The following is a 112,703-nucleotide window of genomic DNA, read 5'->3' as shown; positions in this document are numbered from 1 at the left end:
GAGACAGAGGCTCCAACATGCTTTCAATGCCAATGGCACAGCAGTGGAATGGCCAGTGTGTATATGCCACCAAGACAGAGGGGTCCAATCCTGGGAGAAGATGAGAGGAAAGGGAGGAGAAGGAAGCAAGCGAGAGAGAGCGGTGTGGAAATACAAGAAAAGGAGCATCCAAATGTTTCAACAGACAGAAAGAACAACCGCTCACAATCTGATAAGTTAAGAAAAGTGATGCTGGGACATTTCATTCAAATCTCTCTCCCTCTGCCTCATGTTCTTCCTCCCCACAGCCTTGTTTTCCTCTTGGCTACTTCTTCTTCCACAGAAGCAGCCGTCTGCCAATATGATCCCTCCTCAATCTTAAGGTGACACGAAAAAAAGGAGGGGAGGGCGGAGACTTGGCTGACAAAAGTACAGAGACAAAAGTAAACAAGTGCAGATGGTCTGCGTGTTGTTAAAGGACAGCGGTGGATGCGAGGTGAAGGACACGAATCTGCCGCCACCATTGCGGAAACTTTGCATTTCTCCTCTCGTCTTTTTCTTCTCGCTTTGCTTCCGCAGCCCAGAGGACGACCCTCAGAGACTTGCCTGCCTCGACATCGGCGGTCCATCTGTGTCTCCCTAAAACACACGCAGTAATACACACACTCCCAAGTGTTTCACACAATGTTTACATTACATTGGCCCAGCCTACAGCGGGAAACAGACAGCAAGAGAATACACAACTGACGGCTTCTCTCTGTACGAGTATTTATAGTACAGAGAAGAAAAATGCTGCTGGGACAGACTCACTCACTCCTTCATGGAATTTCCCCATCTTGGACGTCACAGACAAAAACGAACACCACAAAAATGACACTTATTCTGGGCACCTTTATAGCTGCATTACATAACGCAGCACATTCAAACAAAACAGAAGCATCAATCCAAAAATCAAACACCCACTGCTTGTAGGAGAAATAGATTTATTATTCGGGGGTTGTGAATATACATGCTCTGTTTTTTTATGATGTCTAAAGGTAAAGACAACATTCACAAGGCGGATCTTTTGTGCAACAGTTTCAGTAGACTCGCTCCTCACAGATAAAAGCATCATATGCAATGGTTTTTAAAATGTATGTACACGGTTACACACAAATCAACCGCCGCCAGGCAGGTCTCCTCTGTCAAATCCGTGTGTCGTGAACACAGGAGCTGGAACGCATGCCGGAGAGGTCCCTCTGCAAAATGTTATCGGCCCAGTTCATTTAAAGGGCTCTCAGTTTATCCTCTATTAGGGATCTTCTGGGGTAAAGGTAAAGCTACAACTTTTTGCAAAGTTGCTACAGGTTTTTCAGATTGCCACTGTTGCTTAGCTCATCTGAGCATTTCTACACATTGATTTGAATTAAAACCTGGAGCTGATATTTGAGGTAATACCTGGTATTGCTGATAAAGAACAGGCTGGAGTAACAGATGTGGAATGGCTAGCAGGACGACACCCTCAAGATTCCTTAGCCCTACCCCTACCAACATCAGCTGCTAAAGCACCGCCATCCAGTGATGGCAAAGCCGGACTCACTAGCCACATCCAACAAAAAAAGAACTAGGCTTGAGCTGCAGGTCTTAGAAGAGCAGTTTTTGAGGATAACATGCTCGGTCAGTTTATTCAGCTGTCATTCTATCTGCGTGTTTGTAGTTCCGTCCAGGAGTAACCGGCGGAGCTCCTGTGGGTCGGTGACGGGCAGAGAGCACGTGAAGTCCTGACAGACGTAGGCTGTGGCTACACCGCGCAGCTGCGACATGGAGGAGAGGACGGGCAGGCGCTGGCACAGGAAACTCTCCGTGTCCCCATCAGCGAGCATCAAGACCTGAAAGAGCCAAGCAAAAAGTATGTGGCATCAGATTACAAGGACAGAACTGATCAACAAGGTGCAGTAAACATTTCTTTGACCATAAATCAGTTCGCCATTATGATAACATTTATGCTTCAAGATTAGGATAATGTTTGCATATAGAAGCGTACGTGCTGAATCTCTAATTAACAAATCGGGATTAAGAGAGGTTAATTAAACTCAATCCAAGCTCCAGTTAAAATAGTTAACATCTCATCTCCAGCTAGTACTTGGTAGACCATCCTCTGTCTCAAACAAGCCACTTTAACTCCTATGGTCTTCGCTTTAAATCAGGCTTCTTTTGATTGGCTGTCCCTCAAAGACAAAAGGTTTGAACAGCAGGTGGGTGTGGCTTCTACTCTGGGGTGTGGCTTCTATGCTGACATGTGCCTGATATGACCATATTAGTATGCTGCTCTCACTGACATCAAACAGAAGACATGCTGTTATGCTTGTAAATTAATAAAAGTGAACTGAGTTGAAGTATAGTGCATCTGCTCAAAGGCAGTGATTTCAGTGAAGCTAGCCCCTCCTGTATGCTAATTCCTAATGCATACACACATTTTGTTTTAGCATCATGGAAAACTGGAATTCTGTGTGTGGGACACAGGAATTACAGCTGAGAAGCAGAAAAATCAAACGAGTGCTGGAACAGTAAATAGAAACCATTTGTTTTAATACGAACAAAAAAAAAAAGAAAGTCAGTTGTCGCCATTTGGCCAAGCGTGAAAATGGTTTGAGTAATTGGATTGTCATTTTTATGTTACTTCCATCTGTGTGGCAGCAGTCCAGTCACTAAAGAAGAGTGTTACTGTCCGGGAGAAAGATGTTCAGTGTAATTACATCTTTAAACCATTTCTGTGTCAACGCATCATCTCGGCACACAGCGCGGCCTCGTGCTGATCATGATTGCTCTCTTTATTCCTTTAATACAGCTGTACTACTCCCATACACTCACCCAAAATAACCCTCCCAAAAACACCACATTCAAACGTGGGTCAGCGGCTGCTATGCTGTCATGCCCACACCAAGTCAAGAAATTATTCTGTGTGTGTCTGTGTGGGGGATACATGCGTGGTTCACCAGTCCTGCCTGCAGCAATGACGCTTTAAAAAAAGACAAAAACCCAAACAAATAATTTAAGTATGTATTCACAAGAATGTGAATTTGGGCTTCAGGTCACCAGAGAGAGAAAAACCGGCTGCCTGTCTTTGTGCATGTCTGTGTGTCACTGCAGTGTTGGACAGGCAGCAGAGCGAAGTTAAAGAGAGCTGCCCTGTCTGGTCCCTGGGCGGTTTCCTGTCAGACACGTGTCATTTCCTCCTGGCCCTGCACCACCTCTGGTTCACAACGGAGCGAGAAATGACAATACAAACAAGGAGCGGAGGGAAAAATGAGAAAAGGAAGGAGAAAGGAGACGAGATCGGACGACTGCAGGAGGGTAGAGGTGAAACTTCTTGAGTAGACTGACATGACCGTCGGTATAATAAGCTGACAACCAGAGGCAGTATAGGAAACAAACACTGGTTACAGGTTTGAATGATCGACAGAGTATCTGCAGTATATAAACATCTAAGACAAGCTTGAGCCAGGTAGGTTAAACCTCTGCACTGTTTTATCCACACAGCAGATGAACTTAATCAGGTCTTGTTTGTTTTTCCAATAATAAATTGTACGTTTGCTAGTAAGACAAATGACCACCTTATCCTTTAGCACAGCCTGAACTATCTTAGGAAAGCTTTCCTGTTGTTTGTTCAGGCAGTCTTCAGGAACATCTTGATGTATGCAAAATCATCCAGGTAAGGAAATCCCCCAAAGTAGTCTTATGGGTCTTCAGGAATAGTTCTCCAGACGTCCCCTTTCTCTTCTTTGGAGGTCGACTGCCTTTCGTTGTGTTCTTTGTCGAGATGCCGCACTGCTTCAATAGTGCTGAGGTCCAGGCGGGGAGGCCAATCCATGACTGACAGTGTTCGATAGTGTGCTTTTCTATCCAGATTCGCTGTTCCTGCACTGACCGTGTGTTTACACTGTCATGCTGAAAAATGCAGCCATTGCGATTCACATCCTTCCCAGTTGGTATTGAATGGTGGGTCAAAATCTGAAAGTACTTTCCTAGATTGATAAATTGCATCAATTTTGACAAGTTCTCCAACAACAGCTCCAAACCATGACAGAGCCTCCACCGTGTCTTACAGATGGCTGTAGACACTCACTATTGTACATCGTTGCTGACTTCCTGCCGACATTGGTTTAGTCCTGTTAGTCCAGATCTTGTGTAATGTGGGATACCTCAGCCTTTTCTCCCAGTTTCCCTTCCTTCAGAATGTCTTCTTGACAGCCACCATTTGACAGAGACCATTGTGCTGAATGCTCAGTAAACAACTGATGCATCTCTCTGATATTGTGTCAGGTCTTTAATAGATTTTTTCCTAATTGTTAAGGTCGTCACTTTCAGATACTGATACAATTCACAGAGATGTATAATTCCTAGATGATGCATCTTAATGAGTCCAGTTACCCTCCGACACTTCCCTTTTGCACAACTATATGGTTGACAATGAATATCATTCCCATCAAAGTCAGCTGTACTTTGCATTTAGTCCAAATTTGCTAACATGCTCAACTCTAATGGCAAACCTGTTAAACACAAACCTGCTAATCATCAGCATTACCCAGCTGTCCCTGTGATTCCTTAAATGCTGCTGTGCTGCAGTACTAACTCTTAGAGCTGCTAGCAAAGCATTTAATAAAAAGATCGAAACACTGTTTTGGTATCAGTGATAAAACAACATTAATATATCAGAACTGTGATCTGGGAATATTAGAAATGTCATCCCTTCACAGAGTACATAATGATCAGTATGAAGTATGGATTAAACATAAATAATGATACAGTAAAATATCACGGTCCTTCATCTTCCTATGGGTTACCCAGTGGCTAGAAACATCCATATTTAAATTGAAATAGGCAGTAACTCTGAAGTGTACAGGTGGCTGTAATAAACTAGAGCACACAGGTACTCCCGATCCTGCTTTCATCGCTAATTGTTCTTTAGTCATTAGACAAAATTGTCTGCTGGAGGAGACTCTCCTCTTCTGTAAGCGTGCCAGCCAGCACTCACCCGGGCCACCATGCGGAACTGTTTGCATCCTCTTCACCCCGTCTCAATGAGCCTTCTCATTCACTGGCTGTCTCAGAGCTCCCCAAGTGCTCCACTCAGCCATTTAGATGCTCATTTGTGCCGATAGCCATCTGCACTTCAAAAGCCAAAAAACTATCAATAGATTACGCCGCTCAAATCCATCCATCCATCCATTCGCTTCCGCTTATCCTTTTCAGGGTCGCGGGGGGCGCTGGAGCCCATCCCAGCTGTCATAGGGCGAGAGGCGGGGTACACCCTGGACAGGTCGCCAGTCTGTCGCAGGGCCAACATACAGGGACAAACAACCATTCACACTCACATTCATTCACACATTCACACCTAGTGACAATTTGGATTATCCAATTAACCTATCCCCACAAGCTGCATGTCTTTGGACGGTGGGAGGAAGCCGGAGTACCCGGAGGGAACCCACGCAAACACGGGGAGAACATGCAAACTCCACACAGAAAGACCCCGGCCTGATGTTGGAATTGAACTCAGGACCTTCTTGCTGTGCGGCAACAGTGCTAGCCACCGTGCCACCGTGCTGCTGTGTTGAACTACTTCTGTGTCTATTACTAAATATGCTGTGTGGTAAAGAAAATTCTTCCTTAAGGGGAGCATGAAAGGATGCTGCCCACATCTTATCTTCTCAAAATTCATGCAGGCTTACGTGTTTGAAGAAGCTCAGATGATAAATAATTTTGGCACTAAAAAACAGAAAACTGTGGAAACATCACACCGAGCACCGGAGAGAGCTGTCTACAAACATTTTTGGGCATTAAATCAGGGGAAGACTGGGAAGAAGCATGATGGAGTGTGTTCATATTGGTGTGACCGTTGTCATAGCGACCAGAGGAGGATTTCCCTGCCAAACTGAACCTTTTCCACCCTGACTTGATTCTTCTTTTGGTTTCATGCCGTCCCTCCCTGGGTTCAGACCACATCCAGCCACGTGGCCTCAACTTAAAGGTCGCTCAGTAGTCTGTCTGTGTCACAACAACACGATCTGCACAGACCCCTCGGTGCTGGAAACGACCTGTGTGTGTGTGTGTGTGTGTGTGTGTGTGTGTGTGTGAAGCTGAAACAAAGAAACAGAGACAGACAGATCCAGATTACGTGTGAATGTACACACGAAGGCTTGTGGATGTGACGGACTGAACGAAGAGTCTGTGTGTGTGTGTGTGTGTGTGTGTGTGTGTGTGTGTGTGTGTGTGTGTGTGTGTGTGTGTGTGTGTGTGTGAAGCTGTAGCAGACAGCACAGTTGGCTACACATGAGAGTGCAAACTCCCACAGGGTTAATCCCCTCATACTGGGCAACCCTGAAACAAATACACACACACACACACACACACACACACACACACACACACACACCTCCCACCCGTTAAATGTCCCTACACTGACAGCTCCCTCCCACTCTACATCTCTCATTCTGCCAAAGCAGAAGAGCTCAGACATTTAAAAAGAACATGCCGTACCTGTGCTGACAGCAACTCGCAAACACACACACGCAGCTTCGGAAATCATTTTATCATACTTAGCATCCGCACAACTTGGGGGCTAAACTCACACAATGATCGCATCGAATGCGTGCTTTCAGGAGCCGCTGTCACACCTGAGGAAGAGCAATCACAGTTCTACACGCAGTCAAGCGTGAAGAGAATTACTTCCCCCATCCCTCTCACTTTTGTTTTGTCCAACTTGCACGCACACACGCACACACACACATGCATGCATGCTCACTGTGTGCTGCTCAGTCATCACTGCAACCTGACATCTGGACTTCTGCCCCAGGACAGAAACAGACAAATTCACGCTTTTACGTACATTCTGTGACAGTGTGCTGCTCATATCACCAGTCATCCAGTGACTTTAACTTTACCCTTGGGTTCATTTATTTATCTTTTCAACAAGAGAGAAGGATGAGAGGAGGTGAGTGTGCCAGAAAGAAAACTGGACAGGAGACATTTGAGAGGAAGGAGAAGGTCAGAGAAACGGGAACGGATTCGGCTGATTTGGGAGCATTAAGGAGGATTGAGCTAAAACTCTTCACAGAGATCAAAATCTGCCTTTTTCTACACTTAACTATATCCAGAACAGTTAACACACTTCAACTAAGTGCACATTTTAATGCAAGGCTTAATATTCAGTTTAAACTCAGACTCCAAATATGATCACCTACACCACATTAAAAGCAAGAATCTGGAAGCTTTCCTTATCCTTCCAAAAACAGTTATGACACACAAGGGCTCTGACGAGGATCTGAGGCTTTCCTATGGATTAAAATTTTGGACCGCCTCATATTTGAGGTGTTTCGTCTTCTTCAAGCTAACGCTTAACAGTTTTTACAGTGTGGAGTTCCCACTGTCCTGCTCACAAAGACCACTGCTGTCAAAGGAAGGGTGTGTTAAATGTGCAGAAATGTTTAGGTGGGTGGCAGTGGTGGGGGTGTAAATCAGCTTATCATGTGCATGAATATCAGGAGTTTCACAGCAGGTTACTGAAATGTGACAATATCATTGATGTTCTCCCAGTTTGTTTTTTTTAAATCCAGAGAATTAAAAAGACTGACACGAAAATGTAGAATCAAGCTAATGTCCAAAATTATGCACATTACTTGACACAAGAGCTACGAATACAGACATAAGGAAAAAAACTACAAAATAAGCCTGCACGCACGCACGCACGCACGCACGCACGCACGCACACACACACACACACACACACACACACACACACACACACACACACGCCGTCTGACCCGAGTTAGAATGAGTGGGCGAGCCTGTTCTGGCAGTGTGTTCTGTCTTTTGTCAAGCTGGGCATCAGTTTTCAGCTGCTGACAGTCTCTACAGGACCCTCTTCACTAAATCAAACTGTGTCTGCAGCAAGATGTGAGAATGCCTTGGGATCTGAGCAGAATTAACAGCCTCTCTCTTCAATCAGGCCCTGACACCTACGGCACACTTCATCAGCTTCTGTTGTGTTTAAGATGAAAGAAGATTCTCATTTTTTAATGTCGTAAAAGTCACGCCAAGTTAGAAATGCTAAAGCGATAAAATCTGACATATGAGTGATACAAGGACGAGGCCAGTAGTCTGAAATATCCCAGATATACAGGCGGGTGACTAATGAAGGAAAAAGACTTGAACCCTTGACCCCTGTATGGAGAGGATCTGCTGGCTCTGTTATGCTGGGGTGGGGGTCTGTCTCCTTAGAAGGAAGGATGACTGTAAATCCATACAAAGATGTTCTGAGGAATCACCTTTACCTTTTTGGAAGAATGTCGTTCATTACTCCAGTAACATTTCAGCGATTGGGTGATCTTTCTGGAGGAACAGTGGAGCAGATCTGGTTGTATGGAAAGGCCCAATCAAAGGTCCTCCCTTACTAATGTAACGGGGAACATTATATCAAAGACATCACAAAATGCATAAGTGTCCTACTTCACATTTAAAGAAGAATGTTAAGCACGGCTCCACAACACGGGTGGAGAATCATCCTGGTGCTACACGTTTGAAACGGCAACGGTTAGCTTTAGTTTGGTTAATATTAGAACCACCAAGAGGGTCATTTATGTAGCTGTGTATAAAACTCATCATCTCATACTTCATTACTTATCCAGTGTTTTAGTGCTGGCTAAAATGACAAATTATTACAAACACCTCTACTTAAAGCCGCCAAGAGAATTTGACCCCCAACAGAAATCACTGTAAAAATGCTGCACTTTACATTTACAGCACACCTGCATTGTTGACACATGAGCAAGAAACAGCTAGATGTGACTGATAGATGAATACACAGGGCACTGTAGTTAGATAAAAGATGAATGGTTACTACGGTGCTGACCCGGGGCTGGAAGTGTAGAGAATTGGGCAGATTTCTACTGTCAGAGCAGAGAGTCCAAAGTAGTAATCAGAGCAAAAAAAAGTGAAATACACAGCAGATCAGCTGAACTGATTTCAGGCCTGAGGAGCAGAGCCGAGGAGGGCTGCAGACTGAGGTGGAGCAATGTGGGTGGTGGTGAATGAGAGAGGCTACAAGTCCACTGAAGGAAAAGCAGACATGACAAACTTTCACTGTTTTACCTTTATAATAATTCATTTGGGGGGGTAAGAGGAAAACGATACGAAAAAGAAGACAAATGAAACCACAACATAGGGAGACGGGACAAAGCAGGGTGAGGGAGAGAGGAGACTACAATTAATGCTGCAGTGGCGTAAAAATATGTGAAGAGTAAAAAAGGTGAGCGGAGAAGAAGTGCACAGTGTATCCTATTAAGTCCTTCAGCATTCTGAGCCTGAAGCAGCATAGCTAGAAGATGGTTCAGGGACATCTGATCTAGCCCCAACTACAAGCTCTATCAAAAAAACCTAATCTTGAAAATAGAGAGGGTGTCACACTGGGAGCTGGTTCCATGGGAGAGGAGCTGACAGCTGAAGGCTCTACTTTTAGAAACTCTGGGAACCAGAGTGCTCTGTTAGGATCATGTGCATGTATGACAGGACCTGATTATTCAAGATGTTGTATGTGACGAGAAGGATTTTGAATTCAATTCTGGATTTAACTGGGAGCCAATGACAAGAAACTAATATGGGAGAAAACAGAAACAAGCAAAATGAACTCTCATCCTCTCAAAGCTGGGGGCTTTTTAGGGAATTATAAGATCGATAAAACCTGATAATAACAAACATCAATAGTCCAGCATAGAGATAATCAGTCCAACATATTTGTTTATGTGTGCACTGAAAAACATATCCTGATCAAAAGTGTACTGAAGGTTATTCTAATATACTGTAAATTATTATATTTATAGATTAAACAAAGCATATTGTGGTGAATTTTACCTGCTCAAATCTGTATCAACTTACATCAACAATATGTGGTTGTTGAATAGTGGTATTGTAAAGCGCTTTGGGTGCCTTGAAAAGCGCTATATAAATCCAATCCATTATTATTATTATTATCAATCAGAATACTACAGATGTCTGCAAATTATTATTATATAATAATAATTATAATAAAAATATTATATTATCATAATCGGCCTTTGTCAATACTCAATATCGACTCATAAGAAAAGATTTACATTCTGTTTTGCTTTTGCAAAAGCAGAAAAAATAATAGAGATGAACTTTTTTTTGAACCAAAAGAAATCTAGATTCTTGTCAGATGTAACTAATTTAATCCTTGACAGAGAGCTTGGCTCTTGTTTCAGGTGGCTTTACACTCAGGGTCACTGGAAGGCAGATGAACAGTACATCTGTGCCCCTGAGAACCACTAGCCACTAACTGGATGTGTGAGATGAAAGACTGCTGGACTCCATCTGAGGTGTTTCATTAGCTCTCAGTCGTACAGTGGGCCAGAATTGGAAATAAGGTCTAAAATTTTGCTTCTTTCTAATTCACTATGGGAAATTGTGTGAATTTCAGCACGTGTATGGATACTAGCTCTGTGTGTGAAAGATTGATCAGCTAGAACATATTTGTATGTCTTTTAATTTCAGCACAAAATGAACAAAGTGAGTTTTCAATTATTTTTCTTAGCCTTTCCAACAACACCATTCTGTTTACAGGATATCTTTGTATACTGAGATTTTAGCTTCATACTGCTGTAAAAAATGTGAGCAGAACTGAATTATTCAAGCGTTATTAACCCTCTGGGGTCCAGGGTATAATTGGCCGTTTTGACTACTTTTGATTTTACTTCTATATTTCACCTTTAAAAACTGTTCATCTTGCTTTGTTTGGTATCATTCTCTTCAGCACAGCCCTCATACCTCATATCTGGTGTCATTCCTAAAACTTACCCCCTCTTCCTAAACAACCAAATGCCACATATAATTTTGTGATTCGTTGACATGGTACACTTTAACACCAATAGGAAAGGGGTGTTTTTCTTTAAAAAAAAATTTTTGCTCCAAAGGGGAGAGTGGTTGCTAGCGCTGTCCTTAGAAAACACTGTTTATACCATTTTATTCAGACACAAAGATAGCGTGTATTTTTCTTTTATCATAACTCTCGTTTTACATGGCCTATCAACACAATTCAAAAACTGGTATATAGTTTGCAGTCCACACTTTTGACAAGTTGAAATGGAGGCTGTGCATCGTTCCATCTTGTTGTCTTAAATTGGTCATGTGATTTTGACGCACTCGTGCATCCGTCGACCCTAGAGGGTTAAAGAAAATAACTACTAATTTCTAACTTTAGTACTAATAACTACTTCATTCTTCTTGCAACTTCACAAAAAATGACTGTTTTAATTTTATATAGCTATTTTAATGTCTAATCAAGTGTGTCAAACATAAGGCCCAGGGTCCACAATCAGCCCAGCAAGGACAAGGACAGCAAGCAAGGAAAATATGAAGAGGGCAGAAAGTTTTAGAAGTTATACAACTGATAAAAATCTTCTCTATAGCCATTCTTACTACACCAAAGTAGTTAAGTAACAGATAAACAATTAAATGACAGAAAAGTTCCTGTTTTTTTACTTTCTACCATAGAAGTTTCAATTAAAACAAGAAAACTTTCATCAATCAATAAGCTGTAAGTTCTATAAATATGGGACAGTCTGGGCAGTGAGCTGCCAGAATCTTTTCTGTATTTTTAGATATTTATCGTGTAGAAAAACTGAAATTGAACTTCTTTATTTTATAGTAAGATGTCTCAGGAATTAAATGTGTAGTTAAATGTGTAGTTAAATGTCTTTACACAATGTATGTTTCACTCGGCGATCAAAGTGGCCTTCAATGGAAAATGAGTTTGACATCCCTAGTCTAAATGCTCTTTTATATCCTCTTACGCTGCTTTTGTAAATTACCTTTGATGTCTTTTGAAATTTTATGTAAAGCACTTTGAATAGCCTTGCTGTTAAAATGTGCTAAAGAAATAAACTTGCCTTGCCTCCTCGATAGAATGTTACAAGGTCCAGATACTAGATACCATTCATCAGTTTCAGATAAGAGATCCAAGTGAAAATTACATGATACTGGCTGAGGCAGATGAAGAAGTACACCAGTACAGGAAGGAGACACAGGCAGCCAACAGGAACAAAATCCAAATTGTTGCTTTGAAAATAAATTATCTGAAAGAGACAGACTAAGACTGAACTGCTTGTAGAGAATTTGCATGCAGTTCGGAGTAATGTTGATGCAGGATTTTCTTCAACACAGTTCTCCACTAAATGCAAATTGATTCTTGGCACTGTCAATGAACAAAATGCTCAGAACTGCTTTCCTTCCTTTGACTGCCAGGGAGATGTTGGCTCAGCTTAGAGTGCTTCCAACTATTTATGGGCACACAAACTTTCGTTAAAGCAGTTTTCTACTGTTCCTTTCAAAAGTTTACATGAAAGATTGAGTTTTCATGTTTGGAAATGTTGTGCTGAAATGCTACTTTTTCATATCTATACATGCTACCACAGATGATGTATTTTTTAAATAATTAAAATAAAAATGATATCACAATAGAAATACACTGTAAAAATGTGATATTAAGTTTTTTAAACTGGCTTTTGAGTTTTTTTTAAAAATGTAAAAATGTATTATTAATTAAATCCACCACCGCCAAGCTTGGGTGTGAGTAGAGCCCTCTAGTGGGTTGCCACACATGCCCAGCCCCCCGAACACCCCAACAAACAGTCCACTAGTCCAGGACCCGGGGCTTAATCAAATGTCCAGAACGACTGAAACGCGGAGTCCGAGAACTGGCTGTGGGCTCACCAGGCCGGGAAGGACAGGCCGAACCCTCCGCTTGCCGGACAAGCGCCGACGGGCACGGTGGGATCACAGAGGGAGGGTCAGAGTCCAACGTTCCGGCAGCAGGTGGGCGGCTGCGGCGGAGGGCTGGCACCACAGGCGCATCCTGCAGAATGTGTGCAGGCTTAAGTTGGTCCACTGAAACTACCTCCTGCCGGCCCCCAAAATCCAAAAGAAACCCCCTGGCCACCACCTCTGCTGTCGTGAAAGCCAGGGGAACCACCCCTGGCCACCTGGTGGTGCGATCCACCACAGTCAAAAGGTGTGTGAAACCCTGTGACTGTGGGAGTGGTCCGACCAAATTGTCGTGCACATGGTCCGAGGGGCACCTGAGTGTGCCTGTGGACCTTCGAGCGTTAGCACAGAACACACGCAGCAGCCCAATTCTTTACCGCTTTCCGCAGGCCCGGCCAAACAAACTTGTCGCTTACCAGCTTGACCGAAGCCTGTAAGCCCGGGTGAGAGAGAGCATGGATGGAGTCGAAAACACGACGGTGCCACGAAAGGGGAACGACGGGGCACGGGCGACCCATAGACACGTCGCAAAGCAAACGCGGACCGCCATCCCACACCGGCGTGTCTTCCAGCATGAGGCTCGTCTTTCTTTATAAGTTGCAATAGGAGAACCGTTAGCCGCAATCAGCTGCAGTCCGTGGCCTGCTGCTAAGCGGTCCGCGGCGGTGGGCGTGATGAGGCTCTTCTGGGAGCCAGAGTCCAGCAGAAAACAGCGCCCGGAGCGTGAGTCTTCAATGAAGAGCAGCCTTTCCATATCGTCAGCGACTGCGGCAGGCAGCAACGCGCTCTGGCGCCAAAACGCTGATGGTAGAAACAAAAATCTTTCCCGCGGTGTGTAGCGGTTCCTGCCGTTAGTGCCAGCTTGTCCGCTCTGGAGAAGGCTGTTGGGGGTGTCGCCGGCAGATCCACGGCCGAGGCATGCACTCCAAATGTGTGGGAAACCAGCAGGATGCGATCTGCCTCTTCAGCCAGGGAGCGGTACTCCTGCGCCGCTAGAAACGGGGAGCTGGCGAGGCCAGTTCTCACAGTGACAGGCAGTTGTCTGGTAAAGAGATGGACGAAAAGGAATCCTCCGTCGTCCGAACCGAGCAAGGACAACATGTTTTCCGTGAGTTCAAGAGCCGTGCCTCTGCCCAGCCTGGAGAGGGAAAGAAGTTTCTTGGCTTGCTCCGCACCGGAGAGGGTGTATCGCCGCGGGAGTAGGTCCTTAAGGGCGACATATTTCCCTTGCACGGGCGGGTCCCGGAGGAGGGCCATCGCACGGCGGGTGGCTAGCAGGTTGAACGATGCCACCACATGATGAAATTTCGTGTCGTCAGCCGAGATGCCGGGGAGAGCAAACTGAGCCTCCACGCGGACAAACCATGACGAGGGGTCGTGGAGCCAGAAGTCCAGCAACTGGAGCGCCACGGCAAACGTAGCCACAGCAAACATAGCCACAGCAGGAGCTAGAGGGCCGGCAGTAGCTGGCCGTCCAGGGCGAACTCCATGGTTCGATGCGTGTTCAAGGTAGGGTCACCAATATGGAGGCATGGGACACACAAAGTTGTAGCATTTTCAGCACAACATTTCAAAACATTATTTTTGATTGATTTAAACTAACCTAGACTACAAAAGGAGAGTGTAAGTAACACCAAACAAGATGTGTTTGTCAGCTTTAGTCTGCAACTGTATTGCAGTCTACCTAGTTCCAGGTTTGGAAACTTTAACTAAAATTATTACATTTTGTCGTAGCATGCTGTGTAGAGGAATCATTTACTCAAAAAAAATCTCAGAAGTTAAATTTATGCTGCGAGTTTTCCAAGACAAAAGCAAATCTTGAGTTTTATTTAAATACAGGAAAGATACACTGATGGGTATCAAGTGTCAAAGTAAAACTTGCTAAGGGAGATTTAACCAAATATGAGTGAAATTGCATGTATATATTTGAACATGTAAGTATAGTTTTGACCTTGTGTGCATTAGAGGAAATTCTTAATAAATTCAAACTTGTGAACACAATACTTGTTTTTTTTTTAAAGGTAATTCTTTGGAAAGAAAAAAAAAGTTCAAAGAAAGTATTAAATATATATATGCAAACTTCTGTCCACAACTGTGGGAAAAATCTTTTTACAAGCATAAGAACGATCAAACAAACATCTTGCTACACCTGTGATTACATGAGAAAGAATTTCACAGCTTATAGAGAGGGAAAGAATGACCCAAAGGGATATACAGTTGCAAAATGCCTGTATTTATGTATGTGTAAATGTGTATCCACACACAGCATAAGGATATTTACTGAGCTGAGATATGGACAAGCACGAAGCATCAAGCATGGCTACAGCACTCAAGATACCACGGGCAGAGGATTATATCGCACACATGCCACTAAAGCTGTCAACTCTGCTGAATCATGAGTGTACATGCAGCTTCACCGTTGCTTTATGAAGATGAAAAGAAAAAAAAAAAGTAACATTCACTTAATGGATGAATGTGTAATGCTTTAGATTAACAAATATTAGAAGAATGGAAGGAGGTGAATGTAATGTGAAACTGAATATCTAAAGGATGTTCATTTGCAAAATAGCAGAGACAAAGCAGGAAAAAGAGGATAAGTGGCTACCTGAATGCATTAAAGTAAGCATGAAATGCACTTTTCCTCTACATGAACCATCTGGGGCCATCTGGGGCCTTTCCCAGACCTGTCAGTCAGACTGTTTTCTACTCTGGATGGTTACTGGGCTTAACAGGTCATCAAGGTATTGGCGGCTCAGGTGGTAGAGAGAGTTGCCGAACAATCAGGAGGTGGATTGATTCCTGGCTTTACATGTCGAAGATGCTGAAGATGCCCAAGTTGCCTCTGACGCATCCATTAGACTATAAATGTTGGCTAAAAAGTGCTTAGGAATAAATAAAAGCACTGAAATTGTGTGTTTTTAAGTGGCTTGTGGTAGAAAGCACTTTGAGTGGTCAAAGTGAGCAGAAAGTTGCTACAAGTATGAGTCTGTTTAACAGAACAGAAGAAACAATTCTTAGCGGACATATGCAATCTTTTAAGGAGCTTTCATGAGTGACCGAGGCTCAGCGAAACAAAGAGACACAACAGGACACAGAGTGAAACAACGGAGCTTAAAGATCACTGAGGACCCTGGGCATGCCTAACTCTAATCCTCTTTTTTACAGTCGTGTTACCATTGCAAGTTGGCTAGTAGATACTGTCTCTTATCTCCACCCATCCCCTCCTTTCCCTTTCTCTACTCACACTCCATATCACCCTGCTAACTGTTCCCCCATGTCTCTAAGGTCTTGTTAGGGATTCCCAGTTGTTCGCAGACATTTTCAAAAGGACTCTCCTCTTAATAGGCCACGGTCCATCCTTCTACTCTACGATTTGTCCTATTCTCTCTGCCTCACTCTCGTCTTTCGAAAGGCACAGGGAATGCGAAATATATCCATCTACATTTAATTCCATTTAATAATTCTTACATGGTATTTCTTAAACCATAAAAAATCTCTCTGTCCTAAGCATATTTTCTAACGCTCACATTTTACAGTCCTCCATTAGACGTGCCACAAACACTTTCCAGATTATGGGACACATATTGCTGAAGTTTTTACTTAAATACACTCGAGAGAGGAACAGCAACTCTATTGCTCTCTGTGACAGTTTGCTTATAATAGAGTTACACAAAGTTACTTGGCTAGTTTTCTGGGGGGAAGGCTGATGAATAAGCAGAGCTGACAAGACACAGTCGGGCTCAGTGGGAACTCACAATGGGAATTACAGTTCTTGTAAAGCATTATTCAACTCATAAAAGATCATGTGTAAATCTTGGGCTGACAGAAATTCATAATTTGAACCACTATCAATGCCACTGCCAACATGCTTTGTTGCTTACATTACTAAGCAGCCTTGAGATCACAGCTTGATGAATGTAAATCTTCATGTTTAGTGTTGAATGTATTCCATTTTCTAGAAATGTATTCTAAAAATGCTGATCAGACAGACCAATGGAGAAATCTTGATTTTTCTTTTTTAACCACCAAGATTAACCAGCACACAGTTCAAAATGAAGCTTTCTTTCAACAATTCCAACCCTCTTTCAAAAGTAATGTTCCTAGAGAACTAAATTACATTTACTTACCTTACTTACCAAACATTTTTCTCTATAGCAATAAAACCTTAAAATTTTAAAGAGAGACATTCATCAGGTTGATAATGGCTTTTTGACCTTGAACCCCCATCCTGTCTCATTGCCTTGATCATCTACTCTACACCTATGTCTAGTTTGCCCCAAGTGTATAAATAGTCCTCTTTTCTCCTTTGTCCCTGGGTCTGTTAAATTCCCCAAGTATGTTTGAACTGTACGATCTCGTGGGTGTTTTTGGACTTTGTTTTGACAACTCTCATCTCTGCATCAGCCCTAATAAACGTTAACTCCTGTTTAATCAGCCACAAACACAGTGAAGAAATTTAGTTTAATGACTCAAAGCAGTGAATGGACCCTAGCGAAGACCTTCTAGTTTCAGCTGCCTCTGTTAGGACATCTGCCATAAACACAGCTATGTGTCTAACTCCAGCACCCAGGTGGATTTGTTTAAAAAATGAATTAAACAAATAAATAAATAACTCAGTAGTCATAGAGTTGTTATGAAGGGAGAAACTATCAACAAAAACAACCTTTTGGTACCAGGTTGAAACATGTTTTTTTAATCCTGAAGGTGCTCAAGTGGCAGTTTTTGGCACTTGCACACACGTTGCCTCTTGGGTAAAACATGTTATCATTTTGATAATGTCATCTCTTTGTTATAAACCACAAAAAGTCTCGGTAAGCATTACTATGTGGAGATTTGCAAAAGACGCTAAACCATTCTGACTCACAAATGTGCCCAAATGCAGACATGGTAAAAGAAAAAGGAAGCGAATTACTCAGTACAGGTTGAACATTATTGGAGTGCAAATATGGATGTAATGCTTTCGAATCAGTGACTCACAGAGGTCACTAACATGAAGATGATACAACAACTTTGCAAGTGTTGTTAGAATATTAGCCTTATTTTGAGAACACATTCTGACTGCACACTTTTAGAGCAAAGAAATTCCACACGTTGGTGTTTTCAGTGCCAACGTGGCTTTGAAGAAGAAAATTTAGCCACCATCAATTTATCATTTATACCTGTGTTTTTCACACTGTTAACATATTTTCCACAAGATAGACCTCATGTCCTAAGTAGAGGAGGCACACTAGAAAAACTGTTTCTAGTCCTACCAATGTAAGACTAAGATTCATGTCACAAAACACCACTGTAACACTGTAGTGTCTATCCCTATCCTTAGGCCCAATTGCTAAAAAAGACTGCATCTCTATTTGTATTGCAAATCCCATACTACAATTCCTGTACTTACACAATCAACAAACCCTAACCCGACTCTAATCAAGCTATGTTTCTGTGTAATAGAAAAATTAACCACAATTTATTGCAGCAATTACAATCAAGAGCGATGTTTCGGTTTAACGGAGGCCTATAATTGATTCCAACAAGCAAAAAGTGAAGAAGCAGCTCCGAGTGCTGGAGTGAATTGAGAAGTGCAGACTCTTGCGGTGAATTAAAATAGTAAGTATTTTAAATGAAGTGTGAAGAAATAAAAATGTACGTGTGTGTGTGCGTGCATGCTCTAGATTAGCATGAGTTGAGTTCTGAGCACCTCATTCACCACAATTAGTTTGTGGCGGTCTAAAACCAGGAAAACAGGCAAGGAGTAATTGGATTTAAATTAGACATGTTCTCTGCTCATAGCTACCTAATGTAACGTGGAGCACAGTCCTCTTACTCTTCCTTCGACTTCTTCCCTTTATCTCATTTACCAACCCTCAATCTCTTCCCACTCCTGATGCTTATATAACCCACCCAGCTGACTCCATCATGCACTTTACCCCTTACTTGCATTATACCCATTCCCTTCCAGTTCATTTGGTGTTTTTACGTGTCATCTTGTACATTATCTGTTTTAGATCATGTTTTCTACTTTTCCTTGTTCTTGCTACCAGAAATGAATTACTTTAAAGGAACAGATCAAAGAATCTGTACCAAGAAAGTGTCGAGGTTTTTATTATTTCATAGGTTTTAAAACATTTCACAGAACAGAATCATTTCTCTTAAGAGTTTTTAAATGATCTTTTATTAGCTAATGACTCTGTGGACAGCATTATTTTAAGGCTTTAGATCTAACCAGTTTCACAGGGTTCTATTCTATTACTTTGCCAGGTATCAATTCTGTGCTGATGATTTCCAAATCTACCTGCTCCTAAAAGTATTACATATTTTGTCAAGTGACATTAAAGTCTGAATGACCTTAATTTTTTTTTTTTTACTTTAATGAGAAGTATGAATTACAATAATAAAAACCAATTAGTTCCAGCGATGATCCAAAACTGGACCTGTGTCCAATGTCTCCAAAGGTTGATTCTGTTGATCTGGACGTAGCATTTTTAGTTTCCATTATAAATAAGCTTGGTGTGAAAATGGGCTGTAACTTAAAGACTGAACAAACAATTCTTAATTCATTTGTTCAATTAGGTTTTTACCAACTAAGGCTTCTAAGGTCAAGCACTTCTTATTTATTATTAACTTTTGGAAAGTTATACATGCTTTTATTACTAAGAGCCATTTCGTTCGTGACCGACACAACACTACTTTTGTCAACTTTTTAAAAAAAATAAAATTGGATTGGATTGTTAAATTGGATGCTCAAATTAGACATGGCTAAAGTTTCAAGCCATATTTAAGCATATGATAAAGTAACCCCTGTAAAGCCAAAACTAAGGCTTTACGTTCAGAGTTATTTAGTACGTCAGCACTAAATCCACACCCATCTGCTGCTCAATCCCTCTGTTTAAAAAATGTAACCAATCAGAAGGAAAGCTATGTTAAAAGTAAGTGGAAAGGCGCTAAAAAAAGCTGGTTTCTAACAGCAGTGAAGGGCTTCACAAAGGTTCACTATAAAATAAGCATTATTCTAAACACTGAACCATTAAACTGGAACAGTTTGCAGCCGAGAGTGAAGTGGTGGGAATGAGAATCAGCACCTCCAAATCTGGGGGCATGGTCCTCAGCCGGAAAATGGGTGGAGTGTCCAGTCCGGGTCAGGGACGAGTTCCTGCCCCAAGTGGAGGAGTTTAAGTATCTCGGGGTCTTGTTCACGAGTGACGGGAGAAGGGAGCGGGAGATTGATGGTCCATCATGTTGAAGAGAGAGCTGAGTATAAAGCGAAGCCCTCAATTTACCAGTAGTTCTACACCCCTACCCTCAACTATGGTCACAACCTGTGGGTAGTGACCAAATGAACAAGATCGCGGATACAAGCGGCGGAAATGAGCTTCCTCCGAAGGGTGGCTGGCCTCTGCCTTAGAGATAGGGTGAGAAGTTCAGCCATCCAGGAGGGACTCAGAGTAGAGCCGCTGCTCCTCCACATTGGAAGGAGCCAGTTGAGGTGGTTCAGTCATCTCATAAGGCGGCCTCCTGGGCGCCTCCTGGGTGAGGTGTTCTGGGCATGTCCCAGCCAGGAGGAAGCCCCAGGGCAGACCCAGGACAAGCTGGAGAGATTATATCTCTCTCTCGGTTGGCCTGGGAACGCCTTGGTGTTACCCCGGACAAGCTGGAGGAGGTGGCTGGGGAGGGAGAGGTGTGGGCTTCTCTGTTTATGCTGCTGATTAAATTGCTGATTAAATTTCTTGATAATCAATTAACAGGCGAACTGCTTGAGCACAGTTTTATTTTTTCTTAATTTCTTCCTTTTCCCTTCCTCTAGTTTGTAATCACATCACGTACATGTGAACTTTTGTCCTCACTTATTTATCTTATATTTGCATGTGAAACTGTGTATCTCCCAGAATGTGTTTATGTGCTCCAAGTGTTGCTTGTGAACAAACTGTATCAGAAAGTCCGTGAGTGTATTTTACATCTGCTGTAGGCAGTGATGCCATTCCTCTCAAAGTGTGATGTCTCATCTCCAAAAATAGGTTTATGTGCATGTTTATTGTTGTGCAGGACCATCAAATCTCATCCTGGCTGAGACAGCTTCTACTGCCACTAAAGTTGGCTCTTGCCACTATATCTGGACACACACAGATACTATGTGCACACACACTCTGTCCTCTGCCTCATTTACTCCCTCTCAGCCTCCCCCTTCATCTCACTCTGAAGGCTCATTAGAACAAAATCTGTATCTGACGTGTCACTCAAACAGACTCCAGGAGTCTTTGTTTCTTTGCTTCTAAAAGCACAAATGCAGAGTTATACTGTAAACTGTTCCATCTTTACATTCAGTATCTAACAAGATACCAGTGAAGCCTCTTTTTTTCTATTCCATGTCTTCGAGATAAAAAATAAATACATAAAATTTCCTCGACTATAATGTTTCTACTTCTTTTCTGTATTCTTTTTAACCATATTACTGTTTTCAGTCCAAAGAACATTTTATTCTTTTACTCTAAGTGGTGTAGTGCTGATCACTTACTGCCTCACAACAAGAAGGCTCCTGGTTCACCTCTCTGTATAAAGTCTGTGTGTTTTCTGTGCACGCTGAAGTTTATTTGTGTGTGTATGTAGCAGCTACACTGATCCATCATAGTCATCATGAAATGAAAGAAAACAAGAGGAGGACATTTCCGAGTGTTGGATTGATTTTTGAATCACAGTGTAATTTGACAGTGCATTTGCGGAGCTTCTCGATTATCTCATCTCCTTAACTTTTTCCCCACCGGGCATTTTTGTCAATGAAAAACTTGAAGTGTGCTGAAGAGCACAGGAGTGACAGCTGAGTCATTTTACACAAGAAAAACAAACAAACAGGGACAAATTTCTCATACGTCACTACACAAGGGCTCGTCTGTGAGATGGCCTCCTCATGCGCGATTACAATACGAGGCTACAATTTAGCCTACATAGTCACTGCTGCTGCCAGCATTTATCCACCCACCTGGTGGGGTGACCATGATACCCCATCAGCCTTACGTGGCTAAGGGGTAAAAAATGGTGACAGAAAGAGAAGCTGGAATTGCACAGGAGGAAATGACACCACCGAATGGGCCGATCACAGCTGCACTGACATGACGTGGTTACCATTCTGAGGGGCTGCAGCGTAAAATCAATGAGCAATAAAAACTAAATTTTTCATGACCAACTTTCTCATTTAAATGAACCCAACTTGAAAATAAACCTGTCTTTATTATTGATGTGACCATTTCTCCTGACTGAGACAGTACCCCATCAGAGAAATCACTGTCATTACCCTGAATATAACATGGCTGAGCATGTGACAGTACACAGTGTACATCAGCCTTAATAATACATCCATCCTGATAATGGCTCCATCCAGCTCGGTCCTGATCTGTGTCTCTCTGCGGGGATCTGGAATGGCTTGATGTTACTGCAGCCACTGCCTGATACTGCACAACTCATCTATATTTCAGTAGGGCAGTGTGGAGTGTGTGTGTGTGTGTGTGTGTGTGTGTGTGTGTGTGTGTGTGTGTGTGTGTGTGTGTGTGTGTGTGTGTGTGTGTGTGTGTGTGTGTGTGTGTGTGTGTGAGAGAAAAGACAGGGCGAGAGATGGAGTGGACAATCACTGCTTTAATTTAGTAGTCTAATTCTGGTTGCAAGCTGGGCAAATAAGTGAATTTAAAGAGAAGTGTTATAGTGAGAGCTGTGAATCTGTGCTGGAGCCCTTTCTTTGTTGAGTTTCACTTACTCAACAAGCTTGTAAAGATTCTTTTTACAATTTAACCCAGCGGTCCCCCACCCCCGGGCCTCGGACCGGTACTGGTCCGTGAGTCGTTTGGTCCCAGGCCACGAGAGTTGAGGCTCAGGTGTGAAATGTATGGTTTTCAGGGTTTTTATCGGTTTTCAGCGTTATTTTATCGTTTTTATCGTTAACTCGGTTTTCCTTGGTCTTTTCACGTGTGTTATGAATAAATCTTCTTTTTTTCGGTACAGGTACTAGTTTTATTTTGTTGTATTTATCCGCGACACCTTAAAGGCCGGTCCATGAAAATATTGTCGGGCATAAACCGGTCCGTGGTGCAAAAAAGGTTGGAGACCGCTGATTCAACCCACAAAGTGACAAAAGCAGCAGAAAGCTACAACACCAAGGAGCTTTCCTGTGGATGCACTCTGGACCTTAACATCCATAACAGACAGTGACTGTCTCCGACCTCACCCTCTCAAAGTCAAAGCCACGCAGAAATTTTTCTTCCATGCTGTCAAGATGTTCTGAGATAGAGGCTGGCACCAAATCACAGGCATGTGTGAAAGCATGGCCTTTTTAAGTCAACTCAGATCTGACCACATCAGACGTAAAGGCAAATAGTCACATGAAATTTTCAATTTCATTACACCCACCCCCCCCCCCCACAGAATGACACAGAATACTAGAAACTAGTATTTTCACCTGAGATTTTTTATGTATTTTTTTGATAAACAAGTTACAGTAAGTAAAAGGTCTCTTTTATCTACATTCTGTTACTGGCTCATCTTCTAGCTTTGTTTCCTTTTGTGTCAAAATTTTCTAAAAAAGACATTTTTTTAACGCTCACAAATTGGAAACCTCTGGTGCTTGTTTGACAATCTTTTAGGTTTTACTCTAACATGTTCAGTTTACAAAGAAAGCAGGTTAAAGGCACTCCCACACTGGATTTTCACCACGGGTAACCTGCCATTATATACAATTTATGCTGTTGTTGTTTTTTTAACATTTATTATATTTAGTGTGAAACACAGAGAAACATTTTTTGTCTGAAAGCACTGAAAAATGTTGGCTAGCCACAGTGAATTTAAGACTGACAGCTGTCCAGTTCTTAACTACCAGCCTCCATCAGGGCTAGCAGGAAGACAAGTAAGGCCTTCACCGACTGCAGAGTTAAGATTTAGACCTACTGGGCCTTTCAATGTCAGCAACGGGCTTTAAGGTCAACTAATGCCCCCAAAGAGATAGCTGGGAAGTTATTACACTGAGGAGTGGAAAAGAGAGAAGCTCAGGCTGACCTTTAAAAAACCACACTTAAATCAGCCAACGCCACAGGCGCTGTTCTACGTTGGGCTCACTCTGCTTCTGTGTGTCAGTGTGTGTGCACGTTTAGAAGGTTAGTGCAAATCTGCTGCCTCCTTAAAGACACTGACGCTGGAGTAAATCAGCATGCGTCTACAAAGCTGAAAGCTGATCTTTGCTTTAGCGATTGGTGATATATTTTTCTCAGTTTGTCGAAATGATGCATCACTTTCAATCAAACATGATGTTGAAAGCTTACCTTATACGGGAGGAAGAGGGACTTGACTGCTGCTAGGAGACTTGTGGTATCTGGAGCATCCCTCTGGCCACAGATCACAATCTAAAAAAGATAAATAAAAAAAAATAGAAGAGGGAGGGTGAGGAAAAAAAGATTATGTGGATGAAAGAAGAAGGAAGAAAGAGGAAAGAAGTATAATAAGACCAAAGCAATGGGGGGGAAAGGTGACACGTGGGACGAGGAGATGGAGAGGAAGTGATATAGGTCAGTACTGTATTTGTAGCACTAACAAGGGAGGCAGGTGTTTTCTCTGGGATTGCCTTCCCCTGCTTTACTTCTCAGTTTGTTACCCTCGCGCTGTTACCCTGACCTGTCACCCTGTCATCTATGACAGACAAACCCCTAACTAATCCTGTTTTAGGCTCCTGTTATTCCCTTCTCTCACACGCTTTCAAACTTAAAATTTTCTTTGAGTGTTACAGAAACTTTGGGCTAACTCCTGCTGTGCCTGCTAGTTTTGGTGGTTTCAGGCTAAACTGAGGGTGTTAATATTTCAAAGCAGTTACATAACTGAACAGCTGAAATAATCCCTTAAATGCACAAGTCCTGTTTAAAAACAGGGGAAAATGATTAAGAGTCTGTGTGTCCAGGGATTAGATGTGCAGGGAGCTTAGAGAGGTGCTGTCCTCAGATGACCTACGGGCCATGAAATGGGGTGAAAAATATGTATCAACAAATTAGCTGCTTGCTTAAGGAGGACTCTTGTAAACAAATGTTTATCCAAACAGGGTTTATATGATGGGCGCTGAGCTTCCAAGTTAATAATGAAAAAGTAGCAGCGGGAGGAGAAACAGCACAGGACATAAATATTGTGAATGGTGAGGATTATTGAAGGCTACTTGGCTCTAACTCCACTTTCATTAGTCAGTAAATTACACACACAGCCACTTTGTTCACAGTCTAACTCATGATTATTACTGGGATCGAGGTTTACCAATGAAGCTAAAGAAATACAACATTGTTTAAAAAAATTCTTATTTTTTTAATTACTGCAAAACTTTCATACATTCCAGTTTCATTATATATAAAGTGAAAGATTTTTCATCCTTCATTTGATTTAGAACACTTCCTCAGCTTAAGGATGTGCGTGACTACTTGACTAGATGACTAACTGTCGCTGCTGGTTGGTACCAGACATTCTGCTCATTTAATCTAATTGTTAACATTTCAATCGATGCCAGCAATTTATTGTGTCGTAAAGGTTATGCATCCATGAGCCACCAGATGGAGCTGCAGCCCCAAGATCACTGTAGAAACCCCCATAAATCTGTAAATCTAGGCTTGATCCTTTATTTAAGTCACTGCTAGTCAAGCTGGTTTGATAGTCTGATCGGACGAAGGAGGGAGAAAGGTTTCACCCACCACAGCAGGGCTGTAACTAAAGATTATTCATGTAGTGATCTAATTTGCCTTTTTCTTTAACTTTCTAAAACGGACCCATTCAGACCTGGCGTCACAGCTCCAGGGTGCGGGCGCTAATCACGCACTGCGGTAGTGCTGTTGTGGGAGGAAAGCTCCACTTTGCACAATCTACATTTAATGTTTATCTTAATCTCTCATTTCCATTTTCTTCCGTCCTCCTTGTTTTGCGGTCAGTTACAAAAACACATTTACGTGGTACTAGCGTCTGATGCGTCGACAATAAATTTCTGCGCAGGCGATGTCGTCGATTATGCTGAGGAATAGTTGCAGCCCTACACCACACGCACACTCCTGTGCAGCCCCTCATTTAGTCGACTAAGAAATTAGTTGCCAGGAGCTGAGATCAAAAACTGATTTACAATACAAAAACAACTTCTGAACACAATGTTACTTATTACTTTAAAAGCAGACACAAATGTGATATAAAAACAAAATGGACTTGACTGAACTAAAAAGCTCCCTGCTATCTTTTTTCATTAAATGAAAAATCGTTTTGATTTCAGGGAACAAAAATCGTAACCTTTTTTTTTTTTTGTTCAGTAAAAGATGTTTAACAGTGATAACGTAAATGTGGGTCACAAACTGATCCAGGTGGGCCGCGCAGCATAATTTACAATAAATACCTAAAAAAATATATTTGATTCTTACAAACAAATTACATTTCAAGTGCACAGAAAAGCATCGTTTTAAAAGTCACACCTTTTAGACTTTTATACAACTTAATCCTGTTTGATAACTTTATAAAATTAGATGCACTTATTATTTAACCCTACAGGATAAAATCCTTTAGGATTGGTTTCAAAATCAACACATTTTTATTTTAAAAGTTTTGGGATTCTAAAGAACTTCTGAGGGTTTAAGGGGTTTCAAAATAACATTATTATTATTATTATTATTATTATTATTCAGGTTTTCAGACCATTTCCTGATCTTGAACTCATCTCACATTTCATAGTAACCAGGAAACTTAATTTGGAAAGAAAAACTAAGATTAAAACAAATGAATGACAAAACACGCACAGGAAACGTTTCATTTTTCATTTGTGAGACGATCAGAGTGACTAAAAGTTTTGTGTGTCCCATTTCAAACTGTGCCGTGGAAGTTTAGGAATGGCTGAAACACAATACAGTAAAGTACAGTACAGTAGGGCTGCTTGCTGTGATTTGCAATCGGAAGGAATAGTATACGTTATCTCTGTCTTTCACTTTTTGCAATATTTGTTATTATAAAAAAAGTTAACAAACAGACATGACTTTAGGCTCTGGTTGCTTCATGGCATCTGTAGTTTGACCAACTAAAGAGAGAACTTTATTACCCAAATATGCAAACATCATCAATCAATAAAACTTTATTTGCAGTGCTGTGGAGAGATGTAGTGGAATAGTTTCATACTGATTCACGTTCACTTTACTGCATGGTTACTGAGTATACAAGAGAATCAGTTAAATCTGTTTCACCAGCTTCTTGTTCAGCTTTTGTTTCTGCTATGCCACATCATTTTCTTCAGTTTTTGTTTACCGCTAAATGCAAATTGCATGACAAACTGTGTTTGCACAATACATCATTCAAGCAGAAACCTTTGCCTTTAGTGGGTGGATGCAAAAATCAATTTGGACTGGCAGCCTGGCAAACACCTGCTCTCCAAGCCAACCTGGCTTTTAGGACAACTGTCTTTGGCTAACACCAATCAACAGTGGCACTTTAAATGGTAATATTAAATCAAGACTACTTTGACTATCCTACCAATACCAATTGTAAAGTATTATCTGGTTGTCATAGTAACTAAAACCCACCAGTAGCCCTGATTCCTACATGCAAAACTCAAAAGACTTTAATAACCGGTGAACTCACAGGACAACATAAATCCTTCTGGTGCCTGAACTTGTTCCCCTTCATGATCATGTGTGTTAGTTTCAAACTCACCTGTTTAAGTGTGTAGTGCTGGGCCATAAGAGCTCGCACCATTTCAGGCAAGGCTATAGGAACAGTGGTCAGACGGTCAGAGAATGCCGTCAGTAGCTGCTGGGACTTCTGGAGCCACTCCTGTCTTCCAGTGTAGTGGGACAGACGAAGGAGGTTGAACGCTGAGACTGAGTTAGCACTGGGCTCAGCTCCATCCTGATCTGAGACGCAAAGACAAACAAAAGATGCTCAACAGTTACAGTCTAAGACCTTGAATATACTCTGAATCAAGAAAACAGAGGAGTTATTTAAATGAAACCGAGTATAAAGTTATAGTCACACTAAAACCGTGGTCAGAGATTTCAGCATGAGCATATTTATTGCACAATTGTGCAAAGAATTTGCAAACTCACTGGCTTTGAACGACTCCTCTGAAGATACACTTCAGTTGTTTGGAGACAGGCTGCTTTTCACCAGGCAACGTGCAATAAAAATACTCACAGCAACTACTTGCAAATTGTTCACCGATAGCAAAAAACTTCAATGCAATTACCAGGCGACCAGTGATTATTCCTAGTTACAGAGATGTTGCCATCCTATTTTTACTCTAGTGTGACTGAGCCATAAGACGGGGATTAGGACTTGATACAAAACAGACTCACTCACAACACAACTCATTTATTGTTATCTGAAACAAGGTCCTGGGAAGGTGCACAAAAAACAATAATCAACTTAAGCATTATTTTGTCTTTTAGATATTCTTCACTAAAGTTGGCTTCAATTTTTGCCCAGTGACTGCATTGAAGTCTTTTGCTGTCGGTGACCGACTGAAACTGAATGTTTGAACATTCAGTTGTGGAAACACAGGTATTGCCCACTAAGTTCAGCAAATTGTCCTCTTTTTTTTGTTTGTTTGTTTAAAATGCCAACATCAATCAACAAAAGCTTCTTTTTTATTTTTCAATTTTATTTTTAATGAAAAAAATCATTTTAAAAAAATAATAAAAAATGAATGCAGGTTTAGGAAATTTCATGCTTAATTTTTCAGACTCAGATTATGCTCAGTGTTTTATAAACTCTATGGCATAGCAATGCGTTGTACGTTATTTTTAACTAATGTGATTTGTCTAAACATGAACAAACATTAAAAGTTTCGCTTTTAAATCCAGAATGATGCCATGCTTGTAATCCAAATGTGGATGCAATGCCTTTCTGTGTGATGTGATGGACACAACAGATAACCCTATGAATGGCTCTGTTCAGTGACTGGTCCTTATCATTCATATCAGTGTCTAATGAGAACCTGGAAGGTGATGTTCCCATAACCTCTGCCCTTGCTACATGATTGCTTCTCAGGCCTGAGTTCTGTGTTTCTGAATGTGTGTGAGTGTGCTTTTTATTGTCCAACACAATTTACTCTTTAAGTTAAACTGCACATTTTGAGCAAAACCTGGAAATGTAGAGTTGTAGAGTTCTGACTTCTAAGTATTTACAGCAAAATGGCCCTACACAGCCACACAGCTGTCCTGTACACTGCATATTCAATATGTTTTATAATGAGCACGAATTACCATCATCCATGCGTGACTGAAATGCAGAAATACTTTGATTTGCATGTTTCTGGACTCCACAGCAAGGAAGTTTCAGCACACACACACACACACACACACACTGTAAACACACACAGAGGTTTAACCTGAGAGTCTGTTTGCTTTCAACATTTCACATCTCATCTCTTAAGGATCCCCATGGAAGGAGGGCAGATGAAGGCGTGACAGTACTGCTTCCAAACAGACACACACATAGAAAACTTGCTGTCAGCACAGAAACACACACTCACTGCAGTAAAGCACCACTTAAGACTTTTATCAGTTTTTTAAAGTCTACAAAAACAGCTGAAGCAGTCTCAAGTTGATGTATCCTGTATTTTTCTGTCTTTTTAAATGGGAATACATCTGACAATGCACTGTGACCACGAGAGACAAAAAGTGTTTTCACAAACAACTGATTTTCAACTACAAAACAAAGACGGATATTGTGCATAATTGCAACCTTAGTCTTCAAAAACAAATACACACAAGGGAGGCTGAGGCGAGGGGATGTAGAGTGGCAGCATAGTGGGGTAATCCGTCTTGCGGTGACAGGCCACGCTGCTGGGACCGGCGTCCACACTGCAGCGGGTGTAGCGTCACTAATGGGCTTCAACCCCACACAGCGCCGCCACCATAATGGCTCCGTCAATCCTCTCAGATGAGAGAGCTCTCACGTGTCAGCTTCGATAAACACACACAGATGCAGGTGTGACGGCGCGCAGGGACAAGCGCTCCAAAACACACAAGCTCAGGCTGCCATCATCTCTGATCTGTCCCACATTTCATAATAAAAATAACAATCACCAAAAGATCTGCATTTCCAACTGAAAAATGATGAATCCTGTCATGGAGGAAAAGAAAAGATGTAACGTGAGATCCATTTGGAAGGGAGAAAGACGAGCCTACTGACTGTATTAGTAAGGAGAAAAAAAATTAACTGAGTCGAGATGACAAAAGAGTTATGAATAAAAATACAAGTGGGAGTAGGAAGCTGTTGAAATAGATGGTCCCTGTCAGACAGAGCAGCTTGGGAGCAAAAACAAATAGGCAACTACATCCAAATTGGAATCTACAGATCAAAGGTGCATGTCAGCACGTAGACAAAGTGTCAGTTTCTCTGACATGCCAGCAGCCATCAGTTACAGAAGTGGATTGGCAACTGAAGAAAGGCTGGAGTGCACATCCAGGCCAGGACCATTTATTTTTATATCCCCAGTCCTTTGGTACAAAAAAAAATCTCCTTTTTCTACAGATTTGCAACATTAAAGAAGTTCTTGAGGAAAAGTTTTTTTGTTTTTTACGAGCTAAGCAAAAAGTATAGACAAGGGATCGGCAACCTGCGGCTCCGGAGCCGCATGCGGCTCTTTAGTCCTTGTACTGCGGCTCCGCGTGGTCTGGGAAAATAAATTAGAAGTATTTAGCTGAAGTGTGTTTTATTTGTGATTAGTTATTTTTTTAACTTGTAGTTCTAAATTGGAAGATTATTGTGATATTGAAATATAAAATAAAATTATATTTTATTATTTTTTCATCGCTCAAAATAAGCGTCACACTCGCGGAAGCCGGTATACCCGCCGAAGCGCCGTGCATTTATCGAGACTTTCAACCCCAGGTAGGCCAATTATGGATCTTCGGATCCACATTATGTCAGCAGCTGTTCTCCACCGTGAACTATGTTAAAAACAAACACCGCTCACGCCTCACAGATGACAGCTTACAGTCCTGCGTAAAGATGAAAGTGACTTAATAAAGCCCCGATTTTCAGACGCTGTGCGCGGAGGTTCAGGAGCGGAAGTCCCATTGTAAACATACCACGCAGACCCGACGATGTTTCCATGAACGTGCTTTTCAGCATCTCTTTATTGACCACTTTTCACACACGGTTGCTGTACGCATACAGCCGGCTGTAGCTTTTCAGCTCACAGCCCGACACACACCAACACAACAGCCGAGAGCACAGACGTTAAGGCGGCGAGGCGAGATTGCGGGTGCCGCTCAGGTGCGTCCGCCTCCCCTGCAGCAGCATTGCAGACGATGCCCCGCCACACACATCAACCTGGTAAAATACATATTTAGGCAGAATTTTGCAAATATCTATTTTTCATCTTTTAGCAGCATAGTGCTTTTTTTCCAATTGTTTTTTCAAAGTCAGGTCAAGGCTCCAAAAGCCCAAAGGCGATATAAGGGGGCCTCACAACAGTTTTTGTTTGCTGGATCATTTTAGTTCAGCTGGGTGTCTTTCCTTTTGTTATATTTCTTTAAGAGTTCAAAATGTGTTAATTACATAAATAAAATGTAATTTTCTCTGTAGCACTTCATGGATTTCATAAGCAACACACCTTAGTTGAAGCATAAAGGTAAAAAACAAAACAAAATAATATATGCAGTGTTATCTTCATTTTAGATGTCAAAAAGTATTTGCGGCTCCCAGTGTTTCTTTTGCGTGGAAACCGGGTCCAAGTGGCTCTTTGAGTGTTAAAGGTTGCAGACCCCTGGTATAGACCATTATATTTTCAGACACTGTACAGAATATGTATATATGCGGATGGGTTTCTTGGACATTTGTTTATATTTAACGGCGCAGCGAGTCTCTTTACAGAAACTCTTTAAATCTTTTAGCTTTCTTGGCTAACAGATTAGCTACCTGCTTAGCTACCTGAAGCTTGAGCTCCTTCCACAGACGTTTACAGGACTGAGGTCTGGAGACTGGCTAGCCTTGTTTGGAAGAACAGATATGTTGAGTGTGACCCAAAGAACATATCTGTTCTTCCAAACATGGCAGGTTAGGTTGATGTGAGTGAGTTTCATCTGACCGCAGCACTTATTCCAAGCCTTCTCTGAATTATTTAGCTGTTCAATGGGAAAGTTAAGATTTGGTCTTGCCGACCATGGCGGACAGACTGGAATGGAAGAAACTAATTCTGTGGACAGGTGTGCTTTACACACATAACACATTGTGTAAAGGGGGGGGGGGGGGGGGGGTGTCAGTAGACACTATAACTGTCTGTCTTGGGACACCTATCAGTCAAAGTGACTGTGCCCCGAACGTGACTATCCAGCTGGAAAAGTTGGAAAAATTCACCCAATTCAGGATTGAATCTCTGAAACAGCAGGCTGTCAGTCTGTCTGCACAGTGCTACTTCTTCTACTTCTATAGTAATACACTGTTTCATCACTACCTTTTACATAAGAAGATTTTAATTAGCAAAACTTTAGGCATCTAAAGGAATTATTTCTACAAAACTCCAAACTTTCCACTGCAGGAAAGGTTTAAGTTCTTAGTGGAAAACAAGGTTAGACAACATTTTTCATTTTTAGTGGCCATTCGTGTACCTTGTTCAATCTATTTCTAACCTTTTTAATCATTCAATTTATTCTCTACAGTTATATGCCAATTTTAGATTAGATCAGATATTTTCAGTGCATTTGTGATAAATAACGAACAAACACATAAATACTGGCCTTACACAGCTTGTCCACTAGGGGCCTGGCCCAAATGTCCCACATCTCATCACAGCTCCATCAATCACTTATATTATGTTAGATATTGCTGAAAATATTGTCCTCAAAGGTTTCCTGCACCATGCTGATGCTAGTCTAATGCAATGCCACCTGTTTTGTCATTTACCAGGTTCAAAATCATTGTAAAGCTGAGGCACAGGACCAGGTCAAAGACAAGACTTCAGTCACTGGGAAATCAGTAGGATTGTTTCTGGGTTGGGTTTCATTTCCTCAAGCAGAAAACAGATTTTTATTTATCGAATAGCCTGAAACAAAACAACACTCTAGTACTGTTTGTAAGGAAAACTATTTGCGGCCCAATTGTGCTTATATTTGTAATCAACATGAAAAGGCCCATACTGAGGAAGGAAAAGAAACAAACCCTACAAGGCTAAAAGGTAAGTACGAGGGCAGCAAGGAAGAACATGTAATAATTGGAAAAGAATGAAGATGTAAGCAAGATGAGAGCAGGCAGAAGCAGAAGGTGGGTTTGAGATTCCCACTGCAGATTGTCGTCCTGTTCCAGCCTGTCAGGAGCAGATGGACTGAGAGACAAAAAGAAGACATATTTGACAGGCCTGGTGATCAAAGTAGCCGAAGAATCAGAGCATCAGTCTTTGAGTGCTTTCAAGTTGAAGAGGTTCAGCTTGAATGAGTGAGGCTTTTACAGTGCTGAAGGTAGATAGGAGGAGGTCAATACTCCTCTGCTCCCCTCTTTTATCCTCCAGCTATTCATCAGTCTATCCACCAATCTGTGCCTTCTTGCCTTTTCACTAACATTTAAAGTGTAGCAATAGAGGGAGACTGACAGAGATATTACAGACGAGGCTTCCATCGTGTTAAGATCCAAATCGATCAATAAGGTGGAAGATATACATAGGCGAGAAAGAGATGGACGGTACATGAAAAGATGAGCAATTAATGATTACGCTCATCCAGTAACTCAGCATCCATTCATGCCTCCTCTGTTTGTTTAACTCAGTGTGGTCAACTTCTGCCAATTTCCAATTCTGCAGACACATCTCAAACTTAGTATTTATTCATCTCTCTGAGCTACATCCTCACACTTTGCCTGAGCCGCAGCGGTATTCTGCAGTAGTGCTATTAATCTTTCACCTGTTTGTCAATCCAACCTGCATCTTTAAACACACTTGCCACATGCCCCACAGTAGCAGCACCAGTTTGTTATTTATGTTCTAACAGCTCAACAGAACTTCCAATATTACAGCAGATGTGTGTACATGCCTGTAGCACTTTCGGCCTGTTGCTTAGTCGACTGGCATCATTTTCTGATGTCACATTTGACTCCATGTGTATCCAAAGCTTGAACCCTTCTCAGTTTGTTAATCACTTGACTTATTTTTCTACTGCTTGACAGGAGCAGCTGGAAGCTTAAAAAAAAAACATTACATGACTGCTTAACAAAATTACCCTAAGTTTTCTACAGACATTTGTGAGCCCAGGAGAATGGACGTTAAAGACTTTTCCTGATCACCTCTGTGCTCATCTAACAACACAATCACTGCATTCGAGCACTCGTGCTCCTTTCAGTTACTAATCTGGGCAAATCTTCAGGTCTAATATCAAAACTGTTGTTCCTTGAAGACCCACTTAAAGCTATTCAAGACCACAGACTTCCATTTAACACACTTTTGACTCCATGGCTAATTTGCCTCTTTGTATAAACTGTATATTATCCATAGGACTTAAAGTCAGAGGAGCTGACTATAGGGTTCATATAGTGGTTATAGATCGGTCGGTATGTGTGTGTGTGTGTGTGTGTGTGTGTGTGTGTGTGTGTGTGTGTGTGTGTGTGTGTGTGTGTGTGTGTGTGAGAGATCATTAAGGTAGCTACATTATATCTCTTATATGTAGTGTATGTTGAAACTTTACAGAGCAGTTAGATTTCTAGAGGGTTAAAATACAACATTCAAAAACACTAGCAAGTTTTTAAACAGAAGAAGTTAGTTATTCAGTATGAGTCACAAAAAATGCTAAATACAAACTGTGATGTTTTTGTTGGCTTTCATATTTTAGAAACAAAAGACGTATGAATCACTATAGCTCAGAGTACAATCACTCAAATTGTCCGCTCTATGACACTGTAAAATCACACTCCTTGCGGATTCCTAATTGCCACAGGCGACATTACCATCATGCTCTGACATGATGGTAATGTCTTCCAGAGTTATGTATTTAAATTCACTACTAATATTGTAGACACAGGTAAGATAACAGAGATTTCAGATATCTAAGTAGTTTATTTTCATTTTATAAGAAAGAAATCATGTTTGCCTCAACACCCATACTGAGATGATCTACCAATCTATCAGCACCTACATTTCCACTCCAGGTACCTATTCTGTCCCTGAAACTTCAAAGAAAGAAAAGGTTCCTTTACACTGTTGTTCATATGTGATTCCACTTCAGTCTGAAGAACCTCAGAGATTAGGCAAATTAGTTCACTGATGTAGAAACAGCTATTCTGACAAGACTTTCTAAAAACATGGCAAACCAGACGTTCCAGCTGTGTAAGCCTCTCTTGTCTTGCTCAAACAGAGCAATCAAAAGCTGTGCTTGGGCCAGATTTAAATGTTATCTTTATAAAAAGTAAGTTATCCTAACAAAAAGCAGTCACCACTCACACATCCCTAAACTTCCAGAATGTGCCAACCCTCCTGAGCAGGGACTTTGCTGGGGGTAAGATATTGTAGTTCTTATTGAAGTTAAGTGCATTGAGCATCTTCAAATGTTCCTATGGTGTAAAAAAAAAAAAAAAAAGCAGCTAATGCATCCATCCCTCACCCTCTTTCAGCTGCAGCAGTACTGTGCTGTCAGTGGGATCACTGCAGAAGTAGCCTCCGCCCTGATCATCCCAGAACAACACGTCCTGCCTCAGCTGCAGCTCCTCAGCCCACTGCAGCCACTCTGTTTGTAGCGTGGCCTCGTACAGGTCCAGCAAACCACATATGATGAAGGCATAGTCATCCAGGAAGCCAGAGATAGACGGAGATCTGCAGAGCGCAGAGGGAGAAAGTGAAAATCAGAGGAGCAGGAGAGGAGAGTGGGAATCAGGACAATTTTCATTAAGAATTTATTGATCGATGCGTTGACATGAGTTACTTTTAGTGAACTAGTTTTGCTTTGTTTTTTTCTCCATTCCATGCTTTACTTTTTTATACTGCCTGAGGAAGACAAACAGCCAGATGCTAAAGAAATGTGGAGGGACTGCCTTACAAAGGCATTACAAAGAGCCTGAAGGAGATACTTGGGACAATCCACGACTACATTATAATACACATAGTTAGCTGAGTATAATCACTTCCTGAAGCATTTTTCTCAATGTGTAATTATTCATCTGTGTTTCTATAGTAAAGGCAAAGACATTCGCATAGGCACACAACTGCATACATAAGATGTCTGACGTTTGAAGTAACTCTTTTTCCTCCTCCACTTCATTCAGACGAGTTCTTTTGTCCTACCAATTTCTACCAAAATCATTCTCTGTCAGTGAAATTGATTCTGATTTATTGTTCAAGACTTGTCCTTCACAATGTTGCTACTGAGTCGCTGCAAATCAGCTTCTAAATTCGAGGGTTATTCCACCCCGTGCTACTTTTCCCCTCCAATTCTTATGACGGCACCCCGTCTGAGTGAGTGCATGGGGACAGACGTTGTTTTTTGAGTTTGAAACATAAATAATTCCTTCCAGCAACTTGATGTAAGTAAGTATCCAAAACATACAAGTTTCATTTATATAATTTTTAAGGGATCTTATACCTGTTTTCACTCTTGTATACTTTTCATACAAGTTTCACACAAGACATAAATCTTATAAAGTTTGTATCTATATATCTTTTCCATATGGGGTACACGTACTGGAAAATTATTTACTAGGACTCACCTATCACGCGACTGGAGAGCGCAAACTCCGCCATTGTCGTTTTCCATCAAACACTCGTTAAAACAGCAACCTACAGGTATGTTAGCGCACTCATCCCTGACTGTCCGAGGGAAGGGCGGGGTCACACGTTGAAACAGACGCAAGGCAGCCCAGGCGGGGAAATTTTTCTTTTACATTTTGCGACTCATATTATTTCTCTATCTGATAAGAAAACTATTCAATCAGATAGTTATTTGTGGTGAATGAAATACAGTTACACTTTCAAGCACTTTTAAGCGCCACATCTAAAAATTCAAGCACTTTTCAAACCTTGAAAAGACAACATTAAAATTCAAGCATTTTCAAGTATTTAAGCACCCGTACGAACCCTGTTACAAGTCCTTTAAGATGCCCAGACAAATATTCCTTGAGATTGATAAAGAAATTATAAGAAATCTTGACCATAAGAATTCAAGCTGTGCTGAAGAATAAATCTGGTCATTCCAGTTATTGCTTGACAGAACTGTGAAAACTCGTTTTTTGCCTCATATTCTGTACTTCCATTTATGCTTGCACGTTTCAGTAAATCGCTGCATTCATTTCCCACTTTCCTTACAAAATATAAAGAAATTTTACACTGGCTTAATACTTTTGCACAGTACTGAGCTTATAAAGCAGATATATATACAGTAGGGGTGCAACGATATTCGTATCGATATTGAACCGTTCGATACAGTGCTTTCGGTTCGGTACGCATATGTATCGAACAATACAACATTTGTAATTTATTTTATCAACTTTCCTTCTGACGATGCTGTCTGTGTGGAGCGCTCAGTGAATCTGCGTTCGACTACTCCGCCTAGGCTGCACTGTCGAGCGCAGATCCACTGAGCGCTCCACACAGACAGCATAGTCAGGAGGAAGAGCGCAGGGCACCTCCCCCACCCTCATTCAGATCTGGCGTTTGGAATTATTTTGGTTTTCATGTGACGTATGACCCTGAAGGTAAGCAAGTCATGGACTAAAGTAAAACAGTATGTTGGATGTGCCATGCAATGCTTAATTAACTAGTGTGTTAGCGCAGTTAGCTCGTTAACGTGTTGGCCGTCTAGCCCCATGCACGGGGCGATCGGCGGTAGCTCGTTAACGGAGATTTGCCGTGTTGTGGCGTTAAGGTCATTTCAACGAGATTAACCTGAAAGCACTAGTGGGAACACAACGAATATGACTGCACATTTACGCCGACATCATCCTAGTGCAAAGACAAAAACAACAAGCATGCTACTAACTTTAGCCGAGTCATTTAGACAGCTGTTATCACATGATTCTCCTTATGCTGCTGAGAATATAGCCCAGAAGAAGCGGATAGTATAGCTTTTATTTTGGAAAGAGACATTTCTCTGTAATAAACTCTCTTTTCCAAAGATGAGTGATTCCTCAATCAGATACAGGGCTTGCAAAATCGCTAGCCCGACGTCCCGGAGCTAGCGATCTTTCCAGTCGGGCTACAAAAATCTCTCTGCCCTGCCCGTCGGGCTATTGTAGGAAAAATATATGTCAATGCTTTTGCATTCTTTCAGAAATGTAGCTGGGTAATTATGTCATTGGCATCGGTGAGCCACTGTCAATATGTGACATATTGAAATCGCGTTTGAATTTGCGCTTGTTTTTTTGCTTTCACTTTGCAATGACAGCACTGATCTGTGAGTGATGATAATTTGTGCACCAATTCCTCTGACATCGTCTTATTAATCGTTAGCTTACTATGCAAACATGACAAGTGAAATCTCCCGCAGCAAGCTTAAACATGTGAGAGGTTGATCGCGCAGAGAATCGCTGAGCTTATGTGAGTGCGTGTGTAAAAGCAGCAGGATTTATATTTCAGTTCTGCTGAGCCAAATAAGACAGGTCGGGGTGAAGAAGTGACAGCCAAAGAAAAGCTTACCACAAAACGGAGAAGTTATGACAAATGAGACTATAAGGCAAAAAGAAAGTGCAGCTTTATGGTTTCATGGACAAAAGAATTTCTGTGGCTGCAATATGACGAGCTAAATAACCTGGGGTGCACATAAGTGGTCCGCAGGTGCGCATTAGCTGTCAAAATAAAAAACGCGCACAAGGGTTAGGGTTAAATTTAAAAACTGTACTTTTGAGTTAAAATATATATTTATAATTTTAATAAATGACAAATTAAAAAGGCATGAACATTTTTTTGTATCGAAAAAATATCGAACCGTGACACCAAAGTATCGAACCGAACCGAACCGTGAATTTTGTGTATCGTTGCACCCCTAATATACAGGGCTCTAGAGTGCGACCAATTTGGTCACAAATGCAACCAAATTTTTCAGTGGTGCGACTAAAAAAACAAACATTTGGTTGCACCTGTGAGACCAAATGTTCGGGTAGCAAAAAAAAAAAAAATAAAATAAATACGCAACCTTCCCTGTGGTCAACAACAGACACACATTTTGCCCCTATCGTGGACTAAACCAATCAGAGATAGTCAGGGGCGGGACCTCTCTGAATGGCCGTGGTCCAGTTGAAAGTGCAGGTGGAAGTGGGAGGTGAGTAGCTTGAATAAAGCGATATCAATTCATTAAATCCTGACTTTTAAATATAACTGTGTTTTGCCAGAAACGCCACAAAACCATTTCAACAACAACCAAACAGCAGATGAGAGCAGGTACACGGATTCTACACAAAGACGTAAACACAGAGCGGACCGACGCATCAGAATCAGCTTTGTCTTTCTCGGCTTTCTCACCCGACGGCCCGTAGATGGACACGCTGTCGGAGCTTAGCGATTCTGATGCGTCCGGTCCGCGCTGTGTTTACGTCTTTTTGCGCTGATTCTGAGCTGCAGGTTTTGTCTCTCCAACCAAAATTCACCAAAGAAGCAGCAAACTACGCTTCACATTTGATCAATGTCGTCACAAATTTTGCTGTTTTGCTTCCACGACTATTAAAATCACACTTCATGCACAGCTAGCTCGCTCTCTCTCTCTCTCTCTCTGTACTTCAAGAACAGTTTCTCGTCTCCAATCTCTGTTTTCTGTATTATTCATTCGCTTATTGCCCACCAGTCTACCGTTGTTTACAGCGCTGTGGCTGCTGTCTTTTTCTTTTCTTTTTTTCACTTTTCTTCACTTTTTTCACTTAAATGACCTCGGACAAGAAAGCCTGTTTTTTCTGTTGTTCAATACTGAAGAAATTTAAACTTTATATGCAGAACATTGTAGAATATTTTTAAGGTTATCTGCTATAAAAAGCCAGACCAGGAAAATCTCCTTCATGTTTTTCTGTGTTTTATTCTCAGTTACTTTCACACAAAGGCATCTGCTGTGATGTTCACAATTGTGATGAAGTCAGTACTGATAAATGATCAGAATTATAATATTTCTGACTGTCTGAGGCTAAGTTGAATCGAATTGGGACTTTGAAAACCGGAATCGAATGGATTATAGAAATCAGTGATGATACCCAGCCCTAGTGAGCAGCCTAGGCACGACAGAAGTGGATGTAGCTGTAATAGGAAAAGAACTATTGCTAACTTTTCTGTTAAGTTAAGGCCTGATCCTTCTGAAATTCATAGCCAGTGCTCTGACACGGTGTCATCAATCTTTGAATGCTGAAAAAGCACAGTGTATCCAGAAAAACACATTATATTATATAAATTATTATACAATTTGTGTGCGCCTAACTTTTGTGCCGGTACGCCCATGGCAAAAAGTTAGTCTAGAGCCCTGATATATAATAATGAGAAGTTTATTTCCCTAAAATCTTTGTTGCATGAGCCTCATGAAGTCTGGGTCTTTAGAAACACCCACACTATGCAGTGATTTAGAAAACTACTGCAGTATTGGCACAGAGTGTCTGCTGGTGCAAAGTCTTTAAATTGAAAACTTAAAAAAAACAAAAAAACATTTTAAATTAGATTTAACATCAGACACATCAAATATTGTTTTTCAATAGAACACAATCTCAACCTTCCCTACACTCACACACAGACATTACTAAGCCAGCTTCTGAATCATTTTTGTTTTCTTAGTTTAAAAAACAAAACAAAAGAGGACAACAGCCTTTTCAGTCACACAGCAACATGTCATCTGGCTGGGGTGACTCCAGCCACAGGCGAGCGCTAAAGACGACCTCACTAACACACAAACACAAAAATGTAATTAAAGCTGCAAGCAGCGTTACGAGGGCCCTCGCACCCCCGGCGCGTCGAGCCAAGCCCAACACCTAAAACCAGCACCTCCGATCTGATGTCACATTGATGGAATTCATGCATTTAACCACCAGCTAACATTTCAACTCATTCATTCATGATTAGTTAGTCGTTCCACTAGGTGGCGCTCTAACCATTACTGACAAATGGCATAACAAACATTTCCGAGCTCGAGTCTCATCACGCCTGCGACCTTTGGGACATATTGGACATTTTGATTTTGAGTGACAGCAGATTACTACTTTTTGGCGAGTGACTGAAACTCCACATGCCGCCATGACCACCCCGTTTCCCTGAACGTAAAAAGCTTCGCAATTTAACATAACAAAGGTCTTTAGATTCCACACACTGGAGATTGGTTCAATATGATGAAATCCCTTGGAGGAGTTCGTCAAAGAACGGTGCCTGGAAAGAGTGGAAAATATCACAAAAATTACACATTTATTTTAAAATGGCTGACTTCCTGTTAGATTTGGGATATTGCTCCAAGAGACTTTTTTGTACATCTTGATATCTCCTATAAGCTTACCAGGTTTCAGACTCATACATAAAACACAGAGCTGGGGCTGATGTTTTGAAATTTTGTAGGGGGCGCTGTGGAGCCATTTTGCGCTATTCAATGAAAATGATCACATAACAACAAAGCCTTAAGCACAATGGAGGTGTGCGCCAAATTTCAAGCCTCTATAAACTTTCCAAGCCCCTCAAAAGCCACTTCATTTTTCACGGTGAACAGCATTGCCACCAGGGTGCGCCGTTCAGTTTAAAGTCACAATTTTTGCACTGAAGCATCATCAAGGACTGATGGTGATATTCACCGCTTTTGAGGTGGCCACTATGAACCTGTGAAAATCAGTACAACAAAGTGTAAGACATGACATTTCCTGTTCCCACTAGGTGGCGCTCTTCATATTCCTGACAATGGGCACATCAATCTGTTCAGGGCGGGTGTGACATCATGCCTGTAAAGTCTGGTACTAATCAGACTGGATTTCATTGAGTTATACTAATTTGTTTCTTCATGGCGAGATATCAAAGTTCACCATGCTGCTGGGGTCACACCCTTTCACGAAAACTCACAGTTTTCACTGTAACCCAAGACCAACTCCTTAAGGCTTTCCTGGAGAAATTTGAGGCTGCAGATGTCACCCATCACTATACTGTACCCCAAAGTGTAAAACATGACATTTCCTGTTCCCACTAGGTGGCGCTGGCCCTTATGTCAAATATGGCACTTGAAATATGTTCAGGGGTGGAGCCTTATCATATGTGTGCTCTTTGGTCAAGGTCAGAAAATGTATGACAAAATGAGAGGCAATAAGATTTTCATGGCGAGTCATCGAAATTCGCCATGGCGCCACGGCCTCACCGTATTGTGAAAACTCAAAAGCTCCGCAATTTAACATGGCACAAGGGTGTAGTTGACACTGACCAAATATGAAGGTTATGAAATCAAACCCCAAGGAGGAGTTCGCCAAAGTTCGAGGCATGGAAATGGCAAAATTAGAGCCAAAATGTCACCTTCAATCCAAAATGGCGGACTTCCTGTTGGGTTTGCGTCAATGGGCCCACAGACTTTTTTGTTCGTCTTGGCATGATACACATGTGTGCCAAATTTCATACATGTAGCTCAAACCGTGTGGTCGTAGGGCTGCATTTAACAAGGCATAGGTGGCGCTGTAGAGCCATTTCCCAGTGCTCATATGTAAAACCATTAAAATACAAAATTTTTCACCAAACCTGGCATGTGTGCAAAATTTCATGAGTTTTTGAGCATGTTTAGGCCCTCAAAAAGGCCCTTGTTTGGGGTGAATAATAATAATAATTAAAGCTGCAAGCAGCGTTATGAGGGCCCTCGCACCCCCGGCGTGTCGAGCCATGCCCAACACCTGAAACCAGCACGTCCGATCTGATGTCACATTGATGGAATTCATGCATTTAACCACCAGTTAACATTTCATTTGGTTCAACCATGAGTATAGTCGTCCCACTAGGTGGCGCTCTAACCATTATAGACAAAGGGCATAACAAACATTTCCGAGCTCGAGTCTCATCACGCCTGCGACCTTTGGGAGAGATTGGACATTGTGTCTTTGAGTGACAGCAGATTACTGCTTTTTGGCCAGTGATTGAAACTCCACGTGCCGCCATGACCACCCCGTTTCCTTGAACGTAAAAAGCTTCGCAATTTAACATCACAAAGGTCTTTAGATTCCACACACTGGAGAATGGTTCAATATGATGAAATCCCTTGGAGGAGTTCGTCAAAGTATGAAGCCTGAAAAGAGGGGAAAATGTCGCCAAAATTACACATTAATTTTAAAATGGCTGACTTCCTGTTGGATTTGGGATATTGCTCCAAGAGACTTTTTTGTACATCTTGATATTTTCCATAAGCGTACCAGGTTTCAGACTCATAGATGAAACACAGAGCAGGGGCTGTTGTTTTGAAATTTTGTAGGGGGCGCTGTGGAGCAATTTCGAGCTATTCAATGAAAATGATCACATGACAACAAAGCCTACATCCATTTGGAGGTGTGTGCCAAATTTCAAGCCTCTATAAACTTTCCAAGTCCCTCAAAAGCCACTTCATCTTTCATGGTGAACCGCGTTGCCACCAGGGTGCGCCGTTCAGTTTAAAGTCACAATTTTTGCACTGAAGCATCACGAGGGACTGATGTTGATATTCACCGCTTTTGAGGTGGCCACGATGAACCTGTGAAAATCAGTACAACAAAATTAAAGCCATGACATTTCCTGTTGCCACTAGGTGGCGCTGTCCGTATTCCCGACAATGGGCACATCAATCTGTTCAGGGTGGGTCTGACATCATGCCTGTAAAGTCTGGTACTGAACAGACTGGATTTCATTGAGTTATACTAATTTGTTTCTTCATGGCGTGACATCAAAGTTCGCCATGCTGCTGGGGTCACACCCTTTTGCGAAAAGTCACAGTTTTCACTGTAACCCAAGACCAACTCCTTAAGGCTTTCCTGGAGAAATTTGAGGCTGCAGGTGTCACCCATCACAATACTGTACCCCAAAGTGTAAAACATGACATTTCCTGTTCCCACTAGGTGGCGCTGTCCCTGGTGTCAAATATGGCAGTTGAAATATGTTCAGGGGTGGAGCCTTATCATATGTGTTCACTTTGGTCAAGGTCAGAAAATGTATGACAAAATGAGAGGCAATAAGATTTTCATGGCGAGTCATCGAAATTCGCCATGGCGCCACGGCCTCATAGTATTGTGAAAACTCAAAAGCTCCGCAATTTAACATGGCACAAGGGTGTAGTTGACACTGTCCAAATTTGAAGCTTATACGCCCAAATCCCAAGGAGGAGTTCGAAAAAGTTCGAGGCATGGAAATGGCAAAATTAGAGCCAAAATGTCACCTTCACTTCTAAATTGCGGACTTCCTGTTGGGTTTGCATCAATGGGCCCACAGACTTTTTTGTTCGACTCGGCATGATACACATGTGTGCCAAATTTCATACATGTAGCTCAAACTATGTGGTCGTAGGGCTGCATTTAACAAGGCATAGGTGGCGCTCTAGAGCCATTTCCCAGTGCTCATATGTAAAACCATTAAAATACAAAATTTTTCACCAGACCTGGCATGTGTGCAAAATTTCATGAGTTTTTGAGCATGTTTAGGCCCTCAAAAAGGCCCTTGTTTGGGGTGAATAATAATAATAATAATAATAATAATAATAATAATAATAATAAGAAACGGAGCAGATACAATAGGGCCTTCGCACTCTCAGTGCTCGGGCCCTAATAATTAAAGCTGCAAGCAGCGTTATGAGGGCCCTCGCACCCCATCGCGTCGAGCTACGCCCAACACCTACAACCAGCACCTCCGATCTGATGTCACATTAATGACATTCATGCATTCAACCACCAGCTAACATTTCATCTCATTCAATCATGATTATAGTCGTCCCACTAGGTGGCGCTCTAACCATTACTGACAATTGGCATAACAAACATTTCCGAGCTCGAGTCTCATCACGCCTGCGACCTTTGGGACATATTGGACATTTTGATTTTGAGTGACAGCAGATTACTGCTTTTTGGCGAGTGACTGAAACTCCACATGCCGCCATGACCACCCCGTTTCCCTGAACGTAAAAACCTTCGCAATTTAACATCACAAAGGTCTTTAGATTCCACACACTGGAGATTGGTTCAATATGATGAAATCCCTTGGAGGAGTTCGTCAAAGAACGGTGCCTGGAAAGAGGGGAAAATGTCACAAAAATTGCACATTAATTTTAAAATGGCTGACTTCCTGTTGGATTTGGGATATTGCTCCAAGAGACTTTTTTGTAAATCTTGATATCTCCTATAAGCTTACCAGGTTTCAGACTCATACATAAAACACAGAGCTGGGGCTGATGTTTTGAAATTTTGTAGGGGGCGCTGTGGAGCCATTTTGCGCTATTCAATGAAAATGATCACATAACAACAAAGCCTTAAGCACAATGGAGGTGTGCGCCAAATTTCAAGCCTCTATAAACTTGCCAAGCCCCTCAAAAGCCACTTCATTTTTCATGGTGAACAGCGTTGCCACCAGGGTGCGCCGTTCAGTTTAAAGTCACAATTTTTGCACTAAAGCATCATCAAGGACTGATGGTGATATTCACCGCTTTTGAGGTGGCCACTATGAACCTGTGAAAATCAGTACAACAAAGTGTAAGACATGACATTTCCTGTTGCCACTAGGTGGCGCTCTTCATATTCCTGACAATGGGCACATCAATCTGTTCAGGGCGGGTGTGACATCATGCCTGTAAAGTCTGGTACTGATCAGACTGGATTTCATGGAGTTATACTAATTTGTTTCTTCATGGCGAGATATCAAAGTTCGCCATGCTGCTGAGGTCACACGCTTTCGTGAAAAGCCACAGTTTTCACTGTACCCCAAGACCAACTCCTTAAGGCTTTCCTGGAGAAATTTGAGGCTGCAGATGTCACCCATCACTATACTGTACCCCAAAGTGTAAAACATGACATTTCCTGTTCCCACTAGGTGGCGCTGTCCTTGATGTCAAATATGGCAGTTGAAATATGTTCAGGGGTGGAGCCTTATCATATGTGTTCACTTTGGTCAAGGTCAGAAGATGTATGACAAAATGAGAGGCAATAAGATTTTCATGGCGAGTCATCGAAATTCGCCGTGGCGCCACGGCCTCATGGTATTGTGAAAACTCAAAAGCTCCGCAATTTAACATGGCATAAGGGTGTAGTTGACACTGACCAAATATGAAGGTTATGAAATCAAACCCCAAGGAGGAGTTCGTTAAAGTTCGAGGCATGGAAACGGTAAAATCAGAGCCAAAATGTCACCTTCAATCCAAAATGGCGGACTTCCTGTTGGGTTTAGGACATTGCCATAATAGACTTTTTTGTTCGACTCTGAACGTTATATAGGTGTACTGACTTTCAAACATGTAGGTCATACCCATATCGGGGGCTCGCGTTTTTCATTTTTCTAGGTGGCGCTACTGAGCTAATTTTCCCTGGCCATGTCTGAGAACATTAAAATACGTAAATTTTCACCAGACCTGACGCGTGTGCAAAATTTCATGAGTTTTCGAGCATGTTTAGGCCCTCAAACGGCCAATTCATTTGCCGAAATAATAATAATAATAATAATAATAATAATAAACAGAGCAATTACAATAGGGCCTTCGCACTATCAGTGCTCGGGCCCTAATTAAAGCTGCAAGCAGCGTTATGAGGGCCCTCGCACCCCCGGCGCGTCGAGCCACGCCCAACACCTAAAACCAGCACGTCCGATCTGATGTCACATTGATGGAATTCATGCATTTAACCACCAGCTAACATTTCAACTCATTCATTCATGATTAGTTAGTCGTTCCACTAGGTGGCGCTCTAACCATCATGTACAAATGGCATAACAAACATTTCTGAGCTCAAGTCTCATCACGCCTATGAGCTTTGGGAGAGATTGGACATTGTGTCTTTCAGTGACAGCAGATTACTGCTTTTTGGCGAGTGATTGAAACTCTACGTGCCGCCATGACCACCCCGTTTCCCTGAATGTAAAAAGCTTCGCAATTTAACATCACAAAGGTCTTTAGATTCCACAAACTGCAGATCGGTCCAATCTGATGAAATCCCTTGGAGGAGTTCGTCAAAGAACGATGCCTGAAAAGAGGGGAAAATGTTGCCAAAATTGCACATTAATTTTAAAATGGCTGACTTCCTGTTGGATTTGGGATATTGCTCCAAGAGACTTTTTTGTACATCTTGATATTTTCCATAAGCTTACCAGGTTTCAGATTCATACATAAAACACAGAGCTGGGGCTGTGGTTTTGAAATCTTGTAGGGGGCGCTGTGGAGCCATTTTGTGATATTCAATGAAAATGATCACATGACAACAAAGCGTTCATCACATTGGAGGTGTGTGCCAAATTTCAAGCCTCTATAAACTTGCCAAGACCCTCAAAAGCCACTTCATCTTTCATGGTGAACAGCGTCGCCACCAGGGTGCGCCGTTCAGTTTAAAGTCACAATTTTTGCACTGAAACATCACGAGGGACTGATGTTGATATTCACCGCTTTTGAGGTGGCCACGATGAACCTGTGAAAATCAGTACAACAAAGTGTAAGACATGACATTTCCTGTTCCCACTAGGTGGCGCTCTTCATATTCCTGACAATGGGCACATCAATCTGTTCAGGGCGGGTCTGACATCACGCCTGTAAAGTCTGGTACTGATCAGACTGGATTTCATTGAGTTATACTAATTTGTTTCTTCATGGCGAGACATCAAAGTTCGCCATGCTGCTGGGGTCACACCCTTTCGCGAAAACTCACAGTTTTCACTGTACCCCAAGACCAACTCCTTAAGGCTTTCCTGGAGAAATATGAGGCTGCAGATGTCACCCATCACAATACTGTACCCCAAAGTGTAAAACATGACATTTCCTGTTCCCACTAGGTGGCGCTGGCCCTTATGTCAAATATGGCAGTTGAAATATGTTCAGGGGTGGAGCCTTATCATATGTGTTCACTTTGGTCAAGGTCAGAAAATGTATGACAAAATGAGAGGCAATAAGATTTTCATGGCGAGTCATCGAAATTCGCCATGGCGCCACGGCCTCATGGTATTGTGAAAACTCAAAAGCTCCGCAATTTAACATGGCACAAGGGTGTAGTTGACACTGTCCAAATTTGAAGTTTATAGGACCAAATCCCAAGGAGGAGTTCGTTAAAGTTCGAGGCATGGAAATGGCAAAATTAGAGCCAAAATGTCACCTTCTCTTCCAAATGGCGGACTTCCTGTTGGGTTTGCGTAAATGGGCCCACAGACTTTTTTGTTCGTCTTGGAATGATACACATGTGTGCCAAATTTCATACATGTAGCTCAAACCATGTGGTCGTAGGGCTGCATTTAACAAGGCATAGGTGGCGCTCTAGAGCCATTTCCCAGTGCTCATAAGTAAAACCATTAAAATACAAAATTTTTCACCAGACCTGGCATGTGTGCAAAATTTCATGAGTTTTTGAGCATGTTTAGGCCCTCAAAAAGGCCCTTGTTTGGGGTGAATAATAATAATAATAATAATAATAATAATAATAATAATAATTAAAGCTGCAAGCAGCGTTATGAGGGCCCGAGCACCCCCGGCGCGTCGAGCCATGCCCAACACCTAAAACCAGCACGTCCGATCTGATGTCACATTGATGGAATTCATGCATTTAACCACCAGCTAACATTTCAACTCATTCATTCATGATTAGTTAGTCGTTCCACTGGGTGGGGCTCTAACCATTATGTACAAATGGCATAACAAACATTTCCGAGCTCGAGTCTCATCCCGCCTATGAGCTTTGGGAGAGATTGGACATTGTGTTTTTGAGTGACAGCAGATTACTGCTTTTTGGCGAGTGATTGAAACTCTACGTGCCGCCATGACCACCCCGTTTCCCTGAACGTAAAAAGCTTCGCAATTTAACATCACAAAGGTCTTTAGATTCCACACACTGGAGAATGGTTCAATATGATGAAATCCCTTGGAGGAGTTCGTCAAAGTATGAAGCCTGAAAAGAGGGGAAAATGTCGCCAAAATTACACATTAATTTTAAAATGGCTGACTTCCTGTTGGATTTGGGATATTGCTCCAAGAGACTTTTTTGTACATCTTGATATTTTCCATAAGCTTACCAGGTTTCAGACTCATAGATGAAACACAGAGCAGGGGCTGTTGTTTTGAAATTTTGTAGGGGGCGCTGTGGAGCAATTTCGCGCTATTCAATGAAAATGATCACATGACAACAAAGCCTACATCCATTTGGAGGTGTGTGCCAAATTTCAAGCCTCTATAAACTTTCCAAGCCCCTCAAAAGCCACTTCATCTTTCATGGTGAACCGCGTTACCACAAGGGTGCGCCGTTCAGTTTAAAGTCACAATTTTTGCACTGAAGCATCACGAGGGACTGATGTTGATATTCACCGCTTTTGAGGTGGCCACGATGAACCTGTGAAAATCAGTACAACAAAATTAAAGCCATGACATTTCCTGTTGCCACTAGGTGGCGCTGTCCGTATTTCCGACAATGGGCACATCAATCTGTTCAGGGCGGGTCTGACATCATGCCTGTAAAGTCTGGTACTGATCAGACTGGATTTCATTGAGTTATACTAATTTGTTTCTTCATGGCGTGACATCAAAGTTCGCCATGCTGCTGGGGTCACACCCTTTTGCGAAAAGTCACAGTTTTCACTGTAACCCAAGACCAACTCCTTAAGGCTTTTCTGGAGAAATTTGAGGCTGCAGATGTCACCCATCACTATACTGTACCCCAAAGTGTAAAACATGACATTTCCTGTTCCCACTAGGTGGCGCTGTCCTTGATGTCAAATATGGCAGTTGAAATATGTTCAGGGGTGGAGCCTTATCATATGTGTGCTGTTTGGTCCAGATCGGAACATGTATGACAGAATGAGAGGCAATAAGATTTTCATGGCGAGTCATCGAAATTCGCCATGGCGCCACGGCCTCATAGTATTGTGAAAACTCAAAAGCTCCGCAATTTAACATGGCCCAAGGGTGTAGTTGACACTGACCAAAGATGAAGCTTATACGACCAAATCCCAAGGAGGAGTTCGAAAAAGTTCGAGGCATGGAAATGACAAAATTAGAGCCAAAATGTCACCTTCTCTTCCAAATGGCGGACTTCCTGTTGGGTTTGCGTCAATGGGCCCACAGACTTTTTTGTTCGTCTTGGCATGATACACATGTGTGCCAAATTTCATACGTGTAGCTCAAACGATGTGGTCGTAGGGCTGCATTTAACAAGGCATAGGTGGCGCTGTAGAGCCATTTCCCAGTGCTCATATGTAAAACCATTAAAATACAAAATTTTTCACCAGACCTGGCATGTGTGCAAAATTTCATGAGTTTTTGAGCATGTTTAGGCCCTCAAAAAGGCCCTTGTTTTGCCTGAATAATAATAATAATAATAATAATAATTAAAGCTGCAAGCAGCGTTATGAGGGCCCTCGCACCCCCGGCACGTCGAGCCACTGCCAACACCTCAAATTGGCACGTCCGATGTGATGTCACATTGATGGATTTCATGCTTTTAATCACCAGCTAACATTTCATCTTATTCAACCAGGATTATAGTCATGCCACTAGGTGGCGCTCTAACCATTATTGACAAATAGCATAACAAACATTTCCAAGCTCGAGTCTCATCACACCTGCGACCTTTGGGAGAGATTGGACATTGTGTTTTTTAGTGACAGCAGATTACTGCTTTTTGCGAGTGATTGAAACTCTACGTGCCGCCATGACCACCCCGTTTCCCTGAACGGAAAAAGCTTCGCAATTTAACATCACAAAGGTCTTTAGATTCTACACACTGAAGAATGCTTCAATATGATGAAATCCCTTGGAGGAGTTCGTCAAAGTATGAGGCCTGAAAAGGGGGGAAAATGTCATCAAAATTACACATTAATTTTAAAATGGCTGACTTCCTGTTGGATTTGGGATATTGCTCCAAGAGACTTTTTTGTACATCTTGATATCTTACACAAGCTTACCAAGTGTCAGACTCATAGATGAAACACAGAGCAGGGGCTGATGTTTTGAAATATTGTAGGGGGCGCTGTGGAGCCATTTTGCGCTATTCAAGGAAAATGGTTACATAACAACAATGCCTTCATGCATTTGGAGGTGTGTGCCAAATTTCAAGCCTCTTTAAACTTTCCAAGCCCCTCAAAAGCCACTTCATCTTTCATGATGAACCGCGTTGCCACCAGGGTGCGCCATTCAGTTTAAAGTCACAATTTTTGCACTGAAGCATCACGAGGGACTGATGGTGATATTCACCGCTTTTGAGGTGGCCACGATGAACCTGTGAAAATCAGTACAACAAAGTTAAAGCCATGACATTTCCTGTTGCCACTAGGTGGCGCTGTCCGTATTTCCGACAATGGGCACATCAATCTGTTCAGGACGGGTCTGACATCATGCCTGTAAAGTCTGGTACTGATCAGACTGGATTTCATTGAGTTATACTAATTTGTTTCTTCATGGCGTGACATCAAAGTTCGCCATGCTGCTGGGGTCACACCCTTTGGCGAAAACTCACAGTTTTCACTGTAACCCAAGACCAACTCCTTAAGGCTTTCCTGGAGAAATTTGAGGCTGCAGATGTCACCCATCACTATACTGTACCCCAAAGTGTAAAACATGACATTTCCTGTTCCCACTAGGTGGCGCTGTCCCTGGTGTCAAATATGGCAGTTGAAATATGTTCAGGGGTGCAGCCTTATCATATGTGTTCACTTTGGTCAAGGTCAGAAAATCTATGACAGAATGAGAGGCAATAAGATTTTCATGGCGAGTCATCGAAATTCGCCGTGGCGCCACGGCCTCATGGTATTGTGAAAACTCAAAAGCTCCGCAATTTAACATGGCCCAGGTGTGTAGTTGACACTGACCAAAGATGAAGCTTATACGACCAAATCCCAAGGAGGAGTTCGCAAAAGTTCGAGGCATGGAAATGGCAAAATTAGAGCCAAAATGTCACCTTCTCTTCCAAATGGCGGACTTCCTGTTGGGTTTGCGTCAATGGGCCCACAGACTTTTTTGTTCGTCTTGGCATGATACACATGTGTGCCAAATTTCATACATGTAGCTCAAACGATGTGGTCGTAGGGCTGCATTTAACAAGGCATAGGTGGCGCTCTAGAGCCATTTCCCAGTGCTCATATGTAAAACCATTAAAATACAAAATTTTTCACCAGACCTGGCATGTGTGCAAAATTTCATGAGTTTTTGAGCATGTTTAGGCCCTCAAAAAGGCCCTTGTTTCGCCTGAATAATAATAATAATAATAATAATAATAAGAAACGGAGCAGATACAATAGGGCCTTCGCACTCTCGGTGCTCGGGCCCTAATAATAATAATAATAATAATAATTAAAGCTGCAAGCAGCGTTATGAGGGCCCTCGCACCCCCGGCGCGTCGAGCCACGCCCAACACCTAAAACCAGCACCTCCGATCTGATGTCACATTGATGGAATTCATGCATTTAACCACCAGCTAACAATTCATCTTATTCAACCAGGATTATAGTCATGCCACTAGGTGGCGCTCTAACCATTATTGACAAATAGCATAACAAACATTTCCAAGCTCGAGTCTCATCACACCTGCGACCTTTGGGAGAGATTGGACATTGTGTTTTTTAGTGACAGCAGATTACTGCTTTTTGCGAGTGATTGAAACTCTACGTGCCGCCATGACCACCCCGTTTCCCTGAACGGAAAAAGCTTCGCAATTTAACATCACAAAGGTCTTTAGATTCTACACACTGAAGAATGCTTCAATATGATGAAATCCCTTGGAGGAGTTCGTCAAAGTATGAGGCCTGAAAAGGGGGGAAAATGTCATCAAAATTACACATTAATTTTAAAATGGCTGACTTCCTGTTGGATTTGGGATATTGCTCCAAGAGACTTTTTTGTACATCTTGATATCTTACACAAGCTTACCAAGTGTCAGACTCATAGATGAAACACAGAGCAGGGGCTGATGTTTTGAAATATTGTAGGGGGCGCTGTGGAGCCATTTTGCGCTATTCAAGGAAAATGGTTACATAACAACAAAGCCTTCATCCATTTGGAGGTGTGTGCCAAATTTCAAGCCTCTATAAACTTTCCAAGCCCCTCAAAAGCCACTTCATCTTTCATGATGAACCGCGTTGCCACCAGGGTGCGCCGTTCAGTTTAAAGTCACAATTTTTGCACTAAAGCATCATCAAGGACTGATGGTGATATTCACCGCTTTTGAGGTGGCCACGATCAACCTGTGAAAATCAGTACAACAAAGTGTAAGACATGACATTTCCTGTTCCCACTAGGTGGCGCTCTTCATATTCCTGACAATGGGCACATCAATCTGTTCAGGGCGGGTGTGACATCATGCCTGTAAAGTCTGGTACTAATCAGACTGGATTTCATGGAGTTATACTAATTTGTTTCTTCATGGCGAGACATCAAAGTTCGCCATGCTGCTGGGGTCACACCCTTTCGCGAAAACTCACAGTTTTCACTGTACCCCAAGACCAACTCCTTAAGGCTTTCCTGGAGAAATATGAGGCTGCAGATGTCACCCATCACAATACTGTACCCCAAAGTGTAAAACATGACATTTCCTGTTCCCACTAGGTGGCGCTGTCCTTGATGTCAAATATGGCACTTGAAATATGTTCAGGGGTGGAGCCTTATCATATGTGTGCTCTTTGGTCAAGGTCAGAAAATGTATGACAAAATGAGAGGCAATAAGATTTTCTTGGCGAGTCATCGAAATTCGCCATGGCGCCACGGCCTCATGGTATTGTGAAAACTCAAAAGCTCCGCAATTTAACATGGCACAAGGGTGTAGTTGACACTGTCCAAATTTGAAGTTTATAGGACCAAATCCCAAGGAGGAGTTCGTTAAAGTTCGAGGCATGGAAATGGCAAAATTAGAGCCAAAATGTCACCTTCTCTTCCAAATGGCGGACTTCCTGTTGGGTTTGCGTCAATGGGCCCACAGACTTTTTTGTTCGTCTTGGAATGATACACATGTGTGCCAAATTTCATACATGTAGCTCAAACCATGTGGTCGTAGGGCTGCATTTAACAAGGCATAGGTGGCGCTCTAGAGCCATTTCCCAGTGCTCATAAGTAAAACCATTAAAATACAAAATTTTTCACCAGACCTGGCATGTGTGCAAAATTTCATGAGTTTTTGAGCATGTTTAGGCCCTCAAAAAGGCCCTTGTTTGGGGTGAATAATAATAATAATAATAATAATAATAATAATAATAATAATTAAAGCTGCAAGCAGCGTTATGAGGGCCCTCGCACCCCCGGCACGTCGAGCCACGCCCAACACCTAAAACCAGCACGTCCGATCTGATGTCACATTGATGGAATTCATGCATTTAACCACCAGCTAACATTTCAAGTCATTCATTCATGATTAGTTAGTCGTTCCACTAGGTGGCGCTCTAACCATTATGTACAAATGGCATAACAAACATTTCCGAGCTCAAGTCTCATCACACCTGGGACGTTTGGGAGAGATTGGACATTGTGTTTTTGAGTGACAGCAGATTATTGCTTTTTGGAGAGTGATTCAAACTCTAAGTGCCGCCATAACCATCCCGTTTCCCTGAACGTAAAAAGCTTCGCAATTTAACATCACAAAGGTCTTTAGATTCCACACACAGGAGATTGCATCAATCTGATGAAATCCCTTGGAGGAGTACGTCAAAGCACGGTGCCTGAAAAGAGGGGAAAATGTTGCCAAAATTGCACATTAATTTTAAAATGGCTGACTTCCTGTTGGATTTGGGATATTGCTCCAAGAGACTTTTTTGTACATCTTGATATCTCCTATAAGCCTACCAGGTTTCAGATTCATACATAAAACACAGAGCTGGGGCTGTGGTTTTGAAATTTTGTAGGGGGCGCTGTGGAGCCATTTTGGGATATTCAATGAAAGTGATCACATAACAACAAAGCCTTCGTCACATTGGAGGTGTGTGCCAAATTTCAAGCCTCTATAAACTTGCCAAGACCCTCAAAAACCACTTCATCTTTCATGGTGAACAGCGTTGCCACCAGGGTGCGCCGTTCAGTTTAAAGTCACAATTTTTGCACTGAAGCATCACGAGGGACTGATGGTGATATTCACCGCTTTTGAGGTGGCCACGATGAACCTGTGAAAATCAGTACAACAAAATTAAAGCCATGACATTTCCTGTTGCCACTAGGTGGCGCTGTCCGTATTTCCGACAATGGGCACATCAATCTGTTCAGGGCGCGTCTGACATCATGCCTGTAAAGTCTGGTACTGATCAGACTGGATTTCATTGAGTTATACTAATTTCTTTCTTCATGGCGTGACATCAAAGTTCGCCATGCTGCTGGGGTCACACCCTTTTGCGAAAAGTCACAGTTTTCACTGTAACCCAAGACCAACTCCTTAAGGCTTTCCTTGAGAAATTTGAGGCTGCAGATGTCACCCATCACTATACTGTACCCCAAAGTGTAAAACATGACATTTCCTGTTCCCACTAGGTGGCGCTGTCCTTGATGTCAAATATGGCAGTTGAAATATGTTCAGGGGTGGAGCCTTATCATATGTGTTCACTTTGGTCAAGGTCAGAAAATGTATGACAAAATGAGAGGCAATAAGATTTTCATGGCGAGTCATCGAAATTCGCCATGGCGCCACGGCCTCATAGTATTGTGAAAACTCAAAAGCTCCGCAATTTAACATGGCACAAGGGTGTAGTTGACACTGTCCAAATTTGAAGGTTATGAAATGAAACCCCAAGGAGGAGTTCGCAAAAGTTCGAGGCATGGAAATGGCAAAATTAGAGCCAAAATGTCACCTTCTCTTCCAAATGGCGGACTTCCTGTTGGGTTTGCGTCAATGGGCCCACAGACTTTTTTGTTCGTCTTGGCATGATACACATGTGTGCCAAATTTCATACATGTAGCTCAAACCATGTGGTCGTAGGGCTGCATTTAACAAGGCATAGGTGGCGCTCTAGAGCCATTTCCCAGTGCTCATATGTAAAACCATTAAAATACAAAATTTTTCACCAGACCTGGCATGTGTGCAAAATTTCATGAGTTTTTGAGCATGTTTAGGCCCTCAAAAAGGCCCTTGTTTGGGGTGAATAATAATAATAATAATAATTAAAGCTGCAAGCAGCGTTATGAGGGCCCTCGCACCCCCGGCGCGTCGAGCCACGCCCAACACCTAAAACCAGCACGTCCGATCTCATATCACATTGATGGAATTCATGCATTTAACCACCAGCTAACATTTCAACTCATTCATTCATGATTAGTTAGTCGTTCCACTAGGTGGCGCTCTAACCCTTATGCACAAATGGCATAACAAACATTTCCGAGCTCGAGTCTCATCACGCCTATGAGCTTTGGGAGAGATTGGACATTGTGTTTTTGAGTGACAGCAGATTACTGCTTTTTGGCGAGTGATTCAAACTCCACGTGCCGCCATGACCACCCCGTTTCACTGAACGTAAAAAGCTTCGCAATTTAACATCACAAAGGTCTTTAGATTCCACACACTGGAGATTGGTTCAATATGATGAAATCCCTTGGAGGAGTTTGTCAAAGAACGGTGCCTGGAAAGAGGGGAAAATGTTGCCAAAATTGCACATTAATTTTAAAATGGCTGACTTCCTGTTGGATTTTGGATATTGCTCCAAGAGACTTTTTTGTACATCTTGATATCTCCTATAAGCTTACCAGGTTTCAGACTCATACATAAAACACAGAGCTGGGGCTGTGGTTTTGAAATTTTGTAGGGGGCGCTGTGGAGCCATTTCGCGCTATTCAATAAAAATGATCACATGACAACAAAGCCTTCATCCATTTGGAGGGGTGTGCTAAATTTAAAGCCTCTATATACTATCCAAGCCCCTCAAAAGCCACTTCATCTTTCATGGTGGACCGCGTTGCCACCAGGGTGCGCCGTTCAGTTTAAAGTCACAATTTTTGCACTGAAGCATCACGAGGGACTGATGTTGATATTCACCGCTTTTGAGGTGGCCACGATGAACCTGTGAAAATCAGTACAACAAAATTAAAGCCATGACATTTCCTGTTGCCACTAGGTGGCGCTGTACGTATTCCCGACAATGGGCACATCAATCTGTTCAGGGCGGGTCTGACATCATGCCTGTAAAGTCTGGTACTGATCAGACTGGATTTCATTGAGTTATACTAATTTGTTTCTTCATGGCGTGACATCAAAGTTCGCCATGCTGCTGGGGTCACACCCTCTTGCGAAAAGTCACAGTTTTCACTGTAACCCAAGACCAACTCCTTAAGGCTTTCCTGGAGAAATTTGAGGCTGCAGGTGTCACCCATCACTATACTGTACCCCAAAGTGTAAAACATGACATTTCCTGTTCCCACTAGGTGGCGCTGTCCCTGGTGTCAAATATGGCAGTTGAAATATGTTCAGGGGTGGAGCCTTATCATATGTGTGCTCTTTGGTCCAGATCGGAACATGTATGACAAAATGAGAGGCAATAAGATTTTCATGGCGAGTCATCGAAATTCGCCATGGCGCCACGGCCTCATAGTATTGTGAAAACTCAAAAGCTCCGCAATTTAACATGGCACAAGGGTGTAGTTGGCACTGACCAAATATGAAGGTTATGAAATCAAACCCCAAGGAGGAGTTCGTCAAAGTTCGAGGCATGGAAATGGTAAAATCAGAGCCAAAATGTCACCTTCAATCCAAAATGGCGGACTTCCTGTTGGGTTTAGGACATTGCCATAATAGACTTTTTTGTTCGACTCTGAACATTATATAGGTGTACCGACTTTCAAACATGTAGGTCATACCCATACCGGGGGCTCGCGTTTTTCATTTTTCTAGGTGGCGCTACTGAGCTAATTTTCCCTGGCCATGTCTGAGAACATTAAAATACGTAAATTTTCACCAGACCTGACGCGTGTGCAAAATTTCATGAGTTTTCGAGCATGTTTAGGCCCTCAAACGGCCAATTCATTTGCCGAAATAATAATAATAATAATAATTAAAGCTGCAAGCAGCGTTATGAGGGCCCTCGCACCCCCGGCGCGTCGAGCCACGCCCAACACCTAAAACCAGCACCTCCGATCTGATGTCACATTGATGGAATTCATGCATTTAACCACCAGCTAACATTTCAACTCATTCATTCATGATTAGTTAGTCGTTCCACTAGGTGGCGCTCTAACCATTATGTACAAATGGCATAACAAACACTTCCGAGCTCGAGTCTAATCACACCTGAGACGTTTGGGAGAGATTGGACATTGTGTTTTTGAGTGACAGCAGATTACTGCTTTTTGGCGAGTGATTGAAACTCTAAGTGCCGCCATAACCACCCCGTTTCCCTGGACGTAAAAAGCTTCGCAATTTAACATCACAAAGGTCTTTAGATTCCACAAACTGCAGATCGGTCCAATCTGATGAAATCCCTTGGAGGAGTTCGTCAAAGAACGATGCCTGAAAAGAGGGGAAAATGTTGCCAAAATTGCACATTAATTTTAAAATGGCTGACTTCCTGTTGGATTTTCGATATTGCTCCAAGAGACTTTTTTGTACATCTTGATATCTCCTATAAGCCTACCAGGTTTCAGACTCATACATAAAACACAGAGCAGGGGCTGTGGTTTTGAAATATTGTAGGGGGCGCTGTGGAGCCATTTTGGGATATTCAATGAAAATGATCACATGACAGCAAAGCCTTCATCACATTGGAGGTGTGTGCCAAATTTCAAGCCTCTATAAACTTTCCAAGCCCCTCAAAAGCCACTTCATCTTTCATGTTGAACCGTGTTGCCACCAGGGTGCGCCGTTCAGTTTAAAGTCACAATTTTTGCACTGAAGCATCACGAGGGACTGATGGTGATATTCACCGCTTTTGAGGTGGCCACGATGAACCTGTGAAAATCAGTACAACAAAATTAAAGCCATGACATTTCCTGTTGCCACTAGGTGGCGCTGTCCGTATTCCCGACAATGGGCACATCAATCTGTTCAGGGCGGGTCTGACATCATGCCTGTAAAGTCTGGTACTGATCAGACTGGATTTCATTGAGTTATACTAATTTGTTTCTTCATGGCGTGACATCAAAGTTCGCCATGCTGCTGGGGTCACACCCTTTCGCGAAAACTCACAGTTTTCACTGTAACCCAAGACCAACTCCTTAAGGCTTTTCTGGAGAAATTTGAGGCTGCAGATGTCACCCATCACTATACTGTACCCCAAAGTGTAAAACATGACATTTCCTGTTCCCACTAGGTGGCGCTGTCCTTGAGGTCAAATATGGCAGTTGAAATATGTTCAGGGGTGGAGCCTTATCATATGTGTTCACTTTGGTCAAGGTCAGAAAATGTATGACAAAATGAGAGGCAATAAGATTTTCATGGCGAGTCATCGAAATTCGCCATGGCGCCACGGCCTCATAGTATTGTGAAAACTCAAAAGCTCCGCAATTTAACATGGCCCAGGTGTGTAGTTGACACTGACCAAAGATGAAGCTTATACAACCAAATCCCAAGGAGGAGTTCGCAAAAGTTCGAGGCATGGAAATGGCAAAATTAGAGCCAAAATGTCACCTTCTCTTCCAAATGGCGGACTTCCTGTTGGGTTTGCATCAATGGGCCCACAGACTTTTTTGTTCGACTCGGCATGATACACATGTGTGCCAAATTTCATACATGTAGCTGAAACGATGTGGTCGTAGGGCTGCATTTAACAAGGCATAGGTGGCGCTGTAGAGCCATTTCCCAGTGCTCATATGTAAAACCATTAAAATACAAAATTTTTCACCAGACCTGGCATGTGTGCAAAATTTCATGAGTTTTCGAGCATGTTTAGGCCCTCAAACGGCCAATTCATTTGCCGAAATAATAATAATAATAATAATTAAAGCTGCAAGCAGCGTTATGAGGGCCCTCGCACCCCCGGCGCGTCAAGCCACGCCCAACACCTAAAACCAGCACGTCCGATGTGATGTCACATTGATGGAATTCATGCATTTAACCACCAGCTAACAATTCATCTCATTCAATCATGATTATAGTTGTCCCACTAGGTGGAGCTCTAACCATTACTGACAAATGGCATAACAAACATTTCCTAGCTCGAGTCTCATCACACCTGAGACGTTTGGGAGAGATTGGACATTGTGTTTTTGAGTGACAGCAGATTACTGCTTTTTGGCGAGTGATTCAAACTCTAGGTGCCACCATAACCACCCCGTTTCACTGAATGTAAAAAGCTTCGCAATTTAACATCACAAAGGTCTTTAGATTCCACACACTGGAGATTGGTTCAATATGATGAAATCCCTTGGAGGAGTTCGTCAAAGAACGGTGCCTGGAAAGAGGGGAAAATGTTGCCAAAATTACACATTAATATTAAAATGGCTGACTTCCTGTTGGATTTGGGATATTGCACCAAGAGACTTTTTTGTACATCTTGATATCTCCTATAAGCTTACCAGGTTTCAGAATCATACATAGAACACAGAGCAGGGGCTGTGGTTTTGAAATTTTGTAGGGGGCGCTGTGGAGCAATTTCGCGCTATTCAATGAAAATGATCACATGCCAACAAAGCCTTCATCCATTTGGAGGTGTGTGCCAAATTTCAAGCCTCTATAAACTTTCCAAGACCCTCAAAAGCCACTTCATCTTTCATGTTGAACAGCGTTGCCACCAGGGTGCGCCGTTCAGTTTAAACTCACAATTTTTGCACTGAAGCATCACGAGGGACTGATGGTGATATTCACCGCTTTTGAGGTGGCCAAGATGAACCTGTGAAAATCAGTACAACAAAATTAAAGCCATGACATTTCCTGTTGCCACTAGGTGGCGCTGTCCGTATTTCCGACAATGGGCACATCAATCTGTTCAGGGCGGGTCTGACATCATGCCTGTAAAGTCTGGTACTGATCAGACTGGATTTCATTGAGTTATACTAATTTCTTTCTTCATGGCGTGACATCAAAGTTCGCCATGCTGCTGGGGTCACACCCTTTCGCGAAAACTCACAGTTTTCACTGTAACCCAAGACCAACTCCTTAAGGCTTTCCTGGAGAAATTTGAGGCTGCAGATGTCACCCTTCACTATACTGTACCCCAAAGTGTAAAACATGACATTTCCTGTTCCCACTAGGTGGCGCTGTCCTTGATGTCAAATATGGCAGTTGAAATATGTTCAGGGGTGGAGCCTTATCATATGTGTGCTCTTTGGTCCAGATCGGAACATGTATGACAGAATGAGAGGCAATAAGATTTTCATGGCGAGTCATCGAAATTCGCCATGGCGCCACGGCCTCATAGTATTGTGAAAACTCAAAAGCTCCGCAATTTAACATGGCCCAGGTGTGTAGTTGACACTGACCAAAGATGAAGCTTATACAACCAAATCCCAAGGAGGAGTTCGCAAAAGTTCGAGGCATGGAAATGGCAAAATTAGAGCCAAAATGTCACCTTCTCTTCCAAATGGCGGACTTCCTGTTGGGTTTGCGTCAATGGGCCCACAGACTTTTTTGTTTGTCGTGGCATGATACACATGTGTGCCGAATTTCATACATGTAGCTGAAACGATGTGGTCGTAGGGCTGCATTTAACAAGGCATAGGTGGCGCTGTAGAGCCATTTCCCAGTGCTCATGAGTAAAACCATTAAAATACAAAATTTTTCACCAGACCTGGCATGTCTGCAAAATTTCATGAGTTTTTGAGCATGTTTAGGCCCTCAAAAAGCCAATTCATTTGCCGAAATAATAATAATAATAATAAGAAACAGAGCAATTACAATAGGGCCTTCGCACTGTCAGTGCTCGGGCCCTAATAAACAGAGCAATTACAATAGGGCCTTCGCACTGTCAGTGCTCGGGCCCTAATAATAATAATAATAATAATAATAAGAAACGGAGCAGATACAATAGGGCCTTCGCACTCTCGGTGCTCGGGCCCTAATAATAAGAAACGGAGCAGATACAATAGGGCCTTCGCACTCTCGGTGCTCGGGCCCTAATAATAATTAAAGCTGCAAGCAGCGTTATGAGGGCCCTCGCACCCCCGGCGTGTCGAGCCACGCCCAACACCTACAACCAGCACGTCCGATCTGATGTCACATTGATGGAATTCATGCATTTAACCACCAGCTAACATTTCAACTCATTCATTCATGATTAGTTAGTCGTTCCACTAGGTGGCGCTCTAACCATTATGTACAAATGGCATACCAAACATTTCCGAGCTCGAGTCTCATCACACCTGAGACGTTTGGGAGAGATTGGACATTGTGTTTTTGAGTGACAGCAGATTACTGCTTTTTGGCAAATGATTCAAACTCTAAGTGCCGCCATAACCACCCTGTTTCCCTGGACGTAAAAAGCTTCGCAATTTAACATCACAAAGGTCTTTAGATTCCACACACTGGAGATTGGTTCAATATGATGAAATCCCTTGGAGGAGTTCGTCAAAGAACAATGCCTGGAAAGAGGAGAAAATGTCGCCAAAATTACACATTAATTTTAAAATAGCTGACTTCCTGTTGGATTTGGGATATTGCACCAAGAGACTTTTTTGTACATCTTGATATCTCCTATAAGCTTACCAGGTTTCAGATTCATACATAGAACACAGAGCAGGGGCTGTGGTTTTGAAATTTTGTAGGGGGCGCTGTGGAGCAATTTCGCACTATTCAATGAAAATGATCACATGCCAACAAAGCCTTCATCCATTTGGAGGTGTGTGCCAAATTTCAAGCCTCTATAAACTTGCCAAGACCCTCAAAAGCCACTTCATCTTTCATGTTGAACAGCGTTGCCACCAGGGTGCGCCGTTCAGTTTAAAGTCACAATTTTTGCACTGAAGCATCACGAGGGACAGATGGTGATATTCACCGCTTTTGAGGTGGCCACGATGAACCTGTGAAAATCAGTACAACAAAATTAAAGCCATGACATTTCCTGTTGCCACTAGGTGGCGCTGTCCGTATTTCCGACAATGGGCACATCAATCTGTTCAGGGCGGGTCTGACATCATGCCTGTAAAGTCTGGTACTGATCAGACTGGATTTCATTGAGTTATACTAATTTGTTTCTTCATGGCGTGACATCAAAGTTCGCCATGCTGCTGGGGTCACACCCTTTCACGAAAAGTCACAGTTTTCACTGTAACCCAAGACCAACTCCTTAAGGCTTTCCTGGAGAAATTTGAGGCTGCAGATGTCACCCATCACTATACTGTACCCCAAAGTGTAAAACATGACATTTCCTGTTCCCACTAGGTGGCGCTGTCCTTGATGTCAAATATGGCAGTTGAAATATGTTCAGGGGTGGAGCCTTATCATATGTGTGCTCTTTGGTCCAGATCGGAACATGTATGACAGAATGAGAGGCAATAAGATTTTCATGGCGAGTCATCGAAATTCGCCATGGCGCCACGGCCTCATAGTATTGTGAAAACTCAAAAGCTCCGCAATTTAACATGGCACAAGGGTGTAGTTGACACTGTCCAAATTTGAAGTTTATAGGACCAAATCCCAAGGAGGAGTTCGTTAAAGTACAAGGCATGGAAACGGTAAAATCAGACCCAAAATGTCACCTTCAATCCAAAATGGCGGACTTCCTGTTGGGTTTAGGACATTGCCATAATAGACTTTTTTGTTCGACTCTGAACGTTATATAGGTGTACCGACTTTCAAACGTGTAGGTCATACCCATACCGGGGGCTCGCGTTTTTCATTTTTCTAGGTGGCGCTACTGAGCTAATTTTCCCTGGCCATGTCTGGGAACATTAAAATACGTAAATTTTCACCAGACCTGACGCGTGTGCAAAATTTCATGAGTTTTCGAGCATGTTTAGGCCCTCAAACGGCCAATTCATTTGCCGGAATAATAATAATAATAATAATAATAATAATAATAATAATAATAATAATAATAATAATAAACAGAGCAATTACAATAGGGCCTTCGCACTGTCAGTGCTCGGGCCCTAATAATAAGAAACGGAGCAGATACAATAGGGCCTTCGCACTCTCGGTGCTCGGGCCCTAATAAGAAACGGAGCAGATACAATAGGGCCTTCGCACTCTCAGTGCTCGGGCCCTAAAAAGCCTTTCAGAAATACTCGACAGCCTTTTTATTCACACCTTCAACAGCCCCTGTTAAATGAGTCATTTCCCTGAGAGCAAAGATAAAACACCTTGTCAGTCTACTGTATCATAGCACCGCGGGGGACACTTTTAGAATGATGGCTTCATCATGGTTCCCAGATACACAGGCACTCACTTCCCACTAAATAAAGCTTAGATGGAGGAACTTACTGGGGTGATGTGGGTCACAGAAAGGCAACGGGTCCCATCGTTTTAACAACAGCACTGACCTTTATGTTCGAGTCTAATTTAATATGTTTGCTCGTCCCACAGAACGTGCTGCTTGAGGAGTCAATTACATATGAAAAAACACAATTGTGAACAAAGGAGAGACAAAAATAAAACACACAGAAGGAGATTCCCCTTTCTGAGTCATTAATAAAACAATGTAGCTAACCCTAACAGAAGCCTATGATACTCTGCAGACCCTTGAAATTAATTTGAATGCCCTCATCTAATTGCTCTTTATGCGCCAGCCCATCAGCGTGTGTGGGATTGTGTATAAAACTGTAATTGAACGGCAGTGAGGTGGAAAAAGAATAACTGCTTATGACACTATTAGAGTGCAGTCAAAATCACATTTGATTATTGGCTCAAAAAGTTTGAATTTGCATTACTACATATTATTGTGATCTTTGGAAAAACAAGCAAACAGACCCACACAGTAATGACAGGCTCATGCTTAAAAAGCCAGATTCATTTTAGCACAAGAAAATAACATTTAATTTAAACTGCAACAGTCATTGAATGAAAACAAACCATCCTTAAAACTAACATCATTAAAAATCAAATCAAATTGGTGGGCATTGGGGGGGTGGGGCTTGGAGCCTATCCCAGCTACCATAGTGCGACGGGCAGAGTACACCCTGGACAGGTCGCGAGCCTGATGCAAGGCTAACATTAAACTAAAACAAAATAAAATAAATTAGGGGGCTCCACTATAGGTCAGCTGGTTGACCAGGCAATACATATGCCCCAACAAGGGTCTGGGCTCCATTTCTCCCCACACAATTTCATCTGGCCCCACCCTTTCTTCCTACTTTGGATAGTACAGAGTAGACTGCAGTCTAATAATTCTACAATGCCAAAAAAGAAATCTTAAAAAAACAACTAATTGAGAAGTTATCTCTGCTAAGTGTAGTGCTGAAGAGGCTACAGCAGCAGCCTGAGTAATGAGTCAACATCACCAGTGACCCACTTGCCATGGCTATACTGGATCCATTGTCATGCCTTCCTTTGGTTCCTAAAGACCTTGGTGATACTCTTCATGATCAGCTCCTCAACATTACCACGGCCTATTAACCCAGTTAGCCCGAGCACCTACTATTCCTCCTGGTAAATTAGCGCACGGCCCATATGTGCCTGGCCTGGTGTGACAGAGTGATTTACCAATGTACAGAAAGTAAACCAGCCCTGAGAAAAGGGCTTTGGTAAGCACTCTCAGTGCCGACCCCATCTTGAATTGGAACATTATGAATGAGACACAGGCTGTGGAAGACAGAGGCTCGTGGTGTCTATCTGTTTATATGTGTGTTTAAAATTGCATGCATTTCATGCTGTGATGTGGGCTTCCTGGCATATTTTTCTGCTGATTCGGCCATACTGCATACTCACTCATTTGTAGTAACTAGGACATAGGGCTAGCCAACAGAACGGGGACACCTGGAGTGATGGTGTAGAATCAACAAGAGACTCTGTTCGTTCCGCTGTGTTTGTCACACTGATGAGAAATTCTGTTTGTATTTGGTCGTCTTGGCCATTTCAACACAAAAACCAGAGCTTAAGCTTAACAGTATTAGCTTAACTCTGTGCCATCTTCCACTTCATGTTAGGCTTAACTGTAAAAGGTTAAAAATCAAACACGGCACCCCGTAAAAGAAAACAGTCATTCTAAGACAAAACAGATTTTGTACTGTTGCTATGTAGGCTGAAAAAAACTCATCACGAGTCATTCAACAGGCGTCTTTAACCCAGTTAACACAGGGCCAGTCTTGTCTCAGATAGACAAAATGATAGAAGCTAAAAGAGAAAAACTAATTACTGACCTGCAGCATGTAAATGTGGCTTTGCTATAACCAGGTTACTAGAATGCATGTGAACATGTTCTCTGATTTCTCAGAGTAACCTGATTTATCCAGATATAACCGTTTCCTGTTTGCATATAAACAGCCATCTCAGTACAGAACTACTGCGTACCGCTCCTCTACTACAAAGTGGAAAAAAAAACATTTTCCACATCCTATTTAACAATGTCACACAGTACAAAAGGGACAAAGCTGTCTGTCATTTGGCATTGAGAAGCTCAAGATTATAACCTCATATCATCTCAATCATCAACATCTGGAAAAATCCTGGTGTGGAGGATCATCCCTTGCAATTAGGCCTGGGTCTCCAGTTCTAACAGGACAGTCTTCAAAGACCACACAGTCATCAGCCTGAAGGTAGAAAGACTGAGATTCTAGACCACAGAGTGAGAGATTAGAAACCTGACGTTATGATGTGACGTCTAAAGGCCCCTGAGAGAACTTCCAGCGGAAACAACCAGAACTCTGATGTGTTCCAGCAAACTCAAACTTTTTCTGGCAACGCGTTGATTACAACTCGGCCACCTTGGGAACTCTGTCTGCCACCCAAAAATGAAAATCAAGTTGAAGGATCACCGCTGGAGAAGATCCAGTAGATGAAGGCACAAGTGTCCACTAAAACCTAAAAATAGCAAAATGCTCAAAACAGTCTAGAGGCACAACAACAGGAATATGTTAAAGGAGAAATCAACCAAACCCAAAATCAGCTAAGGCTTTTCATTTTTGTGGGCCCAAATACTGGATCAGACCTTATAAATCTAGCAAACACTTCAAGAAAGCGAAGGAAACTCAGACAAATACAGGAGTATTTCCTTTGTGGTCTTCTGCTTTCTCATAAGAACTAAAACATTCAACAACTCTCTCGGCCGAGGAGGACTCAATTTAGCACAACTTGTTTAGTGCAGTGGGTTCAGCAAACCTTTACTTTCCATAAATCATATTCATTTCATTTTGGTTTCACTCCATAACCTTCCCGCCTCACCTGCAATGACTCTATGCCCTACCCGTGAGGCTCGCTAAACTTCAGGAAAAAAGCACACATGCAGTGTCTCTGAGAGAATTTTGTACTACAGATGCATCGAATCAGGAATAAAATTCTGAGACTCTCAAAAATCCAAATCAAGGTTAGGACAAACATCCTCTGACAGCTTTCAGTCACAGTTAAATATTCAAAAACTGCAGGACTGTGTGGGTCTAGTCTGACATGTATGTGAACAAAAGCATCAAGCAACCAGCTGTCATCAGATTCTCATTCTGACTATGATCGCTGAATTAAAGCTTTTAAAAACTGAGCCATCAAAACTTTCTCTCGCTTACATCTGTTGCACCTCCATCTGGTCTCCACGGTAACAAGATCGAAGGATGGTCTGCTGCTTAGCGTCCCACAGGTGCTCCTTTAGGAAACCCCCAGCCTTCACTGCTCTCTCCACCAAGTCCTTGTCTCCCAGCACAGCTCCGACGCGAGCGTAGGCCGACAGCATCAGGCCTAACAGGGAGAAAGTAACGGTGATGTCGTTGAGGGTGAGTGTATTGAGGTCACCAAGTAATAAAATGACATACTCACTGCTTAGGTATCAACATGTAGCCCCTGCCACACTTCCAATTTAGTTATCCCCCCCTCTCTCCTTTGAAGTCCCCCTGTTCCTCCTCTTGTCCCTATCTGCATCCATCCTTCCTCCCGCTTTCCCTCCACCCGTCTTTTATGTAGTAAATCAAAGCCTAGTGAGTGCACAGCCTCGCCTTCAAAGTTTTGCAGCAGAGGACAGGTGATTAATGGCAAGGTTTCTTCATTAGAGAGGAGACAGAGAGTCTTGCGTCTAATTGGAAAGTTCTCAGGATCGCCGAGCTTCATTACCTCACTAACACACACTGTCTGAGACGTCAGCCCCGGGAGCCAAATTCGTGGGTGCACTTGTGTATGTGTGCTCTCTTGTAATTAATCGAATCTGAGACAATGTGCAGGACAAACAGTGCTAAGGAGACATCACATTAATCCCAAATGACAAGTGTCTGTAATAATCTACGCACACTTTGACACTGCAGAAAAACGGCGTGCTCGTGAATATGAGCGGTATTTACTGTAAATATATGACAGTCTGATAAAATTGCTTGTGCTAACTTGACATAATCAGAATCAAACTGTCTTGTTGAGAAAAGAAGAAGTGCTCATAATCTATCAACTAATATAATGTAAGGTGTCTGTTTCCGTTGTGGAATTAATGGTCACATTGTGGAACATCCCACAGAAAAACTTCTCCTTTCTGGCACGCTGTGTTACACTTTTGATCATGTCTGCAACCTGAATCCCTGATCAGACAGATCACTGCCTCTGATTACGAGGCTGAGCTGTCTATCGATACTTAGCTAATCCAGCCAAAGGATCGATGAGCTCATGCCACAGCCGTGCACAATTTACAAGACCCGCGACTCCTCCTGTGTTAATGGTCAGAATTTAATCAGACTTACACACAGTGATCAACTTATTGGTCTTAACCCAAACTGTGCCCAAAGGTCAACATCACTTTTGTCATTTTGAGGCAATAAGCTCAGAACTGTGACCGATCGTGAAACGCTTGAACTACTACGTCACTGACATTTTTTGTGCATGTCCTTCATAGTGACATAGTTTGATGTTTAAAGTCACAGCTTTTCCAGTGGTGCACTCTAGCACTGTTACCTAAAGGTCGCTGTCCAACTTTCTCCTGCAGCATGGAGGGAGACACAGTGCAGGTCCAACAATAAATAGTAACTCTAAGTTTGAAGCTTTATATTAAATTAATGGCTAAACTTTGTATGTAACAACAGATGACATTTGTTGATTTGTTTAAGAAAGAAAGTGTAGGTTGGCAGTTACTCTGTGGGACAGATGAAATTCAGATGAAAGGCCCCTAACTCACCAGTCACACAACACTAACTGACCAATCAAGGTAGGAGCACACAAACAACTGTGTTTACTGCTGTTTTGGGAGGTAAAATTACTGGTTCCCTTTCAGTCGATTCACTCGGTACAACACATAAGTATGGGATATCACGCCCTCGCGTGTCCTGGCTGAAGAAACCTTTATTCACGCCTTTACGGCAGATGACGTGTGATGACACGCGCAAGGCCCCGCCCGCACATATAGCCGCTGCCATCACCGTCATCCCTCAGTTCTTACGCTCTTCACCTCGCTGAGAACACCTCTGCTGAGTTGGGCTAGCTAGCTACTGCTAGTTAGCTCCGTTGTCTGCCAACTTGAACCTAGCTTAACTGCCCCTGTTGGTGTTAGCCTCCACCGCCCAGCTGGTGCGTAGGCTGCCCGCGGAGCGCTATTTTCAAGTTTTTCTTGTGCAGCGTTTCGCTTTGCGTTTTGGGAATGGACTCCAAACCGAAGCGAGCAAAGCAGAAATCTTCTGTTCGCCCCTGTCCTCAGGGATGTGGTTTCTCTTTGCACGACAGCGACCAGCACGATGCCTGCCCTGTCTGCCTGGGGATCGTCCACGCTAGGAGAGCGTTGACGGAGCCCGAAGCTTGTGCGTTTTGTCGCCAGCTCCGACGCTCGACCCTGGAAAGACGGGTGACGTTTGTGGAAAGAGTGCTGGGACGCTCGGCTGTCGCACGGCATGACCCTCTTCTTTCCGAGTCTGGAGCCCCGGCTTCGTCCGAGTCCGAAGACGAAAATTTTCAGGTCGATGTCCCCGCGATTAGCTGGGCTGACCACATGGAATACGTTGACGGGTTAGCCGATGACGGACCGGAACCATGCAGGAGCGCTGACGGGCTTCAGCCTGGGTTGAAGCCCGCCAGCGCTCCCCAGGAAGACGATGACGTGCTGGACATCGGCCTGGACATCCATGGTTTGTCGGAGGATGAGCAGGAGAGCTCATTGTCGACCCAATATGCCGCCGCTGCTGCGCCGGTCGGCCACGATGACACCTCTCTTTTCTCCCTGTTTCGCCGTGCCGCTGAGAAGCTGCAGGTGGACTGGCCCTCTCCTCCACCAGCTCGGAAGCCGTCGCGGTTTGCGGGTTTTTTCCTTCCACCGGAGCCCGCAACGGCCAAAAACTGCCTCCCCATGTTCCCAGACTTTCTCTGCGAGCTAACAGCGTCATGGGACAAACCTCTGTCTACCCGCGTCACTGTGCCCGGCTATGGACAGTACATGGAATTGGACGGCGCCGAGGGAGCTGGTTTAGCTAACCCACCCCCTATGGAGCCGTCTCTGGCTGCTTATCTGGCCCCGTCCCATAACCATGGTGTCGGTGGCCCCGCAACTCTGCCGTCCAAGCACTGCAGATTCTCGGCCTCGCAGCTGGAGAAGATTTATCGGGCTCAGGCCGGCACCGCTCGAGCCATGAGCTCCGTCACCATGCTCCAGACGTACCAAGCAATGTGCCTGGCGGAGCTTGGATCGCTGGTTCCGGAGGACAGCCCGCTGTCACCTCTTCTTAACGAGGTTAGAGTCACCACGGATTACATCCTCCGTGCGTCTCGCTGTGCAGCGCTCTCCCTGGGCAGAGGGATGGCTTCGACAGTGGTGGCGCAGAGGCACCTGTGGCTGACCCTCTCCGACGTCCCTGATAGAGACAGAGCTGTGTATCTGGACGCACCAGTGTCTGCGGCTGGGTTATTCGGACATTCACTTGAAGCCATTCAGGCTAGATTCGATCTGAGGAAGAAGCAGACGGAAGCTCTGCGCGACATCATCCCCAGACGCCAGCCCCAGCCCAAGCCCACTGCTAGCTCTCACAGGCCCGCCGCTCCTCTGACAGCTGGCAAGAGACCGGCGCCCACTGCTGGAGTGGGAGGGCCGCCGGCGAGAGCATGTACTCCGGCCCGAGCTCCACGCCAGTCGGCCTGGGGCAAAGGCCCTCCCCCGGGCCCCCGACGGGACCCGACGCCCAGGAGGAAGAAGCCTCAGCCCTCCTAGCTGTGATTGCGAGTGGGGAAGGGATCCGGCAGCAGGGAGACGCTGCTCTTACCCCTCTGTTGCCGCACAAGAGGTGCCGCTTAAGTTCTGTTCAGGTTGTCAGCCCCAGAAGGCGCTGCACTTCCCTATCGCGGTCTCCCAAGCACATAACCCCTGCACACGGTTCAGATGTGTTGAATGTTCAAGCGACCACATCGAGTGTTCCCGCTGTTTTTCATTGTTATGCCCCGGAAAAGGTGCACCCAACAAAATGTATAAATGTACATGTTCCCATGTTGCAATCAATAAAGAGTGTTGTTTACTCTCAAACAATCTCAAATGCTCAACCTGCAGGCGAAATGAGCCAGGTCAGGCAGGGGATGCAGTCCCCTGCAGACACACTGGGGGGCGACGGCGCCCCGCCGTCAGTGCTGCAGGCCAGCCGGCTGGCTGCTCACTTCCCTCAGTGGCGCGCTTGCGCCCCCTCTCCGTGGGTGCTGCAAACCGTTGCCATGGGTTACCGGTTGCAGTTCCGGGTCAAGCCGCCTCGTTTCCAAAGAGTCGTGAACACGATTGTCAACCCCGAGGCAGCCTTGGTACTCAGAGAGGAAATACAGGCGCTATTACAGAAGAGAGCAATACGGGTGGTCCCCGCTTCGGAGAAGGACAAAGGTTGGTACAGCCGTTATTTTGTCATTCCGAAGAAAGGGGGAGGGCTTCGTCCCATCCTCGACCTGCGAGTCTTGAACACGTACCTGCGAACGTACAGGTTCAAGATGCTAACACTCAGACAGCTCCTGAGTGCAGTCGGCCCGGGAGATTGGTTTGCGACAATCGATCTAACAGATGCTTATTTTCATGTCGCTATACACCCGAAACACAGGCAGTTTCTGAGGTTTGCATTCGAGGGCGTAGCCTACGAATACCTAGTGCTGCCGTTCGGGCTGTCGCTCGCTCCCCGCACCTTTACGAAATGTGCCGAGGCAGCGCTAGCGCCCCTCAGGAAGAGGGGCATCCGCATCTTGGCCTACCTGGACGACTGGGCTCTCGTGGCTTGCTCCAGAGAACAGGCGGAGACGCAGCTGTCGCGGGTTCTGTCACACATTCAGACACTGGGGTTCTCTGTGAACTTTCAGAAGAGCTCGCTAATCCCAGGTCAACAGATCGCTTTTCTCGGTCTGGAAATATGCTCTCTTTCCAGCCGCGCACGGTTGTCAGAGCACAGAGTGGCCGCGTTTCATCGCTGCCTCGCTCAATTTCAGCTGGGACGCAGACTGCGTTTCCAGACGATATTGCGCTTGTTGGGCATGATGGCATCTATGATCGCCGTAGTGCCGCTTGGGCTGTTGAAAATGAGAGCGTTTCAACGCTGGACTCTCTCTCACCGTTTGTGTGCTTCGCGTCACCTCCGGAGGAGGCTGCCGGTAACTGCGTCTTGCATGCTAGCTCTCCGTCCTTGGAGGGAGCCCGGGCTACTGCACCAGGGCTCTCGGATTGGGAGGGTGTTGTTTCGCAAGGTGGTGTCCACAGATGCTTCCCTAAGTGGGTGGGGAGCGCTGTGCGAGGGTGCGTCAGTGAGAGGGATCTGGTCCGCGGCTCAGCGCCAGCTGCACATCAACCACTTAGAGCTGTTAGCAGTGTTCTTAGCTCTAAAGCGTTTCCGTCCAGTCCTGCAGGGCCAGCATGTCTTAGTCAGGACGGACAATTCAACAGTGGTGTCTTATATAAACAGGCAGGGAGGAACACGCTCTCTTCCCCTGTTGCAGCTGTCTCGCTCTCTGCTGTTATGGTGCAGTGTTCATTTTCTGACTCTAAGAGCCACCCATGTCCCGGGCCACCTGAACCTGGGGCCGGACCTTCTCTCCAGGGGGGTCCTCTGGTGAGGGAATGGAGGTTACACCCTTCAATAGTGGCTCAGATTTGGGATCTATTTGGCGAGGCGCAAATAGATCTTTTTGCTTCCAGGGTGAATGCTCACTGCCCCCTGTACTTCTCCATAATCGACCACGATGCACCCTTGGGCTTGGACGCGCTAGCGCACCAATGGCCAGACGTGCTCCTGTATGCATTTCCCCCAGTGGAAATGATATCTCCAATTCTGGAGAGGGTGCGTCGGCATTCCCTCTCTCTGATCCTGGTGGCCCCTTGGTGGCCCGCGAAGTCGTGGTATGCAGAAATAATCAGCCTGCTTGCAGCAAGTCCTTGGCAGCTTCCTCTCCGCAGGGATCTCCTCTCTCAGGCGGGGGGGGAAGTGTTTCATCCGCGCCCGGATCTGTGGCACCTTCATGCTTACCTGCTGAGAGGTTAAACTTGGTTGCTAAGGGTCTGCCACCTAGTGTGGTAGCGACGATTCAGAGCGCCAGGGCCTCGTCTACTAGAGGCTTGTACGCTTACAAATGGCGAGCCTTCGAGCGATGGTGCCAGGACCGCCACACTCTCCCATTTCAGTGCTCTATTGTGGATGTTTTGACATTCCTGCAGGAGCTGTTGGATAAAGGCCTTTCGTTTTCGACGATCAAGGTTTATTTAGCGGCTATATCTGCTTGTCATATCGGTTTTGACGGGGTGACACCAGGTGCGCATCCCCTCGCCGTGCGTTTTCTGAAAGGGGTTCGCCGGCTGAGGCCCGTGCTTAAGTCCAGTGTCCCGGCTTGGGACTTGTCTTTGGTGCTGGAGGCCCTTTGTGGCCCTCCGTTTGAACCCGTTGAGTCGGTAGATATGAAACTTCTTTCATATAAGACCGCATTACTTCTCGCTTTGGCCTCGGCGAAGCGAGTGGGGGACCTTCATGCGCTGTCTGTGCATCCTGCCTGCACACAGTTTTCTCCTGATGGCCGCAAGGTCGTATTGCGTCCGAATGCCGCCTATCTTCCCAAGGTCGTGCCTGCATCTTATAGTTCAATGGAGTTTGAGTTGCTGAGCTTTTGCTCCCCTCCTTTTGAATCTGAGGAGCAGAGGAGGGTGCATTCTCTTTGTCCGGTGCGTGCGCTACGCACCTACATTGAGCGCACTCGGGATGTGCGTTTGTGTGACCAGTTGTTTGTCTGCTTCGCTAATCCGAATAGAGGTAGAGCTCTGTCCAGACAGAGGCTGTCCCACTGGATTGTAGAAGCTATCTCGCTGGCATACAGCACCGGAGGTTTTGCGTTGCCCCACGGGGTGGGAGCTCATTCCACCAGGGGGATGGCGACCTCATGGGCTCTTTTTAGAGGGGTGCCTGTGGCTGATATTTGTGCAGCGGCTAATTGGGCGTCGCCGCACACTTTTGTGCGGTTTTATCGGTTGGACGTTACAGCCCCTTCGGTGGCTCATGCTGTCCTTTCTGCTGGGTCTACCACTCACTAAGGAGGTGGTGGTCCCGTTCCGGTTCGGTGGCTGCTCTGCGGGGCGTGTATATAGGTCCCATACTTATGTGTTGTACCGAGTGAATCGACTGAAAGGGAACGGTTAGTTATGTCTATAACTTCTGTTCCCTGAAGGAGAGGAACGAGGTACAACACAGGGTGGCCCCACTGAGCAGTTGGCTCGGTGAAGAGCGGCTATCGAACTGAGGGATGACGGTGATGGCAGCGGCTATATGTGCGGGCGGGGCCTTGCGCGTGTCATCACACGTCATCTGCCGTAAAGGCGTGAATAAAGGTTTCTTCAGCCAGGACACGCGAGGGCGTGATATCCCATACTTATGTGTTGTACCTCGTTCCTCTCCTTCAGGGAACAGAAGTTATAGACATAACTAACCGTTTTGTCAATGGAGTCTGACTGAGTGCACCGCCTTCTCTTCAGGTAAAAGCCTGGAAATGTCCTAAACATAAAGTACACTTAAACAGATATTGATCCCTTTTTGTGGCTGAAATCCATGTTGGCGCTGACTGTGTCCTCAGCAGTACATGGCTATAGTTTCTGTGCTGTGTGCTGTCTGTTTGAGTTTCTGTCACTGGCATCTACTGAAGAAAACAAACTGACCGTGGATCACAACCTCAGCCAGCCTTACTTCAGATAAAATTATCTATCCCCAGCTAAACAGGCAAAATTACTTCTGATATCTCAAATTTGGTTTTGTACAAAATGCAGACATATGTATTGAGTATCACCACTCTAGGAGTGTTTGGTCCATTTAAGGTACAAAAAAAAAAAAGATTAAAGGACTAAAGAGGGGGGCTGAGAAGGGAGTAAATTTTCTATCGTCCAAAAAATGACCATATTTAGGCAAATTTATGAGAACAGGAAGTTACTAAATGAATTTCTAATTATTTCTCATCTTATCTTACAGAGCTCATAGTGCTCCAATAATGCTCTGCATTTAATCATTAGTTATTACTAATCTGTGGCTCACTTTCAGTCTGTCTTTTGTCCCATCTTCCTCCCCTACTCCCAGCCAGTCACAGCAGATGGCCGCCCTTCACTGACCCTGGTTTTGCCAGAGGTTTCTTCTGGTTAAAATTGAGTTTTTCCTTCCCACTGTCGCCAAAGTGCTTGTTCGCAGAGGGTCGTCTGATTCTTGCTTTATTCTCTATTATTCGTAGCTTCTTTACTTTACAATATAAAGATCCTTCAGGGGACTGTTTTGAGTTGACAGCTATATACTGCTCCTTAGTGGAGAGCATGCTCTCCTGCTGCCTGGCTGTTTAGTACCCAGGGGCCACAAAAGAGATCAGGAAGGCTGTACAGAGGGTAATTAACACCACCTCAAAAAAATCACTGGCTGCCCTCTGCCACCCTTTGAGCCCATCACCAGCTCCTCCCATCTCAGGAAAACCAGATCTATCATAGGTGCACCCCGACCACCAATTTCCTGCCCCGCTGCCCTCCCGCACCTCCAGACTTACAAACAGCTTCTTCCCCTGGGCCATTCTCACATGCAGTCTTTTCTTTGCTCTACATCCAAGCACTTTGCAACTATTTTGTTCTCTATTGTGTGCCTTTCTCTTGTTTTGTATAAATCCCTCTTGATTGTATATATTTCTCCTGTTTGCTATTTATTCCTGCTGTGTACAGTTTAGATTTTGCTCCAGCACAGTTGGTGTGGAGCACCCACAATTTCGTTGTATGTGTACATTAACAATAAAGGGCTATTCTATTCTATATAAATATAATTGAATTGATTAAAAAAAAAAGAAAACAGGAACAGGTTTTCACAAACAAAGACTTGTAGTGTGCCCAAAAAGGATAAAGTGATTTCAGTGACACTTCACTGTATGAGTGCAAAGCTAACACAGCTGAGTGTTGCACTCTGTAGACGGTCGCAGCACATTCCTCTCACAGTCAGCTACATATGACTTATTAATGTGTATTATTGCTCCAGGTCTGCCTCGTTTTAATAAAAAAGAACTTGTGGTCTGTTGACGTCCTGAATAAAATGATTGAAAAAGGTGCTGTTGGAGTTCTAAAAACGCTCCTCATGAGTTATTGATTCCAGAAAATGGAAAATGTGAATTTCTTCCCTACCTAAACCTGAAAAGTAAAGCGATATAGTTCCTTGACTAAAGTGAACGTGTGTTTTTAGTGGTCTTTTGTTCCCTATAAATTTGCATACATTTTTAACACTCAGTGGCCTTAATATATATAAAGCTGCACCATTCACCCTCAAATGTTTTTGTTCATATCATCAAGCCCTATTACTGCTGTCACTCATTACGATTACTCATCTATTAAACAGAAAAATCAATGATGCTGAGCCTAAGAGCCATTTGAATGACTGGAAGTGACCATTTCAGTGCTGTAGTGTAAACTTTACCATTCCAGGAGGCCAACATCTTGGTGTCCAGATGAGGGCGTGGCCGACTCTTTCTCACTACGGCCATTTTGGCTCTGGCAGAGGCCAGGAGCTCATTGACTTTCTCGACAGTGATGCCAAAGCGAGCAGCTGTTAACTCGACTGAATAACGCACGATCAGCACATTGTGGCCCTGCAGCTCCCCGTGGGGGTCCTGGCAACACACAGTACAGGGAATAAGAGGGTGTTCACACATACTGATCCACACTGACTGCAGCATTTTTCATGTTAATGGTTACTGACACTATCAAGTCACCTTAAAGTCCTCTGTGACTGAAGTATAATAAACCATTATCATTCTGTGCATATTCACTTTCATTCATTGAGCAAGACCAACACAACTAGAACAAAAGTACCTGTTCTGGAGCAACATTGCCTTGCTCTTTGACCCCATAGTGATGCATAAAGATGTCAGCCAGCGTAGCATTACCAGCGGTGCCCTCCACCACGTCTGGTAAGAGCTCCCGGACTTCAGAGGCTGTCCACACGCAGAAAGCCCCCTCTCGCTTTTCTGGTCCCCCCGAAGCCGGGACAGAGTCTGCATCCTCTGCACTGTAGAAGCCCCCAGACTGTTTCAGAGAACGCACAAACACACAGAGAGGGCAGGAGGAGGGAGAGGTGCTTTTTAAGGACGAGAGACAAAATGCACTGTTGTAGATCAGTTGAGAAACATGCAACAGTATTCACGACACTCTTTCTGTTGCTGTGACATGATGATGAAAAACAACTATCTGAGAACATGAAAAAATTATTTTAGACACTGAAATTTCACAAACGCATTAATTCGGAAAGCTTCGGAAAGTAAAAACACATGAAAACCTAAAACCGCGGCAGTTGGTTGGAGGAAAAGCAGGACGGTTTAGCATCCTTTTCCTAAAATGAAGACTTAAACACTGCACTGCTACTGCACTTTTTTAAGATCATAACTGGCCTATTAATGTGGTTGGGAAACACAGAGATTTGCCAACCACAAAGTTTAACAGGGTGTTAATAGATCTACTGTAAAAAACACATAATGACTCTCAATTAATTTCAACCCCTATGATGCAAGATAAATCAAGCTTCAGGTAGTTAAAAAGGAAATACAGAGACTGAAGATCACTGGGACCCACACAGCTCACAGGGAACCAGCTGAAGTAAAAAAGTACTCCAGTAATTTAGCCTGAGGACAATCACGGAGTCTCCCTCACTGTGGGAAGATCCCACCCACTGTATTACAAAAAAGCAGCATGAAGTCTGTAGAAAATGATCTTTGCAGCACCAATTCATTAGCCTGTAATTGCATAATAAATCTTAGGGAATATTATTATTGCAACAAGTCTGGTTTTAATTGTGTGCCCAATTCACTTCTGTCGCCTCATTTAACAAAAGGGGGGGAAAAAAGGCTTGACCCTTAGACGAGAAGCAAGAGTTTAAGAGGCTATTCATCAACGGGGTCCCACCTTGTGACCTTGAGGATGCATGAACAAAAAGAATCCATAGAAAGGAACTTAATACAGTGTTGGCTTTAATATGCCTGTGCATTGATTCTCCAAGTCTGTGAAAGATGTCTTGACACATGCTCAATCATGCAGGTAAGAAAATCCCCAAAAAGTTTTTTGGGACTGTAGAAAGATAAACATGGTTAGTGTCATAAATATCTCCCTTAGCTCCACAGTGTAGGGGTTTACACATTTGCTCAGCTGGAAACATAAATCCTCTTTGGGGTTATATCAGGAAGGACATCCGGTATAAAAGCTCTGCCAAACTAAACCTTTAAAGTTACCTGCTGTGATGACCCTTCATGCCAAAGAAGCAGCCAAAAGAAACTATTTCTTGTGAAATAGTTTCTTTATTTGCTGATTTACAAAACCATCACAATGACGGTGAAGTTCCCATTACCACAAAAACAACACAGCAGTTGTGCACACAGAAATGGCAGACTCACCTTGTCGCTCAGGTCTCTGGAGACGTAAAGCAGTACATCCTTAGCCACTTCTGCAAAAAACTGCTCACCTGAAACCTGGAAAAACAGAAACGCACACAAGTCACCTCCCAAAGCAACATGATTTAACCTTAACATGACCTCACAGGTACTGTCACGTGGAGTGGTCTGTGCAGTATGCAATGAGAGTTCTATTTGTTTGAGTTTGTATGTTTGTGTCCTAATTAGGGTTTGTTTTTCAGTCTCTGACTTAAAAGCAGGCCAGCCCAGCAAGCACTCACGGGAAAACTGAAAACTATGGCATTCAGATTCTTAAGTTGTTTGCTGCATCATAACTCAGTGCTGCCCACTGCAGTGAAAAACACTGTCAAGTGTTTGAAGTGATGTACTAAAAACAGTAGAGTACAGTCATTTTGACTGAGGGCTAAATAAATAAAATGAAAGTTACAAAGTACAGTCTGACCACTCCTGGATTTTTAGGACCTATGTTGATACAGACTTTGAGGAAGCAAAAAAAATTCCAGCATTACATCTACAATACTTTTTTTACTGTACTATATTAGCGATGTGTGAAACCACTTGAGATGACTAGATGTTTAATCACTGCTGCCCTTGATAGTGATCATCAAAATTACTGCGTAGTTTAAGAAATTCATCCATTTCTTATTCAATTCTGGGTCACAGGGCGCCTGACCCTATCCCAGATGTCATAAAGTGAGAGATGGCGCATTTGCCGCATTAATTAATTTTTTTTTTTTTCTTGCTATGTCTGGTTTTATTACTATGTGCATATTAGTATTGTACAGCACTTTGGTCTACCAGGTGTGTTTTTAAAGTGCTAGATAAATAAATAAATGATGATGAAAGAAATCTGTTATCACAACTCTTTGGGCTCAAACTGTAAGAAATAAATGTGTAAAATTACAGAATATGTTCTGGTAGGCCATTGCCCAAACAATAAGCCTCACAATAACAGCACATGTGTTGTCACTGTGAGTGTTTGATTTGACTCTGAAACAAAGTAAATGTTTGCCATCTCTTATGCTGGAGATTTTAGGTTGGGGGGTAACATTAATTATGCAGACAAGAGAGAAAGATCAGAGCTAATTACACTGTCAGATACACAAACAGCCACACAGAGACAATTGCACACACCTGGGAAGCTGTTATGTAGGCAACAGCCAGCTGAGCCTGGTCGTACAACATCTTCTCAAAGTGAGGAACATGCCAGGAGGAGTCTGTGGAGTAACGATGAAAACCCTGAGATAAAGAGACATAAAGAGGGAGGCTGCTTAATTTTACTCACTAAAATTAGTTGAAAGTATCAGTACTACAACATAAGTATATCTGACTTGAACTAAAAACACGATTATATTAAAGAGACCAAGAGTACATCTATGTGTTTTTGTGTCTGACATGAACAAACCAGGCTTGCACATTAGAGAAGCACCACTTCTGACAACATTCTGACAACTTTTTATTTAATTTTCTTGTTACTTGATGAATAAAATGTCCTAACCGTACAAAATGCCCTTTGTAAGAGCTTTCCTCTACAGTTTTGATTCAGTCTGTCATGCATCTCTATGACTCGCCACTGCATTCTGTATGATTTGATGGGTTGGGCATCACTGACCACATGCACAAAATAGCACTAACATATTTTGGTTTTCTGGGTAAACTTCCAGGTTGTCTTGGTATCCTTGTCTGTTCGAGCACAAATGCCCTTTTAAGACTGCTTTTTTGATGAGTTCTGACAGATGTGGGAAAAACAGCGTTTTATTAAAACACACCTAAACTTAAACATGCCAGTTTCTACTAGTGAATTTAAAATGATCATAAAATGGAATGGATTGAAAGAGACCTGTGGATGTTTTTCATGAGAGGCTTCTAATATTTTATGTTATGGATACTTGTATATAGTACGTTATGCTGCAGACCTCACAGAACAGAGCAGGCCTCAAGGACATTGGATGTGGCATTAATTATGCTAGAAAAAGGTTGAGCCAGGGTAGAGTTGGGTTGCAAAGCAGCATGCAGAGTCAGCAGAAATGGTGGGGACAAGCTACATGACAGCTGCCAGTGTCACAAACTGTATCAGCTGAGCATCAGCTGAACTAAAAGCATCTGCCCTGTCAGCCAGAATTTAGGGTTAATTTATAAATTTTTCTGACAGTTAATTTACTCCTTATTTTTCATGAATCTTTACCACTCAACCTGGTGGTTTGAATTTTGTTTTTCTGTGTTTAATATTTATTCATATATCAATTTTTTTACAATACTTTGCCATTCATAATCCTGTTACAAAAAAAAAACAACAACAACAAGAAAGAAAAACCCTGAATTACAACACTAGTTTGGTTTGTTTATACCTGTGCAATGTGGTCATGGATGCCTCCCAGTGCCATCATGCGAAGCGTGTGCAAGGCCATCTGGAGAGCCTCGACCCCTTCCGATGTGGAGCGATTCACAGTCCAATAGGACATGAGGAACATCAGATTCACTACAGATGCATAGGCAAGAGAGAGAAACAGGAAAAGACTTGCTGTCAGGTAGTCAAATAAAGAATTTTCTACAGGCCTTAAAGCTACAGAGCTGACCACTTGGGCTCATGTCGACCTGGTGAGGGGAACTTTGGAGCGTCTCTAAAGCCTCCATACTCTTCCTCATAGGAATGGGCGAGCTGCTGGAAGCAGCGATTAGCCACGTCTGGAGCCAGTGGAGGACTTTGGCCTGCGTTTGCAGTGATGGTTGTGCCTTTTTTCAGGGCCTCAATGATCCTCTCCCCACTGGACTCCAAAGCAGGACGATTATTCTGCCACTTTAGAACACAAGTCATACTTTATGTCATTCATACACTTCCACAGAGACAGCACAGGAGGGTAAAGAGAACAAACAAAAATATAATTTAAATCTCTTTAACGACTTTTTTTCATCCCCACTAACAATGCATGAAATCTGATATAATAATGTTCCCTAATTCTTGAAGTTTTACTACCTGATCTATGATTCTGGTGAGGACCGTCTTGAACCCAGGTCTACCTCCACGGTCTCTGGGAGGGAAGTAGGTGCCTCCAATGAAAGGTCGAAGTTCAGGAGTCAACCACACACTCATAGGCCAACCACCACCTCCACTTGTTGCCTGGAAATAATTCCCAGGCAAAAATTATAAAGGGGCACTAGCAGAGTGAAGCTGAAAGAGATTTTCATGTGAAAATGTAAATGTATACAAACCTGCACAAAGGTCATGTAGACCTTATCCACATCAGGCCTCTCTTCTCTGTCTAGCTTGATGCAGATGAAGTTTTCACTAAGGATTTTGCCAATTTCCTCGTCCTCGAAGGACTCCCTCTCCATAACATGGCACCAATGGCATGTGGAATAGCCCACTGGAGGTCAAGCAAAAGAAAATTCTTAATGTAGTGATCCAGATATCTGTAATCTATGTCTCGGAGATTTTTTTTTAACTCTTACCGGATAAAAAGATGGGTTTGTCTTCATTCTTTGCTTTGTCAAAAGCATCCTTCCCCCATGGATACCTGACCAAAAAAGGAAAAAAGAAAAACAAAACGTGGCATTTGGCCGTGCTTTCAGAAAGTATGTCCATCTGAAGTTTAAAAAGCACTCACCAGTCGACAGGGTTGTGCGCATGTTGTAGCAGGTATGGTGACCTCTCCTTAGCTAACCTGTTGGAGTGTTTGTGAGAAGTGGATGATGGCCCTTCACTCCCTGACGCCATACTCATGAAGACAGATGGACTGGACACACAAGATGCTTATGAATGTGGATCCTGATTCTTATTAGCAAAACAGAGCAATCTTGATGTTGCTGCCTCGGTGTGGGCCCAAATACAGTGACTAAATACCTTACACAATGTTAAGCCAGCCCCAGGATGTCATTGTGTTACCCTTGAGTAATACGATAAAAATACAGCTACAACATTCAGTTCAAATTTCTCTATACATACCCGTTCCTTACAGAAACACTGTCAATACCCTGTGTAGTATATCGACAAAAGAATATATAAAATAATATACTAATATTGATAGGTTAATTTTTTCTAATTACAATTCTTGAGCGTTTCTGGGGCTGTACAAGCTTGTTCAGCAGCTCATTAAAGCTGCAATAGCTGTCAAGCAGCTGTTAGTCCAGACTGGCAGCCGTGGCGAATTCCATTTGAATATTCTCCAATTTATTATGACTTAGCTAAAAAATAAAAGTTCATACCCCGGAAAACGTCAACAAACAGCTTTCACTTTATGAGTCATTTTTGTTGAATTCGGGTGGAAAAGCTGCACATATGTGCGTGATTTTTCACGTGTAACTTAGAAGCACAATGCTAGAATTTTCATCGTTAGCGGAGGGTGGTCGATGAGTTACCAAGAAACCAGCAAGAAAAGCTAACCAGTTAATAGAAACCAAAACATATTGTCAGCCTTTGTACTTACACCGAATTGAAATGCGTGGCATTATGATTTTAATCAAATGTTTGCCCCTACGGGGGAATGTCTCTGGCCACGAGTTAGCCTTAGGGACATATTAATATGAATGATTTTATATGGGAGTATGGTGTGGTTCGACACTCGTTAGTGCTATTGTGCCACAAGCAACAACCGTATCATAATACAACAGGTCGTGACTTTTATGCTAAGCCCGCTATGCTTGCTGTAAAATGTCAAAGCAGTGTTTACGTACAGCTAGCATTAGCTACACATTAGCTGAGGCAGCGTTACCTGAGGTAGCAGGCCGCCCGGGGATGGAGGAGCGGTGACCTGTCGCTTGGTGGGTGGGGAATTTGTCTGAAACACCTTAAGTCACCCTGTGATTTCTGCTGTGGACTATACGCTCCCGAATAAGCTGTAGTTAACACGCATGTAGGTCCCGCGCGGCTATGTTTGGACGCCGACCGACGCCATGCTAGTCTTAACATCCTAATCCACCAAGTGCGTCACTTTAGCAAGCTAACGTTAGCTAGTTTGTGAAGAGACAGCAGTCAAAACTTCCAGGCATGAGTTAAACACTTTTTTTTGCAATACCCTCACTTGACAGATGGAGGCGCGACAACAAAGCAGGAGTGGGGATCACAGGAGATAATGTATTTGTTTTGGTGATACAAAATAAAAATGACAAACTGTGCAGTAACGTCTTCTCCCAAGTTTGTTATTTTCGTAAACGAATTTAAATTAAATATAAAATCTTTACATTACCTAAAGGAAATAAAACACAAATTCTAATATATTATAAACCATCTTCGCATTGCATTGGATATGTGAGATAAAATATATATCTGCACTTTTTTCCTACCTCCTTGTGTATGTGGCTTATAATTTAATATTACACCCTGTTCATATGCTTATTTTTCTACACATTTTTTATTTTATTAATTGTTATTAGTCTTGAATTTATACAACACAAAATGTGTTTGTTTTTGTATTTGACACATTAAATAAAAATTTAAAAACAATTTATTGTTTATTTAAAAAAGCAATACAATACTTATGTACAAGCAAAATATTTAAGCCTCTAGTAACTGTACAATATTTATATCTTTTCAATGAACCGATGAGTTATCTATGGTTTAAAGAATAAAACACACACACACCGTCATATCGTTAGCTTCATAGCATAAGTGCCTAAGTCATTTTTTGGTCAAACTGAGATTTTTGCCTAACTTTACTCCCCTACCACTGCTGCATCATCCTGTCCGTCTGCCTATGTCATTGGCCAATCACAACACTCATAAGAGTCAAAAAACATACTTGCCTAAGTCATTCATTTGACTTAGGCAGTTTTACCATTGGACTTAGGCAGTTTTGCTACAATCAATTTGACTTAGGCAGTTTTGATGTATGCAAAATGGCTGATAAGAAGAAGAGGTTGACCGCAAGTGAAGCCCTTGCTCTTCTTTTTGATTCATTTACATCTGGTAAAAGTTCATATTTTTTTAGTTTTTTGGTCACTAAATGTATTTTCATTCAATCAAAGAGGTTATGACCATGTTAAAAGATTACTTTTTTGTTGCAAACAAAGTATGATGGCTAGCTAACATTAGCGTTAGTAGTGTAGCATTAGCATAGTAATGTAGTACAAGCTAGCAGCTAGCTAACAGCAGCATGCTACCAGAGTAAATCTTTGGCAATTTCAAAGGCAATTTGAGCATTTTCAGCAAGTTTGCAAATTATATTATGTTTCAAACATTTGCTTTTTATTAGGAGGAGAGTCTAAGGACGGGGGACGCCCTGGGTTCATTGTTAATTGTTAAATTGGACTTTATATTGACTGTGTTCAAATGACTGATACTGGTTGAACTCTATTGCCAGTAATATTCATGTAGCCCTTTGAGGCGACTGTTGTTGTGATTTTGGGCTATACAAAAATAAATTGATTTGATTTGATATTAATAGTACAAATTGATTTTTTTTTTTTTTTTACATAGCAGACATTTTGACTACACAAGTAGATTTAGATGTCATCTTGATTTACCATTTTAAGATACTTCAACAGCATTTTATTTTCTGTTGTATCATCAGGAAAGGAAGTTGATGTGAACTTAGAGGAGTTGGTGGATATAGATGAGGGAGAAGGAGGAAATTATGTTGATATGGGGCAACAGACTGATAAGCAGCCAGAGGAAGGAGAGGAAGATGAAGGAGAGGAAAAGAAAGGGGAAGGAGAGGAAGATGAAGGAGAAGAAAAGGAAGGGGAAGGAGAGGAAAAGGAAGGAGAAGGAGAGGAAGATGAAGGAGAGGAAAAGAAAGGGGAAGGAGACGAAGATGAAGGAGAAGAAAAGGAAGGGGAAGGAGAGGAAAAGGAAGGAGAAGGAGAGGAAGATGAAGGAGAGGAAAAGAAAGGGGAAGGAGACGAAGATGAAGGGGAGGAAGAGGAAGGAGGGGAGGTGGAAGCAGAGGAAGAGGAAGCCAGTCCAACCCCCAGCACTTCTGCTGTTCGTCACAAGCGTCCACTGCCCCATACGTGGAAGTAAAATGTCATCAAAGAAAAGCGTCTGAAGGGAGAGAATTACAAGAATACAATGGGACAGGAGAGACCACCAAAGGCCATGGGCCCACCATGCACATCACAGCACTGCTTCAAGTCAACGAAAAGAAGTTGTGAGCTACTGACTGAAGTTGAGAGAAGAGGAATCTTCAACAATTTCTGGTCCATGCCTTCCTGGGAGACACGCAAGGTGTATATCCAGACTGTTGTTGAAAATGTGCCCATAAAACAGAAGAAAGGTGGTGTTGATTCAAGGAGAACAACATCTCTGCTATACCACCTGCAACTCTCAGATAGATGCAAAATACCTGTGTGCAAAAATCTTTTCTGTTCCACACTTGGTATTGCCCTGAGAACCATTGGATCATGGTTAACTGCAGGCATGAAACCCAACACTCATACCCAGCCCAACCCCAAGATCAACAAGACTGGTCCTCATATGCCAATATCAGATGGAGACCAGGCCTTCCTGAAAGAGTGGCTCTCTGGAATACCTACAGTCCCATCCCATTACTGCCGCCAGGTTCCCTCTTATCAGAACAAGAAGTTCCTGGAGCCAGGAACAGTTTTGAGAGAGCTTCACAAGGAATACCAGAATGCTGCCAATGAGAATGGAAAGCGTGCTGTGAGTGAGACATACTTTCGGAAGGTTTTTGGAGAGCAGGATTACTCTGTGTTCATTCCAAAAAAAGACCAATGTGACATCTGTGTAAGCGCCAAGGTAGGAAATACAGATGAGGATGCTCTTGCTACACACTTGAGATTGAAGAGTCAGGCTCAAGCTGAAAAGGCTGCAGACAAAAATGAATCCAGTGACACACTTTCAGTGTGGACAATGGACCTTCAACGCGTTCTTCTTTGCCCCCAGACAAAAGCAAGTACAATGTACTACAAAACTAAATTACAGATGCACAACTTTACCTGCTTCAGCATGAACAACAGAGATGGGTACTGTTATGCTTGGGAAGAACATGAAGGCTCCCTCAGCAGTGAGGTTTTTGCACATCTGCAGTCCAACCACTTTGAGTCTGTCCTACAGGCCAACAGAAACATTGAGAAAGTCATTGTCTGGAGTGATGGCTGCGGGTATCAGAACCGGTGTGCTACCATCAGCAACGCCTACCTTTACCTGGCCATGAAGCATGGTGTCAGCATTGAGCAGAAATTTCTAGTTGCAGGCCACACACAGATGGAGTGTGACTCCATGCACAGTCTAATTGAACGGCGCATTGTGCAAGACGTTTACACTCCACGAGATTACGTTGTCATCTTTGAGGCTGCACGCATTAATCCATCCCCATACAGGGTGACTCAACTATACCACAATGACTTCATGAAGTTATCTGGCACCTATGTCACCAATATTCGACCCGGCAAAAAAGTTGGGGACCCCACAGTCCATGACCTCCGGGCTTTGCAGTACTTGACTGATGGACGGATCAGGTACAAGCTGGATTTTGAATCTGACTGGGAAGACCTGCCTCGGCGCATCAGCATACCCGACAACAAGCCATTCAAGTGGATCCCACTCTTTCCTGCTCAGTTGCCCATCACCCTGAGGAAATACAGTGACTTACAGTCAATGAAAAATGTACTACCAAGAGTGGCCCACAAGTACTATGATGATCTTCCTCATCAGTAGTATACATAGCCTACCAAATAGTACACACACACACACGCACGCACACACACACACACACACACACACGCACGCACACACACACACACCCGCACACGAAGAGAAAGAGAGAGAAGAGAGAGACAAACACACACAGACAGATACAAACACACATAGACACACGCACACCTCTTTTATGAGCCTACAGGCCTCCTCTGCAAATTAATGGGTGGGTGAGGTGAAGTGAGTAAGTCTCCTTACTCTAGCTGCCATTTTGTGATTAAAATTGAAAAGTTACAGTGTGTTATGGTTACATTATAGTATGTCATGTTCATTTTATAGTTTGAAGAAAAACTGCCTAAGTCATAGGCATAATCTGCCTAAGTCACTTTTATTAGACAAAAGAAATGATGTTGGGTTTTGTTCTTTTTCCATACTTTTCCTCACATATACTTAAATGTTCTGTGAAAATATCAATTAAAAATATGCATGTGATATTTAGAAAATTAGTTTTTTCTTGTTTTCCGAAAACACAAAAAAATGACTTATGCAATTATGCTATCAAGCTAACGATATTCAAACTAAAGAAACACAATACTTTTTCAGTTATGGTTTCATTAGTGCAGAATTGAGCTCAACAACTGTTGACACAAAGTCCTTGCGAGTTGCCAAGTCTGAGGCAACGATGTTCACACCTGATTGCTGCTTCAGCCATTTCAGGAGCTTAGGCAGACCCCTCCTAATAACGTTGGGGAAACTGTCGCAGAGACGAAGGATGTAGATGAGTATCCTATGATCTGCTGGAAGAGTCATGTTCAAACCACATACAAAGAAATCTGTGGGGAACAAGTTGAAGCTTAGTAATTATCTCAAATTATATTGTGTATAACCTGGCTGTTTAAAACTTTTTTCTCTCTGAATAGATGTTATTTTGGATATTTACATCCCAAGTAATATTGTTTTTTGATCACCAAAGATGAATGTCTTGCTGTCTATAACTTGCTGTCTATAACATGGCATAGTTGAGAAAACTCACAATTGGAAGTCTTTTCCTTTCCCAAGGCTTCAGATATTTTTGATTTAACTTGTGCACGGTCCATGCTATTGGCGTAGTAATAAGTTATTTTTTTCCACATTTCAGGATGGTAGTTTGCTGGATAGTCATATGAAACTATGACATTTTTGCCTTGGTCCCAGCAGTTCTGCAGTGTGGGGATGCCCTGTTGTAAGATAATGAATATCTTATTTTGAAACTATAAGCAAAGGTTACAGTAAGTACTTCAATAATGAGACTTATTTGACCTACTGATCTAAGAATAAATGAATACATTTTTTTAAAAAGAAGAAAAACTGTACACTACCGGGGGGACGAGTGTGCTTCCAAACATGGTCTTAATGAAGCCGATAAGATGGTTGTGAAGTTTATCTTTAATGTTTTTCTCAAAACCATTGAAGTTTGAAAAAGCCAGGATGATGACTTCTTTAGGATGGGCCACTGTCCAGGCATATATTTCCCCGAGAACAGTCTGAACTCAATGGGAAAATTAGCTGGCATTAGATAAAAGAAATCTTCTTTATAGGGTTCCTTCATGACACAGTAAGTGAGCACATGTGTTATAAATCACATTAACTAAGGCTAATTACCAAAATAGAACAGACACTTCATAAAGGAAATCAGTAACACCTGTGTTTATTTACCTTTGGTCATATTTTAAAACTTGAACTAGTTTTAAAACAGGTCTTGCCTAAAGCTTAGTAAAGGTCTTCTTAAGTTAAAAAAAATCTGCTAAAAGTTCAGTTATTTTTATATCAAAAAATTTGATATTTTAGTCTTGTACTTTGGTATATATAGTCTTGTACTTTTACATAATATGCTTATTATTACCTCAACATCAGTGCTTGTGTACAGCCCATGGTAAAAGTAAAGCCTAGTGGGATGGTGGTCATTACGTTTGCGAGCGATCCTCAAGTCAAAGTAGCGAACTCCTGCTTCCAGTTGCATTGTGATGTTGTATTCCTGTGATAAAAACCAACATCAGTCAAACATTCCATTCTCTGTTTGTTACGTTCACCTATAAATTTGATAGCGGCAGGTCAGAAACTCCCCTTACCTGGGTCATTCCCCATGTTCGTACTATTCTGCGTAAGCAATAAATCCAGCTGAATCGTTTTAGATTGTCAGGCTCTATAATAGCAGAGCTGGCATCCAAATCATAACTCACAGAGTCATGGCTTCCTACGAATGAAACACACAAATGCCTTACCAATGTTGTTTTAAAATGCTGTACAGATTTGGGAGTTGTTTTTTTATGGTGTATTTATGGGATTTTTTTTCTCATGTAGCTCTATAGTCCTCTTTTAAATGTAATGTGTATGGGCACAAATTATGGTCATAAATATTTTGTACTTGTAAATCAGGATTTGTATGTGTAAAAAGAATTTGTGTGTGCATAAAAACATTTGTGTGTGGACTTAGCCAAAACATACAAGTGAAACTCTGCACTCAAGTTTCAAGTTACTAGTACAAATTTTGACCCTAGTTTTCTTCCTTTCATCTGATTGGTCATTGTCATGTCAATCACAAATTTAACAATCCAATCAGAGAACAGATGGGTTTGGCTGTGGAGGGGCGCTTTTTTGAACTGCAGGTCCTTGAAGGGTAATACAGTTTGAAGCTGGAAGATCTCTATATAAATATCCGATAGAAACTAGGTCCCCTAAATTTCAGTAGCTGTTGAAAGGATAAAGTTGTGGTATATCAGTGGTTAGAAATACCATTATTACTTTAAAGGTTAAAGGTTAATTAAAGGTCCTTTCACATTGGATGCATGTGCTGCTAATGCTAGCTGCTAACTAAAAGCCAAGGATCCAAAATTTGTTGCGCTGGCTGCTGAGCTCTGTGGGGTTTTGCGGCAGCTCTACCTGTACTAGATGCACCTGCTCCTTGTCGTTTCTATCTCTGACTTTATGTCCTCTACAAGAGTTTCTGTTTTTTTTTTATCTTCAAATGTTCAATAGAAACATGTAACGCTAATTCATAACGAAGAAAGCTTTGTAACTATCCCCACTAGTGAAGACTGTCATTTCCACAACACTGCCATTTGGGTACAGTCTCCGCACTAGCCAAGTACAACTACTGTATTTCTTGCAAATAATTAACAAATTAATTAACAAATGCAGCAGAAACCACAACCTTTTTCATTCATTTTGTTTGTTTGAATTCTGACTGAATAAATGCTACCACTAAATGCTATTGGAGGTGCCCCAAAAAAATCTGCAGTGTAGATTGCAGAAAAGTATTTCTGTTAACAAAATGGTCCGATTTGACACACTGTACATGCTGTGTTTGATGTTGGACACAGTTGCACTGTATACATTTACCTGGTATGGCTAGTTTGAAGAGAGGAATTGTCCAAAGTTCAGATGGTAGTTGTGACATCCAGTCAGTGTAGTTCGCGATCTTTATATTCCCTTTCTTTGCAGACATCTACACAAAACATTTTTAAACTTACGGGAGAGTCTCTTAGAAATTCAGTGGTTCTAGGCAACAGTGAACACATTAAGCACAAACATAAAGGTCACAAGTTTTAAGAATTAACACTTACCCTGCCAAAGTCATGCACCAGCTGTAGTTTACTTCGTTATTCCTTCAGATTTGACAGTGTACACAAACTGACACAGTCAGACAATCAGAGGCTTAGCTTTGTCACTGCTCCTCAGAAGGACTTCATTGTTATGTTGTAAGAGTTAAAACGTCAGCTGTCTTACCGGTTTTGCAAGGATGCAATCAAAACAAGGAATGTTTGATCAACAAGATATAACGCCCCAATGAAGCTTCCTCATACCCTCAGTATTCACTAGGAAAAAAACAAAGGCTTTCACTACACTTTTAATTCTGATATTAGTGCAGACTTCAGTAGTGGATTTCAGTCTGCACTCAAAAAAGTAAACTAAGGCACTTGTTTGATGAGTTCGTTGATAAGTTTAACCGATGTCTCTAGCAATAAGATCTCTGGAAATTATTGAGAAAAAAACCAAGGGCTGAAACACTTTTTTGTACTAAAAAGGTTTGCAGGGTGCATATTTATCAAGAGTACCATTACAAACTGTTCAGAAAAGAGATCATTACCTGCAGGACAGACATCAGTAACAATATTTAAATTTTTTTGATAGACATGCTGAAGTGACGAAGGAAGCCTGAAAAGAATCTTTGATACAAATCAGTACTCTGTCTCCTTTGGTTTTCCTGTCAGTTTGACAAATGCCGCCCAATGTTATGTCCAAATCGGAGAGATTTTTGTTTAGCTAGACTACAGCAAGGACAAAAATATTGAAACAGCATTCACACATTATTAAATGTAATAATCCTTTTCTATTTTTTGAAATCATGTAGGCAAATTATTTCAGTAGGGCTGCTTGGCACTTGTTGTCTCAGCAGGCTGTTTATTGATCTTTATGAGAATATCTGAATTATTTTAGCTAGACAGGCAGGCAAATGGCCTGTTATTGCCATTAATTTGATCTATATATGTCTAAATATTTGCTGAACACTGCTAAGAAAAACTATATTAGAGAGAAAACCTAGTCTTACCTAAACTATTTCTTGGAGAAGTAGCACTGTTTTTTCTTTAGCTTCAGAGAGCTACTCCTTGAAGCTTCTGCCTCCCTCTCATTCACACACGTTCTGTCTTGCTTCTATTGACTTTCATTCCTCTTCTCACCAGAGCATGCCTCCATCTCTCCAGGCTCAGCATTATGATCTTCATAATGCCGTCTGCAAACAGTATAGTTTACAGAGACTTCTGCCTGATTTCATCAGTCAACCTGTTGCTACTGTAAAGGCTCAGAGCAGATCCCTGATGTTGTCCCACACCGCCTTAAATCCATCTCTCTCTGACCGAGATCACTGTCTTGTTAACACTGAAAGTCTTATGCCACCCTCACATATAGTGCTTCTCTGCCACTCCTGACTTTCTCGTGCAATACCACAGTTTTGCCGTTGACACCCTATCATATGCTTTCCCTGAATAACAAAAGACTTAGTGCAACTCCTCCTGACCTTCTCTATACTTCTCCATCAACACTCTCAAAGCTAACATCACATCTGTAGTGCTCATTCTAGGCATGAAGCCGTACCGTTGCTCACTGATGGCCACCTCTGTTCTTAAAAAGAGAAACTAGCTGTCAACAGGGTTAAACCACTGAGGAGGAGGCCATTCTTAAAATGTATTCAAACATTAATTTCCACTCTTGTAAATTACAAAGTGAACTCATGCGTAATAAATCACATATTTTCTCTTGTCTGTACACAGATTGTTCTCTGCGACATTCTTAAGCCATCTGGTTTGACGAGTAGTCTAGCCTACTGTTGACATGACTCACCTTAACTTGTGCTACCGGTAGATCATGTTTTTAGCATCCACAGCTATCAGATTGGTACATATGGGCAAAGTAGTTACTGTTTTGTGTAATGTATTGTGTTGTAGGCTACAGATTTATTGTAAAGGAAACAGGTTGGAGGAGAGATACACCGGAGCCCTATAAACACTGTTTATGGAGTAATCAAGTTAAGATAAAGTTATTCTGTTAAATGTAAGTTTTGCATAGAGGGGTTACTATTTGGGAAGCATTTTAGATGAGGTGTTAGCAGCCTATAAAAGACAGATTTGAAATGCTTTGTTCTATATGAACAATGACCACAAAACAGAAACAAAATATTTATTTAACTTTTTTTTATTAGACTTTTGATGTTGCAAAGCCGACTATAACACAAAAATTTATAGGCTTTTCAAGGACTTGACTTCAGGTTGATTATCTAGCCTTGGCCAGACCCAACATATTCTGGCCTCTTTTGTAGATTGAATAATACTGTTTGAGGAAGACATCACTCAGGGTCCACATGTTGCCACCTGTAGCACCGAAGCCTTAGCCTAAACACTACCATTTGCAACATCCACATGTAATTGATTAAAAATATTTACTTTGTTTTCTGTTTTTTTTTCTGTGTACTTTTACTTAGAAACTGTGATCACACTGATCACACATAAATTATTGCAAAGCTCTGCATACCAATAATGTGAATGCTGAAAGAGCATTTGGGTCTTTGGGTTGTGGTGGAGTAAGATATTTACATCATGGTAGCTGAAACGTGCAGCAAATGTGTGATGCTGTCAATATGGTAAGGTAAGCTTGGTAAGCAAGCTGCCCCAGTCTAAGTTTACTCCTAATGGGTAATTGCTGAGTGATCGGAGGGTGAAATTAATGCCTTTGCATGCTATTATTAGCATTTTACTCCCTAATATGTCTCCCAGAGCTGATAGTATGACATTCATATTCATTAAAGAAGGTCATCATTTATGAGTTGATATCATTCACCCCCAAAATTTTGTTTTGGAGACACATGTTTTTCACACAACAATTACAATACCAGTTGGAAACAACTGCACTGTTATTATTTACTCAGCATGGCTAGTTTAAACAGAGGAAGATGGCCTTTGTGACAATCCGCCATTGAAGCATTTATTTTCCCTTTGCCTTTTTCTGCATAGATCTATAAAAAACATTTTTAGTCTCTTATAAATTCAGTGACATTAAGCAAAAATGAACAAATTAAGCTCAGGCATAAAAGTCAAAAGTGTTTGGGAATAGCACTTACCCTGCCAAAGTAATGCTCCACTTGTAGCTTAAATCTTTATCACTTTAGATTTGAGAGTGTACATGAACTGACACAGTCAACCAACTGAAGATTAGTTATTGCTCCCCAGGAGCACCTCATTTATATGCTTTGAGGGGGATAACGTCAGCTGTCTTTCAAGTTTTGTTGTGAAGCAATCTGAAAGAGGAATCTGGTAAAATCTCCTTATGCCATCATTATTCATTAGAAAATACAATGAGATCACAAATGCTTTCAACACACTTTTAACTCTCTGACTGGAGTGGACAAAAAGCCATAAATCAGTGGTTCATAAACGGTCTCTTGAATGCCGCTCTGCAGAAGCCCAAAACAATCTGAAGCGGTCGTCAACAATAAATTATGATCTACACTGAATTTGACTCTTAATAGATTTTTATATAACCATGAGCCCATTCTTAAATCCATAATTAGTGTTTTTATATAATTATGTGCCCCCAAAATATTAAACACCTTAGTTACACCACGGATGACTTCATCCTAGATCCTAAATCAGGCACACAGATCATGTTTGTGAGTTTCGTTCTCTTTCGACAAATACAATAAGAATAAACAAAAACAAATTTGTTCCTACAGACATGTGAAAACAGCACCGCGGTCAGTGGTTTCATACACAGTAACCTGCATGTCAAAGTGTTCTTGGGCAAGAAGCTGAACCCTGAATTTATCCAGATGGATCCACTGGAGTGCGGGTGTGTGAGTGTTGTGTTTAAAGTGCTTAGACATTTAAAAAAAAAAATACTTGTATAGATGTGTGTGAGTGAGGCTTGTAGTAAGGAAAGCACTTTGAGTCCTCACATTAGTAGAAAATGTGTACAGTGGCTTGCAAAAGTATTCTACCCCCTTGAACTTTCCCACATTTTGTCACATTACAGCCACAAACATTAATCAAGTTTTTGGATTCCACGTGAAAGACCAACACAAAGTGGTGTACACGTGAGAAGTGGAACGAAATCACACATGATTCCAAACATTTTTTACACTTAAACTAAAAAGTGGGGTGTGCGTAATTATTCAGCCCCCCCCCCCCCCCCCCCCCCCCATTAGATTACACACAGGGGTGCAGAATTATTAGGCAAATGAGTATTTTGTCCACATCATCCTCTTCATGCATGTTGTCTTACTCCAAGCTGTATAGGCTCGAAAGCCTACTACCAATTAAGCATATTAGGTGATGTGCATCTCTGTAACTGATTAAATGAGAGTGAGTCTTGATGGGCCAGATGGATGGGCCCGTGGCTGGATTGGTAAAGGGCAGAGAGCTCCAGTCCGACTCAGACGCCAGCAAGGTGGAGGTGGAGTACTGGTTTGGGCTGGTATCATCAAAGATGAGCTTGTGGGGCCTTTTCGGGTGGAGGATGGAGTCAAGCTCAACTCCCAGTCCTACTGCCAGTTTCTGGAAGACACCTTCTTCAAGCAGTGGTACAGGAAGAAGTCTGCATCCTTCAAGAAAAACATGATTTTCATGCAGGACAATGCTCCATCACACGCGTCCAAGTACTCCACAGCGTGGCTGGCAAGAAAGGGTATAAAAGAAGAAAAACTAATGACATGGTCTCCTTGTTCACCTGATCTGAACCCCATTGAGAACCTGTGGTCCATCATCAAATGTGAGATTTACAAGGAGGGAAAACAGTACACCTCTCTGAACAGTGTCTGGGAGGCTGTGGTTGCTGCTGCACGCAATGTTGATGGTGAACAGATCAAAACACTGACAGAATCCATGGATGGCAGGCTTTTGAGTGTCCTTGCAAAGAAAGGTGGCTATATTGGTCGCTGATTTGTTTTTGTTTTGTTTTTGAATGTCAGAAATGTATATTTGTGAATGTGGAGATGTTATATTGGTGTCACTGGTAAAAATCAATAATTGAAATGGGTATATATTTGTTTTTTGTTAAGTTGCCTAATAATTATGCACAGTAATAGTCACCTGCACACACAGATATCCCCCTAAAATAGCTAAAACTAAAAACAAACTAAAAACTACTTCCAAAAACATTCAGCTTTGATATTGATGAGTTTTGGGGTTCATTGAGAACATGGTTGTTGTTCAATAATAACATTATTCCTCAAAAATACAACTTGCCTAATAATTCTGCACTCCCTGTAGTAGGGTTGGCCAAACAAAACTGGACCTCCTGAAAGGATACAGGCAGGTGCCTCATTTCCCATTATACATCTGAAATATCTTTCTTTGTGACGCCTGATCACCTACTACAGTATACTGTAAAGCCTTTAAGAGTCACTATCCAAAGGCTAATCAATACTGCACTGTCTAGTGCCTAGGCATAACAATATTACCACTGGTCAGGTCAGGGCTGTTTTGGTAGCAAAAGAGGGACAAAGAAAAATATTAAGCAGGTCGTCAAAACGGTTTGCCTGATCAATGTACTTAACTGTGACACTGTGACTTATTCTTCAGCATGGTGAGATTACACAGATTTTGCAGGAATTTTTTGATAGATGTGAAAGTGCATGTTAAATGTGAGTTTGGCAAGGGTGTTGTCACCTATTTAGGGAAACAATGAGGGCATGGGCATGTGTGTGCCTTGCTGGCCAAGGTTCAGGCCATTCTGGACTTTTCTGTGCCCAACACATGATGTTAACTCTGCTAGTTTCTAGGCATGTCTGGATACTATTTCTGCAAGGACTTTGTGAATGTGGTTGTGCTTTTGACTGATTTTCAAGCCCTGACAACCCTTTTGTGTGGACTTCTGAGTGTTGGGATTAATTTAATTCAGCCAAGCATCTTCTATGCAGTGTCCCAGTGCTGGCTGCCACTGATTATGCTTGTGCTTGTGTTAAACTAAAGGTTGATGTCAGTTGTTGTTTCATAACTTTGGCAGTGTTACCTTAATATTGATTACTGTGTTGTAGGCTAAGATTTATTTTATTTATATACATATTTTATACGTGACTATTATCTGTTAAGTAAATAAAAGAAGAAAGCAGTTTTGGATTCAACCAATTCTCAAGAATAGAAGCAGCAGGGAGAATTTTATGGTTTCATCCATGGTTTCATGTGTGTGACATTTTAAGATTTCAGTGGGGCAGTTTGGTACCAGAGAAGGTATACAAATAATTTCAGAGAGCCAACTGACCCAGAACAGCATGTAGCTGTGTATATCATATATAACAGTGCACATATTGAGCCACAAGCACACTTGTTGCCAAATGCAGTGGTCTGTTTGGTCAGATTCAAATCTAACTTGATTGAATAAATAAATAATGCGAATTTGTACATCACACCACTGAAGAAAAAAAGATGCCCAGTGTTAGACTAAAGTTTGCTATTTACCAAAGATTTTGGCTTTGATTTTGGTTTGTACAACCTAAACACTCAGTAAATGCCTAATAACAGATGCAATAAATGTGATACCTTAAACACGTGCTGCACTGTACTGGATGAAATGAACTACTGCAATACTACAAAAGCTACAAGTGTGAAAAAGTTGGCTACTACTGTTTGTACAACAACACACTTTCCACATTGTTTGTCTGCTTGCCTTTACCCCACTGGGCCTGACTTGTAACTGAGAGCGAAATTTAAAAATGACCAGTAGGTGGCAGCAAACGTTAAGAATCTATCTACTTTATCTACTGTTATTAGCTTTTATAATTAATAATGGGTTTTTTATGTCTTGAATTGACACAGCTCATGGTTTATTGAACATTTTATTGATTACATTACATAGTAAACAATAAAACCTACAATCATACATCCTGCAGTAATACGAGATTAATTATGACTAATTAACAGCCTGACCTGACATCATTTGACTGAGCCACACCCAATCCGAACAACAACAAAACACTCACTGGCATGAAAAAGAAGCACTGACCATGAAGTCCTTGTCCATATAGGGCAGGATATTTTTGTCTCTGTTATTGATCCGTTTTTGGTCATTTTTTTCTTCATCCCTACCTATCAAATCAACATTACCAGCACCAAAATCCCCACAAAATAATAGATCCTTAATTAATTATGTTAAGTTTGATATTCATAGCTATTTTGTGACATTTTACATTAGAATTTGTTTTTATCAACAATCCTGTTTATCTTACCTCTTTGTGTTTCTACCGGGACACACTTTCTGCATCCTTGCCTTTATGATTTAGTCCACTGGGCCTGACATGTAACTGAGAAAGAAACTAGCCAGATGATATCAGCAAACAATATGAGCATTCACTTAGATTTAAGTTTTTAATGGTTTAACTATTATCACCTTCTTAATTTATAACCATTTTCTAAATTAAGAACTTGCTTTTACTACATAGCTCATAGTTTATTGTTTATTTAACTGTATGTATCTAATTTAATACATCCATATGATTTTAATGACTAAAACCTCAAGTTCTATATATAAACTGTAGGTTTCATGCATTTCAATGCATCATAAAAAACTTACAGAATAAGTATATGAAAATTATTATAATTATTCTTATGTAATTATACCACTCAGTTGGTGACTGTGTGGGGATGGCTGGTTATGGTGCACCTGAGTTTATGCTTGGTATTCCATATGATGAAGCAATTGACATGTGGTCTCTGGGGCTGGTAGCTGTGGAGCTTTCTATAGAGGTGCCACTCTGCCCTGGGGATATGGATTATGATGTTTTGAAATTTATCATAGACATCAGGGTCAGCCACCAGATTATGTTCTGGACTCCGGCTTGTGCACTGATGACTATTTCATAGAAGACAACTACAACGAACAGCACTGGACATTTAAGAGTGAAAAACAATTTCAATACGAGACAAGATTACAATCCCAGAATACTCGATATATAAAACGTAAGTGTATTGATAACCTTGAACAACTACTGAAAATGTTCAACATTTATTTGTCAGCCTAGTTAAACAGATGTTGGCCTTGGATGCAAACCAGCACATAACACCCTCAGAGGTTCTCCAGGATCCCTTTTAGACCCTGGCCTCTCTGCGAGTTCCCCCTGCACTGACATGAGTAGCACAGGGGGAAAAACTTTGTGGTCTTTCAGCAGCCTTCAAGCTGGAAAAGAGAAAGACCACAAAAATCAATCTCAAGCACAGTTTCTTTTACCCCAGATAAAAGTGAAAAACACACAAATAGGGGTTGGAAAAGGCAACTAACAGCAAATTACACTCCAAAGATTAATTAACCTGCTTTGGCTGTTTGTTTGTTTTTTAATTTTCACCCCCCAAAAAATAACAACAACAACAAACAACAATGAATATGGTCTTGAACTTGGGCACAATTTTTCTTAACATGCATTTAGTAATCTCTATGTCAAGTTCTTACTAATATTCAAAGCGGAGCAGCAGACACCTTACCATCACATTAGTCCTTCAGTCAGACTCACACCACCATGTTCACACTGATAAATTCGATGCAAATTGGAAATAAATTGGATATTAATTAATAAACCTGCTTTAAGCATCATATAATTATTGTTTGTAATTCTTTATAAATATATAAATAGTGCTAGGGCCCAGAATGCAGCTAAATCTATTTTTGGTTAGTATGTTTAGTTATTTTATTTTAAAATATAACATTTTTTAAGACTATTGTTGGTTTTAATCTAGTTTAAACCAAACCAGCCAATCAGAATTTTTGCATCCAAGTATGTGATTGGTTGGTTTTGTGGCACACTTATAACGGTGTACAGAGAGTTGAGTGTGCATGAAGCACAGATGTTGTGAGCGCGAACGACACACTGAGAGCAGGTCCGCAGCTGTCTGTCAGCACACAGAGCAGAGATCTGAGGAAGAGCAAATGCGAACAAATGAGCGAGAGGGGCTGTAATTATGTGTGCATATGAATAATAGCAAACACTGAAATATATGTCTTGCACATAAGAATGAATTTTGTTCGCTCAAATTAAAATTCTCTTCACTCAAAATAATTTTCTCATCAAAATGCAAAAATTGTGCTCGCATTTTTTTTTAACATGCGCTCAGAATAGAGGCACAAAAATAACACCATAGACTTCAAAGCATTTAACACTAAAACTGCCAAGAGGGTCTTATATTGCATGTTTTCTCTCATTTTAAAAGATGAAAATTAATGTAATTATTTTACAAATGAAAAAATGTTATTAAAGGTAACAAATCACATTCTAACTCCAGTACAAACAGATTGTTTGCTGAAGTGGACAAAGTTTGCCAACTTTAATACTCTCCTTGACTTGTACTACTGGAGTATCATTTTTAATACATTCACATGTATCCCACTGACACACGTGACACAAAGTATTTGCTGTCTCATAACTTCAGCTGTGTTGCTTGATGTTGGAGAGATACACTGGAGGCCTATGCACACTGTTTATGGGGCAGTCTGGTTAAGACAGTGTTATTCTGTGATATGTAAGTTTTGTATTGTAGAGTTGTTGAACTGTGTGTTTTTATTTAATTATCATATCAAATTAGATGTTATCAGCCTACAAATGGGAGATTTGAAATGCTTTGTTCTTCATGAATAAGGAAAAAACAAACAAATACAAAAAAAACAAAGACAAAATTGTTTTAACTTTTTAAAAACTTGATTTATTTATTAGACTTTTGATGTTACAAAGCTGACTATAACACAAAGATGTATGTTGAAGGACTTGACTTCAGGTTGATTATCTAGCCTTGGCCAAACCCACCGTTTTCTGGCCTCTGTTGAAGATGGAATAGTACTGTCCGAGGAAGACATTGCCCAGGATCCACAGGTTGCTACCTTGACCACTGAAGCCAGTGAGGCAGCCATAGCTCTGGGACTAAGGAGGAGATGTAACAGAAAAAAAATAAATACAATTTAGGGAATATGTAGAGAAGTTATAAAACATACAGTGGGGCAAAAATTTAGTATTTAAACTTCCACCGATTGTGCAAGTTCCCCCACCTAAAATGATGACAGAGGTCAGTAATTTGCACCAGAGGTACACTTCAACTGTGAGAGACAGAATGTGAAAAAAAAATCCATGAATTCACATGGTAGGATTTGTAAAGAATTTATTCGTAAATCAGGGTGGAAAATAAGTATTTGGTCAATAACAAAAATACAACTCAATACTTTGTAACATAACCTTTGTTGGCAATAACAGAGGTCAAACGTTTACTATAGGTCTTTACCAGGTTTGCACACACAGTAGCTGGTATTTTGGCCCATTCCTCCATGCAGATCTTCTCGAGAGCAGTGATGCTTTGGGGCTGTCGCCGAGCAACACGGACTTTCAACTCCCGCCACAGATTTTCTATGGGGTTGAGGTCTGGAGACTGGCTAGGCCACTCCAGGACTTTCAAATGCTTCTTACGGAGCCACTCCTTTGTTGCCCAGGCGGTGTGTTTTGGATCATTGTCATGTTGGAAGACCCAGCCTCGTTTCATCTTCAAAGTTCTCACTGATGGAAGGAGGTTTTGGCTCAAAATCTCACGATACATGGCCCCATTCATTCTGTCCTTAACACGGATCAGTCGTCCTGTCCCCTTGGCAGAAAAACAGCCCCATAGCATGATGTTTCCACCCCCATGCTTCACAGTAGGTATGGTGTTCTTGGGATGCAACTCAGTATTCTTCTTCCTCCAAACACGACGAGTTGAGTTTATACCAAAAAGTTCTACTTTGGTTTCATCTGACCACATGACATTCTCCCAATCCTCTGCTGTATCATCCATGTGCTCTCTGGCAAACTTCAGACGGGCCTGGACATGCACTGGCTTCAGCAGCGGAACACGTCTGGCACTGCGGGATTTGATTCCCTGCCGTTGTAGTGTGTTACTGATGGTGACCTTTGTTACTTTGGTCCCAGCTCTCTGCAGGTCATTCACCAGCTCACCGTTCTCATGATCATTTTGACCCCACGGGATGAGATCTTGCGTGGAGCCCCAGATCGAGGGAGATTATCAGTGGTCTTGTATGTCTTCCATTTTCTGATGATTGCTCCCACAGTTGATTTTTTCACACCAAGCTGCTTGCCTATTGTAGATTCACTCTTCCCAGTCTGGTGCAGGTCTACAATACTTTTCCTGGTGTCCTTCGAAAGCTCTTTGGTCTTGGCCATGGCGGAGTTTGGAGTCTGACTGTTTGAGGCTGTGGACAGGTGTCTTTTATACAGATGATGAGTTCAAACAGGTGCCATTCATACAGGTAACGAGTGGGGGACAGAAAAGCTTCTTACAGAAGACGTTACAGGTCTGTGAGAGCCAGAGATTTTCCTTGTTTGAGGTGACCAAATACTTATATTCCACTCTGATTTACGAATAAATTCTTTACAAATCCTACCATGTGAATTCATGGATTTTTTTTTCACATTCTGTCTCTCACAGTTGAAGTGTACCTCTGGTGCAAATTACTGACCTCTGTCATCATTTTAAGTGGGGGAACTTGCACAATCGGTGGCTGACTAAATACTTTTTTGCCCCACTGTAAATAAGGAAAGGAATTCTTATCTGACTGATGTAGGCAGAGGCTGGGAGAGTGAACTGCTGTCCATTGATGTTAAAGGTCACATCAGGCATTTGGTCAATGTTGTTGCAGCTGACCATGTACTGATGGAAAAGGAAAGTTAAAATAAGCTGCCTGTAAAATATGTAAATTTTGAAGAGTATCAGTTTCACCAGACCAAGTGGTACTTCACTCAACATATTTCTCCATATTTTTTGTTTTTTAGCACTGACCTCTCCATTCTGACTTCTTGCTCCCAGCCAAGCATTGATGTTGTCAATGTCACTTTAAGGTCCAACAATCAGAGAGGTTCCAGTGTCCACAATAGCCTCACAACCACCATTACAAGCCACAGCCTGACCATTACCAGAAACACTGTAATGGACAACACAGTATGCATTAGGAAAGAAACTTCTTTGGCAATATAGCTCTATCATGATTCTGAAACAAATATAGGGCTGTAACTTTTGGTTTTACCTGTCAACTGTGATCTAACAGTACAGTTCTTTGGAGAGAGGAATCCAGGTGGAATTGAGTACAAATTAATATATGAGGCATCTATAGATAATTTCCAGAGTCAGGTAGAATCCCGCATAATACTTATGAGCTCAGATACAGGGAGAAGAGGTTCTGGTCAGTCAAGCCTGCATTCATGTTATCAAACACAGGTGACGCACCAGAGGCAGACTTGGGTAGGCCAGACCAAGGATACCATCAGCCTGCATGTACTGCATGAAAGGGGCCTCAGTTTGGCTCAAACTAAAGATCTGATTTGTCACAGTCAGACCAGCAACCTGCCAACCAAAGATGAAGCCAGTACAGTTTGAAACCAATGGTGATGGTTTTTTGAAAAGTTCTTTTTCATACCATTCTATTGATCTCCATTTAAAACCAAAACCACTCCAAATGTTATTTAAAGAATCACATGTGAAAAACCCCTTCATTTGTGTTTTATATGTTCAGATTTCACATTCATAAATACTTTTTGAGGCAATCGCAGTTTTTACTGTGAAAGCACTGTAATACCTTTACAATTACTATTAAACAAGTGAAAGTTCTTTTCCCTGGTTTATAAAAATATTTTGGAGCAATACTTTCAGGCTAACATAGTTTTTATTTTGTAGGGATTATCATGGCGTTTTTTCATCTTTACATTTACTGTTAAACAGACTGATGTTTTGGGGTTGTTTTTGCTTGTTTTAAAATTCTCACCGTCACAGTGTCATATCCCAAGAAGCCAGTCATGCTGCCAGTGCCATACGTCATACTGAGAGGTCTGCCATACTGTCTGTGTGTGCTGCTCCTACCAGGGTCAAAAAGAAAACACAGTTTATGGCAAAATGCTGTACCTCAGTTCTATTACCTAACTACCAAATCCTAAATATAAAAACCATCCATCCATAATCTGAGTTCTGATAACGGGGGCAGCAGTTTGAGCAGAGAAGCACAGACTCTCCCCACTCTGGCTACCTCTTCAACTCCAAGCCAGCCAAGAATTATAATCTCTCCAGCAGCTCCTGGGTCTTAACCAGAGTCTCCTCTTTGTAGAAGATACTTGAAACAGTTCACCTACATTGTGTGTCTATTAGAAATGTCTCAATCTTGCACACCAGATCAGGCTCCTTCCCCACCAGAGAAATAACATGTACCACTAGTTAGTTTATTGGAAGTGCCAGTCATCGTCACCGAACCCCTACGGCCCTAACCTGGGCCAGACTCCAGGGTGGGACCTTGGTAACTCAGTCTTGGGAACTGTAAACTGGACCCTTGACCCTTATATTTTTTTTTTTTTTGTCATTATAAAGGTTTTCAGAATCACTCTCTGACTTTGTGTGGAAATGCATTATGTAATCATAGATTTACATACTGCAGGCTGCACTGTTGCAGTAGATGGAGGGAACCCACAGGTTAGATGAGCCAGGGTCAAAGATGACTTTAAAGGACTGAGGTGGAGTTCCAATTGAGATGACTCCATAGTAAGACAACTGGAGAAGAAGAGGAGACATGAAGGTATACTCTCAAGACGTTTGTCATGTTCTCTGTATGTTGATATGCATGTTCAACGTTTAGATGATGTTACTCACACAAGCATCATTGGTCATGGATTCAGGGCCCACAGCAAAGCTCCTATCAAACTTGGCCATGGCATTGTATGGGTATTTTTGCCTATACTCCTCCCATAGACCCTGTTCCTCCAAGACCACCCTGGCCCTCTTACCCTTTTCCAGAGGGATCCTAGGAGTCATCAAAGGGAGCAAATTACATTTTGCCCATTAGGATACATTTAGAAAACTTTATTGAGCTGTGAACAGATGTTTTTTCATACCAACACCCTCTTAGAACTGCATATATAAATATTTTATACTATACGTATCTTATATTGCATATGATAGATGGCCATGTCGATCTATTACTATTTTTATTTCAAATAGTAAAAGTAAAAAATAAATAAAAAGAAGAATGAAATGAATGAAATATAGTTTGGCTGACTTACTGAACGAGGCAATCAGACAGTGCCACCATGGCAAACACAGCAAAGGCCCACTTTATTGTTTCAACTCTACCGTCTACTGCAATAGAAGATAATGTATATAAGAACAACAGAACACTTTACTCCTGTAGTCAAATATTAGGTGTACAACCCTGTTAATGGACGTGTATGTAGACTCTAAAGCATGATTGCACAGAGATGCACTCTGCATAACCCTAACCCATATTTTTCACATTAGGCTAAATCCTAAAACTTTCTATTGAAATGTAAAGAGGTGTTTTTTCATATCAGCAACCTCTTAAAAGTTTTACTATTTATGCTTCTTTTATTTTAGCGGACCTGACAGTGTGTCATATATGTCTGTAACTGTTTAAGAGAAGGCTGTAGGAAAATCGGAAAAACAAGTAAAAAGTAACAAAGACAGTAAATGGATGATTTATAGTCTGACTTACTGAACGAGGCACTTGGAGAGTGATACCATGGCAAACACAGCAAAGGCCCACTTCATTGTTTTGACTCTGCCCTCAACTGCAGTAGAAAACGATGCATATCAGACCAGAAAACTTTACTAAAATAGTAAATGTACAACTTTGTGGAAGGACCTATCTGTAGACTCTAAAGCATGAGTGGCATATATTTTCATACAGGTAGAATGATATTTTTATGTAATCCAATAAAATAATTAAAAAATAAATAAATCTCATAATATATAGCGCTTTTATTTACTACATTTATTTAAAAAGTGAAACAAAGTCTACATATGTATGTGTGCACCAAGTCTCACCAAGTCTCTGTGAAAGCGATAGCCAATCCTTTTTTTTAAAGGTCATCATCATTGTTCTGAAGTCCATAGGAATAGGACTCCCCAGGAACCTACGCCAGGATCCTGTTTGTGGACTTCAGCTCTGCCTTCAACACCATCCTTCCAGACCATCTCCGAGACAAGCTTTCCCAGATGAATGTGCCTGATCCCATCTGCCGGTGGATCACTGACTTCCTGACGGACAGGAAGCAGCATGTGAGGCTGGGAAAGAATGTCTCGGACTCCCGGACCATCAGCACCGGCTCCCCTCAGGGCTGTGTTCTTTCTCCTCTGCTCTTCTCCCTGTACACCAACTGCTGCACCTCCACCCACCAGTCTGTCAAGCTAATCAAGTTTGCAGATGACACCACCGTTATTGGGCTCATCTCTGACGGGGATGAGTCTGCCTACAGGAGGGAGGTTGAACGTCTGGTGTCCTGGTGCAGCCACAACAACCTGGTGCTGAATGCCCAGAAGACAGTGGAGATTATTGTGGACTTCAGGAAGCACACAGCCCCACTCCCCCCCATCATCCTGACTGACACCCCCATCACCTCTGTGGACTCATTCCGCTTCCTGGGTACCACCATCACCCAGGACCTGAAGTGGGAGCCCACCATCACCTCCGTCATCAAGAAAGCCCAGCAGAGGATGTACTTCCTGAGGCAGCTGAAGAAATTCAACCTGCCAACACGGACGATGATGCAGTTCTACACTGCAATCATCGAGTCCATCCTCACCTCCTCCATCACCGTGTGGTACGCTGGAGCCACTATCAGGGACAAACAGAGACTGCAGCGTGTTGTGCGCTCTGCTGAGAAGGTGATTGGCTGCAGACTCCCATCTTTGCAGGACCTGTACACCTCCAGGACATTGCGGCGTGCAGCTCGGATCTCAGCTGACCCTTCTCACCCTGGACACAGTCTGTTTGACCTGCTCCCCTCAGGCAGGAGGCTCCGGTCCATTCGCACCAGAACCTCTCGCCATAAGAACAGTTTCTTCCCCTCTGCTGTTGGACACATGAACAATAACCATATGACTGTTCCCGCCACTAACACATGACCCTACGCTGTGTTACTGCATCATTTCATGTTTGGCACTGATCACCACCTGCACTCATGTATATATCTTTCTACGTAGCACTCTTAATTCTTATTCTCATGTATATATCTCATGTATAGCTCATGCACATATCTTTCTACGTAGCACTTTTAATTCTTATCCCTACTTTTATTTTTTCATGTCTATTTAAGTGCTATTTATGACAGCATGTTTGCACTGAAGCACCGCAGCAATTTCCTAATGTTGTAAACCTGCTCAACATTTGGCAATAAACCCCTTTCTGATTCTGATTCTGATAAAATGGAGCATGATAAAAGGCCAGTGATAAGTAGCTTTGGTTTTTAGGAGCTTTTATTTTGAATATCTAATCCACTTCCTTTAAAACCTGTAAGCCCTCAAAACTTTGAATGACAGTCATATAATGAAGTATTGGCTTGAAGATGTGAGCATGTTTTTTGTGATGAATAATAGCTGTGTTTGAATGGTCCTGATAAACAGAGGGCACACTGACCCTCTTAAACACTCACAGAATCGGCCTTGATGAGTTTTAGCCTGAAAAAGAAAGGGTGGCATAGCCAAAAAGCTATGTTGCTATGGCAACCACAATCAGTGAGAAGAGGGAGAGGTGCGAAAACCCCTCGTCTGCATGAGAGGGAGACACAAAAAGACACAAACATGGATTTCCCTCTCAAACAAAAGGTTATGAAGAGAAAACTACAAATCATAATGAAATATTCTTTCACGTGGCAGCAACTTCCCGAGTACAAAATACTCTTGATCAGAGGGAAGTTGAAGCAGCACAAACATAGCACAGTTGATTGACACCAGTTTTGTTTGTTTCCGTTAATGTGGGGGGAGCTGGTTGACCTCTGATGACCTCTAGAAACTTTTATTAATATCTTTTAAATGATAGCAGCACAAACAACGATTTTTACAGCACAAACGTGTGACACCACTTTTGTTGGATTTGAAGGTGGGGCCAACTTGACTCTGAGTCGCAGTGTAAAGACAGCCAGTGCTTCTGATTTTCAGCTGAAATTTGTGGGCTACGTTCTGTAAGAGTGTGGAGAATGGAGGAGGTTAAGTTTTGGTGACATTCATGAGAGAACTATAAATCCTAATTCACACCATGGAGACCTGCTCCAAAAAGCTGACGTAGATGTTGCTGGTTCTAAGAAATAAGCACTTCAAGTTTCAGAACATGTTTACCGCCTTCTTGTTTCAGTATAGAAAAAGAAAAGGCTCTAAAAAGTGCGTCATCTCGCCCTTGGAGTCATCTTGTCCCCTTTTTGGCCCATCACAGACATCGACCTGTTTTCCCTGCGGACATACTGATGGGATTCCTGATCGTGCTTCAGTAAGAAAATTGTTTATGTTCGTGGTGTGATGTGATGTGCATGTAGAAACTGTTTTGATGTGCTTGGGTAAAAAATGATTATTTTGTCGCTTGACGCGGTGCTGATTGCACCAGCCGACTGCGCCACGCAGAGTCTCTGACTTGAGCTTGTTGGTCTGTCATCTGACTCACACAGGGTCTCCTCCACATAGCCTTCATTTACAAACTGCTTTATCAAACCAAACATTACAGCTGACAGCTGGATTTTCCTGTTTCAGTGCCACCAGCCAAACAACAAAGAACCACTTACTGCTTAAGAGACAGAGAATAAAAATGGACAGTATATCATCAGTTTCTTAACATAAAACTCACTGTTGCAGCAAGTGTAAAAAAGTGATCCCCTTAAACTAACTTTTAGTGCTATTGTCGTTATTTTGCCACATCTTTACCTCTCAGACCGATGTGGATGAAAACAGAGGTTCTCATATTTTTCTGGAATTCCCCTCTTCAGAGTTTATTAACAATTAAAAACTATCCAAACTGGATTTTACTCTTAATAGATTTTATATATGTAAGTCTCCAAAGCATTAAAATACTTTAATGTCACTTAATATTTTTCACTTTATTATCGGCAGCCTCCCTAGGATAACCACATTAATACATCCCAAATGAGGGACATGGAGTGTGTTTGTGAGTTTGTAATGCTCAGAGGTGGTCCCAGTTTGTTTTCTTGGCTGATGTAAAAATAAATGCACAAATAAATAAAGGCCATATACACAAAGAGAGTGATGAAAAAGCTGAATTCAGTTTTTAAATACATACAATAAGCATAAATGCAAGCAGACGTTTGTTCAGCATTGTTCCTGCACATGTGTAAGAGCAGTGCATCCTCCAGGGCGGCTGTAGCTCAGTAGGTAGGGAGTGGGCCATCTACCAATCAGATCAGTGATCACTAACTTAATGCTAAAGTATCCCTGGGCACTAAACTGATCCCTGAATCGTTTCACGTGTTTCCCCTGGAGTCAGAGTGTGTGAGTATTAGGTTAAACGTGCTTAGGCGTAGAAAAAAAATCACTTGTATGAATGTTTGTGAATGAGCCTTGCAGTAAAGAAAGCACTTTAAGTTCTAGAATTTAGTATAAAAGTACTACATAAATACCAGTAAATGTAATCCCCTTTTCACTGTAATTACAGATGCAAGCCTGACTTTGGTTTTCAGTATGAAATCATCCAAGATGAACGCCTTCCTAGCTTTTAGTGAAAGCCAATACTAGAGTCAATCCTAGAATACAAGAGTATAAAGTGGTACAACTAATTCATCTTCATTGGCTCAACGCTTCCATATCCCCACCATAGGCTGAGTGTACTCAGGTTAAACTGTCTTGTGAACGCGCATAGACTTCATTTGAGTTTCATGGGAAAAACAGGAAAAGGGGTTTGGAACATGAAATCCCTTTCAGGTGAGATAAAATAAGTCACGCAGATGAAAAAAAAGAACATACAAACAAAAATCCCAACAAATGTCTTCTACTTTCAACCGCTCGCTTTAGGGTCACCGTCTGCCCCCATCTCATCCATATATCCACTATAATTTGTCTGCATCTCAGCTTTGCCTCTAACTTTGTCTCCAAACTGCTTAACCTGAGCTGTTATATGTTATATATATATTTCTGTGTGTGTGTTTGTGTATAAAGTTATGTTCTCTTTGATAAATTCCTACGCTTGCAAATCTTTGATGTTGTAAAAGAGGGAATTTTCTCATTCTTGACAAAGTGAACAGATAATAAATGACATCTGTAATCAGTACATCAAGATCGTTCTCTGTTATTCTCTTAAGCCATCAGGTTTGATGAATAGTTTGGCCTACAGGGAACAAAGTTTGCTGACTTTATGACTCAGCTGAACTCGTACTACGCAAATGCCGTGTTTTAGAATGTGTGGTTTGGGGTATTAGCATCCTTGGGTGGTGGATCCAAGTTTTTGAGTGAACTGATGTTGTTTTTAGAAAGTCAAACTGGCTTCAGGATCACCCCTATGTATCTGCTATATTCTACTTCTCTTAAGCCATCTGGTTTCACGAGCAGTCTAGCATACAGTGAACAATGTTTGTTGACTGTTCAGCTACATAGGTGTCGTGTTTTTAACTTCTAGTTTTGTCACTGACGCATGTGGGAAAAGTAATTGTTGTTTCATAGCTTCAGTTGTGTTGCTCAATGTTGATCATTCTGTTGTAGGCTTCAGTGGTGCTGTACATAGAAACATTTCCAAACAAATGTATTTTTTGGCACATTGCTATTTGTACATATTTTAATGATTAAGTGGAGTCACATCCTTAATCCTGACAGTACACAAATATTGTTCTCTGTTATACTCTTAAGCCATCAGGTTTGACGAGTCTAACGTATACGGTGAACAAAGTTTGTTGATTTTATGACTCAGCTGAAATTATGCTTTGTAAATGTCTTTTTTTTTAGCATTTATAGTTTCCCCATTGACACATGTGACCAAAGTATTTGCTGCGTCACAGCTTCAGCTGTGTTGTTCTGTGCTGTTCATTGTGTTGTAGGCTACAGATTAATGGTAACACAAACATGTACAGGTTCTTGAAGGACAGGGTGATTTCAGAGTAATTATATAGCTTTTGTAAAACCCACTACAGTCTGGTCTCTTTTAAAGATGGAATAATATTGTCTGATGACATCACCAGGTTCTCCAGGCTGTGACCTCCAACACTGAAGCCAGTGAGGCAGTCATGGTACTGAGACTAGGAGGGAGATGTAGCAGAAGAACTCCAGCTTTAAGGAACATGAGAAGTTAAAAAATACACATTTAATTAGGAAAGAAACATGGAAGAGTGAATATCCCACATGCTTGGACAGCATTCCACAGTAATGAATACACAAACTAGTTTTTTAGCCTTACTTTGAGACAGGGTGTTTCTAACCTTAGCGATACTACACAAATGCAAGAAAGCATTTAAACGCGTTTGTTTAATATTCCCAGGGCGGCACGGTGGTTAGCACTGTTGCCGCACAGCAAGAAGGTCCTGAGTTCAATTCCACCATCAGGCCGGGGTCTTTCTGTGTGGAGTTTGCATGTTCTCCCCGTGTTTGCGTGGGTTCTCTCCAGGTACTCCGGCTTCCTCCCACCGTCCAAAGACATGCAGCTTGTGGGGATAGGTTAATTGGATAATCCAAATTGCCACTAGGTGTGAATGTGAGTGTGAATGGTTGTCTGTCCCTATGTGTTAGCCCTGCGACAGACTGGCGAGTGGCGACCTGTCCAGGGTGTACCCCGCCTTTCGCCCTATGACAGCTGGGATAGGCTCCCGCGACCCTGAAAAGGATAAGCGGAAGCGAATGGATGGATGTTTAATATTCACCGAGGAAACGAGCCTGATTGAAATGGCTGTGAGATTCCTCACAGTGTGACTGGAGGCCAAGATAATGTCTTCCAGAGTAACTATCTGGCTTGATAACCTGTTTTTATGTCAAATTACAATAGGTTTTATCTCAGTTTTATCTGAAGTTAGAAGCAGAAAATTAGAGGGGTTTTTTTGCAGTCTAACAAATTGGTGTGTGCCATCTTTTTTTATTGGTAGATAAAGCAGATAAAGCATATGATGTTTGCTCTCATAGAAAACATCATGTTTGCACTGTAGTACTCTTTCTTGGCATGAAGCCATACTGCATCTCACTAATTTTCATCTAACTTCTTAACCAAGCATAAACAAGTCTTTCAGATAGCCTCATAGCATGGCATGCACTGGGTTCACCAATAGGACAGTTTAATCAAAAGATGAAGACTACTGTAACAAATGTGAAGGTGGGACAAAATGAAAACTAGAACAGCAGACCTGACTGTGAACAGGGTCAAAGGGCCCATTATTAAATCTTCAAATTGAGTAAAAAACCTTTGTCAATAGGGAAACTATGAATGCTAAAACACAAGATATATAATTAGCACAAATTTAGCTGAGTCATAAGTCAACAAACATTGTTCACCGTGGGCTAGAAAACTGGTCAAACCAGATGACTTGAGAGAGTATCCTGTACACAAATAAGTAAGGCTGTGATTTATAACTAATGACTTCATTTGTAAAAGAATAAGACAGTTCCTCTTTTATTCCTCACACACACAGGTGACTGTTGCTTATGTGCTGGGACAAAGTAGTTGCTGTTTCATAACTTTAGTTGTGTTACTCGGTGTTGTTCATTTGTCTTAGGCTACAGGTTTATTGTACGATATGCAGATTGGAGGAGAGATACAGTGGAGCTCTATGAACACTGTAATAGGTCAGTGAGGTTAACAATAAGTTATTCTGTTATATGTAAGTTTTTTATAAAGGGGTTGTTAAACTGTAGGCTTATTTGTATTATATTTGCATTTATATTAACAACGAAACTTTAGCAGAATATAAATGATGTTAAATGCCTAATACTCACTATTCACATAATCTTCTTTTAAGATCACCCATCCTCCATTTCTGTTCATATCTACACCATGGTAGAAGTCAGCTCTCTCTCTCTTTTAGACTTAAAGTCCCTACTCTTACATAAAAACTCCTGCCTTTCCTTCTCTCTGGCTCCCTCCTAACATGCCCCCCCCCCCCTTTCTTCTTCCTTTGTCTTCTGCCAGCAGTAGCACAGTTTCCACCAGCACACTCTTGGCCAACAGTACCGGAGGTGGTCATTGTTAACCTGGCCCCTATTAATCTGGTATGGAA

The 112,703-nt window shown here is 42.2% G+C and overlaps 2 protein-coding genes and 1 pseudogene across 3 annotated transcripts; all 3 read right to left on the bottom strand.

Annotated features, from left to right (window-relative positions):
* Positions 1–994: 994 nt before the first annotated feature.
* On the bottom strand, positions 995–83,609 carry spata20 (spermatogenesis associated 20). Its single transcript, XM_085415755.1, has 16 exons — positions 83,307–83,609; positions 82,203–82,331; positions 82,048–82,112; positions 81,808–81,962; positions 81,572–81,715; positions 81,193–81,394; positions 80,946–81,076; positions 79,732–79,836; positions 78,580–78,654; positions 77,009–77,221; positions 76,614–76,806; positions 67,308–67,476; positions 35,340–35,548; positions 27,463–27,662; positions 24,078–24,158; positions 995–1,847 (listed from the first exon to the last, which is right to left on the bottom strand). The coding sequence occupies exons 1-16, from the start codon at positions 83,501–83,503 to the stop codon at positions 1,653–1,655; spliced, it is 2,463 nt and encodes an 820-aa protein (XP_085271881.1). The 5' UTR covers positions 83,504–83,609; the 3' UTR covers positions 995–1,652.
* A 252-nt stretch (positions 83,610–83,861) lies between these two features.
* Positions 83,862–90,912, bottom strand: LOC146663160 (PI-PLC X domain-containing protein 1-like). 2 transcript variants are annotated; one of them, XM_085415757.1, is made up of 8 exons: positions 90,793–90,912; positions 90,569–90,674; positions 89,299–89,423; positions 89,073–89,204; positions 88,549–88,713; positions 88,224–88,407; positions 87,770–88,023; positions 83,862–84,189 (listed from the first exon to the last, which is right to left on the bottom strand). In XM_085415757.1, the coding sequence occupies exons 2-7, from the start codon at positions 90,672–90,674 to the stop codon at positions 87,794–87,796; spliced, it is 942 nt and encodes a 313-aa protein (XP_085271883.1). In that variant the 5' UTR covers positions 90,793–90,912; the 3' UTR covers positions 83,862–84,189; positions 87,770–87,793. The 2 variants fall into 2 exon arrangements, with proteins under 2 accessions (XP_085271883.1, XP_085271882.1); XM_085415756.1 differs by lacking the exon at positions 83,862–84,189 and having other exon boundaries at positions 87,766–88,023.
* Positions 90,913–100,481: 9,569 nt separating this feature from the next.
* On the bottom strand, positions 100,482–104,830 carry LOC146663159 (pepsin A-like; annotated as a pseudogene).
* Between the last annotated feature and the right edge of the window lie 7,873 nt (positions 104,831–112,703).

The sequence above is a fragment of the Rhamphochromis longiceps genome, linkage group LG8 (genome assembly GCF_057381845.1).
Source record: "Rhamphochromis longiceps isolate RC_006_pf linkage group LG8, R_longiceps_female_GT1.1, whole genome shotgun sequence".
Classification (NCBI taxonomy): domain Eukaryota; kingdom Metazoa; phylum Chordata; class Actinopteri; order Cichliformes; family Cichlidae; genus Rhamphochromis; species Rhamphochromis longiceps.
The sequence above is the reverse complement of the archived record's forward strand: the minus strand, read 5'-3'. Positions and strand labels throughout refer to the sequence as shown.

Excerpts from the sequence above, each read along its gene's own strand:
- spata20 (XM_085415755.1), bottom strand. The coding sequence starts at position 83,503 with ATGTTAAGACTAGCATGGCGTCGGTCGGCGTCCAAACATAGCCGCGCG. Across the intron at positions 82,332-83,306 it reads CGGGCGGCCTGCTACCTCAG|TCCATCTGTCTTCATGAGTA; the intron begins GTAACGCTGCCT and ends TTGTGTGTCCAG. Across the intron at positions 81,963-82,047 it reads CAAACCCATCTTTTTATCCG|TGGGCTATTCCACATGCCAT; the intron begins GTAAGAGTTAAA and ends CTTGACCTCCAG.
- LOC146663160 (XM_085415757.1), bottom strand. The coding sequence starts at position 90,674 with ATGTCTGCAAAGAAAGGGAATATAAAGATCGCGAACTACACTGACTGG. Across the intron at positions 89,424-90,568 it reads CTTCAAACTAGCCATACCAG|GAAGCCATGACTCTGTGAGT; the intron begins GTAAATGTATAC and ends TTTCATTCGTAG. Across the intron at positions 88,714-89,072 it reads ACACAAGCACTGATGTTGAG|ACTGTTCTCGGGGAAATATA; the intron begins GTAATAATAAGC and ends CATTGAGTTCAG.